This window comes from Oncorhynchus mykiss, chromosome 21, assembly GCF_013265735.2.
Source record: "Oncorhynchus mykiss isolate Arlee chromosome 21, USDA_OmykA_1.1, whole genome shotgun sequence".
Taxonomy (NCBI): domain Eukaryota; kingdom Metazoa; phylum Chordata; class Actinopteri; order Salmoniformes; family Salmonidae; genus Oncorhynchus; species Oncorhynchus mykiss.
In genome coordinates this window covers 9397307-9541485 of record NC_048585.1, presented here as the reverse complement: position 1 = coordinate 9541485, position 144179 = coordinate 9397307, and the positions used below count along the sequence as shown (strand labels likewise).

General features: G+C 44.7%; 4 protein-coding genes across 11 annotated transcripts in view; 2 read left to right on the top strand and 2 right to left on the bottom strand.

Annotated features, from left to right (window-relative positions):
• Positions 1-9382, bottom strand: part of LOC118942866 (transmembrane protein 178B) — a 190883-nt gene extending 181501 nt beyond the window's left edge. The window contains exon 1 of the mRNA XM_036956805.1: positions 8284-9382. Coding sequence (XP_036812700.1) covers positions 8284-8662 — 379 coding nt within the window. The 5' untranslated portion in view covers positions 8663-9382. The remainder of the gene's footprint in view (positions 1-8283) is intronic.
• Positions 9383-33025: 23643 nt separating this feature from the next.
• LOC110507938 (globoside alpha-1,3-N-acetylgalactosaminyltransferase 1) lies at positions 33026-53905 on the top strand. Of its 5 annotated transcripts, XR_005038494.1 has the most exons (8): positions 33026-33199; positions 43860-43898; positions 43982-44041; positions 47327-47380; positions 50132-50164; positions 50868-51002; positions 52681-53489; positions 53523-53905. XR_005038494.1 is itself a non-coding variant. In XM_036956801.1 (7 exons), exons 1-7 carry the CDS (start codon positions 33132-33134, stop codon positions 53369-53371), a joined length of 1080 nt encoding a protein of 359 aa, XP_036812696.1. In that variant the 5' UTR covers positions 33026-33131; the 3' UTR covers positions 53372-53903. The 5 variants fall into 5 exon arrangements, 4 of the variants coding, with proteins under 4 accessions (XP_036812696.1, XP_036812699.1, XP_036812698.1 ...); XM_036956801.1 differs by having other exon boundaries at positions 52681-53903; XM_036956802.1 differs by having other exon boundaries at positions 33027-33199; positions 44006-44041; positions 52681-53903.
• Positions 53906-60969: 7064 nt separating this feature from the next.
• On the top strand, positions 60970-77405 carry LOC110515809. 2 transcript variants are annotated; one of them, XM_036956799.1, is made up of 12 exons: positions 60970-61158; positions 61272-61333; positions 61899-62047; positions 62850-62978; positions 63097-63208; positions 63307-63373; positions 63469-63515; positions 67097-67278; positions 67413-67526; positions 72676-72962; positions 73068-73166; positions 77270-77405. In XM_036956799.1, the coding sequence occupies exons 2-12, from the start codon at positions 61285-61287 to the stop codon at positions 77388-77390; spliced, it is 1356 nt and encodes a 451-aa protein (XP_036812694.1). In that variant the 5' UTR covers positions 60970-61158; positions 61272-61284; the 3' UTR covers positions 77391-77405. The 2 variants fall into 2 exon arrangements, with proteins under 2 accessions (XP_036812694.1, XP_036812695.1); XM_036956800.1 differs by having other exon boundaries at positions 60981-61073.
• A 50909-nt stretch (positions 77406-128314) lies between these two features.
• Positions 128315-138992, bottom strand: LOC118936575. Of its 3 annotated transcripts, none has more exons than XM_036956795.1 (13): positions 138772-138992; positions 138346-138407; positions 137440-137588; positions 137003-137131; positions 136750-136861; positions 136597-136663; positions 136449-136495; positions 134157-134338; positions 133909-134022; positions 131158-131444; positions 130741-130839; positions 129636-129714; positions 128315-128570 (listed from the first exon to the last, which is right to left on the bottom strand). In XM_036956795.1, the coding sequence occupies exons 1-13, from the start codon at positions 138777-138779 to the stop codon at positions 128559-128561; spliced, it is 1347 nt and encodes a 448-aa protein (XP_036812690.1). In that variant the 5' UTR covers positions 138780-138992; the 3' UTR covers positions 128315-128558. The 3 variants fall into 3 exon arrangements, with proteins under 3 accessions (XP_036812690.1, XP_036812691.1, XP_036812693.1); XM_036956796.1 differs by having other exon boundaries at positions 138803-138992; XM_036956798.1 differs by having other exon boundaries at positions 138888-138984.
• Positions 138993-144179: the final 5187 nt, after the last annotated feature.

The following is a 144179-nucleotide window of genomic DNA, read 5'->3' as shown; positions in this document are numbered from 1 at the left end:
GTAGACCAGGTCTTATAGATGTATCCTAGTCTACGGATGAGTCACATGACCTTATAGTCTTTATAGTACACTACTGTAGACCAGGTCTTATAGATGTATCCTAGTCTACGGATGAGTCACATTACCTTATTGTCTTTATAGTACACTACTGTAGACCAGGTCTCTATAGATGTGTCCTAGTCTACGGATGAGTCACATGACCTTATAGTCTTTATAGTACACTACTGTAGACCAGGTCTCTATAGATGTGTCCTAGTCTACGGATGAGTCACATGACCTTATAGTCTTTATAGTACACTACTGTAGACCAGGTCTCTATAGATGTGTCCTAGTCTACGGATGAGTCACATGACCTTATTGTCTTTATAGTACACTAGTGTAGACCAGGTCTCTATAGATGTATCCTAGTCTACGGATGAGTCACATTACCTTATTGTCTTTATAGTACACTACTGTAGACCAGGTCTCTATAGATGTATCCTAGTCTACGGATGAGTCACATGACCTTATTGTCTTTATAGTACACTACTGTAGACCAGGTCTCTATAGATGTATCCTAGTCTACGGATGAGTGGATGAGTCACATTACCTTATTGTCTTTATAGTACACTACTGTAGACCAGGTCTTATAGATGTATCCTAGTCTACGGATGAGTCACATTACCTTATTGTCTTTATAGTACACTACTGTAGACCAGGTCTTATAGATGTGTCCTAGTCTACGGATGAGTCTGCACACTTTGAAAAAAACCTAAAAGAGTTCCAAAAGGGTTCTTTGCGGAGGGATGAGGTTTCTACCAGGAACCATTTGGATCTCAAGAACCCCTTTTTAGGAAGACAAAGGGCTCTTTGCAATGTAAAGGGTTCTACCTAGAACCTTTAACATTCTAATAAGTGTTTTGAAAGATAGGGTTCTTTGATGATTCTTTGGAGGTTCAGAAGGATTCTTTGGAAGTCTAGAAAGATTCTTTGGAAGTTCAGTAGGATTCTTTGGAAGTTCAGAAGGATTCTTTGGAAGTTCAGAAGGATTCTTTGGAAGTCTAGAAAGATTCTTTGGAAGTTCAGAAGGATTCTTTGGAAGTTCAGAAGGATTCTTTGGAAGTTCCGAAGGATTCTTTGGAAGTTCAGAAGGATTCTAAAAAGGATTCTAAGCATGCTCTATTGCAGAATTGTTTGTTTGAATTTTAGAATGTGTTTTTGCATGGTTGATTAATTGTATGCTGGACATAAGAAAAAATAAATATTGTTTTTTAAACTAAAACAATCTGTTGGTATTTGGACGTATTGCATCTTGTTACTGAGATAGTTATTCCAGTTTAAATGATTGAGCTAGTCTCAGAATTGACTTCGCCCTACCCTGGCAGTCCTGCCCCATACACTGGCAGTCCTGCCCCTACCCTGGCAGTCCTGCCCCTACCCTGGCAGTCCTGCCCCTACCCTGGCAGCCCTGCCCCTACCCTGGCAGTCCTGCCCCTACCCTGGCAGTCCTTCGCCCTACCCTGGTAGTCATTCGCTCTACCCTGGCAGTCCTCCGCCCCTACCCTGGCAGTCCTTCCCCTACCCTGGCAGTCCTTTGCCCTATCCTGGCAGTCCTTCGCCCTACCCTGGCAGTCCTTCGCCCTACCCTGGCAGTCCTGCCCCTACCCTGGCAGTCCTGCCCCTACCCTGGCAGTCCTTCGCCCCTACCCTGGCAGTCCTTCGCCCCTACCCTGGCAGTCCTGCCCCTACCCTGGCAGTCCTGCCCCTACCCTGGCAGTCCGTCGCCCTACCCTGGCAGTCCTTCGCCCTACCCTGGCAGTCCTTCGCCCTACCCTGGCAGTCCTCCGCCCCTACTCTGGCAGTCCTTCCCCTACCCCGGCAGTCCTTCGCCCCTACCCTGGCAGTCCTTCGCCCCTACCCTGGCAGTCCTGCCCCTACCCTGGCAGTCCTGCCCCTACCCTGGCAGTCCTTCGCCCTACCCTGGCAGTCCTTCGCCCTACCCTGGCAGTCCTTCGCCCTACCCTGGCAGTCCTGCACCTACCCAGGCAGTCCTTCGCCCCTACCCCGGCAGTCCTTCGCCCCTACCCCGGCAGTCCTTCCCCTACCCTGGCAGTCATGCTGAATTCAGGTTGTGGGTAATACTTTTTTTTTACATTTTTGTTGGATTTCCTAATTCTGTCTGGTTTCCAATAGGAATTGCACATAATTTGCAAGCCATCGTAATGTGTACTTGCTGGCCTGATGTGGCCTGTAAACCAGGGGTTTCCTAAGAACACTGTGTTAGGGTATAACTAGACGCTCAATGAAAGGCCTTCGGGGGACTCTACAAGGTGTTGAAAGCATTCTACAGGGATGCTGGCCCATGTTGACTCTACAAGGTGTTGAAAGCGTTCCACAGAGATGCTGGCCCGTGTGGACTCTACAAGGTGTCGTTCCACAGGGATGCTGGCCCATGTTGACTCTACAAGGTGTTGAAAGGCGTTCCACAGGGATGCTGGCCCATGTTGACTCTACAAGGTGTTGAAAGGTGTTCCACAGGGATGCTGGCCCATGTGTGGACTCTACAAGGTGTCGAAAGCGTTCCACAGGGACAATGGCCCATGTGCACTCTACAAGGTGTTGAAAGCGTTCCACAGGGATGCTGGCCCCATGTTGACTCTACAAGGTGTTGAAAGCGTTCCACAGGGATGCTGGCCCATGTTGACTCTACAAGGTGTTGAAAGCGTTCCACAGGGATGCTGGTCCCATGTTGACTCTACAAGGTGTAGAAAGCGTTCCACAGGGATGCGGGCCCCATGTTGACTCTACAAGGTGTCGAAAGCTCTCCACAGGGATACTGGCCCATTTGGACTCTACAAGGTGTCGAAAGCTCTCCACAGGGATGCTGGCCCCATGTTGACTCTACAAGGCGTCGAAAGCGTTCCACAGGGATGCTGGCCCCATGTTGACTCTACAAGGTGTCGAAAGCGTTCCACAGGGATGCTGGCCCCATGTTGACTCACAGTGCTTCCCACAGTTCTGTCAAGTAGGCTGTATGTCCTTTGGGTGGTGTATCGTTCTTGATAAACAAGGGAAACTGCCGAGCATGAAAAACCCAGAAGCGTTGCAGTTCTTGACACAATCAAACCGGTGCGCCTGGGTACCCCCCTGTTCAAAGGCACTTAAATGGTTTGTTTTGCCGACTCACCCTATGAATGGCACACATACACAATCAAACCGGTGCGCCTGGGTACAATACCCCCGTTCAAAGGCACTTAAATGGTTTGTTTTGCCGACTCACCCTATGAATGGCACACATACACAATCAAACCGGTGCGCCTGGGTACAATACCCCCGTTCAAAGGCACTTAAATGGTTTGTTTTGCCGACTCACCCTATGAATGGCACACCAACACAATCCACGTCTCAAATGACGCAAATGCCTGAAAATCATTCTTTAACGCGTCTCCTCCCCTTTCATCTACACTGTTTGAAGTGGATTTAATTAATACGTGACATCAACAAGGGATCATAGACTGAACACGTGAAACCAGGTGAAAGCTATGTCAGCATGTGTTCATCATGTTTTGTACACTCAGTGTGTATATATATATACATGTCATTTATTGTCATAAATAATACCATTTTAAAGGCTAAAGTGGTTGGTGGAACCCTTCATCAAGGGGTATAGGTAGAAGCAAACAGGGGGTTCTTTGAAAAACCCCAAATAAACCTAAATAAACCCTCTGCAAAAGGTTCTACCCACATTAGCACCAAAAAATAAGTTCCCCTATGAGGACATACCGAAAAAAACACTGGATGGTTCTAGTTCGCAACCTTTTTTTACGAAGAGTGTACGCATGAGACTTTCATCTAAGTCTCTTCATAATGAGGTAGACCTACAGGCTAGGGTGTAACAGTCTCTCTTCATAGTGAGGTAGAACTACAGGCTAGGGTGTAACAGTCTCTCTTCATAAGGAGGTAGACCTACAGGCTAGGGTGTAACAGTCTCTCTTCATAATGAGGTAGACCTGCAGGCTAGGGTGTAACAGTCTCTCTTCATAATGAGGTAGACCTACAGGCTAGGGTGTAACAGTCTCTCTTCATAATGAGGTAGACCTACAGGCTAGGTTGCAACAGTCTCTCTTCATAATGAGGTAGACCTACAGGCTAGGGTGTAACAGTCTCTCTTCATAAGGAGGTAGACCTACAGGCTAGGGTGTAACAGTCGCTCTTCATAATGAGGTAGACCTACAGGCTAGGGTGTAACAGTCGCTTTTCATAATGAGGTAGACCTACAGGCTAGGGTGTAACAGTCTCTCTTCATAATGAGGTAGACCTGCAGGCTAGGGTGTAACAGTCTCTCTTCATAATGAGGTAGACCTACAGGCTAGGGTGTAACAGTCTCTCTTCATAATGAGGTAGACCTACAGGCTAGGGTGTAACAGTCTCTCTTCATAAGGAGGTAGACCTACAGGCTAGGGTGTAACAGTCTCTCTTCATAATGAGGTAGACCTACAGGCTAGGGTGTAACAGTCTCTCTTCATAATGAGGTAGACCTACAGGCTAGGGTGTAACAGTCTCTCTTCATAATGAGGTAGACCTACAGGCTAGGGTGTAACAGTCTCTCTTCATAATGAGGTAGACCTGCAGGCTAGGGTGTAACAGTCTCTCTTCATAATGAGATAGACCTACAGGCTAGGGAGTAATAGGTAATGACATGATACAATCCCGGGTCTTCACGTGATAACCACAGCTTCCTTATATTTTGTGGATAGGAGAGTCGTGTTTTAAGGGGTCTGAGTCTCCCTCCTCATAGTGTATTAGGACTGGCCTAGCACACAAGACAGGAAGTGGTGACATCATCATTATTTACAGTGTGAGGGTCAGGAGGATATAGCATCCCACAGGGTGGGGGGTAGACACACACACAAAGGCAGGCACACACACACAAAACAGAGAGAGATAGAGACAGAGAGAGAGGTAGAGACACAGAGAGAAGTAGATACATAGAGAGAGAGAGAGAGAGAGGTAGAGACAGAGAGAGGTAGAGACAGAGAGAGAGGTAGAGACAGAGAGAGAGGTAGACACAGAGAGAGAGGTAGACACAGAGAGAGAGAGGTAGAGACACAGAGAGAGAGGTAGAGACACAGAGAGAGAGGTAGCGACACAGAGAGAGAGGTAGAGACACAGAGAGAGAGGTAGAGACACAGAGAGAGAGGTAGAGACACAGAGAGAGAGGTAGAGACACAGAGAGAGAGGTAGAGACAGAGAGAGAGAGGTAGAGACAGAGAGAGAGAGGTAGAGACAGAGAGAGAGGCAGAGACAGAGAGAGAGGCAGAGACAGAGAGAGAGGCAGAGACAGAGAGAGAGGCAGAGACAGAGAGAGAGAGGTAGAGACAGAGAGAGAGAGGTAGAGACAGAGTAAGAGGCAGAGACACAGAGAGAGGCAGAGACACAGAGAGAGGTAGAGACACAGAGAGAGAGGTAGAGACAGAGAGAGAGGTAGAGACAGAGAGAGGTAGAGACAGAGAGAGAGGTAGAGACAGAGAGAGAGGTAGAGACAGAGAGAGAGAGAGGTAGAGACAGAGTAAGAGGCAGAGACACAGAGAGAGAGGTAGAGACACAGAGAGAGAGGTAGACACAGAGAGAGAGGTAGAGACAGAGAGAGTGGTAGAGACAGAGAGAGAGGTAGAGACAGAGGGAGAGGCAGAGACACAGAGAGAGAGAGAGACACAGAGAGAGAGCTAGAGAGAGAGACACAGAGAGAGAGGTAGAGAGAGAGACACAGAGCCCCAGGACAACATCACAATTAAACCCAACCAAATCATGAGAAAACAAAAAGATAATTACTTGACACATTGGAAAGAATTAACAAAAAAACAAAGCAAACTAGAATGCTATTTGGCCCTAAACAGAGAGTGCACATTGGCAGAATACCTGACACTGTGACTGACCCAAAATTAAGGAAAGCTTTGACTATGTACAGACTCAGTGAGCATAGCCTTGCTATTGAGAAAGGCCGCTGTATGCAGACATGGCTCTCAAGAGAAGACAGGCTATGTGCTCACTGCCCACAAAATGAGGTGGAAACTGAGCTGCACTTCCTAACCTCCTGCCCAATGTATGACCATATTAGAGAGACATATTTCCCTCAGATTACACAGATCCACAAAGAATTATAAAACAAATCCAATTTTGATAAACTCCCATATCTACTGGGTGAAATTCCACAGTGTGCCATCACAGCAGCAAGATTTGTGACCTGTTGCCACAAGAAAAGGGCAACCAGTGAAGAACAAACACCATTGTAAATACAACCCACATTTATGCTTATTTATTTTCCCTTGTGTACTTTAACCATTTGTACATTGTTACAACACTGTATATTTATATATAATATGACATTTGTAATGTCTTTACTGTTTTGAAACTTCTGTATGTGTAATGTTTACTGTTCATTTTTATTGTTTATTTCACTTTTGTATATTATCTACCTCACTTGCTTTGGCAATGTTAACACGTTTCCCATGCCAATAAAGCCCCTTGAATTGAATTGAATTGAAAGAGAGAGAGAGAGAGAGAGGTAGAGACAGAGAGAGAGAGAGGTAGAGACAGTGAGAGAGAGGTAGAGACACAGAGAGAGAGAGGTAGAGACAGTGAGAGAGAGGTAGAGACACAGAGAGAGAGGTAGAGACAGAGAGAAAAAATAGTATATATTATCTCCAATCTATTATCTACCTCACTTGCTTTGGCAATGTTAACACATGTTTCCCATGCCAATAAAGCCCCTTGAATTGAATTGAAAGAGGTAGAGACAGAGAGAGAGAGAGGTAGAGACAGCGAGAGAGAGGTAGAGAGAGAGAGAAAGGTAGAGACACAGAGAGAGGTAGAGAGAGAGAGAGAGAGAGAGACACAGAGAGAGAGGTAGAGACAGAGAGAGGTAGAGACACAGAGAGAGGTAGAGACAGAGAGAGGTAGAGACAGAGAGAGAGGTAGAGACACAGAGAAAGAGAGGTAGAGACACAGAGAAAGAGAGACAGCGATAGGTAGACACAGAGAGAGAGGTAGAGACGGAGAGCGAGAGGTAGAGGTAGAGACGAAGAACGAGAGGTAGAGAGAGAGGTAGAGACAGAGAGAGAGGTAGAGACACAGAGACCGAGAGAGTTAGAGACAGAGAGAGAGGTAGAGACACTGAGAGGTAGAGACACAGAGAGAGAGGTAGAGACAGAGAGAGAGGTAGAGACAGAGACAGAGAGAGGTAGAGACAGAAAGAGAGGTAGAGACAGAGAGAAAGAGGAAGAGACAGAGAGAAAGAGGTAGACACAGAGAGAGAGAGGTAGAGAGAGAGAGGTAGAGACACAGAGACAGAGAGAGGTAGAGATGGAGAGAGAGGTAGAGACAGAGAGAGAGAGAGAGGTAGAGACAGAGAAAGAGAGAGAGGTAGAGACACAGAGAGAGGTAGAGACAGAGAGAGGGAGAGAGAGAGGTAGAGACACAGGGAGAGAGAGACAGCGAGAGGTAGAGACACAGAGAGAGAAGTAGAGACAGAGAGAGAGAGGTAGAGACACAGAGAGAGAGGTAGAGACACAGAGAGAGAGAGGTAGCGACACAGAGAGAGAGACAGTGAGAGGTAGAGACACAGAGAGAGAGGTAGAGACACACAGAGAGCGGTAGAGACACAGAGAGAGAGAGGTAGAGACTCAGAGAGAGAGAGGTAGAGACACAGAGAGAGAGAGGTAGAGACACACAGAGAGCGGTAGAGACAGAGAGAGAGAGGTAGAGACACAGAGAGAGAGAGGTAGAGACACAGAGAGAGAGAGGTAGAGACACAGAGAGAGAGACAGCGAGCGGTAGATGTGAGAATGGAGTCGTAGTTACAGCAAGCAGCAGGCCTACTACCATCTAGTGGATCAGAGCTTTGTGTTGCCATGGTGCATCAGCCTGTACTCTCCTCCTACAACATGACACACACGACTCAGCTGAAGGACATTTGAAATCCGGCATTACAGAGGTGTTGGTGACGTATCTCTCTCTATCTTACCACGCTCTCTCTGAGAGAGATAGTGGCTTGAAGAGCTTGAATAATATGATTCTTCTGAAGCCTAATTGTCTAGCCAGGGGCTTGCGAAGAGCACAACTAACCACGGTCAACCAAAACAAACTATTTCATAATTTCCCAATATGAGCAATATTCATAGTGGCTTGATGTTTGGTTAGGTAAACACATAGACTACACACAGATAGACCCCCGTTATGTAACAGTAGACCTGCTGTCTTATTGTATACAATGATGTACTGTGGTACACGTTTCTTCTCTCTTACCTTTGCGAATGAGGTCTTCTGTGTCCTGGTCGAAGCCCAGTCGGTGACATTTGCTCCACAGTCCCATGTTGGTGGAGTTGTACTGCCTGCTACACTCGTCCGCGGCGGACATAGCGAACAGCTGCCTTCTGTTCCGGGCTAGGAGCAGCTTGTCCTCCCAGCGGTCCAGTCTGGAGCGGCTAGCCCGCAGAGGGAGGCTGTTGTTGGGGATGTAGATAAAGCCTGGGTTCTTACGGCTGGAGAAACTCCGACAGCGCTCCCGATACCTCCGCGCGTCAGTCTCGTACCAGTGGTCGGAACAGATCGCCACTGCGAGCATTCCTAGGGCGCACAGAGAGAGGGACAGGCCGGCGTAGAGCAGTAACTTCCCTGCAGCCATGCTCGGTTTCTCTGCTTTTCTCAGAGCCGCCGCATCAGCACCACCAGCCTATGGACAGCTCCTCTGCTCTCCTCTCCTCGCTCTGTCGGTCTGTCGCTTTGTCAGTCAGCACAGCGCTGCTACGGCTACAACCCACCTCCAACGAATCAGTTTACATCTCCCCTTGGCGCCGATAGCAAGACCATCATCGAGGTTACAACCATGAGCAAATAGAATTTAAGTCTAGGTTGCAAATCATAAAATTCGTTGAATCTACCGAATAAGGCAAGGTCCTTGCTGTAAAATAGAGTTCCGTTTCGCTCTTTCCTGCGTACGGGAGAGAGTGATCTGGAGAGAGGGAGCGAGCAGCTGCAGCTGTTCGGATGCTGCCTCAACGAGTGAAAAGATGCTGATCTCACTCCCCGGCTCTCAGCAACCCTCCATCTGCTGCGATTAGGCGGAATGGGGCGAGACAGGAACAAACGTCCACGCAGAACACAGAGTTTTTTTTCTTCCCCCAAAAGCGTTTCAGTTCGAGTCGAAAACCTACAAAACCAGAGAAACAAGGAATATTATTAGCCTGAACAATCGTGAGATCCCACTTTTAGCATGAGCTCGGATGTTTACAAGAGCATGCCATTGCTCTTGTTGTAGGCTATTCTGTAACAGGCCACGCTACAATGTAATCTCCCCAAAAATTACACGTTATGCTTGCTGGGTGTTCAGTGATGTTTTGTCGTGCAATGTGCACATGAAAAGGTCATGTTTTGTTGTCAGTCAAAAGCCCTTGGCATGCAGTCACCCCCCCTCCCCCCCACCCCCTGCCATCCCATCTGGACTAAAAGGGCTGGCCATACGTGAATGTAGAGCCGCCAAATTATCTTAATTTTCCTCGGCCTAAATAATAGGGATATGACCTCATCCAGGACGCACCGTAACATAATCACTCATTGTCAAATTAAACCGCACAACGTCTGTCGTTCAAAAAGGGAACGTCCCCAATAGATATTTTTAAAAAAAATAATACGTTGCCTCATTACCATAATGAATGTACATAAGGTAATTCAACATGAATATCCAAATGACCGTGACAAGACAATCAATTACACGCGGTTGAATACGTCTCTATGTCCATCAGGCTCAACTCAAATAGCTTACATCACATCAGTGTGTGTGACTCGACGAGGGTTGGACGCGCATCAACTCACCGCTCAGAACGACGCGACTTCGGCGTAGCTTCCAGATGTCTTCAAACGTTCAGTAACCGGAACAGGCTAAAGTTTCGCCTTCAAATATGCATTGCACAGAGAGACTCTGATCCCTGCTGCACTGGGCGACATTGACAGGAGCCAGGAAGCGTTGCGTAAAGATGTTATTTGACGCGGCAGATGTCGCCGTTGGGATTAACTCCTCAGAGGGATATATATATATATATATATATGTATATATATGTATGTAGGCTAAAACAATATGCGTTATCGTTACTGTCGGGTTTAAAACCCCCTCTGGCAGCTAGGCTCCCAACGCATTCAGACTAGTGTGGACAGTCTACAGCGGTGACGTCATGGTGTCTCAATTCATTGTTTATTAACAAAAAAACACCTTCTTAAAGAAATAGTAACCCCCCCCCCCCCCCCCCTCTCTACTTGTGAGGCGAGGATTTAGGTTTCCAAACATATTACGCCTCTATAGAAAATGGCCTGTGCTTTTGTTTTTTTTTGACGGAATTAGCCTCATAAGAACAAAGTCGACAACTCAACATAGCACCTGCCCGGTCTTCCGTCAGAAATGAAAGGAGTCATTGAACCAGGGGACCATTTGATATCCCTGACTACGTAGTTGTCAAGGAAGAAGACAGAGGGCGCTGCTGCATAATTGATGACGAGGCTGAGACGCACCTGTCACACCACTGGAGATGACGGACGGAGAGTCGTCTATCTACTGTGACTGACTGTTTGCTACGACATATAGGCCAATACAAACGGGCTGCACTGACGAAGTGGTAGATATTTTACAGCTTAATGAAAACTATATTACTACACAACATTTCTTCACTGGACTAAAGCCTGTTATTATATCTCATGGGTGTCCCCATCACTCTCAACAACAACAACAAGGGACTGACTGACAGACTGACTGGTCTGGAGGGACAACAGGGACAACATAACAGGGACCAGACTGACTGGTCTGGAGGGACAACAGGGACAACACAACAGGGACCAGACTGACTGGTCTGGAGGGACAACAGGGACAACACAACAGGGACCAGACTGACTGGTCTGGAGGGACAACAGGGACAACACAACAGGGACCATACTGACTGGCCTGGAGGGACAACAGGGACAACATAACAGGGACTATACCATGCTCAGACAGGTCTAATGTCCTCTGCTTTGACTATGGAAATAGTAATTGTCCTCTGCTTTGACTATGGAAATAGTAATTGTCCTCTGCTTTGACTATGGAAATAGTAATTGTCCTCTGCTTTGACTATGGAAATAGTAATTGTGGAGAAGTACTGTTGATCAAAGTCATAGTGCACTATATAGGGAATAGGGTGCCATGTGGGACTATATAGGGAATAGGGCTCTGGTCTAAAATAGTGCACTATATAGGGAATAGGGCTCTGGTCTAAAGTAGTGTACTATATAGGGAATAGGGCTCTGGTCTAAAGTAGTGCACTATATAGGGAATAGGGTGCCATGTGGGACTATATAGGGAATAGGGCTCTGGTCTAAAATAGTGCACTATATAGGGAATAGGGCTCTGGTCTAAAGTAGTGCACTATATAGGGAATAGGGCTCTGGTCTAAAGTAGTGCACTATATAGGGAATAGGGCTCTGGTCTAAAGTAGTGCACTATATAGGGAATAGGGCTCTGGTCAAAAGTAGTGCACTATTTAGGGATTAGGGCTCTGGTCTAAAGTAGTGCACTATATAGGGAATAGGGCTCTGGTCAAAAGTAGTGCACTATTTAGGGATTAGGGCTCTGGTCTAAAGTAGTGCACTATATAGGGATTAGGGCTCTGGTCTAAAGTAGTGCACTATATAGGGAATAGGGCTCTGGTCTAAAGTAGTGCACTATATATGTTATGCACGTGAGTGAGGACCCAAAAGCGGTTTAACAAAAACAGAGTTCTTTAATGTCGAAACACAGGTAAGACATAGATCCTCTTCAAATGTATATGATGGCAAAATAAACAACCCGCAGAGAGGGCGACAAATGAAACATAAAGTCCTTCTGAATATCACAGAAGAGTTCCCCTTCTAGCAGCAGAGGAGAATAGCTGGGTTAGAGTCCCCTTCTAGCAGCAGAGGGGATTAGCTGGGTTGTAGAGGACAGAGGTACCTGATCACACGTAGCCTCAGATGAACAGGCAGATTCCGACAGGACAGGACAAGGTTGAAGCAAACAAGACGATAGTTTGGTTCTGGCATGAGAAACTCAAACGAGAATCTGACAAAGACAGAAGCAGGAACAGAGAGAGAAATAGAGACCTAATCAGAGGGAAAAAAGGGAACAGGTGGGAAAAGGGTGAACGAGGTAGTTAGAGAAGATAAGGAACAGCTGGGGGAAGGAGGGGAAGAGAAGGTAACCTAATACGACCAGCAGAGGGAGACAGGGTGAAGAGAAAGAACAGGAACAAGACATAATATGACAATACATGACAGTACCCCCCCACTCACCGAGCGCCTCCTGGCGCACTCGAGGAGGAAACCTGGCGGCAACGGAGGAAATCATCGATCAGCGAACGGTCCAGCACGTCCCGAGAGGGAACCCAACTCCTTTCCTCAGGACCGTACCCCTCCCAATCCACTAGGTACTGATGACCACGGCCCCGAGGACGCATGTCCAAAATCTTACGGACCCTGTAGATAGGTGCGCCCTCGACAAGGATGGTGGGGGGGGGGGGGAAGACGAGCGGGGGCGCGAAGAACGGGCTTAACACAGGAGACATGGAAGACCGGGTGGACGCGACGAAGATATCGCGGAAGAAGAAGTCGCACTGCGACAGAATTAATGATCTGAGAAATACGGAACGGACCAATGAACCGCGGGGTCAACTTGCGAGAAGCTGTCTTAAGGGGAAGGTTCTGAGTGGAGAGCCAAACTCTCTGACCGCGACAATATCTAGGACTCTTAGTTCTACGCTTATTAGCGGCTCTCACAGTCTGCGCCCTATAACGGCAAAGTGCAGACCTGACCCTCTTCCAGGTGCGCTCGCAACGTTGGACAAAAGCCTGAGCGGAGGGGACGCTGGACTCGGCGAACTGAGACGAGAACAGCGGAGGCTGGTACCCGAGGCTACTCTGAAAAGGAGATAGCCCGGTCGCAGACGAAGGAAGCGAGTTGTGGGCGTATTCTGCCCAGGGGAGCTGTTCTGACCAAGACGCAGGGTTCCGAAAAGAAAGACTGCGTAAGATGCGACCAATAGTCTGATTGGCCCGTTCTGCTTGACCGTTAGACTGGGGGTGAAAGCCGGAAGAGAGACTGACGGAAGCCCCAATCAAACGGCAAAACTCCCTCCAAAATTGAGACGTGAATTGCGGACCCCTGTCCGAAACGACGTCTGACGGAAGGCCATGAATTCTGAAAACATTCTCGATGATGATTTGTGCGTTTCTTTAGCAGAAGGGAGCTTAGCAAGGGGAATAAAATGAGCCGCCTTAGAGAACCTATCGACAACCGTAAGAATAACAGTCTTCCCCGCTGACGAAGGCAGTCCGGTGATAAAATCTAAGGCGATGTGAGACCACGGTCGAGAGGGAATGGGAAGCGGCCTGAGACGGCCGGCAGGAGGGGAGTTACCGGACTTAGTGTCATGCTCCCGGGTGGGCCACCAAAAACGCTGGCGAATGGAAGCAAGCGTACCCCGAACGCCAGGGTGGCCGGCTAACTTGGCAGAGTGAGCCCACTGAAGAACGGCCAGACGAGTAGGAACGGGAACGAAAAGAAGGTTCCTAGGACAAGCGCGCGGCGACGGAGTGTGAGTGAGTGCTTGCTTTACCTGCCTCTCAATTCCCCAGACAGCCAACCCGACAACACGCCCCTCAGGGAGAATCCCCTCGGGGTCAGTGGAGGCTACTGAGGAACTGAAGAGACGAGATAAAGCATCAGGCTTGGTGTTCTTAGCACCCGGACGATAAGAAATCACGAACTCGAAACGAGCGAAAAACAGCGCCCAACGAGCCTGACGCGCATTAAGTCGTTTGGCAGAACGGATGTACTCAAGGTTCCTATGGTCAGTCCAAACGACAAAAGGAACGGTCGCCCCCTCCAACCACTGTCGCCATTCGCCTAGGGCTAAGCGGATGGCGAGCAGTTCGCGGTTTCCCACATCATAGTTACGTTCCGACGGCGACAGGCGATGAGAAAAATACGCGCAAGGGTGGACCTTGTCGTCAGAGAGGGAGCGCTGAGAAAGAATGGCTCCCACGCCCACCTCTGATGCGTCAACCTCGACAACGAACTGTCTAGAGACGTCAGGTGTAACAAGGATAGGTGCGGATGTAAAACGATTCTTGAGGAGATCAAAAGCTCCCTGGGCGGAAACGGACCACTTAAAGCACGTCTTGACAGAAGTAAGGGCTGTGAGAGGAGCTGCCACCTGACCGAAATTACGGATGAAACGACGATAGAAGTTCGCGAAGCCGAGAAAGGGCTGCAGCTCGACGCGTGACTTAGGGACGGGCCAATCAATGACAGCTTGGACCTTAGCGGGATCCATCTTAATGCCTTCAGCGGAAATAACAGAACCGAGAAATGTGACGGAGGAGGCATGAAAAGTGCACTTCTCAGCCTTCACAAAAAAACAATTCTCTAAAAGGCGCTGGAGGACACGTCGAACGTGCTGAACATGAATCTGGAGTGACGGTGAAAAAAGCAGGATATCGTCAAGGTAAACGAAAACAAAGATGTTCAGCATGTCTCTCAGGACGTCATTGACTAATGCCTGAAAGACAGCTGGAGCGTTAGCGAGGCCGAAAGGAAGAACCCGGTATTCAAAGTGCCCTAACGGAGTGTTAAACGGCGTCTTCCACTCGTCCCCCTCCCTGATGCGCACGAGATGGTAAGCGTTACGAAGGTCCAACTTAGTGAAAAACCTGGCTCCCTGCAGGATCTCGAAGGCTGAAGACATAAGAGGAAGCGGATAACGATTCTTCACTGTTATGTCATTCAGCCCTCGATAATCTATGCAGGGGCGCAGAGACCCGTCCTTCTTCTTGACAAAAAAAAAACCCCGCTCCGGCGGGAGAGGAGGAGGGGACTATGGTACCGGCGTCAAGAGCTACAGACAAATAATCTTCGAGAGCCTTACGTTCGGGAGCCGACAGAGAGTATAGTCTACCCCGGGGGGGAGTGGTTCCCGGAAGGAGATCAATACTACAATCATACGACCGGTGTGGAGGAAGAGAGGTGGCCCTGGACCGACTGAACACCGTGCGCAGATCGTGATATTCCTCCGGCACCCCTGTCAAATCACCAGGCTCCTCCTGTGAAGAAGAGACAGAGGAAACAGGAGGGATAGCAGACATTAAACATTTCACATGACAAGAGACGTTCCAGGAGAGGATAGAATTACTAGACCAATTAATAGAAGGATTATGACAAACTAGCCAGGGATGGCCCAAAACAACAGGTGTAAAAGGTGAACGAAAAATTAAAAAAGAAAGGGTTTCGCTATGATTACCAGAGACAGTGAGGGTTAAAGGTAGCGTCTCACGCTGAATCCTGGGGAGAGGACTACCATCCAAAGCGAACAAGGCCGTGGGCTCCCTTAACTGTCTGAGAGGAATGTCATGTTCCCGAGCCCAGGTCTCGTCCATAAAACAGCCCTCCGCCCCAGAGTCTATCAAGGCACTGCAGGAAGCTGACGAACCGGTCCAGCGTAGATGGACCGACAAGGTAGTGCAGGATCTTGAAGGAGAGACAGGAGTAGTAGCGCTCACCAGTAGCCCTCCGCTTACTGATGAGCTCTGGCTTTTACTGGACATGAAGTGACAAAATGACCAGCGGAACCGCAATAGAGACAGAGGCGGTTGGTGATTCTCCGTTCCCTCTCCTTAGTCGAGATGCGGATACCTCCCAGCTGCATAGGCTCAGCACCCGAGCCGGCAGAGGAAGATGGTAGTGATGCGGAGAGGGGGGCAACGGAGAACGCGAGCTCCTTTCCACGAGCTCGGTGACGAAGATCAACCCGTCGCTCTATGCGAATAGCGAGTTCAATCAAGGAATCCACGCTGGAAGGAACCTCCCGGGAGAGAATCTCATCCTTTACCTCCGCGCGGAGACCCTCCAGAAAACGAGCGAGCAAAGTCGGCTCGTTCCAGTCACTGGAGGCAGCAAGAGTGCGAAACTCAATAGAGTAGTCTGTTATGGATCGATTACCTTGACATAGGGAAGACAGGACCCTGGAAGCTTCCTCCCCAAAAACAGAACGATCAAAAACCTGTATCATCTCCTCCCTAAAGTCCTGATACTGGTTAGTACACTCAGCCCTTGCCTCCCAGATTGCCGTGCCCCACTCACGAGCCCGTCCAGTAAGGAGAGATATGACGTAGGCGATACGAGCTGTGCTCCTGGAGTAAGTGTTGGGCTGGAGAGAAAACACAATATCACACTGGGTGAGGAACGAGCGGCATTCAGTGGGCTCCCCAGAGTAACACGGCGGGTTATTGATTCTGGGCTCCGGAGATTCGAAAGCCCTGGAAGTGGCCGGTGGATCGAGGCAGAGATGGTGAATCTGTTCTGTGAGGTTGGAGACTTGGGCGGCCAGGGTCTCAACGGCATGTCGAGCAGCAGACAATTCCTGCTCGTGTCTGCCTAGCATCGCTCCCTGGATCTCGACGGCTGAGTGGAGAGGATCCGAAGTCGCTGGGTCCATTCTTGGTCAGATTCTTCTGTTATGCACGTGAGTGAGGACCCAAAAGCGGTTTAACAAAAACAGAGTTCTTTAATGTCGAAACACAGGTAAGACATAGATCCTCTTCAAATGTATATGATGGCAAAATAAACAACCCGCAGAGAGGGTGACAAATGAAACATAAAGTCCTTCTGAATATCACAGAAGAGTTCCCCTTCTAGCAGCAGAGGAGAATAGCTGGGTTAGAGTCCCCTTCTAGCAGCAGAGGGGATTAGCTGGGTTGTAGAGGACAGAGGTACCTGATCACACGTAGCCTCAGATGAACAGGCAGATTCCAACAGGACAGGACAAGGTTGAAGCAAACGAGACGATAGTTTGGTTCTGGCATGAGAAACTCAAACGAGAAACTGACAAAGACAGAAGCAGGAACAGAGAGAGAAATAGAGACCTAATCAGAGGGAAAAAAGGGAACAGGTGGGAAAAGGGTGAACGAGGTAGTTAGAGAAAATAAGGAACAGCTGGGGGAAGGAGGGGAAGAGAAGGTAACCTAATACGACCAGCAGAGGGAGACAGGGTGAAGAGAAAGAACAGGAACAAGACATAATATGACAATACATGACAATATAGGGAATAGGGCTCTGGTCAAAAGTAGTGCACTATTTAGGGATTAGGGCTCTGGTCTAAAGTAGTGCACTATATAGGGAATAGGGCTCTGGTCTATAGTAGTGCACTATATAGGGAATAGGGCTCTGGTCTAAAGTAGTGCACTATATAGGGAATAGGGTGCCATTTGGGCAAGAGGTGTCACCACAGTCCCCGGTTTGATTCCAGTCTGTGTCACATCTGGCCGTGATTGGGAGTCCCATAGGGGCGTGTCGTATGGGTTTGGCCCGGTGGTAGGCCGTCCGTTGTAAATATGAATTAGTTCTTTAACTGACCAGTTAAATGAAAGGTCACCTTCTGGGTCACCTTCTGGCTCTGCTTGTTGTGAGCTTGTTAGCTGCTCCCCCCGTTACACACTTCCTGTCAACTATCTGCCACTTGTTTACTTCACACAATATTAGGCCATTTGTGTGGCTAGCTATCGGCTGATGTGTTCCCTTGTCTCATTCTTTATCCCTGACATCGTCTTTAATGGCAACATCCTCTAGCTGAAGAAGAGGGGACACGACTGTGTTACTAATGCCCGCCTGTGTCCCGAATGGCTCCGGGGCCCTGGTCAAATGTAGGCCTCTGTATAGGGAATAGAGTGCCATTTTGGAGGCAGTCCTGCTACAGCTGACTCTATCAGCTTCCTGTCTATCAGGTTCCTGTCTATCAGCTGACCTCCACCCTTCTCAAGAAATACATTCATTATTCAAAATCACTGTGGGGGGCGGGGGGGGGGGGGGGGTATAACAAACGCTCAGTAACATCAGTTTATTCACATTACAGAGACCAGAGACCCCCCCCGTGTGAGCCAAAGTTTAAGCCAATGTCCTGATCCGTCTCCAGATCCCGGCACGAGGTTACGTAGAGAACAATATACAACAATACCTACAGTAGATGTCTAAAAGTTTGGACACACCTACTCATTTTTTTTTTCTCTACATTGTAGAATAATATGTTACATTTGAGATTCTACAAAGTAGCCACACCTTCTCTTGATGACATCTTTGCAAACTCTCGGCATTCTCTCAACCAGCTTCATGAGGTAGTCACCTGGATTGGAGGTCTTTTCAGTTAATTTGTGGAGAGAGGAATGGAATGTATTTTTTTTCCCCTTCGTAATGCGTTTGAGCCAATCAGTTGTGTTGTGACATGCTAGGGGTGGTATACAGAAGAAAGCCTTATTTGGTAAAAGACCAAGTCCATATTATGGCAAGGACAACTCAAATAAGCAAAGAGAAACGACAGTCCATCATTACCTTAAGACATGAAGGTCAGTCAATCTGGAAAATCTGGAAAAATTTCAAGACCTTTGAAAGTGCAGTCGCAAAAACCATCAAGCGCTGTGATGAAACTGGCTCTCGTGAGGACCGCAACAGGAAAGGAAAACCCAGAGTTACCTCTGCTGCAGAGGATAAGATCATTAGATTTACCAGCCTCAGAAATTGCAGGCCAAATAAATGCTCCAGAGAGATCAAGTAACAGACGCATCTCAACATTAACTGTTCAGAGGAGACTGCGTGAATCAGGCCTTTATGGTCGAATTGCTGCAAAGAAACCACTACTGAAGGACACCAATAAGAAGACACTTGATGGGCCAATAAACATGAGCAATGGACATTAGACCGGTGGAAATCTGTCCTTTGGTCTGATGAGTCCAAATATGAGAGTTTTGGATCCAACCTCCGTGTCGTTGTGAGACTCAGAGTAGGTGAACGAATGATCTCCGCATGTGTGATTCCCACCATGAAGCATGGAGGAGGAGGTGTGATGGCGTGGAGTTGCTTTGCCGGTGTCTGTGATTTATTTACAATTCAAGGCACAGTTAACCAACATGGCTACCACAGCATTCTGCAGCGATACGCCATCCCATCTGGTTTGCACTTAGTGAGATTATAATTTGTTTTTCAACAGGACAATGACCCAACACACCTCCAGGCTGTGTAAGGGCTATTTGACCAAGCAAGAGAGTGATAGAGTGCTGCATCAGATGACCTGGCCTCCACAATCACCTGACCTCAACCCAGTTGAGATGGTTTGGATTAGTTGGACCGCACAGTTAAGGAAAAGCAGCCAAGAAATGCTGAGCATATGTGGGAACTCCTTCAAGATTGTTGGGAAAGCATTCCAGGTGAAGCTGGTTGAGAGAATGCCAAGAGTGTGCAAAGCTTGCATCAAGGAAAAGGGTGGCTACTTTGAAGAATATAAATCTAAAATATATTTAAATTTGTTTAACACTTTTTTGGTTACTACATGACTCCATATATATAATATTAGTATATTTATTTAATACAGTCTAGAATAAAGAAATAAGTGAAATTATGATAATTTTCTGATCATGATAATGAAAAATGTAAAAAAAAACATGTTTGCCCCTCCCTTTTTTAAAATTTGGCTCATCTCATTTGCATAACTTTACAGGTATTTTTGACTGATGAACAATGACATGCTGGTGGGTGTGGTAACATTAAAATAAAACCCAGCCTTGAAACCAAACGTAGGATGACAATAATTGGTATGTCATATCATAGGAATAGACACCGAATTCACATGGATTTGCACGGAATGGTCAGATTGAATTCGTCACTGCTAGTCCATATATGTCACACTGCCTAAAAGAAATTACCTGTTGACATAAATCGTGGTGCAACGTCGTTGCGGGTAAATTCTGGCCATTATCTTTCTGCTCAAAAAAAGTGGATTTCTACTGGTGCGGGCATTTTAAGGATTAGCTCACGAAAGCTTGAACATTGGAGATGTTGTCTCCAACAGCATTGTTCCCCTCCTGACCTCCAGAAGGTCTGAAAATATAGAAAAACCCCTTGAATGAGCAGGTTTTCTAAAACATTAACAGAGTAGCCCTCCTTGTCGCCCTTAGGACTAAACCAAGTCGTATGAAAACAGGGGAGGACTTCACTTTAGCAGGTAATTAAATTATAAAAAATGAATAAATGACATGAATAACCAACTGCAATAACTATACAAAACCTTTCAGTTTACATAACTAACACCAAAACAATTTCAAATATTCCTGTGTACATTGGACGTTTTACACAGAAGTTGACAAAGTCACGTTCCCTATGATCACTGCATCTAACTGGCGGCCGTCTGGCTAAAATGCACAGTGTGTCACGTTCTGACCTTTATTTCCTTTGTTTTGTCGTTATTTAGTATGGTCAGGGCGTGAGTTGGGGTGGGCAGTCTATGTTTGTTTTTCTATGATTTTGGGGATTTCTATGTTTCGGCCTAGTACTGTTCTCAATCAGAGGCAGGTGTCATTAGTTGTCTCTGATTGAGAATCATATTTAGGTAGCCTGTTTTGTCATTGTGGGTTGTGGGTGACTGTCTATGTTAGTTGCTTGCGGCGGCACAGTTCTCATTATAGCTTCACGGTCGTTATTCGTTGATTGTTTTGTATAGTTTGTATTCAGTTGTTCAGTGCTTTCTTTTATTTAAAAAATCATCATGAGCACATACCACTCTGCATTTTGGTCCGCTCCTGACGACAATCAGTGGAGGTGAACCAGGAAGTGTTTGTGTTTGTTTATGCAAATACTTTGACTGTGAACTTCCACAAAGTAATAAATGTGTCTGAGTGATTCTCTAACTGTGGTTAATCAATCATTTGAGTAGTACGTAACAATGTTGACAAACTATAACTAACAAAGCTAGCATGGTTCATGTAAAATCTAACAACTTTAATAACACAAGCAAACAACATGGAGCAAGTTAACCCAGGAGATGGAGAGAGGGATGGAGCTGGTTAACCCAGGAGATGGAGAGAGGGATGGAGCTGGTTAACCCAGGAGATGGAGAGAGGGATGGAGCTGGTTAACCCAGGAGATGGAGAGAGGGATGGAGCTGGTTAACCCAGGAGATGAGGAGAGGGATGGAGATGGTTAACCCAGGAGATGGAGAGAGGGATGGAGTTGGTTAACCCAGGAGATGGAGAGAGGGATGGAGTTGGTTAACCCAGGAGAGGCAGAGAGGGAGAGAGGGATGGAGCTGGTTAACCCAGGAGATGGAGAGAGGGATGGAGCTGGTTAACCCAGGAGATGGAGAGAGGGAGAGAGGGATGGAGCTGGTTAACCCAGGAGATGGAGAGAGGGATGGAGATGGTTAACCCAGGAGATGGAGAGAGGGATGGAGCTGGTTAACCCAGGAGATGGAGAGAGGAATGGAGCTGGTTAACCCAGGAGATGGAGAGAGGGAGAGAGGAATGGAGCTGGTTAACCCAGGAGATGGAGAAAGGGAGAGAGGAATGGAGCTGGTTAACCCAGGAGATGGAGAGAGGAATGGAGCTGGTCAACCCAAAAGATGGCGAGAGGGATGGAGATGGTTAACCCAGGAGATGGAGAGAGGGAGAGAGGGATGGAGTTGGTTAACCCAGGAGATGGAGAGAGGGATGGAGATGGTTAACCCAGGAGATGGAGAGAGGAATGGAGCTGGTTAACCCAGGAGATGGAGAGAGGGAGAGAGGAATGGAGTTGGTTAACCCAGGAGATGGAGAGAGGGATGGAGCAGGTTAACCCAGGAGAGGGAGAGAAGGAGAGAGGGATGGAGCTGGTTAACCGAGGAGATGGAGAGAGGGATGGAGCTGGTTAACCCAGGAGATGGAGAGAGGAATGGAGCTGGTTAACCCAGGAGATGGAGAGAGGAATGGAGCTGGTTAACCCAGGAGATGGAGAGAGGGATGGAGCTGGTTAACCCAGGAGATGGAGAGAGGAATGGAGCTGGTTAACCCAGGAGATGGAGAGAGGAATGGAGCTGGTTAACCCAGGAGATGGAGAGAGGAATGGAGCTGGTTAACCCAGGAGATGGAGAGAGGGATGGAGCTGGTTAACCCAGGAGATGGAGAGAGGAATGGAGCTGGTTAACCCAGGAGATGGAGAGAGGAATGGAGCTGGTTAACCCAGGAGATGGAGAGAGGGAGAGAGGGATGGAGCTGGTTAACCCAGGAGATGGAGAGAGGGAGAGAGGGATGAAGCTGGTTAACCCAGGAGATGGAGAGAGGGATGGAGCTGGTTAACCCAGGAGAGGGAGAGATGGAGAGAGAGATGGAGCTGGTTAACCCAGGAGATGGAGAGAGGGATGGAGCTGGTTAACCCAGGAGATGGAGAGAGGGATGGAGCTGGTTAACCCAGGAGATGGAGAGAGGGAGAGAGGGATGGAGATGGTTAACCCAGGAGATGGAGAGAGGGATGGAGCTGGTTAACCCAGGAGATGGAGCTGGTTAACCCAGGAGATGGAGAGAGGGATGGAGCTGGTTAACCCAGGAGTTGGAGAGAGGGATGGAGTTGGTTAACCCAGGAGATGGAGAGAGGGATGGAGCTGGTTAACCCAGGAGATGGAGAGAGGAATGGAGCTGGTTAACCCAGGAGATGGAGAGAGGGATGGAGCTGGTTAACCCAGGAGATGGAGAGAGGAATGGAGCTGGTTAACCAAGGAGATGGAGAGAGGGAGAGAGGGATGGAGCTGGTTAACCCAGGAGAGGGAGAGATGGAGAGAGGGATGGAGCTGGTTAACCCAGGAGATGGAGAGAGGGATGGATCTGGTTAACCCAGGAGATGGAGAGAGGGATGGAGCTGGTTAACACAGGAGATGGAGAGCAGGAGAGAGGGATGGAGCTGGTTAACCCAGGAGATGGAGAGAGGGAGAGAGGGATGGAGCTGGTTAACTCAGGAGATGGAGAGAGGGATGGAGTTGGTTAACCCAGGAGAGGGAGAGAGGGAGAGAGGGATGGAGCTGGTTAACCCAGGAGATGGAGAGAGGGATGGAGTTGGTTAACCCAGGAGATGGAGAGAGGGAGAGAGGGATGGAGTTGGTTAACCCAGGAGATGGAGAGAGGGATGGAGTTGGTTAACCCAGGAGATGGAGAGAGGGAGAGAGGGATGGAGCTGGTTAACCCAGGAGATGGAGAGAGGGATGGAGCTGGTTAACCCAGGAGAGGGAGAGATGGAGAGAGGGATGGAGCTGGTTAACCCAGGAGATGTAGAGAGGGATGGAGCTGGTTAACCCAGGAGATGGAGAGAGGGATGGAGCTGGTTAACCCAGGAGATGGAGAGAGGGAGAGAGGGATGGAGCTGGTTAACCCAGGAGATGGAGAGAGGGATGGAGCTGGTTAACCAAGGAGATGGAGAGAGGGATGGAGTTGGTTAACCCAGGAGAGGGAGAGAGGGATGGAGCTAGTTAACCCAGGAGATGGAGAGAGGAATGGAGCTGGTTAACCCAGGAGATGGAGAGAGGAATGGAGCTGGTTAACCCAGGAGATGGAGAGAGGGAGAGAGGGATGGAGCTGGTTAACCAAGGAGATGGAGAGAGGGATGGAGTTGGTTAACCCAGGAGAGGGAGAGAGGGATGGAGCTGGTTAACCCAGTAGAGGGAGAGTGGGAGAGAGGGATGGAGCTCGTTAACCCAGGAGATGGAGAGAGGGATGGAGCTGGTTAACCCAGGAGATGGAGAGAGGAATGGAGCTGGTTTACCCAGGAGATGGAGAGAGGGATGGAGTTGGTTAACCCAGCAGAGGGAGAGAGGGAGAGATGGAGAGAGGGATGGAGATGGTTAACCCAGGAGATGGAGAGAGGGGTGGAGCTGGTGAACCCAGGAGATGGAGAGAGGGATGGAGCTGGTTAACCCAGGAGATGGAGCTGGTTAACCCAGGAGATGGAGAGAGGGATGGAGCTGGTTAACCCAGGAGATGGAGAGGGGGATGGAGTTGGTTAACCCATGAGATGGAGAGAGGGATGGAGCTGGTTAACCCAGGAGATGGAGAGAGGAATGGAGCTGGTTAACCCAGGAGATGGAGAGAGGGATGGAGCTGGTTAACCCAGGAGATGGAGAGAGGAATGGAGCTGGTTAACCCAGGAGATGGAGAGAGGGAGAGAGGGATGGAGCTGGTTAACCCAGGAGAGGGAGAGATGGAGAGAGGGATGGAGCTGGTTAACCCAGGAGAGGGAGAGAGGGATGGAGCTGGTTAACCCAGGAGATGGAGAGAGGGATGGAGATGGTTAACCCAGGAGATGGAGAGAGGGATGGAGATGGTTAACCCAGGAGATGGCGAGAGGGGAAATACAGTTAATCACCAACCGTGGCTTTGTACCTGTTCAGACAACACCCTCCAGGGGGCAGTGTGCACCCTTTCAGTTAGTTTACCAACTCATAGAAGTAAAAGAAGAACAAAATGGAGACGTCCTCAATGGCGCTGCCCGTGCTCTCACAGACACCAGTAAAATGATGCAATGTCTATCTAAGTCTCTGTTTCAAACACATACAATAGAATGCAGCCCTGCAGGAAATGCTGTATGAATCAGAGAGGAAACCACAGTTGAAGTTGGCAAGCCAGCATGGTTTGTAGAGCTTGTGATGAGGAGGTTTATAACCACACACATTCATTGGTTAATACATTCAAAGACTGGACCACACATTTAGGGGCGGGAGGTAGCCTAGTGGTTAGAGCGTTGGGCCAGTAACCGAAAGGTTGCTAGATTGAATCCCCAAGCTGACAAGGTGAAAATCTGTCGTTCTCCCCTGAACATTGCAGATAACCCACTGTTCCTAGACCAGTTAACCCACTGTTCCTAGACCAGTTAACCCACTGTTCCTAGACCAGTTAACCCACTGTTCCTAGACCAGTTAACCCACTGTTCCTAGGCCAGTTAACCCACTGTTCCTAGACCAGTTAACCCACTGTTCCTAGGCCAGTTAACCCACTGTTCCTAGGCCAGTTAACCCACTGTTCCTAGACCAGTTAACCCACTGTTCCTAGACCAGTTAACCCACTGTTCCTAGACCAGTTAACCCACTGTTCCTAGACCAGTTAACCCACTGTTCCTAGACCAGTTAACCCACTGTTCCTAGACCAGTTAACCCACCGTTCCTAGACCAGTTAACCCACCGTTCCTAGACCAGTTAACCCACCGTTCCTAGACCAGTTAACCCACCGTTCCTAGACCAGTTAACCCACCATTCCTAGACCAGTTAACCCACTGTTCCTAGACCAGTTAACCCACTGTTCCTAGACCAGTTAACCCACTGTTCCTAGACCAGTTAACCCACTGTTCCTAGACCAGTTAACCCACTGTTCCTAGACCAGTTAACCCACTGTTCCTAGACCTAACTGTTCCTAGACCAGTTAACCCACTGTTCCCCGGTAGGCAGTCATTGTAAATAAGAATTTGTTCTTAACTGACTTGCCTATTTAAATAAAGGTTAAATAAATTTAAAAAATGACACATGCAAATAGCACTTCATTTACATAATGCATCTGTAGTACTGAACTCAGGGGCAAAATTAGTGTTAATCAGCGTAGCCAGCAGGCAGGTTCTTTCAACATGATGGCAAATGTATCACTCTGACTGCTGTGTGCCCTTAAATCATTATTATTATTATTATTACTGCTGTTGAACAAATGTCCAAATGGTTTTGTCTTTGAGAAGTTAGGAGGGATGTTCATGTTCATGTTAAACGGGTGTCTGTCCCTTTAAGAGCACGTGAGACTGGGTTAAGGGTGAGATGGCCAGATAGAGAAACCTGTATTTGCAAACAGAGGACAATGTACATTGGAATATCTGACTTTTTAACTGACAACAAATAACTTTTACTTGGTCCTAAGTTCTCGCCAAGGGTTGACTTACTGTTGAAAGAGTTATTTAATATGTATACTTGTGACCAATCAATGGGAGCGTCTGCTAAATGACTCAATTGTAATGTAAATGTTCTGCTATGTGTATTATGTATGTTATGTATTTTATTTGTTGTGTTATTTCCTGTTTGGTCCCCAAGAAGAGTAGATAATTAGGAATCTTAATTAATACTAAATACAAGGCCTTATTTGACCTTATTTGGTCATATTTGACCATATTTGACTCCACTTTCTTATTTGGATGGACACTACATGTACAACGGGTTAGGGTTGTTTGGTAAAGGACTGTATTTTCAGGTTACTTCTGGTTTGGGTGTGGGTTACCGTGGTGATGAGTGTCCATGGAGGTACCGAGGGGCCGAGGCTCCTCCCCCTCATTTGACTAGGCTTGCTGAAGAGATCCACTAGTTTCATTGGAGAGATCTTCATTTGATTGGAAATTGCTTCTGGTGTAGGATTGACTAAACATTTGCTGACACTATTGGAGGAACAATGCATTTCAGTTCAAATGCAAAGCAGTTTGTTCTCCTTCTCATTGTTGGAATTGTTTTGCTTCTGGGGTACGTATGTTTCTATATTTTATATAATTACTATGCACGTGCTATGTGTGTATGCAAATGGTGTTATTTTGGAATAACTAAATTTGTACTAAATAAATTGAAGTTGAATTAAAGTGATGTAATAGTACTATTTCATGTCAACCCAGTGTACTGAGTAAAGTACGCTGACCCACCTAAAAGTGTTTGTAATACCCACCTTATCTACCCACCTTAAACTGTACTTGACAGATTGTATTCGAGTGTTCTCTATACACATTTGGTGTACTTGTAGCGTCACCAAAAGATAATTGCAAATAGTAATGTCACTGGCATATCCCATGTACACTAAAGGTGCACATTTTAGCTTTGGTGCACATTTTTACATTCGACATGTCGCTCGTTTAGCAGACGCTCAGTAAACTTACAGTTAGTGCATTCACCTTCAGATAGCTAGGTGGGACAGCCACATATCTCAGTCATAGTAAGTACATTTTTCATTAATAACGTAGCTGTTTGAAGAGGTTGGGTTTCAGATGTTTTCGGAAGATGGGCAGGGACTCTGCTGTCCCTTTTTCAGGGGGAAGCTGATTCCACCATTGGGGTGACATGTCAGAGAAGAGTTTGGACTGGGCTGAGCGGGAGCTGCCTTCCCGTAGGGGTGAGAGGGCCAAGACACCTGGGGTGGCATAATGGAGTGCTTGGGTTGGGGTGTAGGGTAGCCTGAAGGTAGGGACGGGCATTTCCTCCTGCTGTTCTGTAGGTAAACACCATGGTCTTGTAGTGGTGGGGGGGGGGGGGGGGGGGGGCAGGTCCTCCTGCTGTTCTGTAGGTAAACACCATGGTCTTGTAGTGGTAGGGGGGGGGGCAGGTCCTCCTGCTGTTCTGTAAGGTAAACACCATGGTCTGGTAGTGGTAGGGGGGGGCAGGTCCTCCTGCTGTTCTGTAGGTAAACATCATGGTCTTGTAGTGGTAGGGGGGGGGGCAGGTCCTCCGGCTGTTCTGTAGGTAAACATCATGGTCTTGTAGTGGTAGGGGGGGGGGGGCAGGTCCTCCTGCTGTTCTGTAGGTAAACACCATGGTCTTGTAGTGGTAGGGGGGGGGGGGGGGGGCAGGTCCTCCTGCTGTTCTGTAAGGTAAACACCATGGTCTGGTAGTGGTAGGGGGGGGCAGGTCCTCCTGCTGTTCTGTAGGTAAACATCATGGTCTTGTAGTGGTAGGGGGGGGGGGGGCAGGTCCTCCGGCTGTTCTGTAGGTAAACACCATGGTCTGGTAGTGGTAGGGGAGAGGGGCAGGTCCTCCTGCTGTTCCGTAGGTAAAAACCATGGCCTGGTAGTGGTAGGGGAGGGGGGCAGGTCCACCTGCTGTTCTGTAGGTAAACACCATGGTCTGGTAGTGGTAGGGGGGAGGGGCAGGTCCTCCTGCTGTTCCGTAGGTAAACACCATGGTCTTGTAGTGGTAGGGGGGGGGCAGGTCCTCCTGCTGTTCTGTAAGGTAAACACCATGGTCTGGTAGTGGTAGGGGGGGGCAGGTCCTCCTGCTGTTCTGTAGGTAAACATCATGGTCTTGTAGTGGTAGGGGGGGGGGGCAGGTCCTCCACAATCACCTGACCTCAACCCAGTTGAGATGGTTTGGATTAGTTGGACCGCACAGTTAAGGAAAAGCAGCCAAGAAATGCTGAGCATATGTGGGAACTCCTTCAAGACTGTTGGGAAAGCATTCCAGGTGAAGCTGGTTGAGAGAATGCCAAGAGTGTGCAAAGCTTGCATCAAGGAAAAGGATGGCTACTTTGAAGAATATAAATCTAAAATATATTTAAATTTGTTTAACACTTTTTTGGTTACTACATGGCTCCATATGTGTTATTTCATTGTATTGATGTCTTCATTATTCTACAATGTAGAAAATAGTAAAAAATAAAGAAAAACCCTTGAATCAACAGATGTTCTAAAATGTTTGACCCGTAGTGTATATATATATAATATTAGTATATTTATTTAATACAGTCTAGAATAAAATAATAAGTGAAATTATGATAATTTTCTGATCATGATAATGAAAAATGTAAAAAAAAAAAAAAACATGTTTGCCCCTCCCCTTTTTAAAAAATTTTGCTCATCTCATTTGCATAACTTTACAGATATTTCTGACTGATGAACACTGACATGCTGGTGGGTGTGGTAACATTAAAATAAAACCCAGCCTTGAAACCAAAACGTAGGATGACAATAATTGGTATGTCATATCATAGGAATAGACACCGCATTCACATGGATTTGCACGGAATGGTCAGATTGAATTCGTCACTGCTAGTCCATATATGTCACAAAAAATATATGATAAAATAATATTAGCCTAAAAAAAATGACCTATTGACATAAATCGTGGTGCAACGTCATGGGTAAATTCTGGCCATTATCTTTCTGCTCAAAAAAAGTGGATTTCTACAGGTGCGGGCATTTTAAGGATTAGCTCACGAAAGCTTGAACATTGGAGATGTTGTCTCCAACAGCATTGTTCCCCTCCTGACCTCCAGAAGGTCTGAAAATATAGAAAAACACCTTGAATGAGCAGGTGTTCTAAAACATTAACAGAGTAGCCCTCCTTGTCGCCCTTAGGACTAAACCAAGTCGTATGAAAACAGGGGAGGACTTCACTTTAGCAGGTAAATAAATTACACACAATGAATACACGACATGAATAACCAACACTCAGGTACTGTGAGTATATCCAACATTATCAAACTGCAATAACTATGCAAAACCTTTTAGTTTACATAACTAACACCAAAACAATTTCAAATATTCCTGTGTACATTGACGTTTTACACAGAAGTTGACAAAGTCACGTTCCCTATGATCACTGAATCTAACTGGCGGCCGACTGGCTAATATGCACAATGTGTCACGTTCTGACCTTTATTTCCTTTGTTTTGTATTTATTTAGTATGGTCAGGGCGTGAGTTGGGGTGGGCAGTCTATGTTTGTTTTTCTATGATTTTGGGGATTTCTATGTTTGGGCCTAGTACTGTTCTCAATCAGAGGCAGGTGTCATTAGTTGTCTCTGATTGAGAATCATACTTAGGTAGCCTGTTTTGTCATTGTGGGTTGTGGGTGATTGTCTATGTTAGTTGCTTGTGTCAGCACAGTTCTCATTATAGCTTCACGGTCGTTATTCGTTGATTGTTTTGTATAGTTTGTATTCAGTTGTTCAGTGCTTTCTTTTATTAAAAAATCATCATGAGCACATACCACGCTGCATTTTGGTCCGCTCCTGACGACAATCAGTGGAGGTGAACCAGGAAGTGTTTGTGTTTGTTTATGCAAATACTTTGACTGTGAACTTCCACAAAGTAATAAATGTGTCTGAGTGATTCTCTAACTGTGGTTAATCAATAATTTGAGTAGTACGTAACAATGTTGACAAACTATAACTAACAAAGCTAGCATGGTTCATGTAAAATCTAACAACTTTAATAACACAAGCAAACAACATGGAGCAAGTTAACCCAGGAGATGGAGAGAGGGATGGAGCTGGTTAACCCAGGAGATGGAGAGAGGGATGGAGCTGGTTAACCCAGGAGATGGAGAGAGGGATGGAGCTGGTTAACCCAGGAGATGGAGAGAGGGATGGAGCTGGTTAACCCAGGAGATGGAGAGAGGGATGGAGATGGTTAACCCAGGAGATGGAGAGAGGGGTGGAGCTGGTTAACCCAGGAGATGGAGAGATGGAGAGAGGAATGGAGTTGGTTAACCAAGGATATGGAGAGAGGGATGGAGCTGGTTAACCCAGGAGATGGAGAGAGGGAGAGAGGGATGGAGCTGGTTAACCCAGGAGATAGAGAGACAGATGGAGTTGGTTAACCCAGGAGATGGAGAGAGGGATGGAGCTGGTTAACCCAGGAGATGGAGAGAGGGAGAGAGGGATGGAGGTTGTTAACCCAGGAGATGGAGAGAGGGAGAGAGGGATGGAGTTGGTTAACCCAGGAGATGGAGAGAGGGAGAGAGGGATGGAGCTGGTTAACCCAGGAGATGGAGAGAGGGATGGAGCTGGTTAACCCAGGAGATGGAGAGAGGGATGGAGTTGGTTAACCCAGGAGATGGAGAGAGGAATGGAGCTGTTTAACCCAGGAGACGGAGAGAGGGATGGAGCTGGTTAACCCAGGAGATGGAGAGAGGGAGAGAGGGATGGAGCTGGTTAACCCAGGAGATGGAGAGAGGGATGGAGCTGGTTAACCCATGAGATGGAGATGGGGATGGAGCTGGTTAACCCAGGAGAGGGAGAGAGGAATGGAGCTGGTTAACCCAGGAGATGGAGAGAGGGATGGAGCTGGTTAACCCAGGAGATGGAGAGAGGGATGGAGCTGGTTAACCCAGGAGATGGAGTGAGGGAGAGAGGGATGGAGCTGGTTAACCCAGGAGATGGAGAGAGGGATTGAGATGGTTAACCCAGGAGATGGAGAGATGGAGAGAGGGGAAATACAGTTAATCACCAACCGTGGCTTTGTACCTGTTCAGACAACACCCTCCAGGGGGCAGTGTGCAACCTTTCAGTTAGTTTACCAACTCATAGAAGTAAAAGAAGAACAAAATGGAGACATCCTCAATGGCGCTGCCCGTGCTCTCACAGACACCAGTAAAATGATGCAATGTCTATCTAAGTCTCTGTTTCAAACACATACAATAGATTGCAGCCCTGCAGGAAATGCTGTATGAATCAGAGAGGAAACCACAGTTGAAGTTGGCAAGCCAGCGTGGTTTGTAGAGCTTGTGATGAGGAGGTTTATAACCACACACATGACATTTAGGGGTGGCAGGTAGCCTAGTGGTTAGAGCGTTGGGCCAGTAACCGAAAGGTTGCTAGATTGAATCCCCAAGCTGACAAGGAAAAAATCTGTCTTTCTGCCCCTGAACAAGACAGTTAACCCACTGTTCCCCTGAACAAGACAGTTAACCCACTGTTCCTAGACCAGTTAACCCACTGTTCCCCTGAACAATGCAGTTAACCCACTGTTCCCCTGAACAAGGCAGTTAACCCACTGTTCCTAGACCAGTTAACCCACTGTTTCCCTGAACAAGGCAGTTAATCCACTGTTCCCCTGAACAATGCAGTTAACCCACTGTTCCCCTGAACAATGCAGTTAACCCACTGTTCCCCTGAACAAGGCAGTTAACCCACTGTTCCTAGACCAGTTAACCCACTGTTCCCCTGAACAAGGCAGTTAATCCACTGTTCCCCTGAACAAGGCAGTTAACCCACTGTTCCTAGACCAGTTAACCCACTGTTCCCCTGAACAATGCAGTTAACCCACTGTTCCCCTGAACAAGGCAGTTAACCCACTGTTCCTAGACCAGTTAACCCACTGTTCCCCTGAACAAGGCAGTTAATCCACTGTTCCCCTGAACAATGCAGTTAACCCACTGTTCCCCTGAACAAGGCAGTTAATCCACTGTTCCCCTGAACAATGCAGTTAACCCACTGTTCCCCTGAACAATGCAGTTAACCCACTGTTCCCCTGAACAAGGCAGTTAACCCACTGTTCCTAGACCAGTTAACCCACTGTTTCCCTGAACAAGGCAGTTAATCCACTGTTCCCCTGAACAAGGCAGTTAACCCACTGTTCCTAGACCAGTTAACCCACTGTTTCCCTGAACAAGGCAGTTAATCCACTGTTCCCCTGAACAAGGCAGTTAACCCACTGTTCCTAGACCAGTTAACCCACTGTTCCCCTGAACAATGCAGTTAACCCACTGTTCCCCTGAACAAGGCAGTTAACCCACTGTTCCTAGACCAGTTAACACACTGTTCCCCGGTAGGACGTCATTGTAAATAAGAATTTGTTCTTAACTGACTTGCCCAGTTAAATAAAGGTTAAAAAAAAATAAAAAAATGACACATGCAAATAGCACTTCATTTACATAATGCATCTGTAGTACTGAACTCAGGGGCAAAATTAGTGTTAATCAGTGTAGCCAGCAGGCAGGTTCTTTCAACATGATGGCAAATGTATCACTCTGACTGCTGTGTGCCCTTAAATCATTATTATTATTATTATTACTGCTGTTGAACAAATGTTCAAATGGTTTTGTCTTTGAGAAGTTAGGAGGGATGTTCATGTTCATGTTAAACGGGTGTCTGTCCCTTTAAGAGCACATGAGACTGGGTTAAAGGAGAGATGGCCAGATAGAGAAACCTGTATTTGCAAACAAAGGACAATGTACATTGGAATATCTGACTTTTTAACTGACAACAAATAACTTTTACTTGGTCCTAAGTTCTCGCCAAGGGTTGACTTACTGTTGAAAGAGTTATTTAATATGTATACTTGTGACCAATCAATGGGAGCGTCTGCTAAATGACTCAATTGTAATGTAAATGTTCTGCTATGTGTATTATGTATGTTATGTATTTTATTTGTTGTGTTATTTCCTGTTTGGTCCCCAAGAAGAGTAGCTAATTAGGAATCTTAATTAATACTAAATACAAGGCCTTATTTGACCTTATTTGGTCATATTTGACCATATTTGACTCCACTTTCTTATTTGGATGGACACTACATGTACAACGGGTTAGGGTTGTTTGGTAAAGGACTGTATTTTCAGGTTACTTCTGGTTTGGGTGTGGGTTACCGTGGTGATGTGTGTCCATGGAGGTACAGTTCAAAGGGCCGAGGCTCCTCCCCCTCATTTGACTAGGCTTGCTGAAGAGATCCACTAGTTTCATTGGAGAGATCTTCATTTGATTGGAAATTGCTTCTGGTGTAGGATTGACTAAACATTTGCTGACACTATTGGAGGAATAATGCATTTCAGTTCAAATGCAAAGCAGTTTGTTCTCCTTCTCATTGTTGGAATTGTTTTGCTTCTGGGGTACGTATGTTTCTATATTTTATATAATTACTATGCACGTGCTATGTGTGTATGTAAATGGTGTTATTTTGGAATAACTAAATCTGTACTAAATAAATTGAAGTTGAATTAAAGTGATGTAATAGTACTATTTCATGTCAACCCAGTGTACTGAGTAAAGTACGCTGACCCACCTAAAAGTGTTTGTAATACCCACCTTATCTACCCACCTTAAACTGTACTTGTCAGATTGTATTCGAGTGTTCTCTATACACATTCGGTGTACTTGTAGCGTCACCGAAAGATAATTGCAAATAGTAATGTCACTGGCATATCCCATGTACACTAAAGGTGCACATTTTAGCTTTGGTGCACATTTTTACATTCGACATGTCGCTCATTTAGCAGACGCTCAGTAAACGTACAGTTAGTGCATTCACCGTCAGATAGAGCTTCAGTGTAGTGTGTGGAGGAGCAGGGTGACATGGGAGGATTTAGGATGGTTTAAAACCAGGCAGGCTACAGTTTTCTGGATAAGTTGCAGGGGTTTGATGACACAAGCGGAGAGCCCAGCCAACAGCGAGTTACAGTAGTTCAGGTAGGAGATGACAAGTGCCTGGATTAGGACCAGTGCCGCTTCCAGTGTGAGGGTCGTACTCTACTGGTGTTGTAGAGCAGGGGTGCCCAGACTTTAGTTACATAGGATCTACTTCTTCCACACTCTTCCTAATGCGGTTTACCCCCCCCCTCCTCCCCCCGCCAATATTAAATAAAATGTCACCTTGTTGATTGTATGGTTTACACTGCATGCTGTCCGCTAGCTTAGCATGGTCTGGGTTGTAGCTAGTGATCGCTAGCCTCAAGCTGGTGTCCAGGTGATCATCTGTTAGAGTGGACTGCTATTTTGACTTGATGATCTTCATGTATGAAAGTGCTGACTCACAAAGCTAGTTAGATCCAAAATATGCTGTCAAGTACATGGCAATTTTTCTGATGTTTGGATATTTCTCCTCCACGATAAGGTTCCAAAAGTGTTGATGCCCTCGATTTGATTTGGAAGTCGCTTTGCAGTGTAAAATTTTCACTCTCGACGGCTGATGTTTCCTAATGAAACAATTATGACATTTTTTTTGCAATTTCATCAACTTCCACACCTAACGGAAAGAACACAAATGTTGCCAGAGGTTCCAGGAGTCTTGAACGCGTCAGTCAAAGTCTGCGATAATGTTATTCACCTGTTCAACCACAGTCACAAATTGCAGGTGCTTTTCCCTGTCTTTTGAGCTCTGACATTATAGTTTTTTAGAAATTCTTCAGTTCATGTCGCTGCAATTGGGAGGGTGACACTGTGGAGTTGTCAACCATGATGGAGAGAGGTCTTTGAGGGTGCGGGGCCTTCCCTGGGAGGAAGAGCTGCTCCGTCTTGCCGAGGTTGAGCTTGAGGTGGTGGGCCGACATCCAAGTTGAGATCAGATCCTCTCCAGGAGGTAGGGCCTTCGGGGAAGGGAGGCCTAGCTAGACGAGGCTGAGGTATAGTCTTTTGACCATACACACAGACATACATACAAAAAGGTTATGTTATTGCATTTTTCACGTCAAGTAATCTGCTTTCAGTTTAATAATTGTTTGTTAGATAGAAGAAGAATGAACCTTTTTGTTGAACCAGATCTCATTGAATGTTTTGGACGTTTGGGAACTTGGAATGTGGACTGTTTTGCATCCGAAACAACCCCGCTTCAGGCTTGGGCAATGGCTATGGTCAATTGGTAAGGAAGCCACCACAATTAAGTCAAAAGACTCGGTGAAGGATTACTATCGGAAGGGAAAGCTCCGGGTTCGGACACACGCTGGATATTGTTCTATTTGTCACTGCATTCGGAGCGCAAGGACAGCTCGCTTGGAAGGACTTGAAATCCTATAATTTGCCTGCCGTGAGTAACCACTGTGAATGAATGAGCAGCCCTGTTCTATTCAAATCGTAAGGAAGTGCAAATGCGCTTATAATTGGAACGTTTGATGAACTTGAGAATGGAATTCAAAACACAGCGTTGTGAAAACAAATAAGAAGTTTGAGTTTGGGAAACACTGAGATTCTTTGCACAATGTAGACTAGTCAGATCTCTAATATTTTGCCTAATGTGGAAATGCAATGCATCAATGTAGCCTAGTCAGATGTCTAATATTTGGCCTAACGTGGATAAGCAATGCATCAATGTAGCCTAGTTTTGGATGAAAAACGTAGCCGTTTTAAACAAGATATTTTTTCACGAAAAGATGCTCGACTATGCATTTAATTGACAGCTTTGGATAGAAAACACTCTGACGTTTCCAAAACTGCAAAGATATTGTCTGAGAGTGCAACAGAATTGATGTTACAGGCGAAACCCAGATAAAAATCCAATCAGGAAGTGCCGCATTTTTTGAAACCGCCTCATGCCAATGACTCCTTACATGGCTGTGAATGATCTACGAATGTGCTTACGTTTTCTACGTATTCCCCATGGTGTCTACAGCATTGTGACGTCTTTTTACGCATTTCCATTGAAGAATAGCCGTAAGGGACCATATTTAGCAAGTGATCACATGGTGTCTCCCGCAGAAAATCTTGTGTAAAATACTGAGGTAGCCATTTTTCCAATCGCTTCTTATGAGAAACCAATTGCCTCTACGGATATATTATCGAATATATATGTTAAAAACACCTTGAGGATGGATCCTAAACAACGTTTGCCGTGTTTCTGTCGATATTATGGAGCTAATTTGGAAAAACGTTTGGCGTTGTAGTGGTAGCATTTTCCGGTCGATTTCTCAGCCAAGCATGATGAACAAACGGGAGCTATTTCGCCTACAAAAATAATATTTTTGGAAAAAAGGAACATTTGCTATCTAACTGGGAGTCTCCTGAGTGAAAACATCCGAAGTTCTTCAAAGGTAAATTATTTCATTTGATTGCTATTCTTATTTTCGTGAAAATGTTGCCTGCTGCCAGCAGAGCCTAGCATAGCATTATGCCATGATAAATTTACAGAAATGCTTGTCTAGCGTTGGCTGTAAAGCATATTTTGAAAATCTGAGATGACAGTGTGATTAACAAAAGGCTAAGCTTGTGTTTCAATATATTTCATTTGCGATTTTCATGAATAGGAAAAGTTTCTAGGGGTATTCATGTCCGCTGCGTTATGCTAATTCGTTTGAGGCGATGATTACGCTCCCGGATCCGGGATTGCTAGTCGCAAAAGGTTTTTAACCCCATAAACATAACGGACATATACCAGAAGCTGTGCCAGGTGTCTGTTGACTCATCCAGCTGTAAAGCATATAATTCACTGGCTTGTATGCAAAGCAGTAATTGTTTCAAAACGTCTCCTGCCATGTCACTGATGCGTTGTGAAACAGTGTTGATTGATGAAGGCATTGTCTGTATAGTTTTTTTGGGCCTTTTCCCCCAGCATTGTTCCATCCATACCTACGGCAGCAGGAATAATTAAGTCCTCCACAATAGTATGGGGCTTGTCTGTCCTAGCCACTCCTCCACAATAGTATGGGGCTTGCCTGTCCTAGCCAGTCCTCCACAATAGTATGGGGTTTGCCTGTCCTAGCCACTCCTCCACAATAGTATGGGGCTTGCCTGTCCAAGGCAGTCCTCCACAATAGCATGGGGTTTGCCTGTCCTAGCCACTCCTCCACAATAGTATGGGGCTTGCCTGTCCAAGGCAGTCCTCCACAATAGCATGGGGTTTGCCTGTCCAAGCCACTGGGTAGCTCACCATATCAGACTCTTCTAGACCCTTCTTATTAATGGTATCTGTTGCTTTTATACATGTCTTACTACTCGAAAGTCATCATAATTCTCGCTCCAAAAACTCCTGTGGCTTATTTTTCAAATTGGCATGTTTTGTTTCTAAATGTCTGAGCTAGAGTGAAGGTTTCATCGAGTTGTGAGATAGTACTTTTGCACATATAACACACTGTGGCTGAGGAAAGGCACTAGTCCCAATATAAGTGAACCCCAAATCAATGTAGTTGTCATCATATTTGCGCCTCTTCGATGGGCCAACATCCAGGTCTGTTGTTCGGTGCTTTCCTGAGTAAAGAGGCGGGAGCTCTTCGGCTGCGTCAGATTCACAACTGTCAGTGTCCATGCTAACATGCTAGCTGGGCTAACAACAAAATGTAGAATTACTGATGCTAGCATTGGATGTGCTTGTGGAAGCAGAACAACTTGTGTCATCGACAGGTGTAGGTTGTAGTACTGTTGGTAGTAGCAGTATTACAAGTAGAGCTGGTATGTGTCTCTATGGACTTTTCTTTTTACTATTTATCCATTTTCAAACCAATGGAATGAACAGCAACTACGTTTAGCTACATACTAATTTGGCTACATATTAATTATAGAGAGTAACAATGAATGTGATCGCATGTCAATTATTTGACTATTATTAACTATTATTATTAACTTATTGACTACTATTTATTTGGCTGTATTTGAACACTAGATGGTATAATAATATTATTTTTGGCAGTGAAACGAGGTTACTCAGGTGAGAAAAAAAACTCACCCAAATGTATAGCCCCGTTAGAAAATATAAATGGACTGTTTGAAAATGTGACAAATGTTTTCTTAAAAATGCATTTGATCTTTTCTTTAAAAAAAAACGTGAATCCATTTTTTGTACGCATACCGCTGGGGTACTCTGGATCAATACGTTTTTCTTGTTGTTTTTGAGATTAATTCATCCGGGTTACGGCACCAAATGTTAGCAGTTGATGTCATTCTTTAACAACAGACCCCAAATCACGGGGGGAGAAATACGTTTATTCAAATAGGACACATCATGCTTGGCAGTAGATGGTCATTCTCCCCTGTCCTCAGTGATGCTCCCCAGTGATTCTCTCCTGAGACTCTCTCCTGTGGTTCTTTCCACAGAACAAAGGGACAACATGTCGTTTTATAACCCATCCATAGCCTGTGGTTGACCAATTAGAATTGCTTGCAATGAAACTGGACCAATAGCCAAATAACACGTATTCTATTTCAGACTAAATATATAGACAAATTCCTCCCGTGTCTTTTAGGACGCAGGTAGCCTAGTCGTTAGATCGTTGGGCTAGTATCCGAAAGGTTGCTAGATTGAATCCCAGAGGAAAACAAGGGGAAAAAAACTGTAGTTCTGTCCCTGAACAAGGCAGTTAACCCCACTGTTCCTAGGCCGTCATTGTAAATAATTAGTTCTTAACTGACTTGCCAAGTTAAATAAAGATACAATTAAATAATAATTCATCCCCTATTACAGAAAAAACACTTTTTCCATTGATCATTAGTACTCTATTTACTTTTAGTCCTCTGTCTCTACGTCATGTATTTCTCTTCAAGATATTATTATATATGTGAGAGTGGATTCTCGGCCCTCACTAGCATGAAAACTAAATACAGGCACAGGCTGTGGAAATGATTTACAGTTTTCCCCAATTGCTAAAACACAATTTTGCAAACTAGGCTGGTTTTATCAAAATACTTAACACAATTCACAAAACCACACACCCAAACTGTAAAATACCTCATATATCCTGCAAAATGAAGCACTGCAATCAGAACTACATAGAGCATTATCAAAATCAAACGTTTGCACGAAATGGCACACGCTTCATTCATATTACCAGATGTATGTCTAACCAACTACACACTGTTGGGCATAATGAAAAGCTCTTTAGGATGCTTTGCCATAATACTAAAATAGTTCAAATTGTAGAAATATTTGCAGATACACACGCTGTTGAAACATTTAATTTTTTATTTCATAGTATAATTTGTTATTTTTGTTTAGTTTAGTCACATGCTTTCTCAGTTTGCAGTACGTTTGCCAATCGGTTGTGCAGCCAGACTTATTGCCATACCCTCATGCCTCATCCACACAATTTTTTAATTCCTCATCAATCCAAGGGGATTTAACTGTTTTACAATCATTTTCTTAAGTACTGCAGTGCATCTCCTCCTCATGGACCATATTCGTAAGTTCTTGTAAGTTCTTCCAACAAGGCACCTGCTAGTTCCCAGGCATTTCTGGGGGGGAATGGCCCTAGCCCTCACCTTCCGATCCAACAGGTCCCAGACGTGCTCAATGGGATTGAGATCCGGGCTCTTCGCTGGCCATGGCAGAACACTGCCATTCCTGTCTTGCAGGAATTCACACACAGAACGAGCAGTATGGCTGGTGGCATTGTCATGCTTGGAGGGTCATGTCAGGATGAGCCTGCAGGAAGGGTACCACATGAGGGAGGAGGATGTCTTCCCTATAATGCACAGCGGGGAGATTGCCTGCAAAGACAACAAGCTCAGTCCGATGACGCTGTGACACAGCGCCCCCAGACCATGATGGATACTCCACCTCCAAATTGATCCCGCTCCAGAGTACAGACCTTGGTGTAACGTTCAGTCCTTCTACGATAAATGTGAATCCGACCATCACCCCTGGTGAGACAAAACCATGTCTCGTTGATGAAGAGCACTTTTTGCCTGTTTTTTGCTCTGTTTTTCAGTCAGTAGAAAGGCCTTTTAGTGTCCTAAGTTTTCATAACTGTGACCTTAATTGTCTACCGTCTGTAAGCTGTTAGTGTCTTAACTACCGTTCCACAAGTGCATGTTCGTTAAATGTTTATGGTTCATTGAATAAGCATGGGAAACAGTGTTTAAACCCTACAATGAAGATCTGTGAAGTCTTTTGGATTTTTATGAATTATCTTTGAAAGACAGTGTCCTGAAAAAGGGACATTTTTTTTTCTGAGTTTATATTGGTATCACTACATCCTATGGATGTGGATACTGCTTTAAATCAAATTTCTGCAGCATTAGTATAAATGTGATCAGTACATGTTAATTATTTAATTCCTGTGCTGTTTGTAACTACCCTGGTAGGTTGACTGATTACCTGAACCAGGTTGCAGGCATTGATTTAACTTTTTAAATGTTTTCTTGAGTGGGCAGCTTTATGAAAGCCAGTCAGTATTGAAGTCACCCAGAAATTATACATCTCAGTTGATTATCGTACATTATCAAGCATTTCACTCATGTTTTCCTATTTAACATTATCCAGATACTGACTGTCTATAGCAGCTTCCCACCACAATGGGCTTTAGGTGAGGCAGATGAACCTGTAGCCATATTACTACAACAGTATTTAACATTATCCAGATTCTGACTGTCTATAGCAGCTTCCCACCACAATGGGCTTTAGGTGAGGCAGATGAACCTGTAGCCATATTACTTCAACAGTATTTAACATTATCCAGATACTGACTGTCTATAGCAGCTTCCCACCACAATGGGCATTAGGTGAGGCAGATGAACCTGTAGCCATATTACAGTATTTAACATGAGATTCTCTCTAATCTTTACAGGAATGTGTTTCTGAATATAATATGCAACACTGCCCCCATTGGCATTTCTGTCTTTTCTGTAGATGTTATAACCATGTCTCATACAACGAGTCCATATGGCAGAGGCAGACACATTCATAACTGGAGTTTAGAGGCCTGCCCCAATCCCGTTATAGACGGAGCCCCATCTGTGCAAAAGCCCACCATTCGATCCCATGGAATCAGTTTGTCATCAATATAGCCGCGCAGCACACTGAACATCCCCTGTGCAGTTTCATGCTCGGGAATCGTGAGACAGAACAATATGTCCTCGTGAATAGCATGCCCCGACATGTAGAGAACAATAGACAATGCAGGGGCATCTCGGACACCACAGCTAACGTCCATTTGGAGAGCATAAGGTGGGTAGTTTTGAGTCGTTCAGTCAGAGTTTCCTCTTGATTGCTAGCTATACCATCAATTCTTAGTTTCACAGTGTTATCTGACAAAGGTATTGATGTTTGTAGTTTCTGTTCCTTTCTACACATTGCTTTTCACCATTTTCAACTGCGGCGGGTAATATCAAAGTCTCTGCAAAAGTGAATGGTTTCATAGCGCGGCACTGATTCAAGAGCAACGGTCAAGTGCGGAAATTTGCCACGATCTAAGGTCACTCTGTATTTGAATTTTAACTATTAGATTTTAATACATTTCATTCCGATTCTTGAGGTTAACCACATTACAATGATTTTGAGAGACAAGGACGACATAATAAAAATAAATAATAATTCAACCAGGGTTTTGGTTAAATCTTCCGTTGACCCCATTTTCATATGGGGTTGTGACCCGTGGTTTAGAAACCGCTGGCTTAGATTGTTGACAACATGTAAGCTATATTTTGTCTCCAATGTTTATTGAAAACAAATATACATTAGCACAATGATCACTCTTCCTCTCTCATATACATCGTTACAGTTGTTGGTTAGCTAGCAAATTGTAGCCATATTAGCATTGACATGAAATCAGTCCAAAAACGTCAAGACATGGCATCCCCACATGGCAGTTTCTTGTCATTGCGAGCTATGTGACCACCCAGAATCACAACAACAGGCTGACTTACATTTCTTTCCATTCTTTCCATAGAACCACAATTATCACAAGTTCAACTGGTGTTAGATGTGTGAGTCTATCATCAAGTTCAACTCAGAGTGGTGTTAGATGTGTGAGTCTATCATCAAGTTCAACTCAGAGTGGTGTTAGATGTGTGAGTCTATCATCAAGTTCAACTCAGAGTGGTGTTAGATGTGTGAGTCTATCATCAAGTTCAACTCAGAGTGGTGTTAGATGTGTGAGTCTATCATCAAGTTCAACTCAGAGTGGTGTTAGATGTGTGAGTCTATCATCAAGTTCAACTCAGAGTGGTGTTAGATGTGTGAGTCTATCATCAAGTTCAACTCAGAGTGGTGTTAGATGTGTGAGTCTATCATCAAGTTCAACTCAGAGTGGTGTTAGATGTGTGAGTCTATCATCAAGTTCAACTCAGAGTGGTGTTAGATGTGTGAGTCTATCATCAAGTTCAACTCAGAGTGGTGTTAGATGTGTGAGTCTATCATCAAGTTCAACTCAGAGTGGTGTTAGATGTGTGAGTCTATCATCAAGTTCAACTCAGAGTGGTGTTAGATGTGTGAGTCTATCATCAAGTTCAACTCAGAGTGGTGTTAGATGTGTGAGTCTATCATCAAGTTCAACTCAGAGTGGTGTTAGATGTGTGAGTCTATCATCAAGTTCAACTCAGAGTGGTGTTAGATGTGTGAGTCTATCATCAAGTTCAACTCAGAGTGGTGTTAGATGTGTGAGTCTATCATCAAGTTCAACTCAGAGTGGTGTTAGATGTGTGAGTCTATCATCAAGTTCAACTCAGAGTGGTGTTAGATGTGTGAGTCTATCATCAAGTTCAACTCAGAGTGGTGTTAGATGTGTGAGTCTATCATCAAGTTCAACTCAGAGTGGTGTTAGATGTGTGAGTCTATCATCAAGTTCAACTCAGAGTGGTGTTAGATGTGTGAGTCTATCATCAAGTTCGACTAAGACTGGTGTTGGATAGAGAGTGTATCATTAAACCCCCCTTAACCTGGACATCCACCTCATCCTTGTTCTGACCGGACGTTCTGTGCGTGGTTTGGACGTTCTACAGGCCATGCCAGCACCTAAGCTTTCCTATTACGTTCATGATTCTTCTAATATCTACAACCCATCCCTATTTTTCAGCTGGTTTTAAATGAACACATTGTCTCTCTGAGGCCACATGCCCTTTCGGTTACTAGTCCAACGCTCTAACCACTAGGCTACCTCTACACTCTAACCACTAGGCTACCTGCTGCCTCTACACTCTAACCACTAGGCTACCTGCTGCCTCTACACTCTAACCACTAGGCTACCCTGCCTCCTCTACACTCTAACCACTAGGCTACCCTGCCTCCTCTACACTCTAACCACTAGGCTACCCTGCCGCCTCTACACTCTAACCACTAAGCTACCGTGCCGCCTCTACACTCTAACCACTAGGCTACCGTGCCGCCTCTACACTCTAACCACTAGGCTACCCTGCCGCCTCTACACTCTAACCACTAGGCTACCTCTACACTCTAACCACTAGGCTACCCTGCCGCCTCTACACTCTAACCACTAGGCTACCCTGCCAACCCCACATATTACTCACCTGGTTTTAAATGAACACAATGTCTCTCCGAGGCCACATGCCCATGCAATAATAACACATCATTGTTGTTGTAATAGCTAACGATTAAACCCTTTTTAAAAATAAAAAATTCTTCACACTTTTTTTTTAAATCATTGCATTATTCAGGTGTGCAATCTGGTTTAATTGAAAAGCTCCTGTATAGTTTGAATATCTTGCTGACATTCATATACTACTATATATATATATATGTATATGTATATATGTATATATATACTATATACACTATACACTATGGTTTGCACTTCAGGTTAATAGATGCACACACGCATGTAGCATGCATGAGGCTTTGCCCACACCACATCCAAGGTAATTTAAGGATAATGTAAGGATAATGTAAACTTGTGCAGCTCATAATTTGTAACTCGACTCAACTAAGCTGCATCCCCATTTTCAGTAGCTCATTGCATTATTGCGTTGCGTAGGCCTAATTGTGTAGCGTATAAATTAGGCTTCAAAGACAAGCTGCAAATCTGATGTAGAAGAAAAGCAGCGTGAGCAGCACATTTTATAAGGCCTTTAAATGTTTTCATGACAGACTTGAATTGATTTTCTCCTCTCTTCCGAAAGGTATGTTCACTACAGCTTCTTCAATGAAAGGCTCAATGGGTAAGATCAAGTTTCTGTTAATTTATTACACCCTAATGATGCTATAATGTGATATGGATTTTCTGATTGATTCATATTCACAGGGTTTGGTTTGACTCTTCCAACAGAGATATCCCGGTTGATAAGGACCAGAGGAACACCAGGTTAGTTGATATGAACTTTGAAATCCTTCCAACAAGTCATGATACTTGGTACTTCTAAACGCTCTTTCCTATTTCCTTAATGTTACCCGTTAGATCATTTACAGAGATAACATAACAGAGATGTACTGTACACAGTTACTAGTGGTGGGCACCAATAAGGATATGAACAAGTCATATTGTGGTATTGGTTCATCATTGCTGTTAAGGAAGTCACACCGCTTGCTCAGTGAGTACCAGTTCCTCCTAATTCGGCTCACACCAAGACTGGAGCCAATTGGACGTAAGATTCTCTAAAATGCCGTTTGAGGCGGCTTACGGTAGAGAAATTAACATTTTCTGGCATCAGCTCTGGTTGACATTCCTGCAGTCAGCATGTCTATGGCCTTTTATTGTCCCCAGCAGAAGGTGCACCTGTGCAATGATCACGTTGTTTAATCAGCTTCTTGATATGCCACACCTATCAGGTGAATGGAGTATCTTGGCAAATGAGAAATGATCACCAACAGGGATGTAAAGCTTTTTGGATCATTTCCTGTATTTTTTTTTCAGCTCATGAAACACGGGACCGACACTTTACATTTGCGTTACATTTGCGTTGCGTTTACACACTGAGTGTACAAAACATTAAGGACACCATGTCTTTCCATCCATAACATAGACTGACAGGTGAATCCAGGTGAAAGCTATGATCCCTTATTGATGTCACTTGCTACATCCACTTCAATCAGTGTAGATGATACTATCGAGCATTTCACACACATTGTCTAAATACTGAATGTTAGCACTTGGTGACCTATAGAAATATCCCTAAAAGGCTTTAGATGAGGCAGGTAAACCTGCAACCTCTTCAATAACACTGGACATGAGATATTCTCTAAACATTACAGGGAAATGGCTCTAAATAGATAAAGCAACACCTCCCCCATAAGCATTCCTGTCTCTTCTGTAGATATTATATCCCTGTATTGCTACTGCGGGATCATTAAAGGAGTGATCTACGTGAGTCTCATAAATGGCTAATATAAAGAACGTTATCTGATGTTAGCAAGTTACTGATTTACGGAATCTTATTTCTAAGGCTACATGTACAGTGTATTCAGGAAGTATTAAGGCCCCTTGTCCTTGGACACATTTTTATTTAATTACAGCCTCATTCTAAAAGTAAAATAATGGAATTAAGAAATATATGGGTATTATGATTAGCATTGTCAGAGTGGCATTGACTAAAATACAGTAGAATAGAATACAGTGTATACATATAAAATAAAGTATACACATATGAGATGACTAAAACAGTATGTAAACATTATTAAAGTGGCCAGTGATTCCATGTCTATGTCTATGGGGCAGCAGCCTCTAATATGCAGGGTTGAAGGGTTGAATAACCAGGTGGTTGTTGGCATAGATAATAGTTACAATAGATTCAGTATGTGTATTATGTATCTGGTTTCCGAGCCGGTCACGGGTGCACCTCAGCCACGCTCAAGGTACTAAACGATATCATAACCGCCATCGATAAAAGACAATACTGTGCAGCCGTCTTCATCGACCTGGCCAAGGCTTTCGACTCTGTCAATCACCATATTCTTATCGGCAGACTCAGTATCCTCGGTTTTTCTAATGACTGCCTTGCCTGGTTCACCAACTACTTTGCAGACAGAGTTTAGTGTGTCAAATTGGAGGGCATGTGGTCCGGTCCTCTGGCAGTCTCTATGGGGGTGCCACAGGGTTCAATTCTCGGGCCGACTCTTTTCTCTGTATATATCAATGATGTTGCTCTTGCTGCGGCCGATTCCCTGATCCACCTCTACGCAGACGACACCATTCTGTATACTTCTGGCCCTTCCTTGGACACTGTGCTAACTTACCTCCAAACGAGCTTCAATGCCATACAACACTCCTTCCGTGGCCTCCAACTGCTCTTAAACGCTACTAAAACCAAATGCATGCTTTTCAACCGTTTGCTGCCTGCACCAGCACGCCTGACTAGCATCACCACCCTGGATGGTTCCGACCTAGAATATGTGGACATCTATAAGTACCTAGGTGTCTGGCTAGACTGTAAACTCTCCTTCCAGACTCATATCAAACATCTCCAATCTAAAATCAAATCTAGAATCGGCTTTCTATTTCGCAACAAAGCCTCCTTCACTCACGCCGCCAAACTTACCCTAGTAAAACTGACTATCCTACCAATCCTCGACTTCGGCGATGTCATCTACAAAATAGCTTCCAATACTCTATTCAGCAAACTGGATGCAGTTTATCACAGTGCCATCCGTTTTGTTACTAAAGCACCTTATACCACCTGTATGCTCTAGTCGGCTGGCCCTCGCTACATATTCGTCGCCAGACCCACTGACTCCAGGTCATCTACAAGTCCGTGCTAGGTAAAGCTCTGCCTTATCTCAGTTCACTGGTCACGATGGCAACACCCACCCGTAGCACGCGCTCCAGCAGGTGCATCTCACTGATCATCCCTAAAGCCAACACCCCATTTGGCCTCCTTTCCTTCCAGTTCTCTGCTGCCTGTGACTGGAACGAATTGCAAAAAATCGTTGAAGTTGGAGACTTTTATCTCCCACAAACTTCAAACATCTGCTATCTGAGCAGCTAACCGATCGCTGCAGCTGTACATAGTCCATCGGTAAATAGCCCACCCATTTTTACCTACCTCATCCCCAAACTGTTATTATTTATTTACTTTTCTGCTCTTTTGCACACCAATATCTCTACCTGTACATGACCATCTGATCATTTATCACTCCAGTGTTAATCTGCAAAATTGTAATTATTCGCCTACCTCCTCATGCCTTTTGCACACAATGTATATAGACTTTTTTTCCTACTGTGTTATTGACTTGTTTATTGTTTACTCCATGTGTAACTCTGTGTTGTTGTCTGTTCACACTGCTATGCTTTATCTTGGCCAGGTCGCAGTTGTAAATGAGAACTTGTTCTCAACTAGCCTACCTGGTTAAATAAAGGTGTTCTCAACTAGCCTACCTGGTTAAATAAAGGTGTTCTCAACTAGCCTACCTGGTTAAATAAAGGTGTTCTCAACTAGCCTACCTGGTTAAATAAAGGTGTTCTCAACTAGCCTACCTGGTTAAATAAAGGTGTTCTCAACTAGCCTACCTAGTTAAATAAAGGTGTTCTCAACTAGCCTACCTGGTTAAATAAAGGTGTTCTCAACTAGCCTACCTGGTTAAATAAAGGTGAAAAATAAAATAAATAAAAAATACTGTATAGCCATCATTAATCATTGTCTTTTTATTCACACAGTCTGAGTAAGTCCATATTCAGGAGCAGAGAACAGAACATCATCTCTCCAGAAAGGTGTGTATCAGTATATTCAGGAGCAGAGAACAGAACATCATCTCTCCAGAAAGGTGTGTATCAGTATTTTACTGTGCCATCATTCACCATTTGGCTGGCTACCCAAACTTCATGCTACTGGCCAAACTCTACACCACGCCCACGGACGTCAGTTTCTTCTCCGCAATGCGTCTGACTGAATACGTCCGCGACGATTTCTCGAACAAAAACACATTTTAACTTTTTTAAATTAGTGGAATCTCCATGTAGTTTTTAATCCACGTGGTTTCACCCATGGATGTAAACATGAGGTTTGTGGATAATTTATTTGGGGGCGTGGGTAATTAATTAGGGGTGTGTCCTCCGGTGGCTGTGGGATTTCGTTATGTTAATTAAGACTAAATTAGAGCTTGACTGTGATTGATGTCTGTTTACAACAGATTATGTAATGTCAGGTCAAACATTACACGGGAGTCGTGATCTATCACCCCAATGTCAAATTACACATATGTAATGTCTATATTATTAAACCAGATTTTGTATAGATCGTTGAAGATCTATTGCACGTATGAACATAATGATATCCCCTGATGCTGACGACATCAGTTTTGTAAGAATATGTTTGTGATGGCTGATGAGCAACGATACATCACAAACACAATCTATTCTCATTGTGGTCAGTGAGATTACATTAGCAACTTAGTCCTGTCAGTGATCAATTGACAAGTCTTACTAATGCTACATGGCTACCTGTTTCCAGCATGTAAATACAGTGCCTTGCGAAAGTATTCGGCCCCATTGAACTTTGCGACCTTTTGGCACATTTCAGGCTTCAAACATAAAGATATAAAACTGTATTTTTTTGTGAAGAATCAACAACAAGTGGGACACAATCATGAAGTGGAACGACATTTGTTGGATATTTCAAACTTTTTTAACAAATCAAAAACTGAAAACTTGGGCGTGCAAAATTATTCAGCCCCTTCACTTTCAGTGCAGCAAACTCTCTCCTGGTACCACACGGCCAGGTCTCCTCCCTTTAGGCTGTCTCATCGTCTTCAGTCATCAGGCCTACCACTGTCATGTCGTCAGCAAACTTAATGATGGTGTTGGAGTACAGGCGTGGGCTAAGCACACACCCTTGAGGGGCCCCGGTGTTCAGGGTCAGCATGGCAGATTTGTTTTTGCCTAACAACACCAACTGGGGGCAACCCATCAAAGTCCAGTATCAAATTGGAGAGTGAGGCATTTAATCGCAGGGTCCTTAGTTTAGTTGGGGTGGAATGTGAATTGGAGTGGGTCCAGGGTGTCTGAGTTGATGGTGTTGATGTGAGCCATGACCAGTCTTTCAAAGCATTTCATGGCTACAGACGTGAGTGCTAGAAGGGATGGGCTAGCAGTTGCTGGATGGAGGTGGCATTTGTAGTTGGCCTGTGTTTTTGTGTTGGGGGGAGGGTAAGAAGTGAGATCTACTACACCTTGATTGGAAAGGCATTTCTAAAAGGTATCCCACCCCCCCCAACCCCATGCCCTTTTCAACTTTCCCTCCAACACTTTGGGGGATAAAGTGATCTATTTACATGCTGGTAACAGGTATAACATTATGAAATGATCAATTGATCACTGACAGGACTAAGTGGCTAACATCCACAATGAGAAAATATTGTATTTCTCAGGATGTAAAATGCATTTGGATGTATTCGGACCCCTTCACTTTTTCCACATTTTGTTACATTATTCTAATATTATTCTAATATCATCAATCTATACACAATGGAAGACAGACTTATTCTAAAATTGATTAAATAAAAAAATGTTTCTCATCAATCTATACACTATACCACATGATGACAAGGCAAAAATAGGTTTGTAGAACTTTTTGCAAATGTATTAAAACTAAAAATTTGTCAGACCTTTTGCTATGAGACTCGAAAATTGAGCTCAGGTGCATCCTGTTTCCATTGATCATCCTTGAGATGTTTTCTGCAACTTGATTGGAGTCCACGTGTGGTAAATTCAATTGTTTGGACATGATTTGGAAAGGCACACACTTGTCTCCATAAGGTCCCACAGTTGACAGTGCATGTCAGAGCAAAAACCAAGCCATGAGGTCGAAGGAATTGTCCACAGAGCTCCGAGACAGGATTGTGTCGAGACACAGATCTGGGGAAGGGTACCAAAAAGATTCTGCAGCATTGAAGGTCCCCAAGAACACAGTGGCCTCCACCATTCTTAAATGGGAGACGTTTGGAACCACCAAGACTCTTCGTAGAGCTAGCCGCCCGGCCAAACTGACCAATCGGCGTAGAAAGGCCTTGATCAGGGTAGTGACCCAAAAACCTGACAGAGCTTGAGAGGATCTGCAGAGAAGAATGGGAGAAACTACCCAAATACAGGTGTGCGTCATATCCAAGAAGACTCAAGGCTGTAATCGTTGCCAAAGGTGGTTCAACAAAGCATTGAGTAAAGGGTCTGAACGGTTATGTAAATTTGATATTTAAATGTTTTATTTTTAATAAATTTGAGAAGTTCTAAAAGCTTGTTTTTTGCTTCGACATTATAGGGTATTGTGTGTAGATTACGATACAGCGATACAAGCATAAAACCCACAAACCTCAGCAGTTCTAAAAATAGTTATATAAAGGATTATCCAACGAACCAATGAAAAAAAAAATCTTATTTTTCTCTAGCAACTTTTGATGAGAGTGTAATAACAGCATTTCTTCATTACAATGATGCAATTACCTAATGAATTACGTTTTGTTCTCCCAGGCTATTGTACAAGCAGCCCAGTGTCTTGGCGGGGTGAGTAGTGTTGTTATGTTAGTTAGTTAAATCTCATTGTTATCTTACACATTAGCGTGTAGCTTAGTATACCATACGTCTTTTCATGGACCTTATATTGCAAAAACATTGAGCTCAAAATCAGTACAACACAGTCCGGCTTGATCTGTATATCTGTAAACATTGAGATCATAATCAGTACAACACAGTCCGGCTTGATCTGTCTATCTGTAAACATTGAGATCATAATCAGTACAACACAGTCCGGCTTGATCTGTCTATCTGTAAACATTGAGATCATAATCAGTACAACACAGTCTGGCTTGATCTGTATATCTGTAAACATTGAGATCATAATAGGTACTACACAGTCCAGCTTGATCTGTATATCTGTAAACATTGAGATCATAATCAGTACAACACAGTCCAGCTTGATCTGTATATCTGTAAACATTGAGATCATAATCAGTACAACACAGTCTGGCTTGATCTGTCTATCTGTAAACATTGAGATCATAATAGGTACTACACAGTCCAGCTTGATCTGTATATCTGTAAACATTGAGATCATAATCAGTACAACACAGTCCGGCTTGATCTGTATATCTGTAAACATTGAGATCATAATCAGTACAACACAGTCCAGCTTGATCTGTATATCTGTAAACATTGAGATCATAATCAGTACAACACAGTCCGGCTTGATCTTGTTTTGTTTCTTTAGTCGTACTGATGTGGTGGCAGTCACCCCGTGGTTGGCACCCATCGTCTGGGATGGAACCTTTGACCCTGACCTCGTCGACACAATCTACAAGTCCATGAACATCACCATAGCAACCACCGTGTTTGCCGTTGGAAAGTGAGCAGCCTACAACCTTTCCCAAATATTCAAAAAGGGAAATTAAACTATCAATATTTTTATAAACACTGAAACTACACTGAGTGTACAAAACATTATGAACACCTGCTCTTTCCATGACAGACTGACCAGGTGAATCCAGGTGAAAGCTATGATCCCTTATTGATGTCACTTGTTAAATCCACTTCAATCAGTGTAGATGAAGAGGACATGACCAGCTATGGGAAGCATTGGAGTCAACATGGGCCAGAATCCCTGTGGAAAGCTTTCAACACCTAGTAGAGTGTATGAGGACATGACCAGCTATGGGAAGCATTGGAGTCAACATGGGCCACACGCTTTCGGTGGTGCAACTCAATATTAAGGTGTTGCTAATGTTTTGTACACTCAGTGTATGAGGATATAACTAGCTCATGTCACATGGCAGGTAATACAATATCATAATGTCATGATTCACAGCTTGGCTAAGATTTGAATAATTGTACTACTTTGTTTATTTTCTGGTAGACTGTAATTTCTGGTCGGAAACGGTTTAGAATGTCCTATACGGTCCTATGAGAATGGCCATACAACAAATAGAACAAATAGAATATTCTATAATTGTGGTACAACAAAGGTCAACTATTCTAGCTCTGGGTCCATGTTCTGGTTCTCTGGGTCCATGTTCTGGGTCCCTGGGTCCATGTTCTGTGTCTCTGTGTCTCTGGGTCCATGTTTTGGGTCTCTGGGTCCATGTTCTGGGTCTCTGTGTCTCTGGGTCCAAGTTCTGGGTCCATGTTCTACAGAGTGTTTCTGGCATCAGAATAGCAGGTGTCTGATACTGCCTTTGTGCCATTGAGCGAGGCACCTTAAACCCTTATGTTATGTACAGGTAACTGACAAAAGAATGGAAAACACTAGTAAATGAGGGATACAAAGTATATTGAATGCAGGTGCTTCCACACAGGTTGTGGTTTCTGAGTTCATTAAGCAATTAACATCCCATCATGCTCACTGTCATGTATAAAAAGGCTGGGCTGACCATTATTTCAGTCATTCTTTTTGCTACCATGGCTAATCACCCAGAACAACAATGCCTCCATTTACAGGGCACAAGTGGTCACTAAATGGTTTGATGAGCATGAAAACCATGTAAACCATGTGCCAGTCACCAGATCTCAATCCAAAAATTGAGATAGAAAAAACCTGAGATAGAGTTTTCCACGACTATCAACAAAACACCAAATTATCCCTCCGATAGAGTTTCAGACACTCGTAGAATCTTTGCCAGGGTGCATTAGAGCTGTTCTGGTGGCTGGTGGTAGCCCAAGGTTGCTGGTGGAGGACCAAGGTGGCTGGTGGAGGACCAAGGTTGCTGGTGGAGGCCCAAGGTTGCTGGTGGAGGCCCAAGGTTGCTGGTGGAGGCCCAAGGTGGCTGGTGGAGGCCCAAGGTGGCTGGTGGAGGCCCAAGGTGGCTGGTGGTGGACCAAGGTGGCTGGTGGTGCCCCAAGGTGGCTGGTGGTGCCCCAAGGAGGCTGGTGGAGGACCAAGGTGGCTGGTGGTGCCCCAAGGTGGCTGGTGGTGCCCCAAGGTGGCTGGTGGAGGCCCAAGGTGGCGGCCCAACTCTCTACAAAGTACCCTTTATATTGATGTTTCCTATATTTTGACAGTTACCCCTTGTGTCTTTAAATTCTGACAGATACGTCCTCTTTCTCCGAGATTTCCTGGAGACAGCAGAGAAACACTTCCTGGTCGACTTCAACGTGCGCTACTACGTTTTCACAGATCGTCCCGACGATGTTCCGTCAGTGAACCTGTCTCAGGGGAGACATTTAAGTGTGATCCAGGTGCCAGGTTCAAACCGCTGGCAGGAGATATCAGCCCGGAGGATGGAGATCATCCAGACAGCCATCGAACGTCAGATCAGCAGGGAGGCCGACTACATCTTCTGTCTGGACGTGGACAGCAAGTTCCACGCTCGCTGGGGAGCCGAGTCTCTGGGCAGGCTGGTTGCTGTGATTCACCCATGGTTCTACCAGGCGACCCGTGACCACTTCACATATGAACGGCGTCCAGCCTCGACAGCCTACATCCCCATGGATGAGGGAGATTACTACTATGCCGGGGCCGTGTTCGGGGGGTTGTTGGAGGAAGTGTACACACTAACAAAGGTATGTCGGAACCAGCTTGAAGAGGACGCAAGGAATTCCATCGAGGCTGCCTGGCAGGAGGAGAGTCACCTCAACAGGTACCTGCTTTACAACAAGCCCAGCAAGCTGTTGTCTCCAGAGTACCAGTGGGATGACAAGAAGACCAAAACCAAAGAGGTCAAAGTAATTCGCTTCTCTTCTGTCGTTAAAAACTATGCTGAAATTCGTCCCAATGTATAGGACTAGGAATTGGATATTCGACCGACAGAAGAAAAACTTAATAGATTATGGTTAATGTTAGTTTAAGTTCAGGGGTTTGGGTTAATGTTAGGTTAAGTTCAGGTATAGCTCCACTGAGGTTTGGGTTAAGTTCAGGTATAGCGTTACTGAGGTTTGGGTTAATGTTAGGTTAAGTTCAGGTATAGCTTCACTGAGGTTTGGGTTAAGTTTACTGTAGGTTTAGTTCAGGTATAGCTTCACTGAGGTTTGGGTTAATGTTAGGTTAAGTTCAGGTTAAGTTCAGGGAAAGGTATAAAATGTCACATTGGATATACAGCTGTCCGGCCCCATTCATTTTGTGTTGGTGAAATATAGACACTGACATAAATGTACTATTTTAAATGTACTGTATATCAGTCACTGTTGTAGTTTGGGGATAATAACGTTCTTCATTTATAGGAAATTAAATATTTTGTATTACCTTATTCATCCTGTATTCTGTAGCCTATCTACTGTATGTTGATTACTGGTAAAAACATCAATAAATATAATGTTTAAAAAAATATTACGATTATGTGTATTTTTTCTTGAAATAAATAGTGAACCACTCTCAGAATGTTTGTGTTATTTCCCTACTTGTTATATTTTCCACAGCCAAACTAAAAACAACATCTCCCCTCTGACAACGATATGCGGTGTATGAGTAACAAACCAGCGGTTTAGCGGAGAGATGGAGAAATAGGGAATGTTGCATGGATTCCACCTATAGATGTGTAGCTCAGACAAGACACCGTGCTGGACTGAATTTACATTAAGGAAAACATTAGCATAATGTCAGAGTGGAGCTGGCATTCCTTTCCAGAAACAACCCCTAACAACTAGACATGTACTGTAAACTGTATGAAAACAAACACGAAAACAAAGGATAATACCCCTTTAAAAAGGTATAAATATGGAGGATTCACTTCCTTGTGTAAAAGCATCCTGCCAATGACAAGGCAAAAGGGGAAATCCTTCAATTCAAGTTGTACCATCTAATCCATGTTATGTAAGGGATAATCAACGAGGGGCTATGGGTTCAATGGAAAATAATGACATGGAAGGTGTGTTCTATGACCCGCAAGGGGATTAGATTTGACCATTTAAAACCACAATACAACCACATGTTTATATAATCCATTTAAAATGATTGAGGATTACAAGTTCAAATTGAAAATATTTGAAAACGAAATATATACACAAGATTATAATATGAAAAACAAGTAGTTATAACTACACTGAACAAACAATATCAACTCAACATTCAACAATTTAAATAGATTTCACTGAGTTACAGTTCTTAAAAGGAAACCAGTCAATGGAAATAAATTCATTAGGCCCTTATCTATGGATCCAACATGACTGGAAATATAGATATGTATCTGTTAGTCAAAGATGACTTTTAAAAAGGTAGGGGTGTGGATCAGACAACTGGTGTATCTGGTGTGACCAACATTTGATCAGGCTGTTGATTGTGGCATGTGGAATGTTGTTTTTTTTTGTTGTTTTTTTCACCTTATTTAACCAGGTAGGTCAGATGAGAACAAGTTCTCATTTACAACCTGGCCAAGTTAAAGCAAAGCAGTGCGACAAAAACAACAAGACAGTTACACATGGGATAAACACATGTACTGTCAATAACACAATAGAAAAATCTATATACAAATGGAGTAAGGAGGCTAAGCAATAAATAGGCCATAGTAGTGAAGTAATTACAATTGAGCAAATAAACACTAGAGTGATAGATGTGCAGATGATAACGTAAAAGTAGAAATACTGCTGTGCAAAAGAGCAGAAAAGTTAATAAAAACAATATGGGGATGAGGTAGGTAGTTCGATGGGCTGTTTATAGATGGGCTATGTACAGCTGCAGTGATCGGTAAGCTGATCAGATAGCTGCTGATGAATTAAATTTGGTTTTTTTTTGTCCCCATGTGCATTTGCAAACCGTAACAGAACGAACAGTGAAGATAGATGGGCAATCAATTCACATATGGTGTCCAGGGTACAGCTGGGAGCTGAGGGGAAACTATTACCGGCAGCAACAGTGAGAGACTCATTTCTGGAGAGATTACTTTTTAAAATTAGAAGCTCGGACTGTTTGGGCATAGACCTGGAAAGTATGACAGAACTTTGCAGGCTATCTCTGCAGTAGATTGGGATGGTTGGGATGGTGTTCTTCAGCTTGCAAGTCTCCCCCTTTTTCCCTCCAAACATAACGATGGTCAATATGGCCTAACAGTCCTATTTTTGTTTCATCAGACCAGAGGACATTTCTCCAAAAAGTACGATCTTTGTCCCCATGTGCAGTTGCAAACCGTAGTCTGGCTTTTTATGGCGGATTTTGGAGCAGTGGCTTCTTCCTTGCTGTGAGGGCCTTTCAGGTAATGTCAATACAGGACTAGTTTTACTGTGGATATAGATACTTTTGTTTCTGTTTCCTCCAGCATCTTCACACGGTCCTTTGCTGTTGTTCTGGGATTGATTTGCACTTTTTGCACCAAATTACGTTCATCTCTAGGAGACAGAATGTGTCTCCTTCCTGAGCATTATGACGGCTGCGTGGTCCCAAGGATGAACCAGACTTATGGAGGTCTACAATTTTTGTATGGGTCCTGGCTGATTTCTTTTGATTTTCTCATGATGTCAAGCAAAGAGGCACCAACTGACTCAAATTATGTCAATTAGCATATCAGAAGCTTCTAAAGCCATGACATCATTGTCGGGAATTTTCCAAACTGTTTAAAGGCACAGTCAACTTAGTGTATGTAAACTTCTGACCCACTGGAATTGTGATACAATGAATTATAAGTGAAATCATCTGTCTGTAAACAATTGTTGGAAAAAAGTAGATGTCCTAACCGACTTGCCAAAACTATAGTTTGTGAACAAGAAATTTGTGGAGTGGTTGAAAAACGAGTTTTAATGACTCCAACCTAAGTGTATGTAAACTTCCGACTTCAATTGTATACTCTACAGACAAAAAACTACTATTGTAAATGCACTATTTATCAGTCACTGTTGTAGTTTGGGGTTAATAACGTTCTCCACTTCTAAGAAAATATATATTTCTATTCTTATTCATCCTGTATTCTGTAGCCTATGTACTGTATGTTGATTACTGGGAACAATCTCAATAAATATAATGTTTAAAAAAATATTGAAGTCGGAAGTTTACAGACACTTAGGTTGGAGCCACGAACACTCATTTTTTAATCACTCAGAATTAAATTACAGTAACAGCTGTTTAATCTCACTCAATCCAACGTCCTCTGAGGACCTCTGTGTTGCTGCGTTGGTCCCTGTGGAGTGGACGGGGGCCATTTCTGGGCCAGACGGACTTCATCTCTGGTCTGGTACAGGTAGTGGTCTGCTGCAGGGTAGTAGGCTGGGCCCTGTGGAGTGGACGGGGGCCAGTTCTGGGCCAGACGGACTTCCTCTCTGGTCTGGTAGAGGTGGTGGTCTGCTGCAGGATAGAAGGCTGGGCCCTGTGGAGTGGACGGGGGCCAGGTCTGGGCCAGACTGACTTCCTCTCTGGTCTGGTAGAGGTGGTGGTCTGCTGCAGGGTAGTAGGCTGGGCCCTGTGGAGTGGACGAGGGCCAGGTCTGGGCCAGACGGACTTCCTCTCTGGTCTGGTAGAGGTGGTGGTCTGCTGCAGGGTAGAAGGCTGGGCCCGGTCCAGTCTGGCTAAGCTGATGGAGGTGATGATGCCCTGGTGATGGGTGGGGCCTGTGGGGTGCACTGGGTCTGGATGGGGGTCTCTGGGTGGTCCTCTGTCCAGCGCAGCATAGGGGGTGTTTGCCTACCAAGTACCACGTCCTTTAGAGACTTGGCAAACAGCCCTACTGTCTGCTTCCTCAGGTGGGAGTGGTCGTGCAGGTGCTCTGGGGTGATTGTTGGGTGGTGAGCAACGTGCACGTTCGGGAGTAGGCCACACCCTCTGGTGATGTCAGCATTGACTTTATGAATGGTACGGGGATGAAAGTCTTTGCGGGGCAGCAGAGTGGAGATGGTAATTGGGGTATTTGAGTGGTATTTGGGGAACCACTCGGAGGCCCTCTCTGCTACTCTGTTGACCAGGCTGCCTACTCTTTCCTGCTCCTCCCGCAGGTTGTTGTTGCCGGTGTGAATAATAATGTAGCCTGGTGTTCCAAAGTCAGGCTGGGAAAGGGTGGTTGGTATGGAGGGGAGGGGGGGGGGGGTAAAGGGTGGTCGGTATGGGGGGGTAAAGGGTGGGTGTAAGGTGTACTAAACCTGTTGTACTCGGCTCACGTGACAAATAAATGTTGATTTGAATTTAATTTTTCTCTCTGTCACGCCCTGGTCGTATTTTGTGTTTATCTTCATTTAGTTGGTCAGGCCAGGGTGTGGCATGGGTTTTTGTATGTGGTGTGTTGGTATTGGGATTGTAGCTTAGTGGGGTGTTCTAGTTGAGTCTATGGCTGTCTGAAGTGGTTCTCAATCAGAGGCAGGTGTTTATCGTTGTCTCTGATTGGGAACCATATTTAGGCAGCCATATTCTTTGAGTGTTTCGTGGGTGATTGTCTTTAGTGTCCTGATGTCCGTGTTCTGTGTTTATGTGCACCAGTATTAGGCTGTTTCGGTTTTCGTTACGTTTATTGTTTTGTAGTGTTTGTATTTAGATTCGTGTTGCTTCAGTTTAATAAACATGGATCGCAATCTACACGCCGCATTTTGGTCTGACTCTCTTTCACGTACAGAAAACCGTTACACTCTCTCTCTCTCTCCTGTTGTCCCTTTACATCATATTTTTGTCTCAAGGGCCACATGGGGACTTTGAAATTTAACAGAGATACCGTTTTTTTCTTCCTCACCATCTTAGCTCCGTTCAAAAAATGCAGAACTAAGAACAGATATAGCCCTTGGTTCACTCCAAACCTGACTGCCCTCAACCAGCACAAAAACATTCTGTGGCGGACTGCAATAGCATTGAATAGTCCCTGTGATATGCAACTGTTCAGGGAAGTCAGGAACCAATACATCCAGTCAGTCAGGAAAGCAAAGGCCAGCTTTTTCAAGCAGAAATTTGCATCCTGTAGTGCGAACTCCAAAAAGTTCAGGGACACAGTAAAGTCCATGGAGAACAAGAGCACCTCCTCCCAGCTGCCCACTGCACTGAGGCTAGGTAACACGGTCATCACCGATAAATCCATGATTATTGAAAACTTCAACAAGCATTTCTCAACATTTCCCAGCTTCTCCTTTACCCAAATCCAGATAGCAGATGTCCTGAAAGAGCTGCAAAACCTGGACCCGTACAAATCAGCTGGGCTTGACACTCTGGACCCTCAATTTCTGAAACTATCAGCCGCCATTGTCGCAACCCCTATTACCAGCCTGTTCAACCTCTCTTTCATATCGTCTGAGATCCCCAAGGATTGGAAAGCTGCCGCAGTCATCCCCCTCTTCAAAGGGGGAGACACCCTGGACCCAAACTGTTACAGACCTATATCCATCCTGCCCTGCCTATCTGAGGTCTTCGAAAGCCAAGTCAACAAACAGATCACTGACCATCTCGAAACCCACCGTACCTTCTCCGCTGTGCAATCTGGTTTCCGAGCCGGTCACGGGTGCACCTCAGCCACGCTCAAGGTACTAAACAATATTATAACCGCCATCAAAAGACAGTACTGTGCAGCCGTCTTCATCGACCTGGCCAAGGCTTTCGACTCTGTCAATCACCATATTCTTATCGGCAGACTCAGTAGCCTCGGTTTTTCTAATGACTGCCTTGCCTGGTTCACCAACTACTTTGCAGACAGAGTTCAGTGTGTCAAATCGGAGGGCATGTTGTCCGGTCCTCTCGCAGTCTCTATGGGGGTGGCACAGGGTTCAATTCTCGGGCTGACTCTTTTCTCTGTATATATCAATGATGTTGCTCTTGTTGCGGGCGATTCCCTGATCCACCTCTATGCAGACGACACCATTCTGTATACTTCTAGCCCGTCCTTGGTCACTGTGCTAGCTAACCTCCAAACGAGATTCAATGCCATACAACACTCCTTCCGTGGCCTCCAACTGCTCTAAAACGCTAGTAAAACCAAATGCATACTTTTCAACCGTTCGCTGCCTGCACCCGCATCACCACCCTGGATGGTTCCGACCTAGAATATGTGGACATCTATAAGTACCTAGGTGTCTGGCTAGACTGTAAACTCTCCTTCCAGACTCACATCAAACATCTCCAATCTAAAATCAAATCAAGAGTCGGCTTTCTATTCCGCAACAAAGCCTCCTTCACTAATGCCGCCAAACTTACCCTAGTAAAATTGACTATCCTCGCGATCCTTGACTTCGGCGATGTCATCTACAAAATAGCTTCCAATACTCTACTCAGCAAACTGGATGCAGTTTATCACAGTGCCATCCGTTTCGTTACTAAAGCACCTTATACCACCCACCACTGCGACCTGTATGCTCTAGTCGGCTGGCCCTCGCTACATATTCGACGCCAGATCCACTAGCTCCAGGTCATATACAAGCCCATGCTAGGTAAAGCTCCGCCTTATCTCAGTTCACTGGTCACGATGGCAACACCCACCCATAGCACGCGCTCCAGCAGGTGCATCTCACTGATCATCCCTAAAGCCAACACCTCATTCGGCCGCCTTTCCTTCCAGTTCTCTGCTGCCTGTGACTGGAACAAATTGCAATAATCCCTGAAGTTGGAGACTTTTATTTCCCTCACCAACTTCAAACATCTACTATCTGAGCAGCTAACCGATCGCTGCAGCTGTACATAGTCCATCGGTAAATAGCCCACCCATTTTTACCTACCTCATCCCCATACTGTTTTTATTTATTTATTTTTCTGCTCTTTTGCACACCAATATCTCTACCTGTACATGACCATCTGATCAATTATCACTCCAGTGTTAATCTGCAAAATTGTAATTATTGGCCTACCTCCTCATGCCTTTTGCACACAATGTATATAGACTCTTTTTTTTCCTACTGTGTTATTGACTTGTTTATTGTTTACTCCATGTGTAACTCTGTGTTGCTGTCTGTTCACACTGCTATGCTTTATCTTGGCAGGGTTGCAGTTGTAAATGAGAACTTGTTCTCAAATAGCCTACCTGGTTAAATAAAGGTGAAATTAAAATGACATTTTGGACTGATTTGTTTGTCCAAATCAATTTGCAGGTCCATCATCATTTGTCAATGCATCTATCTGATTGCAGACATTCAAGAGTAGCCTGAAGTCCTTTTTCAATCCTAAATAATCATTTGTTGGGATGCAAAGATGTTGTTTTTTTTGCAAACAATTGTCTTCGTTCATTTACATGCACTAATTTTTTAAAGTGTAAAACAGAGAGAGAGAGTGTGTGTCTGAGCGGTTTACTCTGTGTCTTCTGTCAGAACAGGATATGTGTTGTTGGAACTAGCAGGATGTTGATGTGATTCTAGTCTGTCAGAACAGGAGATGTGTTGTTAGAACTAGCAGGTTGTTGGTGTGATTCTAGTCTGACTGATAATGAGAGTGGGGGGGGGCTGAGGCTTTTAGGACACACCCACTAGTGTAGAGAGGAGGATATGGGCTGGTTGCTGTTCTGCAGTACCTCATCATTTCCTCATCTCTTCTCCTTACATCACCTAATTTCACTCCTCCTCCTCCTCCTCAACAGTGACTAATTCAAGCCAGAAGCAGTAGCCAGCTCAGGTACTCTCAACATTCTCTGATTCTGAGCTACACTACCAAGACCAAGCTGCTACTACTACTGTCACTGTGTTTCTAGCCAGCTCAGGTACTCTCAACATTCTCTGATTCTGAGCTATACTACCAATTTTTTATTTTACCTTTATTTTACTATGTAGAGTTAAGTTGCTATGTAATGTAATATCATTGTTTCCTCTGTAGGTCGGTTGGCAGAATGTCTCTGCTGCTTTGTTGTGTAGTGATGGCTCTGCACCTCTCAACAGGTGAATATGAAACTTGAAATTAAACAGTGTGTGAATACTTTAATTCAATGATTAAAAAAACACCCTCTGTGTTCTGTCATTTTTCTATTTGATTTAACCTTCATTTAACTCGGCAGGTGAGTTAAGAACAAATTGTTATTTATTTAAACAGGTAACTATTTATCCACATTATAACAGGAGGTGTAAAGCCAAAACAGACACGTTTTTCCAGCATCAGACTACGATTGATAATGTCAAAAGCTGCACTGAAGTCTAACAAAACAACTCCAGCAATCTTTTAATCATCAATTTCACTCGGGCCAATCATCAACCATCTGTGTAAGGTCCGTTTGCATGTTGAATGTCCTTCCCTAGAAGAGTGCTGAAAGTCTGTTGTCAATTTGTTTACTGTAAAATAGCATTGTATCTAGTCAAACCCAACTCTAGATGCTATACAGTATTTGAGGTGCAACTTGATCTAGCTTAGTTTGCACTTTTGGGATTAGTTGCTTCCAATGTACCAGGTAAACTAAGTCAAGCACAGCTCTTGAACAGTACATACTGTCGGTGTGTGTTGTTGTTCCAGGGCTGGATGCTGCCCCGGGGGTGGTGAACACTACAGAGGAGGAGGTGGAAGGCGTGGACTCCCAGTCACCATGCCCAGCCGGGTGGCATCAGAATGAGCATCGCTGCTTCTCCTTCTACCCCGTCTGGGCCACCTGGGCCACTGCAGAGGTAACTCTTGTAATTGGGAGAGACTGAGAAACTAAAGGTCAACTTGTTCTGTTGCTGTAGTAGAGTTGGTTAGGCATTGATTTAGGGCAAATCTATGGTAAAAGAATGAAGCTAAAATCAGTTTTTTTCACATAAAATGTTATACTTTCAAATGTAGTTAAATTAAAAACTATTACACGGACTACCGGGTGGTGCAGTGGTTAAGGGCGCTGTACTGCAGCGCCAGCTGTGCCATCAGAGACTCTGGGTTCAGGCTCTTTTGCATCCGGCCGCGACCGGGAGGTCCGTGGGGCGACGCACAATTGGCCTAGCGTCTTCCGGGTTAGGGAGGCCGGTAGGGATCTTATTGAGCACCAGTGACGCCTCTCATTGCGCACCAGCGACTCCTGTGGCGGGCCGGGCGCAGTGGACGCTAACCAAGTCTGTTAAAGAAGCAGTGTGGCTTGGTTGGGTTGTGTTTCAGAGGAAGCATGGCTTTCGACCTTCGTCTCTCCCGAGCCCGTTCGGGAGTTGTAGCGATGAGACAAGATAGTAGTTACTAACAATTGGATACCATGAAATTGGGGGTAAAAAAAATTAAAACTATTACTACTCCTACTAGTACTACTTCTGTCACTAATACTACCACTTATTCTGCTGTCACTACAACTGCTATTACTATTTCACAACCATTGATATTTCAAGACATTTAATTTAATTCAGGAAATGTCCATTTCTAGCCTGCATTGATCTTCGCTCCCTGAGGTACTGCCAGGTCTTTAGCTCAGTGGGCTAACACAGTGTTCTCTGACTGTCTCTCTAGTTGTACTGCTCCCAGCACAGAGGGAACCTGGTGTCGGTTCACAGTCCGGGTCAACAGGTGTTTGTCCAGGATCTGGTCAGGAGACACACAGACCAGCCGGTCTGGATGGGAGGCTACGATGCAGCTCAGGTACATGGGGTCAATGATTAATCAGTCAGTCAGTCAGTCTGTCAAATGTCTTTGTACTTTCTGTTTAAAAAACAATGAAGTGGTTTCAATTCATCAATCAATGTGTTTCTGTGATAAGGAGGGGATGTGGCTGTGGAGTGACGGCTCAGCTGTTGACAGTTTCTACTGGGAGGAGGATGAGCCCAGTAACTCTGGACAGGGGGAGAACTGTATGGAGCTACAAACTGGAGGTACACACACACACACACACACACACACACACACACACACACACACACTCTCTCTGAGCACATTGAAATAACTGAAGTGTGATTTGTCTTGACAACAGGTGGGCAGGGCTGGAATGACGTGTCCTGTGCAGAGCTGAGGTTCTATGTGTGTTCTATGGAGACAAGGTAGCAGCACTGTCTTGTATCTGGACATGTTTTATACAGGCACCATATTAAAACTCAATTACATTCATGTCATTTTTTATTTCATTTTCTTTTAGATCTGGTTTAGCAGTAATTCCAAGTCAGAAGAAATCACACGAGAGAGGTAGGAATGTCTTGGCCCATTGCCTCGGATAGATAATAAGTTAATTTTGTTACAGGTGCAGCTCCTTGTTGAAAGGCACTCTGACATTTAGAAGTGAACAGCTGTCATCTTCTAAATGTCAGAGTGCCATTCAACAAGGAGCTGCACCTGTATTGCCCTTTAAAACGTGTTGACCGATCTGGAATTGTTTTTAAACTAGTAAGCTTTTTTGTCCTCCTAGAAAACCTCTTCCTCTTTAACGGGATTTCTTCAACATTCTAAATATCCCTTGATTTAAATCTCCCATTTTAAATCTGACTTCCAACAGTCTATTCACTCTAAACAATGTGATTTTGACCACTTTCCCTGTAGCGTCGACAAAAACATAGCGCATGTTATTAGTCTATTTCTCTGCTATTCAAATCTAAAATTAGAACAGAAAAACCTTCTACCAATTAAACTATACAGCTGTTTTGGTAACTGCATGAACTCATTTAATGTAGCTAACTTCATACTGTTGAATTAACTACCATAGAACTAGTTTAATGTAACTAACTTCCTACTGTTGAATTAACTACCTTATAACTAGTTTAATGTAGCTAACTTCCTACTGTTGAATTAACTACCACAGAACTAGTTTAATGTAGCTAACTTCCTACTGTTGAATTAACTACCACAGAACTAGTTTAATGTAGCTAACTTCCTACTGTTGAATTAACTACCATAGAACTAGTTTAATGTAGCGAACTTCCTACTGTTGAATTAACTACCATAGAACTAGTTTAATGTAGCTAACTTCCTACTGTTGAATTAACTACCATAGAACTAGTTTAATGTAGCTAACTTCCTACTGTTGAATTAACTACCATAGAACTAGTTTAATGTAGCTAACTTCCTACTGGTGAATTAACTACCATAGAACTAGTTTAATGTTGCTAACTTCCTACTGTTGAATTAACTATCATAGAACTAGTTTAATGTAGCTAACTTCCTACTGTTGAATTAACTACCATAGAACTAGTTTAATGTAGCTAACTTCCTACTGTTGAATTAACTACCATAGAACTAGTTTAATGTAGCTAACTTCCTACTGTTGAATTAACTACCATAGAACTAGTTTAATGTAGCTAACTTCCTACTGTTGAATTAACTACCATAGAACTAGTTTAATGTAGCTAACTTCCTACTGTTGAATTAACTACCTTATAACTAGTTTAATGTAGCTAACTTCCTACTGTTGAATTAACTACCATAGAACTAGTTTAATGTAGCTAACTTCCCACTGTTGAATTAACTACCATAGAACTAGTTTAATGTAGCTAACTTCCTACTGTTGAATTAACTACCATAGAACTAGTTTAATGTAGCTAACTTCCCACTGTTGAATTAACTACCACAGAACTTTTAGAATGTTCTCATTAAGACTGATTATGCGTTATGCTAATTATATCACCTCTAACCCACTTTCCTGTGGTAGCAATTCTACAGGAAGAGAGAGACTGCAGATTCTTTCAAACAACATTTTTATAAGAGTTGCATTAAATAAAGCAATTAACCATCTCCAAGAAGGGTTCAGAGTTGAAAGATTAACAAACATAGTCGGGTCTCTGCTTTTATAGAAGAATACATCCTTCTTGCATACATGGCAGTCAGCAGACAGAGTGTATAAGGTCATTAGTCGTCTGTGCAGATTTAAGATCGCACGAGGTTGATAGTCCGAGGACTCAACCGTCTAACTGCATTTACAACAACAACAAAAAAATGAAATAAAATAACATTTTATTGGTCACATACATGTGTTTAACAGATGTTATTGCGAGTTCAGCGAAATGCTTGTGCTTCTAGTTCCGACAGTGCAGTAAAATGTAACAGTTATCTACTGCTACTAATATCTATCTACTACTACCCACTGAAGACTATTATTCTACAACAAAAAAAAAAAATTCTGAAAGCATTCTGTTCATCAGCAAGCTGACCAGACTGTTCTAGATAGTAGATAGTAGACTGTTCTAGATAGTAGACTGTTCTAGATAGTAGACTGTTCTAGATAGTAGATAGTAGACTGTTCTAGATAGTAGACTGTTCTAGATAGTAGATAGTAGACTGTTCTAGATAGATGACTGTTCTAGATAGTAGATAGCAGACTGTTCTAGACAGTAGATAGTAGACTGTTCTAGATAGTGGATAGTGGACTGTTCTAGATAGTGGACAGTGGACTGTTCTAGATAGTAGATAGCAGACTGTTCTAGACAGTAGATAGTAGACTGTTCTAGATAGTGGATAGTGGACTGTTCTAGATAGTGGACAGTGGACTGTTCTAGATAGTGGATAGTGGACTGTTCTAGATAGTGGATAGTGGACTGTTCTAGATAGTAGATAGTAGACTGTTCTAGATAGTGGAAAGTGGACTGTTCTAGATAGTGGACAGTGGACTGTTCTAGATAGTGGATAGTGGGACTGTTCTAGATAGTGGATAGTGGACTGTTCTAGATAGTGGATAGTGGACTGTTCTAGATAGTAGATAGTAGACTGTTCTAGATAGTAGATAGTAGACTGTTCTAGATAGTAGATAGTAGACTGTTCTAGAGAGTAGACTGTTCTAGATAGTAGGTAGTAGACTGTTCTAGATAGTAGGTAGTAGACTGTTCTAGATAGTAGACTGTTCTAGATAGTAGATAGTAGACTGTTCTAGATAGTAGGTAGTGATAGTAAAATATATTTTAACAAATGAGAAGAGAATCATACCTAAAGTAAAGAGTGAGTTGCATTGTGAAAAGCATTTACATTTATATGAACATGTATTGCAATGTGAAACATGTATTTCTAGATGAAACACCGATTTAAGTTTGCTGAATAAGTGACTGTATGATTTTGTGTCTTGTAATAATTTTAAAAAATGTGCTCAGAGTTTTGAAACAACTGTCTTTTTGATGAAATGTTTAGAGTTTTGGACAAAGTGTTGCTAAAATGGGCAACATACTGAACACCCCCTCCCTCCCTCCCTCCCCCTCTCCCTCCCTCCCCCTCTCCCTCCCTCCCTCCCTCCCTCCCTCCCTTCCTTCCTTCCCTCCCTCCCTCCCTCCCTCCCTCCCTCCCTCCCTCCCTCCCTCCCTCCCTCCCTCCCTCCCTCCCTCCCTCCCTCCCTCCCTCCCTCCCCTTCCCTTCCCTCCCTCCCTCCCTCCCTCCCTCCCTCCTTCCCTCCCTCCCTCCCTCCCTCCCTCCCTCCCTCCCTCCCTTCCTTCCCTCCCTCCCTCCCTCCCTCCCTCCCTCCCTCCCTCCCTCCCTCCCTCCCTCCCTCCCTCCCTCCCTCCCTCCCTCCCTCTCATTCCCTCCCTCCCTCCCTCCCTCCCTCCCTCCCTCCCTCCCTCCCTTCCTTCCTTCCTTCCTTCCTTCCTTCCTTCCTTCCTTCCTTCCTTCCTTCCTTCCTTCCTCCCTCCCTCCCTCCCTCCCTCCCTCCCTCCCTCCCTCCCTTCCCTCCCTCCCTCCCTCCCTCCCTCCCTCCCTCCCTCCCTCCCTCCCTCCCTTCCTTCCCTCCCTCCCTCCCTCCCTCCCTCCCTCCCTCTCATTCCCTCCCTCCCTCCCTCCCTCCCTCCCTCCCCCAGAGCTGGTTAAAGAGGTGAGTATTTATGACGTCCTGTGGGAGACCAGTGAGAGAGTAGCAGATGAGATCCTCTACTCAGCCTTCCTCAGAGGGATGTATTCCAGACGTCTGCCTGCCCGCTGCTATGCTGACTTCTGCCACCAGGAGGTGCTATACCTGGACAGAGTCATCCCCATGCTGCGGGTAAAAAGAAAATACATGAAATTAAACCAATACCACAAAGATTTACTTACCATGACTGTGATACGTGGTTGTCGTCCCTAGTTATCTTAAGATAAGTTGCTCTGTATAACAGTGTAAATGTGTGTATGAGCCAGGTGCTGATCAGAACAGTCCAGGGTCCTCCAGACATCATGATGTTTCTCCAGAGAACACATCAACGCTACCAGGAGTCTCTGAAGGAGGCCCAGAACCAAACTCCACCACACCTGGTAAGAAGCTCTTATAACAATCACCTTTTAAATGTATACTTTAATATACAATTTATTAGGAAAAACAACTAGAACGTAGTAGGTGATTTATCAATTCAGTAAACCTTCCATAAAGGTGTTCAATGACCTCTATTTGACCTTTTTTTTGTTTTGGTTAAATTCAAGTTCAATTTCGGTTTCCCGGGTTACCCAGGTTACCCAGGTTACCCAAGTTTTGGTGTATTTAGACACGCCCCCAAAACAGAAATCTCTTCTTTCTTTTCTGACTTCCTTTAGTTCGTTCACTTCATAGTATTTTAGTATTACAATAATATTCCCTTTAGCTCAGAGTGACTTAGTAAGTACATGTAATTTTCAGACTTCTTTTCACACTATTTCCCTGGGGGAATCGAACCCACAAGCCTGGCGGGTTTTTAGATAATTATATATATTTTGACCGTGTAGCTCAGTTGATAGAGTGTGGCGCTTGCAACGCCAGGGTTGTGGGTTCGATTCCCACAGGGGGACCAGTCTGAAAACGTATGCGATTAAGTGACTCTAGATAAGAGCGCCTGAAAAAATATATAACGTTCTTCTTCTATATGATTGAGAAAAATGTGTTGGTAGGACAAGCCTATGTCTGTTTCTGCTGTTGGGAAGAGAATAGTTATGGATAAAAATCTGCCGGAAGGACAATTATGTCAGTGTTTAATACAAATGTGATGTGACTGAAAAGGGTATTTAGTTGCCTAAAAGGCGCCAACCTTTTTTCGGCATTTTGACAATTCGTCTAATTCATTATTCGAATGACAATTTTTTTTGACTTAATTATATTTTAGGAAAAGTTACTAAATGACTCTTCTTGGTTTAACGCCAAGATGGCGCCGACGGAGAAGGGTGACATCTTACAAGCTGCAACCCAACTTTACCCTGCCTTAATGAACATACTGTATCAACCTCAAATACATGATTATTATCTATCCTTATGCCTAGTCACTTTACCCTGCCTTCATGAACATACTGTATCAACCTCAAATGCCTGGTACCTCTGAACATTGATCTGGTACTGTTACTCCCTGTATATAGCTCCACATTGATCTGTTACTGTTACTCCCTGTATATAGCTCCACATTGATCTGTTACTGTTACTCCCTGTATATAGCTCCACATTGATCTGTTACTGTTACTCCCTGTATATAGCTCCACATTGATCTGGTACTGGTACTTTCTGTATATAGCTCCACATTGATCTGGTACTGGTACTCCCTGTATATAGCTCCACATTGATCTGGTACTGATACTCCCGGTATATTAGATCCACATTGATCTGTTACTGTTACTCCCTGTATATAGCTCCACATTGATCTGGTACTCCCTGTATATAGCTCCACATTGATCTGGTACTGGTATTCCCTGTATATAGCTCCACATTGATCTGGTACTGGTACTCCCTGTATATAGCTCCACATTGATCTGGTACTGGTACTCCCTGTATATAGCTCCAAATTGATCTGGTACTGATACTCCCGGTATATTAGATCCACATTGATCTGTTACTGTTACTCCCTGTATATAGCTCCACATTGATCTGTTACTGTTACTCCCTGTATATAGCTCCACATTGATCTGTTACTGTTACTCCCTGTATATAGCTCCACATTGATCTGGTACTCCCTGTATATAGCTCCACATTGATCTGGTACTGGTATTCCCTGTATATAGCTCCACATTGATCTGGTACTGGTACTCCCTGTATATAGCTCCAAATTGATCTGGTACTTGTACTCCCTGTATATTAGATCCACATTGATCTGGTACTGGTACTCCCTGTATATAGCTCCACATTGATCTGGTACTCCCTGTACATAGCTCTACATTGATCTGGTACTGTTACTCCCTGTATGTAGCTCCACATTGATCTGGTACTGGTACTCCCTGTATATAGCTCCACATTGATCTGGTACTGTTACTCCCTGTATATAGCTCCAAATTGATCTGGTACTGGTACTCCCTGTATATAGCTCCACATTGATCTGGTACTGGTACTCCCTGTATATAGCTCCACATTGATCTGGTACTGTTACTCCCTGTATATAGCTCCACATTGATCTGTTACTGGTACTCCCTGTACATAGCTCCACATTGATTAGGTACTCCCTGTATATTAGCTCCACATTGATCTGGTACTGTTACTCCCTGTATATTAGCTCCACATTGATCTGGTACTGGTACTCCCTGTATATTAGCTCCACATTGATCTGGTACTGTTACTCCCTGTATATTAGCTCCACATTGGTCTGGTACTGTTACTCCCTGTATATTAGCTCCACATTGATCGGGTACTGGTACTCCCTGTATATAGCTCCACATTGATCTGGTACTGGTACTCCCTGTATATAGCTCCACATTGTTCTGGTACTGGTACTCCCTGTATATAGCTCCACATTGATCGGGTACTGGTACTCCCTGTATATAGCTCCACATTGATCTGGTACTGTGTCGTGGAAATTTCCTTAATTACCAAATGACGAGAGAGCAAACCACACACCAGTCAGAGTTATGCTTAATATTCACCTTGAATAATAATTAAGCTTTTGCAATAGCATTTTGACTTTCAACAGTTCAGTATCTCTAATGAAAAGTTGAGAGTCCCAACATAATGGCAATTGGGATCCTTTATAGCAAAGATCCACCCCCCCTAGACGACATGACAAACCACAGGTCTTAGGAACTTACACAAAGAAAATACTCTACTTCAGAGAGGAGTATCCCCTAGCCAGACAGAGTTGGCTATAAATTATCGTTCAGTTTGGTCTCCTAAACAAAGCTCTTATTTTGTCCTTGGTACAAAATGGTACCAAGACATTACCCCCACCCTATGATATATATCAAATTGTCATTTAGATACAACCAATTCTAAATACAACCAATCCTGGACAAACTCACGGAGAGGAGAGTGAGGCTATAGGTTAAGATAGGAGCAACAAAAGAGGGAGCATAGAATGATTCCAGACACTGCCATCCTCCTCTCCCCGATGGGAAAAGTAGGGAGTGACTGGCACACAGACACAGTGGAGCAAAAGATATGTTTACACATGATGACACCTTGACCTCTCCCCTCTCTGCGGCCCAAGCAACTTAGTCCTGACATAGAACAGATACTGCAAACCCGCCACAGTATTATACAAAAATAACATTCTGATGAGAAGTAACTTACAAACATATGATGAATATAAAACATCTTACCTATGTTACCACCTAATTCTGATTATTCCCCAACAACTGTTACTCCCGGTATATAGCTCCACATTGATCTGGTACTGTTACTCCCTGTATATAGCTCCACATTGATCTGGTACTGGTACTCCCGGTATATAGCTCCACATTGATCTGGTACTTGTACTCCCTGTATATAGCTCCACATTGATCTGGTACTGGTACTCCCTGTATATAGCTCCACATTGATCTGGTACTGGTACTCCCTGTATATAGCTCCACATTGATCTGGTACTGGTACTCCCTGTATATTAGCTCCACATTGATTAGGTACTCCCTGTATATAGCTCCACATTGATCTGGTACTGGTACTTCCTGTATATAGCTCCACATTGATCTGGTACTGGTACTTCCTGTATATAGCTCCACATTGATCTGGTACTCCCTGTACATAGCTCCACATTGATCTGGTACTGGTACTCCCTGTACATAGCTCCACATTGATCTGGTACTGTTACTCCCTGTACATAGCTCCACATTGATCTGGTACTGTGTCGTGGAAATTTCCTTAATTACCAAATGATGAGAGAGCAAACCACACACCAGTCAGAGTTATTCTTAATCTTCACCTTGAATAATAATTAAACTTTTGCAATAGCATTTTGACTTTCAACAGTTCAGTATCTCTAATGAAAAGTTGAGAGTCCCAACATAATGGCAATTGGGATCCTTTATAGCAAAGATCCAAGCCCCCCCCTAGACGACATGACAAACCACAGGTCTTAGGGACTTACACAAAGATCCACCCCCCCCCCCCCCCCCCTAGACGACATGACAAACCACAGGTCTTAGGAACTTACACAAAGACCCCCCCCCCCCCCTAGACGACATGACAAACCACAGGTCTTAGGAACTTACACAAAGAAAATACTTTACTTCAGAGAGGAGTATCCACTAGCCAGACAGAGTTGGCTATAAATTATCGTTCAGTTTGGTCTCCTAAACAAAGCTCTTATGTCGTCCTTGGTACAAAATGGTACCAAGACATTACCCCCACCCTATGATATATATCAAATTGTCAATTAGATACAACCAATTCTAAATACAACCAATCCTGGACAAACTCACGGAGAGGAGAGTGAGGCTATAGGTTAAGATAGGAGCAACAAAAGAGGGAGCATAGAATGATTCCAGACACTGCCATCCTCCTCTCCCCGATGGGAAAAGTAGGGAGTGACTGGCACACAGACACAGTGGAGCAAAAGATATGTTTACACATGATGACACCTTGACCTCTCCCCTCTCTGCGGCCCAAGCAACTTAGTCCTGACATAGAACAGATACTGCAACCCCGCCACAGTATTATACAAAAATAACATTCTGATGAGAAGTAACTTACAAACATATGATGAATATAAAACATCTTACCTATGTTACCACCTAATTCTGATTATTCCCCAACAACTGTTACTCCCGGTATATAGCTCCACATTGTTCTGGTACTTGTACTCCCTGTATATAGCTCCACATTGATCTGGTACTTGTACTCCCTGTATATAGCTCCACATTGATCTGGTACTCCCTGTACATAGCTCCACATTGATCTGGTACTGGTACTTCCTGTATATAGCTCCACATTGATCTGGTACTCCCTGTACCTAGCTCCACATTGATCTGGTACTGGTACTTCCTGTATATAGCTCCACATTGATCTGGTACTGGTACTTCCTGTATATAGCTCCACATTGATCTGGTACTGTTACTCCCTGTATATAGCTCCACATTGATCTGGTACTGGTACTCCCTGTATATTAGCTCCACGTTGATCTGGTACTGTTACTACCTGTATATTAGCTCCACATTGATCTGGTACTGGTACTCCATGTATGTAGCTTCACCTTGGTCTCCCTGTCTCTCTTCCTCCTCCTCTTCATCCTCCTCCTCATGCCTACAGAACCTGTCCTCAATCCAGCCCTCTGCAGCTGTGCGTCAGTACCTCCAGAGCTTCCATGACATTGTGAATGAGGAGCCCATCTACTGGCTGGTGTCTCTGCTGCCCAGAGCCCTGCTCAGACCTTACCTGGCACAGAACCTGCCCCTGGGAGAGAGGACCAGACCAGGCCCCAGCCCCTGCCTCTACCCCTGGCTAAGCCTCTTCCCCTGCCCCTGCTACCAGTGGGGGGGTGAGGACATGAAGCCAGACCAGAGGAACCAGAAGGACAAGACAGGGACATATTACAGGTATCTTGAGGTTTATAGTGTCTCAACTCCACATTGTTGTGTTTAATCTTGTCAAGTGTGGTGATATTGTGGAGTGACTCTTTTCTATCCTGTCTCTCTCTCCAGGCATCTACTGGAGAAGTACCAGGATGTGATAGACGTCTACAAGGCTGTCAACATCTTCAGAGTCCAGATGATCAACGAGAAGGCTCTCTTCACCTCCAGGTGCAGTTAGCCTAACTTACGAATGCTGTTAGCCAGGTCCTGCTATCTAAATCTACAGTTAGCCTGGTCCTGCTATCTAATTCTACAGTTAGCCTGGTCCTGCTATCTAACTCTACAGTTAGCCTGGTCCTGCTATCTAATTCTACAGTTAGCCTGGTCCTGCTATCTAATTCTACAGTTAGCCTGGTCCTGCTATCTAATTCTACAGTTAGCCTGGTCCTGCTATCTAAATCTACAGTTAGCCTGGTCCTGCTATCTAATTCTACAGTTAGCCTGGTCCTGCTATCTAATTCTACAGTTAGCCTGGTCCTGCTATCTAATTCTACAGTTAGCCTGGTCCTGCTATCTAAATCTACAGTTAGCCTGGTCCTGCTATCTAATTCTCCAGTTAGCCTGGTCCTGCTATCTAATTCCACAGTTAGCCTGGTCCTGCTATCTAATTCTACAGTTAGCCTGGTCCTGCTCTCTAATTCTACAGTTAGCCTGGTCCTGCTATCTAATTATACAGTTAGCCTGGTCCTGCTATCTAATTCCACAGTTAGCCTGGTCCTGCTATCTAATTATACAGTTAGCCTGGTCCTGCTCTCTACTTCTACAGTTAACCTGGTCCTGCTAACTAAGTGTACAGTTAGCCTGGTCCTGCTAACTAAGTCTACAGTTAGCCTGGTCATGCTAAACAAGTCTTGCCAGGTCTCCCTCGCAAAACAGGCTCTCAACCCTACGTATCTCCATAGCCTGGTGTCATGACGTTGCCCTCTTTGGGTACAGCAAGCCCCATCCCCCTTTCCCTGTCTTCTACACACAGGCTGCTGTGGTCAGAGAGAGTTCGTAAATTCTTGGAGGAGATTATTTCCTCATGGCCACAGTATAGAGACAGAGTCACTTTTCATAGAGAACAAAGGAATTTCTTCAACCTCACAGAAGTTGAGGTCCCAACAACATTTATGTTCTGAAGAAGGTATAAAAGATCGGTGAAGAATCCAGCTACGAACTGGTCCGTTTGGTACAATTTGGTGAAACTCATGGGAGCCAATACGACCACATTACCATAATGCTGTTTATATTATAGCCTCAGATATGAGGTTTACATCTAATTGTTGTATAAGATGAATGAGTGAGGATGATACTGTTTGAAATTAGTGTAATGTGATTTTGGACAGTTTAATGAAGGAAACTCCAATTCTCTTTGGAGTTTAACTACATCAGAGGACCGTCCATGAGGCCAGTAGGGTCGGGCATCCTGGGACAGGCCCTTTTCTGCAACTCCCGAATAAAACCCCCACTTTGAGAATTTCTCAACAGACCATGTTTCTCTCAATCACGACAGGACAAAGGTTGCAGACCAGCTTACCTCGATAACGAGAGGGCCAAGGTTTGAGTAGATGGCTGAATCTTTTAACCATACCACGTGGTTAAACTCTTAGACTATCGATACTGACAGAATAAGAACAAGTCTTTGATATGAATTACTAGTCTGCAGCTAGGAATTCGGTATCACTGAACGCGATGAACGACAACCGCCAAAACATCTATTCTATAACCACATGAATGAATGTCACTCTGAACTATCCATTCTAAATACGAGACAGAGAGCGAGAGAGGACAGACACTCTCCAACAGAAACAAACTTTTCAACAGAGACCCCGACGACACACTGAGCGTAAATATACATATTTATTGCAATGGTTAACGAATGAGTGAGCGTTCATGTGCAAACGATTAGCATTTCAATTGTTATAATTATCAACTGTGTGTTGTCTTATCTCAGTCGACCACCACTTCCCTTTTGTGCACCAAGCCGCGATGCCGGTTTATCCCACTAGGGAAACTCCGTTATCATTTCCTTGTAACTATCTACTGTTTGTTTATGCTTCCTAGTTAATTACAGTAAGATGATTAATCAGTTTAATCGCGTAATAATAATTACAGAGAGTCATTTGATAAAGATGAATCTTCAGTTTAATGATAGTAAACACACAACACTGGGTACCAGTCTATTTTGTGGTAACAAAATGGTAACATTCTACTCCTTGTGGAGTACAAGAAGTGTAATCCCAACTAGCTAATTTGATTTGCTGAACGTTGTGGGAACATACATGTTTGGTTTACCATTGGTTCTGGGGAGGAAACCATAACTTTACTGACTGGTAAAATGGAGCGTTTTTTAAACTTTCTAAAAATGGAAATGAAAACTTAGCCTGTTCTGGGAACGTTAAGTTTTAGGTTGCAGGGAGGTTCTGAGAACGTCTAACTATGGTTCCAGGGAGGTTCTGAGAACGTCTAACTATGGTTCCAGGGAGGTTCTGAGAACGTTTTACTATGGTTCCAGAGAGGTTCTGAGAACGTTTTACTACGGTTCCAGGGACGTTCTAAGAACGTCTAACTATGGTTCCAGGGAGGTTCTGAGAACGTCTAACTATGGTTCCAGGGAGGTTCTGAGAACGTCTAACTATGGTTCCAGGGAGGTTCTGAGAACGTCTTACTATGGTTCCAGGGAGGTTCTGAGAACGTCTAACTATGGTTCCAGGGAGGTTCTGAGAACGTTTTACTACGGTTCCAGGGACGTTCTAAGAACGTCTAACTATGGTTCCAGGGAGGTTCTGAGAACGTCTAACTATGGTTCCAGGGAGGTTCTGAGAACGTCTAACTATGGTTCCAGGGAGGTTCTGAGAACGTCTAACTATGGTTCCAGGGAGGTTCTGAGAACGTCTAACTATGGTTCCAGGGAGGTTCTGAGAACGTCTTACTATGGTTCCAGGGAGGTTCTGAGAACGTCTAACTATGGTTCCAGGGAGGTTCTGAGAACGTCTTACTATGGTTCCAGGGAGGTTCTGAGAACGTCTTACTATGGTTCCGGGGAGGTTCTGAGAACGTCTAACTATGGTTCCAGGGAGGTTCTGAGAACGTCTTGCTATGGTTCCGGGGAGGTTCTGAGAACGTCTAACTATGGTTCCAGGGAGGTTCTGAGAACGTCTAGCTATGGTTCCAGGGAGGTTCTGAGAACGTCTAACTATGGTTCCAGGGAGGTTCTGAGAACGTTTTACTATGGTTCCAGGGAGGTTCTGAGAACGTTTTACAACGGTTCCAGGGACGTTCTAAGAACGTCTAACTATGGTTCCAGGGAGGTTCTGAGAACGTCTAACTATGGTTCCAGGGAGGTTCTGAGAACGTCTAACTATGGTTCCAGGGAGGTTCTGAGGTTCTGAGAACGTCTTACCATGGTTCCCTGAACATTTTCCTGGGAGGTTTTATTAACACTCAGAGAACAGAATGTATAGGTTATTTTGAGTTTATCGTGTATCACATTAACCAGGTGATGTCTGTATTAATGTTAAACGTCTCTGTGATGTTCATCTCTGTATTAATGTTAAACGTCTCTGTGATGTTCATCTCTGTATTAATGTCTCTGTGATGTTCATCTCTGTATTAATGTTTAATGTCTCTGTGATGTTCATCTCTGTGTTCATGTTTAATATCTCTGTGATGTTCATCTCTGTGTTACTAGTTGACAGAGTAATATAACTGAGGTCATATATAATGTTGTCTCTGTGATGTTCATCTCTGTGTTACTAGTTGACAGAGTAATATAACTGAGGTAATATATAATGTTGTCTCTGTGATGTTCATCTCTGTGTTAATGTCTCTGTGATGTTCATCTCTGTATCACTAGTTGACAGAGTAATATAACTGAGTTCATATATAATGTTGTCTCTGTGATGTTCATCTCTGTGTTACTAGTTGACAGAGTAATATAACTGAGGTCATATATAATGTTGTCTCTGTGATGTTCATCTCTGTATTACTAGTTGACAGAGTAATATAACTGAGGTCATATATAATGTTGTCTCTGTGATGTTCATCTCTGTATTACTAGTTGACAGAGTAATATAACTGAGGTCATATATAATGTTGTCTCTGTGATGTTCATCTCTGTATTAATGTCTCTGTGATGTTCATCTCTGTATTACTAGTTGACAGAGTATTATAACTGAGGTCATATATAATGTTGTCTCCGGCTGGAGAGTCCCAATACTTTAATTATCAAATCAATAAATCAATGAATATCTGATGTAATCTAATCCGTCTGTGTAATATTATCCTAGCTGGTTTCCCACTGGTGACGAGGAGGAAGAGGAGGACCAACCCATCCTGTTGTCTGTGGAGTCTGGTCCTGACGTTAGGGTGAGTGATGTATTTATTTATGACATGTTTATCTTGTTTTGAAATCAGTCGGGGATTGTGAACAGTTTTTATATTTTATTTCACCTTTATTTAACCAGGTAGGCCAGTTGAGAACACCTTTATTTAACCAGGTAGGCAAGTTGAGAACACCTTTATTTAACCAGGTAGGCCAGTTGAGAACACCTTTATTTAACCAGGTAGGCCAGTTGAGAACACCTTTATTTAACCAGGTAGGCCAGTTGAGAACATGTTCTCATTTACAACTGCGACCTGGCCAAGATAAAGCAAAGCAGTGCGACACAAACAACAACACAGAGTTACACATGGAGTAAACAAGCATACAGTCAATAATACAGTACAAAAAGTATATTTACAGTGAGTGCAAATGAGGTGAGACAAGGGCAATAAATAGGCCATGGTGGCAAATTAATTACAATATAGCAATTAAACACTAGAGTGGTAGATGTGCAAAAGATGAATGTGCAAGTTGAGATACTGGGGTGCAAAGGAGCAAGATAAATAAATAAATAAATAAATAAATACAGTATGGGGATGAGGTAGTTGGATGGGCTATTTACAGATGGGCTATTTACAGATGGGCTATTTACAGATGGGCTATGTACAGGTGCAATGATCTGTGATGATTGATAATGTGGCTGTTCCCCCCCCCCCCCCCCCCCTTCCAAAACAGTTGTTCTTTGCAAACACACAATTTAGGCCAGCCCACTCTGCTTAAAGATGGACCGGTCCATCTGGCCCCAAAATGTCCTATGGCCAGTCTGTTTCTGGATCATAGTGACTCTATTGGGACAGCTACAGTTCCTTGCGAAAGTATTCGGCCCCCTTGAACTTTGCGACCTTTTGCCACATTTCAGGCTTCAAACATAAAGATATAAAACTGTATTTTTTTGTGAAGAATCAACAACAAGTGGGACACAATCATGAAGTGGAACGACGTTTATTGGATATTTCAAACTTTTTTAACAAATCAAAAACTGAAAAATTGGGCGTGCAAAATTATTAGGATTGATTATAAAAAAATGACCGCTCTTTCCTGTGTATTTCTGAACATTACGCGACAAACAAACAGAGGAATTTTGGATCTAATAATAATCTTTATGGAACAAAAGGAACATTTGTTGTGTAACTGGGAGTCTCGTGAGAGAAAACATCCGAAGATCATCAAAGGTAAACTATTCAATGATTGCTTTTCTGGTTGTTGTGACCGAGCTACCTGATGCTAAGTGTACTTAATGTTTATCGTGCGATCGATAAACTTACACAAACGCTTGGATTGCTTTCGCTATAAAGCAAATTTTCAAAATCTGACATGAATATAAATATTTATAGTAATATTTATTGTATGTAGCGCTATGCTATTCAGCGGTTGTTGATGACACTTATCCCGAAATCAGGATTGCTGTGTTGCTTGATATGTTTGGAAGAAGTTTTATTGGTAATTTACGGGATTCATTTGTATGCATTTTGAACCGGTGGATTACTGAGTCTAGCGCGCCAATGAAACTGTCTTTTTTGGGATATAAAGAAAGACTTTATCGAACAAAAGGACCATTTGTTATGTAGCTGGGACCCTTGTGATTTAAACCAGATGAAGATCTTCAAGGTAAGTGACGCCTCTGCAGGGATGGAAAATGTATGTAATGCTTTGTGTGCTGGGCGTTGTCCTCAGATAATCACATGGTGTGCTTTCGCCGTAAAGCCTTTTTGAAATTGAACAATGCGGCTGAATTAACAAGAAGTTAAGCTTTTAAATTATGTATGACACTTGCATTTTCATGAATGTTTAATATTACGATTTCTGTAATTTGAATTTCGCCCTCTGCAATTTCACCGGATGTTGTCGAGGTGAGACGCTCGCGTCCCAGTGATCCGTAAGAAGTTAATGGACCCCAGGAGGAGTAGCTGCTGCATGTTCAGTAGGTAATGGACCCCAGGAAGAGTAGCTGCTGCATGTTCAGTAGTTAATGGACCCCAGGAAGAGTAGCTTCTGCATATTCAGTAGGTAATGGACCCCAGGAAGAGTAGCTGCTGCATGTTCAGTAGGTAATGGACCCCAGGAAGAGTAGCTGCTGCATGTTCAGTAGGTAATGGACCCCAGGAAGAGTAGCTTCTGCCTGTTCAGTAGGTAATGGACCCCAGGAAGAGTAGCTTCTGCCTGTTCAGTAGGTAATGGACCCCAGGAAGAGTATTTGCTGCATATTCAGTAGTTAATGGACCCTTGGAAGAGTGGCTGCTGCATGTTCAGTAGGTAATGGACCCCAGGAAGAGTAGCTGCTGCATATTCAGTAGGTAATGGACCCCAGGAAGAGTAGCTGCTGCATATTCAGTAGGTAATGGACCCCAGGAAGAGTGGCTGCTGCATGTTCAGTAGGTAATGGACCCCAGGAAGAGTAGCTGCTGCATATTCAGTAGGTAATGGACCCCAGGAAGAGTAGCTGCTGCATATTCAGTAGTTAATGGACCCTTGGAAGAGTTGCTGCTGCATGTTCAGTAGGTAATGGACCCCAGGAAGAGTAGCTGCTGCATATTCAGTAGTTATTGGACCCAAGGAAGAGTAGCTGCTGCATATTCAGTAGTTAATGGACCCCAGGAAGAGTAGCTGCTGCATATTCAGTAGTTAATGGACCCTTGGAAGAGTTGCTGCTGCATTTTCAGTCGTTAATGTTTCAGTGCACGGTCTAGTTTCCCGAATTTCCGCCTGTCTGACGTTCCCAAAGTAAACTGCCTGTTACTCAGGCCCAGAAGCTAGGATAAGCATATAATTGGTATAATTGGATAGAAAACACTCTTGACGTTTCTAGAACTGTTTGAATAATGTCTGTGTGTATAACACAACTGATATGTCAGGGAGAAAAGGGGAAATCCATTCTGAATTCTTTTTTTGAGCTCCCAGCCACTTCAAATGTGAAGCTATGGAAAACTATGACGTCAGCCTCCCAGTTCCTATGGCTTCCACTAGATGTCAACAGTCTTTATACATAGATTCCGGCTTGTTTTCTGAAAAACCAACGAGGAATAGTAGTTTATCCAAGGGGAGCACTAAGGCAAAAATAGTCTATGCGCGCGTGAATGAGGGCGAGCTATTCGTTATTTTCCTTCCCTATTGAACATAGTAGTCTCCGTATAAAAGGATCATTTATTTAAATATTATACTACCTGAGGATGAATTAGAAATGTCGTTTGACTTGTTTGGACGAACTTTACCGGGACCTTTGGGGACTTATTTTTATGCAACTGGTGGATTATTGAACTCAATGATGCCTACTAAACATACTTTTTGGGGATGCAAAGAAGGACTTTATCGAACAAAACGACCATTCATTGTGTAGCTGGGACCCTTGGGATTGCAAACAGAAGAAGATCTTCAAAGGTAAGTGATATATTTTAGCGCCATTTATGATTTTGTGATGCCTGTGCTGGTTTGAAAACATATGTTGTTGTGGGGCGTTGTCCTCAGATAATCAAATGCTATGCTTTTGCCGAAAGCCTATTGTAAATCGAGCAACGTGGTTCGATTACCAAGATTCTAAGCTAAAGAATCAAGTATGACACTTGTATTTTCATAAATGTTTAATATTACGATTTTGTATTTTGAATTTGGCGCGCTCCGATTTCACTGGAAAGCTAGCGGGATCTGTGCGCAAAGAGGTTTTAATGGGGATCCTAACAAACTAAATAATCCTATCAACATTTACTATTTTTTTATTTATTACACTGAATCAGTTTATGGGTCTATCCTGTACATGGCAAATCCTCTCCGTATTAACAAAACATTACTTTTTACAGTCAAAAGGACTGATTTAAATACATGTAAAGGATAATGGATAATGGTAAAATCATTATCCATTAATAATGGATTGGGCAGATGTGACACCAGCATCTTTCTCCTGAATCCTACTCACGATGGTTGCAGAAGCTGGGGTCCTTGGGATATGTTGCCTCCTGGATTTGAGGTCTTACCAATGCCTTTCCCAGCTCTTCGAGAAAGAGCCGTCTCCTCTGGAGCTTCCCTCTGTTCCAATCTGGGTTCAACGCCATCCAGGTGACAAACATTCCTACCATCGTCAGCTTCCTCTTGAGGAGCTCCTGTCCCAGGTTTGCGAATAAAGAAGTTATTGCATGTGATGTTGTGGCCACTGTGTCCCTATGTCACGTCCAGGAGAACCTTCATCCCTTGGTTCTTCTCAGAGGCTCCTCCATCTGGCTTCCCCGTATACACTTATGAGTTCCACACATATGATGAAGCAGCATCACAGGCAGCCCAGATCTTGATTCCATATTTTGCGGATTTAGACGGTATGTAATGCCTGAAGGGGCAGCGGCCTCTAAATGGCATAAGCTGCTCATCACTAGTAACGTTGGGCCCAGGGTTGTAAAACAGGTGAAGGCGGTCCACCCACTTGTCCCACACTGACCTGATTGCAGATAGCTTGTCTCTCTGCAGCCGAGCTGGTCTGGTGTCCCGGTTATTGAAGCGGATAATCCTGGAAATAATGTGGAACTTTTCCAGAGACATTGTTGGACGGAAAAATTCTCTGTCAGTTTCTGCATCCAACAGGGATTCTGTGATCCCCCATTGGACCTGAACCAGCAAGGAAAAGACCCCCAAAGTATGCATTTAAATGAGTTTGGTCCATCTCTTTCCATCTCTCTCCAAAAACATCGCCTTCCCTCCATATTCGTGCAGTCCAGAATGATTTTCTGGATGGTGTCTGGGATGAACAGTTCAAAAGAAGACTGTATGTCCTGTACATGAGTAACCTCCATCCACATCGGCCCTGGTTGCATCCTTATCACATTGGCAACCATGTTGGGTGGCTCATGCCTTGGCCAAGAACACCATTTAATTTCACAATTTGTTGACATTCATATTTCTCCTACGACCGGTTGCTGTTGAGCTGATTGCTGACCGACTGGTCCTTGGGCTGGCTGCTGACGGGCTGGCTGCTGACGGACTGGTCCTGGGGCTGGCTGCTGAAGGGCTGGTCCTGGGGCTGGCTGCTGACGGACTGGTCCTGGGGCTGGGTGCTGACGGGCTGGCTGCTGACGGACTGGTCCTGGGGCTGGCTGCTGAAGGGCTGGTCCTGGGGCTGGTTGCTGACGGGCTAGTTCTGGGGCTGGCTGCTGACGGGCTGGTTGCTGACAGGCTGGTTGCTGATGGGCTGGTCCTGAGGCTGGCTGCTGAAGGGCTGGTCCTGGGGCTGGCTGCTGAAGGGCTGGTCCTGGGGCTGGCTGCTGACCGACTGGTCCTGGGGCTGGCTGCTGACCGACTGGTCATGGGGCTGGCTGCTGACGGGCTGGCTGCTGACGGGCTGGCTGCTGATGGGCTGGTCCTGGGGCTGGCTGCTGACAGGCTGGTCCTGGGGCTGGGGCTGGTTGCTGACGAGCTGGCTGCTGACGGGCTGGTCCTGAGGCTTTCTGCTGCCGGGTTGGTCCTGAGGCTTTCTGCTGACGGGCTGGTCCTGGGGCTAGCTGAAGGTCAATCTCATCCTCTTCTTACAACTCACTGTCAGACTCCGAATTGACAGAGACATGATCATCATATTCTTAATATTCTTAATCTTGCAAAGTGGAAGACGCTCCTTCCACACTAGCATCTCTATCTGCAAAGATGATTTCTAAGGCCCTCTGAGCAGAGATTATTTCTGACATACTGATTGATTGTGGAAAGGAGCCACACATGCAAAGCTATTGATTTGTTGTGTTCCTCCTCCAATTTGCACCGGGCTGGGGTAGAGTGTTTTACAATGTATTGGAATAATGTATTGAAGTAATGTATTGTAATAACATCGAATAGGTTCCTGCAAGACATTGTGTAGTTTCTCACACTACAACAGGTAAAGAGTGTGAGAAAAACGGTAGACCAGCAGACAAGGCAGGGAGACAAACAGACAAGGCAGGGAGACAAACAGACAAGGCAGGGAGACAAACAGACAAGGCAGGGAAACAAACAGACAAGGCAGGGAGACATACAGACAAGGCAGGGAAACAAACAGACAAGGCAGGGAAACAAACAGGTTATTGGTGCTTTGTTGAAACAGCAGGCCCAGGGAAGAGGAAGACAGAGTGTCGGCACACTGCATACATTTGTTTCATTTTAACTTGTTTTCACCTACACACACACACACACACACACACACACACACACACACACACACACACACACACACACACACACACACACACACACACACACACACACTTTTATTACCCTCTGGTCCAGTGGACCCAAACACCACATATGGAATATCAGAATATCAGAATGTTTTATTTAAATTAAAATGTTTTATTTGTCACAGAAAATGACAAAAATATATATAATTGTGCAATCTTTCTTCTGGTAAAAATTGAAAATGGGTCAGACAGACCCGAACACCACACAAGGGTTACGCATCCTCATCACCATCTCTACACACCCTGCTTTCATGCTAACTTTTACTGTGGTTTCAACCACATGGAATGCAGCCCAGCAGATGCTGTTAAAGGAGATCTACCTCTACAGTGTTATTGTCAGAACATTAAAGTCTCTCCCTACTATTATAATTGAGATAGAAAGAACTGGGGGGGTTCAACTTGTCAAGAAGATACATGCCTGTGGGCAACACCCAATCATGCAATGCCATGCAAATATAACACTGGCTTACAAACTTCTACATGTCAACTTCAACCTGAAGAGGACCCGAAATCTACCGGGTTAGTTGACAAAGTCCTGGTACTTTAAACACAGGTTCCTGTTATTCGTAATATCATGTTACAGCGATGACATTATATTACAGAGATGTTACTAGTGGGCACCAATATTGATCCTTCTGTAACAGTGGGGACCAGAATTACTGGATCCCTTGATGAAGATGAACTAAAAAGACTGTTTAAAATAAATAATACCAATACTGCTCTATATTCTCTATGTTCTCTATGTTCTCTATGTTCTCTATATTCTCTATGTTCTCTATATTCTCTACGTTCTCTATATTCTCTATATTCTCTATGTTCTCTATATTCTCTATGTTCTCTATATTCTCTATATTCTCTATATTCTCTATGTTCTCTATATTCTCTATATTCTCTATGTTATCTATGTTCTCTATATTCTCTATGTTCTCTATATTCTCTATATTCTCTACGTTCTCTATATTCTCTATATTCTCTATGTTCTCTATATTCTCTATATTCTCTATGTTCTCTACGTTCTCTATATTCTCTATGTTCTCTATGTTCTCCATATTCTCTATGTTCTCTATGTTCTCTATATTCTCAGCTCCAAGTGTATTTTTTATACATTTGCTTTGAGAAATATATTTTGTTCAACAAGAAATAAAGACCAATCGAATAAAGGTAGGGGTCATGATGATTGTTACCCCTTGATTTCAATAGTTTAGCACCCTCCCCTTGTGAGGATAACCCCACTGAGCCTTTTACTAAAATGATTGTTACCCCTTGTTTTCAATAGTCTAGCACCATCCCCTTGTGAGGATAACCCCACTGAGCCTTTTACTAAAATTATTGTTACCCCTTGTTTTCAATAGTCTAGCACCCTCCCCTTGTGAGGATAACCCCACTGAGCCTTTTACTAAAATGATTGTTACCCCTTGTTTTCAATAGTCTAGCACCCTCCCGTGTTATTGTCTTGCTTGAATATTCACTTGCGGCCAAGTTTCAGCCTCCTTTCAGAGGCAACCAGGTTTTGGTGTAAAACGTCTTGGTACTTTGGTAAAGATCATGGATGTCACGTTCTGACCTCTATTTCCTTTGTTTTGTATGTAGTTAGTATGGTCATGGCGTGAGTTGGGTGGGCAGTCTATGTTTGTTTTTCTATGATTTGGGTATTTCTATGTTTCGGCCTAGTATGGTTCTCAATCAGAGGCAGGTGTCATTAGTTGTCTCTGATTGAGAATCATACTTAGGTAGCCTGGGTTTCACTGTGTGTTTGTGGGTGATTGTTCCTGTCCCTGTGTTTGTTGTCACAGGATAGGCTGTATAGGTTTTTCACGTTCCGTTTGTTGTTTTGTAGATTTAAGTTATTTCATGTATCGTTCATTTTCCATTAAAGAAACATGAGTAACAACCACGCTGCTTTTTGGTCCGCTTCTCCTTCTACAGACGAACGTCGTTACAGAATCACCCAACACAACAGGACCAAGCGGCGTGGTAACGGGCAACAGCGGCACAAGGAGGAATGGACTTGGGACGATGTGTTGGACGGCAAGGGTTGCTACACATGGGAGGAGATCCTGGCGGGAAAGGATCACCTTCCATGGGAACAGGTGGAGGCAGCGAGGAGAGCAGAGGCAGCCAGAGAGAGGAGCCGGCGATATGAGGGAACACGGTTGGCAAGGAAGCCCGGGAGTCAGCCCCAAAAATGTATTGGGGGGGGGGGGCTCACAGGGAGTATGGCTACGCCAGGTAGGAGACCTGAGCCAACTTCCTGTGGTTACCGGGGGGCTAGAGAGACCGGGCAGGCACCGTGTTATGCTGTGGAGCGCACGGTGTCCCCAGTGCAGGTGCACAGCCCGGTGCGGTACATTCCAGCTCCGTGTATCGGCCGGGCTAGAGTGGGCATCGAGCCAAGTGCCATGAAGCCGGCTCTACGCATCTGGTCTCCAGTGCGTCTCCTTGGGCCGGCTTACATGGCACCAGCTTTGCGCACGGTGTCCCCGGTTCGCCTGCATAGCCCAGTGCGGGCTATTCCACCTCGCCGCACTGGCAGGGCGACCGGGACCATTCAACCGGGTAAGGTTGGGCAGGCTCGATGCTCAAGAGCTCCAGTGCGCCTGCACGGCCCGGTCTATCCGTCACCACCTCCACGCACCAGCCCTCCGGTGGCAGCTCCCCGCACCAGGCTGTCTCTCCGGCCCATCCTTACAGGGGCTCCCTCTCCAGCGCTGCCGGAGTCTCCCGCCACTCCGGCGCTTCCAGAGCCTTCCTCCTCTCCAGCGCCGCCAGTGCCGCCCGTCTGCCCAGCGCCGCCAGTGCCGCCCGTCTGCCCAGTGCCGCCCGTCTGCCCAGCGCCGCCAGTGCCGCCCGTCTGCCCAGTGCCGCCCGTCTGCCCAGCGCCGCCAGTGCCGCCCGTCTGCCCAGCGCCGCCAGTGCCGCCCGTCTGCCCAGCGCCGCTAGTGCCGCCCGTCTGAAAGGAGCCGCCAGTGCCGCCCGTCTGCCCAGCGCCGCCAGTGCCGCCCGTCTGCCCAGCGCCGCCAGTGCCGCCCGTCTGAAAGGAGCCGCCAGTGCCGCCCGTCTGCCAGAAGCCGCCAGTGCCGCCCGTCTGCCAGGAGCCGCCAGTGCCGCCCGTCTGCCAGGAGCCGCCAGTGCCGCCCGTCTGCCAGGAGCCGCCAGTGCCGCCCGTCTGCCAGGAGCCGCCAGTGCCGCCCGTCTGCCAGGAGCCGCCAGTGCCGCCCGTCTGCCAGGAGCCGCCAGTCAGCCAGGGGCCGCCAGTGCCGCCAGTCAGCCAGGGGCCGCCAGTGCCGCCAGTCAGCCAGGGGCCGCCAGTGCCGCCAGTCAGCCAGGGGCAGCCAGTGCCGCCAGTCAGCCAGGGGCTGCCAGTGCCGCCAGTCAGCCAGGGGCCGCCAGAGCCCCTCAGCCCAGAGGCGATTGTTCCTGTCCCTGTGTTTGTTGTCACAGGATAGGCTGTATAGGTTTTTCACGTTCCGTTTGTTGTTTTGTAGATTTAAGTTATTTCATGTATCGTTCATTTTCCATTAAAGAAACATGAGTAACAACCACGCTGCTTTTTGGTCCGCTTCTCCTTCTACAGACGAACGTCGTTACAATGGATCCGCTGACCTTTACAAGGTCACCAGGACCAGTGGAGGCAAAACAGGCCCATTAGATCAAAGATCCACCATCATATTTTACAGTCGTTACAGGTCTATTTGCTGCGTATGAATCCGTCTTTTGAGGCCAAACCCACCACTGGTGTGTGTTGCCAAAGAGCTCTATTTTCCTCTCATCTGTCCATTGAACCTGGTTCCAATCCAATGACGTTTATCAAACTCCTGGCCTTTACATGTGTTGGTTGATCTCAATAAAGGCTTTTTTCCCCACCTGGCAACCCTTCCAAATAACCTATTGGCACGGAGGTGGCGTCTAATTGGAGATTTGCTGATGAAAAAGCTGATGAACACACGCACATCCAGGTGCTTTCAGCAGGTGCTGGAGTTGTAGGTGAACTCATGGAAAACAGAAAGGAGAACGCAGCACACGGCTGCTCGTGCTCCCAGGTGATATTTATTTACAACGTTTCGACCCTGTAGGTCTTCATCAGGCATCCATATCCCAGGTGGGGGTGGAAGGTCCTATATATAGGAGCGGTACTCAGTGACATCACTTCCTGAAACAGGAGGTAAAAATGTATAACGTAGTTTCACGATATTAACATTCAACGTATCAAAATATATGATCGTACACGGAGAATGTGATCAATATCTATAGTAATATACACACACAATATTTGATCAGGATACAAAAACAGTATTTAGAGATATTGAAACTATAAGAACGGTTCTTTGTCTTTCCCCATGGTGATGGATCAGTGATGGATTTTCCACGTATGTTACCTCATTTTTATACCCCAGTGAAACAGGAAGCCATGAAAGGCCACAATACAGTTCCTTCAACTGAGATTAAGAGTTGAATGTTAATCCAGATAACATTTTGTTGGATTTAATTTACATGAATTGTTAGGAGTACCAATATTTTCGGATCTGACTGTAATTATTTAAGGTCCCAGCTAGCACATGTGGTTCCTTGTCAGTTGTGGGAACGTTTGTTTTTGGCTTTACATTTGTTGTGGGAACGAAGCCATACGTTTCCTGACTGGAAAAACAGAATGTTTTTAAACGTTCTGAGAACAGAAGTGAACACATCACCTGTTCTGGGAACGTTAATTTTTAGGATGCAGGGAGGTTCTGCAAACTTGATGATTGAGTTGGAGGCGTGCGTGGCCACGCAGTCGTGGGTGAACAGGGAGTACAGGAGAGGGCTCAGAACGCACCCTTGTGGGGCCCCAGTGTTGAGGATCAGCGGGGTGGAGATGTTGTTGCCTACCCTCACCACCTGGGGGCGGCCCGTCAGGAAGTCCAGTACCCAGTTGCACAGGGCGGGGTCGAGACCCAGGGTCTCGAGCTTGATGACGAGCTTGGAGGGTACTATGGTGTTGAATGCCGAGCTGTAGTCGATGAACAGCATTCTCACATAGGTATTCCTCTTGTCCAGATGGGTTAGGGCAGTGTGCAGTGTGGTTGAGATTGCATCGTCTGTGGACCTATTTGGGCGGTAAGCAAATTGGAGTGGGTCTAGGGTGTCAGGTAGGGTGGAGGTGATATGGTCCTTGACTAGTCTCTCAAAGCACTTCATGATGACGGAAGTGAGTGCTACGGGGCGGTAGTCGTTTAGCTCAGTTACCTTAGCTTTCTTGGGAACAGGAACAATGGTGGCCCTCTTGAAGCATGTGGGAACAGCAGACTGGTATAGGGATTGATTGAATATGTCCGTAAACACACCGGCCAGCTGGTCTGCGCATGCTCTGAGGGCGCGGCTGGGGATGCCGTCTAGGCCTGCAGCCTTGCGAGGGTTAACACGTTTAAATGTTTTACTCACCTCGGCTGCAGTGAAGGAGAGTCCGCATGTTTTCGTTGCAGGCCGTGTCAGTGGCACTGTATTGTCCTCAAGGCGGGCAAAAAAGTGATTTAGTCTGCCTGGGAGCAAGACATCCTGGTCCGTGACTGGGCTGGTTTTCTTCTTGTAGTCCGTGATTGACTGTAGACCCTGCCACATACCTCTTGTGTCTGAGCCGTTGAATTGAGATTCTACTTTGTCTCTATACTGACGCTTAGCTTGTTTGATAGCCTTGCGGAGGGAATAGCTGCACTGTTTGTATTCGGTCATGTTACCAGTCACCCTGATTAAAAGCAATGGTTTGCGCTTTCAGTTTCACGCGAATGCTGCCATCAATCCACGGTTTCTGGTTAGGGAATGTTTTAATCGTTGCTATGGGAACGACATATTCAACGCACGTTCTAATGAACTCGCACACCGAATCAGCGTATTCGTCAATGTTGTTGTTTGACGCAATAATACTTTTAAATTTGGCATATGACATGCATTTGGTTTATTGAAAGTTGTGGGAACATACATTTTTGGTTTACCATTGGTTCTTGGGAGGAAACCATAACTTTACTGACTGGTAAAATGGAGCATTTTTTAAACCTTCTGAAAATGGAAGTGAAAACTTAGCCTGTTCTGGGAACGTTAAGTTTTAGGTTGCAGGGAGGTTCTGAGAACGTTTTACCATGGTTTCAGGGAGGTTCTGAGAACGTTTTACTATGGTTCCAGGTAGGTTCTGAGCGTATTCGTCAATGTTGTTATCTGACGCAATACGAAACATATCCCAGTCCACGTGATGGAAGCAGTCTTGGAGTGTGGAATCAGCTTGGTCGGACCAGCGTTGGACAGACCTCAGCGTGGGAGCTTCTTGTTTTAGTTTCTGTCTGTAGGCAGGGATCAGCAAAATGGAGTCGTGGTCAGCTTTTCCGAAAGGAGGGCGGGGCAGGGCCTTATATGCGTCGCGGAAGTTAGAATAACAATGATCCAAGGTTTTTCCAGCCCTGGTTGCGCAATCGATATGCTGATACAATTTAGGGAGTCTTGTTTTCAGATTAGCCTTGTTAAAATCCCCAGCTACAATGAATGCAGCCTCAGGATGTATGGATTCCAGTTTGCAAAGAGTCAAATAAAGTTTGTTCAGAGCCATCGATGTGTCTGCTTGGGGGGGAATATATACGGCTGTGATTATAATCGAAGATAATTCTCTTGGTAGATAATGCGGTCGACATTTGATTGTGAGGAATTCTAAATCAGGTGAACAGAAGGATTTGAGTTCCTGTATGTTTCTGTGATCACACCACGTCTCGTTAGCCATAAGGCATACGCCCCCGCCCCTCTTCTTACCAGAAAGATGTTTGTTTCTGTCGGCGCGATGCGTGGAGAAACCCGCTGGCTGCACCGCCTCCGATAGCGTCTCTCCAGTGAGCCATGTTTCCGTGAAGCAAAGAACGTTACAGTCTCTGATGTCCCTCTGGAATGCTACCCTTGCTCGGATTTCATCAACCTTGTTGTCAAGAGACTGGACATTGGCGAGAAGAATGCTAGGGAGTGGTGCACGATGTGCCCGTCTCCGGAGTCTGACCAGAAGACCGCCTCGTTTCCCTCTTTTACGGAGTCGTTTTTTTGGGTCGCCGGCTGGGATCCATTCCGTTGTCCTGTTTGAAAGGCAGAACACAGGATCCGCATCGCGAAAATCATATTCTTGGTTGTACTGATGGTGAGTTGACGCTGATCTTATATTCAGTAGTTCTTCTCGACTGTATGTAATGAAACCTAAGATGACCTGGGGTACCAATGTAAGAAATAACACGTAAAAAAACAAAAAACTGCATAGTTTCCTAGGAACGCGAAGCGAGGCGGCCATCTCTGTCGGCGCCGGAAGTCAAGTTCCAGGGAGGATCTGAGAACTTCTAACTATGGTTCCAGGGAGGTTCTGAGAACGTCTAACTATGGTTCCAGGGAGGTTCTGAGAATGTCTTACTATGGTTCCAGGGAGGTTCTGAGAACGTCTTACTATGGTTCCAGGTAGGATCTGATAACTTCTAACTATGGTTCCAGGGAGGTTCTGAGAACTTCTAACTATGGTTCCAGGGAGGTTCTGAGAACGTCTAGCTATGGATGCAGGGAGGTTCTGAGAACGTCTAGCTATGGTTCCAGGGAGGTTCTGAGAACTTCTAACTATGGTTCCAGGGAGGTTCTGAGAACTTCTTACTATGGTTGCAGGGAGGTTCTGAGAACTTCTAACTATGGTTCCAGGGAGGTTCTGAGAACTTCTAACTATGGTTCCAGGGAGGTTCTGAGAACGTCTAACTATGGTTCCAGGGAGGTTCTGAGAATGTCTTACTATGGTTCCAGGGAGGTTCTGAGAACGTCTTACTATGGTTCCAGGTAGGATCTGATAACTTCTAACTATGGTTCCAGGGAGGTTCTGAGAACTTCTAACTATGGTTCCAGGGAGGTTCTGAGAACGTCTAGCTATGGATGCAGGGAGGTTCTGAGAACGTCTAGCTATGGTTCCAGGGAGGTTCTGAGAACTTCTAACTATGGTTCCAGGGAGGTTCTGAGAACTTCTTACTATGGTTGCAGGGAGGTTCTGAGAACTTCTAACTATGGTTCCAGGGAGGTTCTGAGAACTTCTAACTATGGTTCCAGGGAGGTTCTGAGAACGTCTAGCTATGGATGCAGGGAGGTTCTGAGAACGTCTAACAATGGTTCCAGGGAGGTTCTGAGAACGTATAGCTATGGTTCCAGGGAGGTTCTGAAAACGTCTAACTATGGTCCAGGGAGGTTCTGAGAACGTCTAACTATGGATCCAGGGAGGTTCTGAGAACGTCTAGCTATGGTTCCAGGGAGGTTCTGAGAACTTCTTACTATGGTTCCAGGGAGGTTCTGAGGTTCTGAGAATGTCTTACTATGGTTCCAGGGCGGTTCTGAGTACGTCTTACTATGGTTCCAGGGAGGTTGTGAGAACTTCTAACTATGGTTCCAGGGAGGTTCTGAGAACGTCTAGCTATGGATGCAGGGAGGTTCTGAGAACGTCTAACTATGGTTCCAGGGAGGTTCTGAGAACGTCTTACTATGGTTCCAGGGAGGTTCTGAGAACTTCTAACTATGGTTCCAGGGTGGTTCTGAGAACGTCTAGATATGGATGCAGGGAGGTTCTGAGAACGTCTAACTATGGTTCCAGGGAGGTTCTGAGAACGTCTTACTATGGTTCCAGGGAGGTTCTGAGGTTCTGAGAACGTCTTACTATGGTTCCAGGGAGGTTCTGAGTATGTCTTACTATGGTTCCAGGGAGGTTCTGAGAACATCTAACTATGGTTCCAGGGAGGTTCTCAGAACATCTAACTATGGTTCCAGGGAGGTTCTGAGAACGTCTAACTATGGTTCCAGGGAGGTTCTCAGAACGTCTAACTATGGTTCCAGGGAGGTTCTGAGAACGTCTTACTATGGTTCCAGGGAGGTTCTGAGGTTCTGAGAACGTCTTACTATGGTTCCAGGGAGGTTCTGAGAACGTCTTACTATGGTTCCAGGGAGGTTCTGAGGTTCTGAGAACGTCTTACTATGGTTCCAGGGAGGTTCTGAGAACATCTAACTATGGTTCCAGGGAGATTCGCAGAACATCTAACTATGGTTCCAGGGAGGTTCTGAGAACGTCTTACTATGGTCTCCAGGGAGGTTCTGAGGTTCTGAGAACGTCTTACTCTGGTTCCAAGGAGGTTCTGAGTACGTCTTATTATGGTTCCAGGGAGGTTCTGAGTACGTCTTATTATGGTTCCAGGGAGGTTCTGAGGTCCTGAGAACATCTTACTCTGGTTCCAGGGAGGTTCTGAGTATGTCTTATTATGGTTCCCGGGGAGATTCTCAGAACGTCTAACTATGGTTCCAGGGAGGTTCTGAGAACTTCTTAATATGGTTCCAGGGAGGTTCTCAGAACATCTAACTATGGTTCCAGGGAGGTTCTCAGAATGTCTAACTCTGGTTCCAGGGAGGTTCTGAGAACTTCTTAATATGGTTCCCTGAAAGTTTTGATGGGAGGATTTATTAACGCTCAGAGAATACACATTTTTGATCATTTGAAAGTTTTTGAGTGTCCCCACTTTGAGTGTCCCCACAATAGCTATCTTTTCACGTGGCGCCTACTGGTATGACGATTTAGGAGGGAGGTTAGCAAGGCAGAGGTACTCGTCAAGCAGCGTGACGTCCTTAAGGGCTGAGACACAACATTGTTGTTAGAATGCAGTGGGAGTTTGCCATTCCCTTGCTATTCAACATCTGTTTCCTCATTTCATTTATATTATTACTGAGGTAAAAGGCCTGGGGGGGGGGTGCAACTCGATAAGAAGAGAAATGCCTGTGGGCCACACCCTCTCATGCAAATTCATGCAAATATAACACTGGCTTACAAACTTCTACATGTCAACTTCTACCTGAAGAGGAGCAGAGGACCACCAGGTTAGTTGACAAAGTCATGGTACTTTAAACACTTGTTTCCCATCATCCATGATATCATGTTACAGCGTTTTACTCCATGTGTAACTCTGTGTCGTTGTATGTGTCGAACTGCTCTGCTTTGCTTTATCTTGGCCAGGTCGCAATTGTAAATGAGAACTTGTTCTCAACTGGCCTACCTGGTTAAATAAAGGTGAAATAAAAAATTAAATAAAAATAGTAAGACGTTCTCAGAACCTTCCTGGAACCATAGTAAGACGTTCTCAGAACCTTCCTGGAACCATATTAAGACGTTCTAAGAACCTCCCTGGATCCATAGTTAGAAGTTCTCAGATCTTCCCTGGATCCATAGTTAGACGTTCTCAGAACCTCCCTGGATCCATAGTTAGACGTTCTCAGAACCTCCCTGGAACCATAGGCTAGACGTTCTCAGAACCTCCCTGGAACCATAGTTAGATGTTCTCAGAACCTCCCTGGAACCATAGTTAGATGTTCTCAGAACCTCCCTGCATCCTAAAAATTAACGTTCCCAGAACAGGTGATGTGTTCACTTCTGTTCTCAGAACGTTTAAAAACTTTCTGTTTTTCCAGTCAGGAAACGTATGGCTTCGTTCCCACAACCAATGTAAAACCAAAAACAAACGTTCCCACAACTGACAAGGAACCAAATGTGCTAGCTGGGACCTTAAATAATTACAGTCAGATCTGAAAATATTGGCACTCCTAACAATTCATGTAAATTAAATCCAACAAAATGTTATCTGGATTAACATTCAACTCTTAATCTCAGTTGAAGGAACTGTATTGTGGCCTTTCATGGCTTCCTGTTTCACTGGGGTATAAAAATGAGGTAACATACGTGGAAAATCCATCACTGATCCATCACCATGGGGAAAGACAAAGAACTGTTCTTATAGTTTCAATATCTCTAAATACTGTTTTTGTATCCTGATCGACTATTGTGTGTGTATATTACTATAGATATTGATCACATTCTCCGTGTACAATCATATATTTTGATACGTTGAATGTTAATATCGTGAAACTACGTTATACATTTTTAACTCCTGTTTCAGGAAGTGATGTCACTGAGTACCGCTCCTATATATAGGACCTTCCACCCCCACCTGGGATATGGATGCCTGATGAAGACCTACAGGGTCGAAACGTTGTAAATAAATATCACCTGGGAGCACGAGCAGCAGTGTGGTGCGTTCTCCTTTCTGTTTTCCATGAGTTCACCTACAACTACAGCAACTGCTGAAAGCACCTGGATGTGCATGTGTTCTTCAGCTTTTGTATGTGAAACTATTGAAAACAAGGGGTAACAATCATTTTAGTAAAAGGCTCAGTGGGGTTATCCTCACATGGGGAGGGTGCTAGACTATTGAAATCAAGGCTCAGTGGGGTTATCCTCACAAGGGGAGGGTGCTAGACTATTGAAAACAAGGCTCAGTGGGGTTATCCTCACAAGGGGAGGGTGCTAGACTATTGAAAACAAGGGGTAACAATCATTTTAGTTAAAGGCTCAGTGGGGTTATCCTCACAAGGGGAGGGTGCTAGACTATTGAAAACAAGGGGTAACAATCATTTTAGTACAAGGCTCAGTGGGGTTATCCTCACAAGGGGAGGGTGCTAGACTATTGAAAACAAAGGGTAACAATCATTTTAGTTAAAGGCTCAGTGGGGTTATCCTCACAAGGGGAGGGTGCTAGACTATTGAAAACAAGGCTCAGTGGGGTTATCCTCACAAGGGGAGGGTGCTAGACTATTGAAAACAAAGGGTAACAATCATTTTAGTTAAAGGCTCAGTGGGGTTATCCTCACAAGGGGAGGGTGCTAGACTATTGAAAACAAGGCTCAGTGGGGTTATCCTCACAAGGGGAGGGTGCTAGACTATTGAAAACAAGGCTCAGTGGGGTTATCCTCACAAGGGGAGGGTGCTAGACTATTGAAAACAAGGCTCAGTGGGGTTATACTCACAAGGGGAGGGTGCTAGACTATTGAAAACAAGGCTCAGTGGGGTTATCCTCATAAGGGGAGGGTGCTAAACTATTGAAAACAAGGCTCAGTGGGGTTATCCTCACAAGGGGAGGGTGCTAGACTATTGAAAACAAGGCTCAGTGGGGTTATCCTCACAAGGGGAGGGTGCTAGACTATTGAAAACAAGGGGTAACAATAATTTTAGTCAAAGGCTCAGTGGGGTTATCCTCACAAGGGGAGGGTGCTAGACTATTGAAAACAAGGGGTAACAATCATTTTAGTTAAAGGCTCAGTGGGGTTATCCTCACAATGGGAGGGTGCTAAACTATTGAAAACAAGGGGTAACAATCATTTTAGGTAAAGGCTCAGTGGGGTTATCCTCACAAGGGGAGGGTGCTAGACTATTGAAAACAAGGGGTAACAATCATTTTAGTTTAAGGCTCAGTGGGGTTATCCTCACAAGGGGAGGGTGCTAGACTATTGAAAACAAGGCTCAGTGGGGTTATCCTCACAAGGGGAGGGTGCTAGACTATTGAAAACAAGGGGTAACAATCATTTTAGTACAAGGCTCAGTGGGGTTATCCTCACAAGGGGAGGGTGCTAGACTATTGAAAACAAAGGGTAACAATCATTTTAGTTAAAGGCTCAGTGGGGTTATCCTCACAAGGGGAGGGTGCTAGACTATTGAAAACAAGGCTCAGTGGGGTTATCCTCACCAGGGGAGGGTGCTAGACTATTGAAAACAAGGCTCAGTGGGGTTATCCTCACAAGGGGAGGGTGCTAGACTATTGAAAACAAGGCTCAGTGGGGTTATACTCACAAGGGGAGGGTGCTAGACTATTGAAAACAAGGCTCAGTGGGGTTATCCTCATAAGGGGAGGGTGCTAAACTATTGAAAACAAGGCTCAGTGGGGTTATCCTCACAAGGGGAGGGTGCTAGACTATTGAAAACAAGGCTCAGTGGGGTTATCCTCACAAGGGGAGGGTGCTAGACTATTGAAAACAAGGCTCAGTGGGGTTATCCTCACAAGGGGAGGGTGCTAGACTATTGAAAACAAGGGGTAACAATCATTTTAGTCAAAGGCACAGTGGGGTTATCCTCACAAGGGGAGGGTGCTAGACTATTGAAAACAAGGGGTAACAATCATTTTAGTTAAAGGCTCAGTGGGGTTATCCTCACAAGGGGAGGGTGCTAAACTATTGAAAACAAGGCTCAGTGGGGTTATCCTCACAAGGGGAGGGTGCTAGACTATTGAAAACAAGGCTCAGTGGGGTTATCCTCACAAGGGGAGGGTGCTAGACTATTGAAAACAAGGCTCAGTGGGGTTATCCTCACAAGGGGAGGGTGCTAAACTATTGAAAACAAGGCTCAGTGGGGTTATCCTCACAAGGGGAGGGTGCTAGACTATTGAAAACAAGGCTCAGTGGGGTTATCCTCACAAGGGGAGGGTGCTAGACTATTGAAAACAAGGCTCAGTGGGGTTATCCTCACAAGGGGAGGGTGCTAGACTATTGAAAACAAGGCTCAGTGGGGTTATCCTCACAAGGGGAGGGTGCTAGACTATTGAAAACAAGGCTCAGTGGAGTTATCCTCACAAGGGGAGGGTGCTAGACTATTGAAAACAAGGCTCAGTGGGGTTATCCTCACAAGGGGAGGGTGCTAGACTATTGAAAACAAGGCTCAGTGGGGTTATCCTCATAAGGGGAGGGTGCTAAACTATTGAAAACAAGGCTCAGTGGGGTTATCCTCACAAGGGGAGGGTGCTAGACTATTGAAAACAAGTGGTAACAATCATTTTAGTTAAAGGCTCAGTGGGGTTATCCTCACAAGGGGAGGGTGCTAAACTATTGAAAACAAGGCTCAGTGGGGTTATCCTCACAAGGGGAGGGTGCTAAACTATTGAAAACAAGGCTCAGTGGGGTTATCCTCACAAGGGGAGGGTGCTAGACTATTGAAAACAAGGCTCAGTGGGGTTATCCTCACAAGGGGAGGGTGCTAGACTATTGAAAACAAGGCTCAGTGGGGTTATCCTCACAAGGGGAGGGTGCTAGACTATTGAAAACAAGGCTCAGTGGGGTGATCCTCACAAGGGGAGGGTGCTAAACTATTGAAAACAAGGCTCAGTGGGGTTATCCTCACAAGGGGAGGGTGCTAGACTATTGAAAACAAGGCTCAGTGGGGTTATCCTCACAAGGGGAGGGTGCTAGACTATTGAAAACAAGGCTCAGTGGGGTTATCCTCACAAGGGGAGGGTGCTAAACTATTGAAAACAAGGCTCAGTGGGGTTATCCTCACAAGGGGAGGGTGCTAGACTATTGAAAACAAGGCTCAGTGGGGTTATACTCACAAGGGGAGGGTGCTAGACTATTGAAAACAAGGCTCAGTGGGGTTATCCTCATAAGGGGAGGGTGCTAAACTATTGAAAACAAGGCTCAGTGGGGTTATCCTCACAAGGGGAGGGTGCTAGACTATTGAAAACAAGGCTCAGTGGGGTTATCCTCACAAGGGGAGGGTGCTAGACTATTGAAAACAAGGGGTAACAATCATTTTAGTCAAAGGCTCAGTGGGGTTATCCTCACAAGGGGAGGGTGCTAGACTATTGAAAACAAGGGGTAACAATCATTTTAGTTAAAGGCTCAGTGGAGTTATCCTCACAATGGGAGGGTGCTAAACTATTGAAAACAAGGGGTAACAATAATTTTAGTTAAAGGCTCAGTGGGGTTATCCTCACAAGGGGAGGGTGCTAGACTATTGAAAACAAGAGGTAACAATCATTTTAGTTAAAGGCTCAGTGGGGTTATCCTCACAAGGGGAGGGTGCTAGACTATTGAAAACAAGGCTCAGTGGGGTTATCCTCACAAGGGGAGGGTGCTAGACTATTGAAAACAAGGGGTAACAATCATTTTAGTACAAGGCTCAGTGGGGTTATCCTCACAAGGGGAGGGTGCTAGACTATTGAAAACAAAGGGTAACAATCATTTTAGTTAAAAGGCTCAGTGGGGTTATCCTCACAAGGGGAGGGTGCTAGACTATTGAAAACAAGGCTCAGTGGGGTTATCCTCACAAGGGGAGGGTGCTAGACTATTGAAAACAAGGCTCAGTGGGGTTATCCTCACAAGGGGAGGGTGCTAGACTATTGAAAACAACGCTCAGTGGGGTTATACTCACAAGGGGAGGGTGCTAGACTATTGAAAACAAGGCTCAGTGGGGTTATCCTCATAAGGGGAGGGTGCTAAACTATTGAAAACAAGGCTCAGTGGGGTTATCCTCACAAGGGGAGGGTGCTAGACTATTGAAAACAAGGCTCAGTGGAGTTATCCTCACAAGGGGAGGGTGCTAGACTATTGAAAACAAGGCTCAGTGGGGTTATCCTCACAAGGGGAGGGTGCTAGACTATTGAAAACAAGGGGTAACAATCATTTTAGTCAAAGGCTCAGTGGGGTTATCCTCACAAGGGGAGGGTGCTAGACTATTGAAAACAAGGGGTAACAATCATTTTAGTTAAAGGCTCAGTGGGGTTATCCTCACAATGGGAGGGTGCTAAACTATTGAAAACAAGGGGTAACAATCATTTTAGTTAAAGGCTCAGTGGGGTTATCCTCACAAGGGGAGGGTGCTAGACTATTGAAAACAAGGGGTAACAATCATTTTAGTCAAAGGCTCAGTGGGGTTATCCTGACAAGGGGAGGGTGCTAGACCATTGAAAACAAGGGGTAACAATCATTTTAGTTAAAGACTCAGTGGGGTTATCCTCACAAGGGGAGGGTGCTAGACTATTGAAAACAAGGGGTAACAATCATTTTAGTTAAAGGCTCAGTGGGGTTATCCTCACAAGGGGAGGGTGCTAAACTATTGAAAACAAGGCTCAGTGGGGTTATCCTCACAAGGGGAGGGTGCTAAACTATTGAAAACAAGGCTCAGTGGGGTTATCCTCACAAGGGGAGGGTGCTAGACTATTGAAAACAAGGCTCAGTGGGGTTATCCTCACAAGGGGAGGGTGCTAGACTATTGAAAACAAGGCTCAGTGGGGTTATCCTCACAAGGGGAGGGTGCTAGACTATTGAAAACAAGGCTCAGTGGGGTGATCCTCACAAGGGGAGGGTGCTAAACTATTGAAAACAAGGCTCAGTGGGGTTATCCTCACAAGGGGAGGGTGCTAGACTATTGAAAACAAGGCTCAGTGGGGTTATCCTCACAAGGGGAGGGTGCTAGACTATTGAAAACAAGGCTCAGTGGGTGTTATCCTCACAAGGGGAGGGTGCTAAACTATTGAAAACAAGGCTCAGTGGGGTTATCCTCACAAGGGGAGGGTGCTAGACTATTGAAAACAAGGCTCAGTGGTGTTATCCTCACAAGGGGAGGGTGCTAGACTATTGAAAACAAGGCTCAGTGGGGTTATCCTCACAAGGGGAGGGTGCTAGACTATTGAAAACAAGGCTCAGTGGGGTTATCCTCACAAGGGGAGGGTGCTAGACTATTGAAAACAAGGCTCAGTGGGATTATCCTCACAAGGGGAGGGTGCTAGACTATTGAAAACAAGGCTCAGTGGGGTTATCCTCACAAGGGGAGGGTGCTAGACTATTGAAAACAAGGCTCAGTGGGGTTATCCTCACAAGGGGAGGGTGCTAGACTATTGAAAACAAGGCTCAGTGGGGTTATCCTCACAAGGGGAGGGTGCTAGACTATTGAAAACAAGGCTCATTGGGGTTATCCTCACAAGGGGAGGGTGCTAAACTATTGAAATCAAGGCTCAGTGGGGTTATCCTCACAAGGGGAGGGTGCTAGACTATTGAAAACAAGGCTCAGTGGGGTTATCCTCACAAGGGGAGGGTGCTAGACTATTGAAAACAAGGCTCAGTGGGGTTATCCTCACAAGGAGAGGGTGCTAAACTATTGAAATCAAGGCTCAGTGGGGTTATCCTCACAAGGGGAGGGTGATAAACTATTGAAAACAAGGCTCAGTGGGGTTATCCTCACAAGGGGAGGGTGCTAGACTATTGAAAACAAGGCTCAGTGGGGTTATCCTCACAAGGGGAGGGTGCTAAACTATTGAAAACAAGGCTCAGTGGGGTCATCCTCACAAGGGGAGGGTGCTAGACTATTGAAAACAAGGCTCAGTGGGGTTATCCTCACAAGGGGAGGGTGCTAGACTATTGAAAACAAGGCTCAGTGGGGTTATCCTCACAAGGGGAGGGTGCTAAACTATTGAAAACAAGGCTCAGTGGGGTTATCCTCACAAGGGGAGGGTGCTAGACTATTGAAAACAAGGCTCAGTGGGGTTATCCTCACAAGGGGAGGGTGCTAGACTATTGAAAACAAGGCTCAGTGGGGTTATCCTCACAAGGGGAGGGTGCTAGACTATTGAAAACAAGGCTCAGTGGGGTTATCCTCACAAGGGGAGGGTGCTAGACTATTGAAAACAAGGCTCAGTGGGGTTATCCTCACAAGGGGAGGGTGCTAGACTATTGAAAACAAGGCTCAGTGGGGTTATCCTCACAAGGGGAGGGTGCTAGACTATTGAAAACAAGGCTCAGTGGGGTTATCCTCACAAGGGGAGGGTGCTAGACTATTGAAAACAAGGCTCAGTGGGGTTATCCTCACAAGGGGAGGGTGCTAGACTATTGAAAACAAGGCTCAGTTGGGTTATCCTCACAAGGGGAGGGTGCTAGACTATTGAAAACAAGGCTCAGTGGGGTTATCCTCACAAGGGGAGGGTGCTAGACTATTGAAAACAAGGCTCAGTGGGGTTATCCTCACAAGGGGAGGGTGCTAAACTATTGAAAACAAGGCTCAGTGGGGTTATCCTCACAAGGGGAGGGTGCTAGACTATTGAAAACAAGGCTCAGTGGGGTTATCCTCACAAGGGGAGGGTGCTAAACTATTGAAAACAAGGCTCAGTGGGGTTATCTCACAAGGGGAGGGTGCTAGACTATTGAAAACAAGGCTCAGTGGGGTTATCCTCACAAGGGGAGGGTGCTAGACTATTGAAAACAAGGCTCAGTGGGGTTATCCTCACAAGGGGAGGGTGCTAGACTATTGAAAACAAGGCTCAGTGGAGTTATCCTCACAAGGGGAGGGTGCTAGACTATTGAAAACAAGGCTCAGTGGGGTTATCCTCACAAGGGGAGGGTGCTAGACTATTGAAAACAAGGCTCAGTGGGGTTATCCTCACAAGGGGAGGGTGCTAGACTATTGAAAACAAGGCTCAGTGGGGTTATCCTCACAAGGGGAGGGTGCTAGACTATTGAAAACAAGGCTCAGTGGGGTTATCCTCACAAGGGGAGGGTGCTAGACTATTGAAAACAAGGCTCAGTGGGGTTATCCTCACAAGGGGAGGGTGCTAGACTATTGAAAACAAGGCTCAGTGGGGTTATCCTCACAAGGGGAGGGTGCTAGACTATTGAAAACAAGGCTCAGTGGGGTTATCCTCACAAGGGGAGGGTGCTAGACTATTGAAAACAAGGCTCAGTTGGGTTATCCTCACAAGGGGAGGGTGCTAGACTATTGAAAACAAGGCTCAGTGGGGTTATCCTCACAAGGGGAGGGTGCTAGACTATTGAAAACAAGGCTCAGTGGGGTTATCCTCACAAGGGGAGGGTGCTAAACTATTGAAAACAAGGCTCAGTGGGGTTATCCTCACAAGGGGAGGGTGCTAGACTATTGAAAACAAGGCTCAGTGGGGTTATCCTCACAAGGGGAGGGTGCTAGACTATTGAAAACAAGGCTCAGTGGGGTTATCCTCACAAGGGGAGGGTGCTAGACTATTGAAAACAAGGGTTAACAATCATTTTAGTCAAAGGCTCAGTGGGGTTATCCTCACAAGGGGAGGGTGCTAGACTATTGAAAACAAGGGGTAACAATCATTTTAGTTAAAGGCTCAGTGGGGTTATCCTCACAATGGGAGGGTGCTAAACTATTGAAAACAAGGCTCAGTGGGGTTATCCTCACAAGGGGAGGGTGCTAGACTATTGAAAACAAGGCTCAGTGGGGTTATCCTCACAAGGGGAGGGTGCTAAACTATTGAAAACAAGGCTCAGTGGGGTTATCCTCACAAGGGGAGGGTGCTAAACTATTGAAAACAAGGCTCAGTGGGGTTATCCTCACAAGGGGAGGGTGCTAGACTATTGAAAACAAGGCTCAGTGGGGTTATCCTCACAAGGGGAGGGTGCTAGACTATTGAAAACAAGGCTCAGTGGGGTTATCCTCACAAGGGGAGGGTGCTAAACTATTGAAAACAAGGCTCAGTGGGGTTATCCTCACAAGGGGAGGGTGCTAGACTATTGAAAACAAGGCTCAGTGGGGTTATCCTCACAAGGGGAGGGTGCTAAACTATTGAAAACAAGGCTCAGTGGGGTTATCCTCACAAGGGGAGGGTGCTAGACTATTGAAAACAAGGCTCAGTGGGGTTATCCTCACAAGGGGAGGGTGCTAGACTATTGAAAACAAGGCTCAGTGGGGTTATCCTCACAAGGGGAGGGTGCTAGACTATTGAAAACAAGGCTCAGTGGGGTTATCCTCACAAGGGGAGGGTGCTAGACTATTGAAAACAAGGCTCAGTGGGGTTATCCTCACAAGGGGAGGGTGCTAGACTATTGAAAACAAGGCTCAGTGGGGTTATCCTCATAAGGGGAGGGTGCTAAACTATTGAAAACAAGGCTCAGTGGGGTTATCCTCACAAGGGGAGGGTGCTAGACTATTGAAAACAAGGCTCAGTGGGGTTATCCTCACAAGGGGAGGGTGCTAGACTATTGAAAACAAGGGGTAACAATCATTTTAGTCAAAGGCTCAGTGGGGTTATCCTGACAAGGGGAGGGTGCTAGACCATTGAAAACAAGGGGTAACAATCATTTTAGTTAAAGGCTCAGTGGGGTTATCCTCACAATGGGAGGGTGCTAAACTATTGAAAACAAGGGGTAACAATCATTTTAGTTAAAGGCTCAGTGGGGTTATCCTCACAAGGGGAGGGTGCTAGACTATTGAAAACAAGGGGTAACAATCACTTTAGTTAAAGGCTCAGTGGGGTTATCCTCACAAGGGGAGGGTGCTAAACTATTGAAAACAAGGCTCAGTGGGGTTATCCTCACAAGGGGAGGGTGCTAAACTATTGAAAACAAGGCTCAGTGTGGTTATCCTCACAAGGGGAGGGTGCTAGACTATTGAAAACAAGGCTCAGTGGGGTTATCCTCACAAGGGGAGGGTGCTAGACTATTGAAAACAAGGCTCAGTGGGGTTATCCTCACAAGGGGAGGGTGCTAGACTATTGAAAACAAGGCTCAGTGGGGTTATCCTCACAAGGGGAGGGTGCTAGACTATTGAAAACAAGGCTCATTGGGGTTATCCTCACAAGGGGAGGGTGCTAAACTATTGAAATCAAGGCTCAGTGGGGTTATCCTCACAAGGGGAGGGTGCTAGACTATTGAAAACAAGGCTCAGTGGGGTTATCCTCACAAGGGGAGGGTGCTAGACTATTGAAAACAAGGCTCAGTGGGGTTATCCTCACAAGGAGAGGGTGCTAAACTATTGAAATCAAGGCTCAGTGGGGTTATCCTCACAAGGGGAGGGTGATAAACTATTGAAAACAAGGCTCAGTGGGGTTATCCTCACAAGGGGAGGGTGCTAGACTATTGAAAACAAGGCTCAGTGGGGTTATCCTCACAAGGGGAGGGTGCTAAACTATTGAAAACAAGGCTCAGTGGGGTCATCCTCACAAGGGGAGGGTGCTAGACTATTGAAAACAAGGCTCAGTGGGGTTATCCTCACAAGGGGAGGGTGCTAGACTATTGAAAACAAGGCTCAGTGGGGTTATCCTCACAAGGGGAGGGTGCTAAACTATTGAAAACAAGGCTCAGTGGGGTTATCCTCACAAGGGGAGGGTGCTAGACTATTGAAAACAAGGCTCAGTGGGGTTATCCTCACAAGGGGAGGGTGCTAGACTATTGAAAACAAGGCTCAGTGGGGTTATCCTCACAAGGGGAGGGTGCTAGACTATTGAAAACAAGGCTCAGTGGGGTTATCCTCACAAGGGGAGGGTGCTAGACTATTGAAAACAAGGCTCAGTGGGGTTATCCTCACAAGGGGAGGGTGCTAGACTATTGAAAACAAGGCTCAGTGGGGTTATCCTCACAAGGGGAGGGTGCTAGACTATTGAAAACAAGGCTCAGTGGGGTTATCCTCACAAGGGGAGGGTGCTAGACTATTGAAAACAAGGCTCAGTGGGGTTATCCTCACAAGGGGAGGGTGCTAGACTATTGAAAACAAGGCTCAGTTGGGTTATCCTCACAAGGGGAGGGTGCTAGACTATTGAAAACAAGGCTCAGTGGGGTTATCCTCACAAGGGGAGGGTGCTAGACTATTGAAAACAAGGCTCAGTGGGGTTATCCTCACAAGGGGAGGGTGCTAAACTATTGAAAACAAGGCTCAGTGGGGTTATCCTCACAAGGGGAGGGTGCTAGACTATTGAAAACAAGGCTCAGTGGGGTTATCCTCACAAGGGGAGGGTGCTAAACTATTGAAAACAAGGCTCAGTGGGGTTATCTCACAAGGGGAGGGTGCTAGACTATTGAAAACAAGGCTCAGTGGGGTTATCCTCACAAGGGGAGGGTGCTAGACTATTGAAAACAAGGCTCAGTGGGGTTATCCTCACAAGGGGAGGGTGCTAGACTATTGAAAACAAGGCTCAGTGGAGTTATCCTCACAAGGGGAGGGTGCTAGACTATTGAAAACAAGGCTCAGTGGGGTTATCCTCACAAGGGGAGGGTGCTAGACTATTGAAAACAAGGCTCAGTGGGGTTATCCTCACAAGGGGAGGGTGCTAGACTATTGAAAACAAGGCTCAGTGGGGTTATCCTCACAAGGGGAGGGTGCTAGACTATTGAAAACAAGGCTCAGTGGGGTTATCCTCACAAGGGGAGGGTGCTAGACTATTGAAAACAAGGCTCAGTGGGGTTATCCTCACAAGGGGAGGGTGCTAGACTATTGAAAACAAGGCTCAGTGGGGTTATCCTCACAAGGGGAGGGTGCTAGACTATTGAAAACAAGGCTCAGTGGGGTTATCCTCACAAGGGGAGGGTGCTAGACTATTGAAAACAAGGCTCAGTTGGGTTATCCTCACAAGGGGAGGGTGCTAGACTATTGAAAACAAGGCTCAGTGGGGTTATCCTCACAAGGGGAGGGTGCTAGACTATTGAAAACAAGGCTCAGTGGGGTTATCCTCACAAGGGGAGGGTGCTAAACTATTGAAAACAAGGCTCAGTAGGGGTTATCCTCACAAGGGGAGGGTGCTAGACTATTGAAAACAAGGCTCAGTGGGGTTATCCTCACAAGGGGAGGGTGCTAGACTATTGAAAACAAGGCTCAGTGGGGTTATCCTCACAAGGGGAGGGTGCTAGACTATTGAAAACAAGGGTTAACAATCATTTTAGTCAAAGGCTCAGTGGGGTTATCCTCACAAGGGGAGGGTGCTAGACTATTGAAAACAAGGGGTAACAATCATTTTAGTTAAAGGCTCAGTGGGGTTATCCTCACAATGGGAGGGTGCTAAACTATTGAAAACAAGGGGTAACAATCATTTTAGTTAAAGGCTCAGTGGGGTTATCCTCACAAGGGGAGGGTGCTAGACTATTGAAAACAAGGGGTAACAATCATTTTAGTTAAAGGCTCAGTGGGGTTATCCTCACAAGGGGAGGGTGCTAAACTATTGAAAACAAGGCTCAGTGGGGTTATCCTCACAAGGGGAGGGTGCTAGACTATTGAAAACAAGGCTCAGTGGGGTTATCCTCACAAGGGGAGGGTGCTAAACTATTGAAAACAAGGCTCAGTGGGGTTATCCTCACAAGGGGAGGGTGCTAAACTATTGAAAACAAGGCTCAGTGGGGTTATCCTCACAAGGGGAGGGTGCTAGACTATTGAAAACAAGGCTCAGTGGGGTTATCCTCACAAGGGGAGGGTGCTAGACTATTGAAAACAAGGCTCAGTGGGGTTATCCTCACAAGGGGAGGGTGCTAAACTATTGAAAACAAGGCTCAGTGGGGTTATCCTCACAAGGGGAGGGTGCTAGACTATTGAAAACAAGGCTCAGTGGGGTTATCCTCACAAGGGGAGGGTGCTAGACTATTGAAAACAAGGCTCAGTGGGGTTGTCCTCACAAGGGGAGGGTGCTAAACTATTGAAAACAAGGCTCAGTGGGGTTATCCTCACAAGGGGAGGGTGCTAGACTATTGAAAACAAGGCTCAGTGGGGTTATCCTCACAAGGGGAGGGTGCTAGACTATTGAAAACAAGGCTCAGTGGGGTTATCCTCACAAGGGGAGGGTGCTAGACTATTGAAAACAAGGCTCAGTGGGGTTATCCTCACAAGGGGAGGGTGCTAGACTATTGAAAACAAGGCTCAGTGGAGTTATCCTCACAAGGGGAGGGTGCTAGACTATTGAAAACAAGGCTCAGTGGGGTTATCCTCACAAGGGGAGGGTGCTAGACTATTGAAAACAAGGCTCAGTGGGGTTATCCTCATAAGGGGAGGGTGCTAAACTATTGAAAACAAGGCTCAGTGGGGTTATCCTCACAAGGGGAGGGTGCTAGACTATTGAAAACAAGGCTCAGTGGGGTTATCCTCACAAGGGGAGGGTGCTAGACTATTGAAAACAAGGGGTAACAATCATTTTAGTCAAAGGCTCAGTGGGGTTATCCTGACAAGGGGAGGGTGCTAGACCATTGAAAACAAGGGGTAACAATCATTTTAGTTAAAGGCTCAGTGGGGTTATCCTCACAATGGGAGGGTGCTAAACTATTGAAAACAAGGGGTAACAATCATTTTAGTTAAAGGCTCAGTGGGGTTATCCTCACAAGGGGAGGGTGCTAGACTATTGAAAAAAAGGGGTAACAATCACTTTAGTTAAAGGCTCAGTGGGGTTATCCTCACAAGGGGAGGGTGCTAGACTATTGAAAACAAGGCTCAGTGGGGTTATCCTCACAAGGGGAGGGTGCTAGACTATTGAAAACAAGGCTCAGTGGGGTTATCCTCACAAGGGGAGGGTGCTAAACTATTGAAAACAAGGCTCAGTGGGGTTATCCTCACAAGGGGAGGGTGCTAAACTATTGAAAACAAGGCTCAGTGGGGTTATCCTCACAAGGGGAGGGTGCTAGACTATTGAAAACAAGGCTCAGTGGGGTTATCCTCACAAGGGGAGGGTGCTAGACTATTGAAAACAAGGCTCAGTGGGGTTATCCTCACAAGGGGAGGGTGCTAGACTATTGAAAACAAGGCTCAGTGGGGTGATCCTCACAAGGGGAGGGTGCTAAACTATTGAAAACAAGGCTCAGTGGGGTTATCCTCACAAGGGGAGGGTGCTAGACTATTGAAAACAAGGCTCAGTGGGGTTATCCTCACAAGGGGAGGGTGCTAGACTATTGAAAACAAGGCTCAGTGGGGTTATCCTCACAAGGGGAGGGTGCTAAACTATTGAAAACAAGGCTCAGTGGAGTTATCCTCACAAGGGGAGGGTGCTAGACTATTGAAAACAAGGCTCAGTGGTGTTATCCTCACAAGGGGAGGGTGCTAGACTATTGAAAACAAGGCTCAGTGGGGTTATCCTCACAAGGGGAGGGTGCTAGACTATTGAAAACAAGGCTCAGTGGGGTTATCCTCACAAGGGGAGGGTGCTAGACTATTGAAAACAAGGCTCAGTGGGGTTATCCTCACAAGGGGAGGGTGCTAGACTATTGAAAACAAGGGGTAACAATCATTTTAGTTAAAGGCTCAGTGGGGTTATCCTCACAATGGGAGGGTGCTAAACTATTGAAAACAAGGGGTAACAATCATTTTAGTTAAAGGCTCAGTGGGGTTATCCTCACAAGGGGAGGGTGCTAGACTATTGAAAACAAGGGGTAACAATCATTTTAGTTAAAGGCTCAGTGGGGTTATCCTCACAAGGGGAGGGTGCTAAACTATTGAAAACAAGGCTCAGTGGGGTTATCCTCACAAGGGGAGGGTGCTAGACTATTGAAAACAAGGCTCAGTGGGGTTATCCTCACAAGGGGAGGGTGCTAAACTATTGAAAACAAGGCTCAGTGGGGTTATCCTCACAAGGGGAGGGTGCTAAACTATTGAAAACAAGGCTCAGTGGGGTTATCCTCACAAGGGGAGGGTGCTAGACTATTGAAAACAAGGCTCAGTGGGGTTATCCTCACAAGGGGAGGGTGCTAGACTATTGAAAACAAGGCTCAGTGGGGTTATCCTCACAAGGGGAGGGTGCTAAACTATTGAAAACAAGGCTCAGTGGGGTTATCCTCACAAGGGGAGGGTGCTAGACTATTGAAAACAAGGCTCAGTGGGGTTATCCTCACAAGGGGAGGGTGCTAGACTATTGAAAACAAGGCTCAGTGGGGTTGTCCTCACAAGGGGAGGGTGCTAAACTATTGAAAACAAGGCTCAGTGGGGTTATCCTCACAAGGGGAGGGTGCTAGACTATTGAAAACAAGGCTCAGTGGGGTTATCCTCACAAGGGGAGGGTGCTAGACTATTGAAAACAAGGCTCAGTGGGGTTATCCTCACAAGGGGAGGGTGCTAGACTATTGAAAACAAGGCTCAGTGGGGTTATCCTCACAAGGGGAGGGTGCTAGACTATTGAAAACAAGGCTCAGTGGAGTTATCCTCACAAGGGGAGGGTGCTAGACTATTGAAAACAAGGCTCAGTGGGGTTATCCTCACAAGGGGAGGGTGCTAGACTATTGAAAACAAGGCTCAGTGGGGTTATCCTCATAAGGGGAGGGTGCTAAACTATTGAAAACAAGGCTCAGTGGGGTTATCCTCACAAGGGGAGGGTGCTAGACTATTGAAAACAAGGCTCAGTGGGGTTATCCTCACAAGGGGAGGGTGCTAGACTATTGAAAACAAGGGGTAACAATCATTTTAGTCAAAGGCTCAGTGGGGTTATCCTGACAAGGGGAGGGTGCTAGACCATTGAAAACAAGGGGTAACAATCATTTTAGTTAAAGGCTCAGTGGGGTTATCCTCACAATGGGAGGGTGCTAAACTATTGAAAACAAGGGGTAACAATCATTTTAGTTAAAGGCTCAGTGGGGTTATCCTCACAAGGGGAGGGTGCTAGACTATTGAAAAAAAGGGGTAACAATCACTTTAGTTAAAGGCTCAGTGGGGTTATCCTCACAAGGGGAGGGTGCTAGACTATTGAAAACAAGGCTCAGTGGGGTTATCCTCACAAGGGGAGGGTGCTAGACTATTGAAAACAAGGCTCAGTGGGGTTATCCTCACAAGGGGAGGGTGCTAAACTATTGAAAACAAGGCTCAGTGGGGTTATCCTCACAAGGGGAGGGTGCTAAACTATTGAAAACAAGGCTCAGTGGGGTTATCCTCACAAGGGGAGGGTGCTAGACTATTGAAAACAAGGCTCAGTGGGGTTATCCTCACAAGGGGAGGGTGCTAGACTATTGAAAACAAGGCTCAGTGGGGTTATCCTCACAAGGGGAGGGTGCTAGACTATTGAAAACAAGGCTCAGTGGGGTGATCCTCACAAGGGGAGGGTGCTAAACTATTGAAAACAAGGCTCAGTGGGGTTATCCTCACAAGGGGAGGGTGCTAGACTATTGAAAACAAGGCTCAGTGGGGTTATCCTCACAAGGGGAGGGTGCTAGACTATTGAAAACAAGGCTCAGTGGGGTTATCCTCACAAGGGGAGGGTGCTAAACTATTGAAAACAAGGCTCAGTGGAGTTATCCTCACAAGGGGAGGGTGCTAGACTATTGAAAACAAGGCTCAGTGGTGTTATCCTCACAAGGGGAGGGTGCTAGACTATTGAAAACAAGGCTCAGTGGGGTTATCCTCACAAGGGGAGGGTGCTAGACTATTGAAAACAAGGCTCAGTGGGGTTATCCTCACAAGGGGAGGGTGCTAGACTATTGAAAACAAGGCTCAGTGGGGTTATCCTCACAAGGGGAGGGTGCTAGACTATTGAAAACAAGGCTCAGTGGGGTTATCCTCACAAGGGGAGGGTGCTAGACTATTGAAAACAAGGCTAAGTGGGGTTATCCTCACAAGGGGAGGGTGCTAGACTATTGAAAACAAGGCTCAGTGGGGTTATCCTCACAAGGGGAGGGTGCTAGACTATTGAAAACAAGGCTCAGTGGGGTTATCCTCACAAGGGGAGGGTGCTAGACTATTGAAAACAAGGCTCAGTGGGGTTATCCTCACAAGGGGAGGGTGCTAAACTATTGAAAACAAGGCTCAGTGGGGTTATCCTCACAAGGGGAGGGTGCTAGACTATTGAAAACAAGGCTCAGTGGGGTTATCCTCACAAGGGGAGGGTGCTAGACTATTGAAAACAAGGCTCAGTGGAGTTATCCTCACAAGGGGAGGGTGCTAGACTATTGAAAACAAGGCTCAGTGGGGTTATCCTCACAAGGGGAGGGTGCTAGACTATTGAAAACAAGGCTCAGTGGGGTTATCCTCACAAGGGGAGGGTGCTAGACTATTGAAAACAAGGCTCAGTGGGGTTATCCTCACAAGGGGAGGGTGCTAGACTATTGAAAACAAGGCTCAGTGGGGTTATCCTCACAAGGGGAGGGTGCTAGACTATTGAAAACAAGGCTCAGTGGGGTTATCCTCACAAGGGGAGGGTGCTAGACTATTGAAAACAAGGCTCAGTGGGGTTATCCTCACAAGGGGAGGGTGCTAGACTATTGAAAACAAGGCTCAGTTGGGTTATCCTCACAAGGGGAGGGTGCTAGACTATTGAAAACAAGGCTCAGTGGGGTTATCCTCACAAGGGGAGGGTGCTAGACTATTGAAAACAAGGCTCAGTGGGGTTATCCTCACAAGGGGAGGGTGCTAAACTATTGAAAACAAGGCTCAGTGGGGTTATCCTCACAAGGGGAGGGTGCTAGACTATTGAAAACAAGGCTCAGTGGGGTTATCCTCACAAGGGGAGGGTGCTAGACTATTGAAAACAAGGCTCAGTGGGGTTATCCTCACAAGGGGAGGGTGCTAGACTATTGAAAACAAGGCTCAGGGGGGTTATCCTCACAAGGGGAGGGTGCTAGACTATTGAAAACAAGGCTCAGTGGAGTTATCCTCACAAGGGGAGGGTGCTAGACTATTGAAAACAAGGCTCAGTGGGGTTATCCTCACAAGGGGAGGGTGCTAGACTATTGAAAACAAGGCTCAGTGGGGTTATCCTCATAAGGGGAGGGTGCTAAACTATTGAAAACAAGGCTCAGTGGGGTTATCCTCACAAGGGGAGGGTGCTAGACTATTGAAAACAAGGCTCAGTGGGGTTATCCTCACAAGGGGAGGGTGCTAGACTATTGAAAACAAGGGGTAACAATAATTTTAGTCAAAGGCTCAGTGGGGTTATCCTGACAAGGGGAGGGTGCTAGACCATTGAAAACAAGGGGTAACAATCATTTTAGTTAAAGGCTCAGTGGGGTTATCCTCACAATGGGAGGGTGCTAAACTATTGAAAACAAGGGGTAACAATCATTTTAGTTAAAGGCTCAGTGGGGTTATCCTCACAAGGGGAGGGTGCTAGACTATTGAAAACAAGGGGTAACAATCATTTTAGTTAAAGGCTCAGTGGGGTTATCCTCACAAGGGGAGGGTGCTAAACTATTGAAAACAAGGCTCAGTGGGGTTATCCTCACAAGGGGAGGGTGCTAGACTATTGAAAACAAGGCTCAGTGGGGTTATCCTCACAAGGGGAGGGTGCTAAACTATTGAAAACAAGGCTCAGTGGGGTTATCCTCACAAGGGGAGGGTGCTAAACTATTGAAAACAAGGCTCAGTGGGGTTATCCTCACAAGGGGAGGGTGCTAGACTATTGAAAACAAGGCTCAGTGGGGTTATCCTCACAAGGGGAGGGTGCTAGACTATTGAAAACAAGGCTCAGTGGGGTTGTCCTCACAAGGGGAGGGTGCTAAACTATTGAAAACAAGGCTCAGTGGGGTTATCCTCACAAGGGGAGGGTGCTAGACTATTGAAAACAAGGCTCAGTGGGGTTATCCTCACAAGGGGAGGGTGCTAGACTATTGAAAACAAGGCTCAGTGGGGTTATCCTCACAAGGGGAGGGTGCTAGACTATTGAAAACAAGGCTCAGTGGGGTTATCCTCACAAGGGGAGGGTGCTAGACTATTGAAAACAAGGCTCAGTGGAGTTATCCTCACAAGGGGAGGGTGCTAGACTATTGAAAACAAGGCTCAGTGGGGTTATCCTCACAAGGGGAGGGTGCTAGACTATTGAAAACAAGGCTCAGTGGGGTTATCCTCATAAGGGGAGGGTGCTAAACTATTGAAAACAAGGCTCAGTGGGGTTATCCTCACAAGGGGAGGGTGCTAGACTATTGAAAACAAGGCTCAGTGGGGTTATCCTCACAAGGGGAGGGTGCTAGACTATTGAAAACAAGGGGTAACAATCATTTTAGTCAAAGGCTCAGTGGGGTTATCCTGACAAGGGGAGGGTGCTAGACCATTGAAAACAAGGGGTAACAATCATTTTAGTTAAAGGCTCAGTGGGGTTATCCTCACAATGGGAGGGTGCTAAACTATTGAAAACAAGGGGTAACAATCATTTTAGTTAAAGGCTCAGTGGGGTTATCCTCACAAGGGGAGGGTGCTAGACTATTGAAAAAAAGGGGTAACAATCACTTTAGTTAAAGGCTCAGTGGGGTTATCCTCACAAGGGGAGGGTGCTAAACTATTGAAAACAAGGCTCAGTGGGGTTATCCTCACAAGGGGAGGGTGCTAAACTATTGAAAACAAGGCTCAGTGGGGTTATCCTCACAAGGGGAGGGTGCTAGACTATTGAAAACAAGGCTCAGTGGGGTTATCCTCACAAGGGGAGGGTGCTAGACTATTGAAAACAAGGCTCAGTGGGGTTATCCTCACAAGGGGAGGGTGCTAGACTATTGAAAACAAGGCTCAGTGGGGTGATCCTCACAAGGGGAGGGTGCTAAACTATTGAAAACAAGGCTCAGTGGGGTTATCCTCACAAGGGGAGGGTGCTAGACTATTGAAAACAAGGCTCAGTGGGGTTATCCTCACAAGGGGAGGGTGCTAGACTATTGAAAACAAGGCTCAGTGGGGTTATCCTCACAAGGGGAGGGTGCTAAACTATTGAAAACAAGGCTCAGTGGAGTTATCCTCACAAGGGGAGGGTGCTAGACTATTGAAAACAAGGCTCAGTGGTGTTATCCTCACAAGGGGAGGGTGCTAGACTATTGAAAACAAGGCTCAGTGGGGTTATCCTCACAAGGGGAGGGTGCTAGACTATTGAAAACAAGGCTCAGTGGGGTTATCCTCACAAGGGGAGGGTGCTAGACTATTGAAAACAAGGCTCAGTGGGGTTATCCTCACAAGGGGAGGGTGCTAGACTATTGAAAACAAGGCTCAGTGGGGTTATCCTCACAAGGGGAGGGTGCTAGACTATTGAAAACAAGGCTAAGTGGGGTTATCCTCACAAGGGGAGGGTGCTAGACTATTGAAAACAAGGCTCAGTGGGGTTATCCTCACAAGGGGAGGGTGCTAGACTATTGAAAACAAGGCTCAGTGGGGTTATCCTCACAAGGGGAGGGTGCTAGACTATTGAAAACAAGGCTCAGTGGGGTTATCCTCACAAGGGGAGGGTGCTAAACTATTGAAAACAAGGCTCAGTGGGGTTATCCTCACAAGGGGAGGGTGCTAGACTATTGAAAACAAGGCTCAGTGGGGTTATCCTCACAAGGGGAGGGTGCTAGACTATTGAAAACAAGGCTCAGTGGAGTTATCCTCACAAGGGGAGGGTGCTAGACTATTGAAAACAAGGCTCAGTGGGGTTATCCTCACAAGGGGAGGGTGCTAGACTATTGAAAACAAGGCTCAGTGGGGTTATCCTCACAAGGGGAGGGTGCTAGACTATTGACAACAAGGCTCAGTGGGGTTATCCTCACAAGGGGAGGGTGCTAGACTATTGAAAACAAGGCTCAGTGGGGTTATCCTCACAAGGGGAGGGTGCTAGACTATTGAAAACAAGGCTCAGTGGGGTTATCCTCACAAGGGGAGGGTGCTAGACTATTGAAAACAAGGCTCAGTGGGGTTATCCTCACAAGGGGAGGGTGCTAGACTATTGAAAACAAGGCTCAGTTGGGTTATCCTCACAAGGGGAGGGTGCTAGACTATTGAAAACAAGGCTCAGTGGGGTTATCCTCACAAGGGGAGGGTGCTAGACTATTGAAAACAAGGCTCAGTGGGGTTATCCTCACAAGGGGAGGGTGCTAAACTATTGAAAACAAGGCTCAGTGGGGTTATCCTCACAAGGGGAGGGTGCTAGACTATTGAAAACAAGGCTCAGTGGGGTTATCCTCACAAGGGGAGGGTGCTAGACTATTGAAAACAAGGCTCAGTGGGGTTATCCTCACAAGGGGAGGGTGCTAGACTATTGAAAACAAGGCTCAGGGGGGTTATCCTCACAAGGGGAGGGTGCTAGACTATTGAAAACAAGGCTCAGTGGAGTTATCCTCACAAGGGGAGGGTGCTAGACTATTGAAAACAAGGCTCAGTGGGGTTATCCTCACAAGGGGAGGGTGCTAGACTATTGAAAACAAGGCTCAGTGGGGTTATCCTCACAAGGGGAGGGTGCTAGACTATTGAAAACAAGGCTCAGGGGGGTTATCCTCACAAGGGGAGGGTGCTAGACTATTGAAAACAAGGCTCAGTGGAGTTATCCTCACAAGGGGAGGGTGCTAGACTATTGAAAACAAGGCTCAGTGGGGTTATCCTCACAAGGGGAGGGTGCTAGACTATTGAAAACAAGGCTCAGTGGGGTTATCCTCATAAGGGGAGGGTGCTAAACTATTGAAAACAAGGCTCAGTGGGGTTATCCTCACAAGGGGAGGGTGCTAGACTATTGAAAACAAGGCTCAGTGGGGTTATCCTCACAAGGGGAGGGTGCTAGACTATTGAAAACAAGGGGTAACAATAATTTTAGTCAAAGGCTCAGTGGGGTTATCCTGACAAGGGGAGGGTGCTAGACCATTGAAAACAAGGGGTAACAATCATTTTAGTTAAAGGCTCAGTGGGGTTATCCTCACAATGGGAGGGTGCTAAACTATTGAAAACAAGGGGTAACAATCATTTTAGTTAAAGGCTCAGTGGGGTTATCCTCACAAGGGGAGGGTGCTAAACTATTGAAAACAAGGCTCAGTGGGGTTATCCTCACAAGGGGAGGGTGCTAGACTATTGAAAACAAGGCTCAGTGGGGTTATCCTCACAAGGGGAGGGTGCTAAACTATTGAAAACAAGGCTCAGTGGGGTTATCCTCACAAGGGGAGGGTGCTAAACTATTGAAAACAAGGCTCAGTGGGGTTATCCTCACAAGGGGAGGGTGCTAGACTATTGAAAACAAGGCTCAGTGGGGTTATCCTCACAAGGGGAGGGTGCTAGACTATTGAAAACAAGGCTCAGTGGGGTTATCCTCACAAGGGGAGGGTGCTAAACTATTGAAAACAAGGCTCAGTGGGGTTATCCTCACAAGGGGAGGGTGCTAGACTATTGAAAACAAGGGGTAACAATCATTTTAGTCAAAGGCTCAGTGGGGTTATCCTGACAAGGGGAGGGTGCTAGACCACTGAAAACAAGGGGTAACAATCATTTTAGTTAAAGGCTCAGTGGGGTTATCCTCACAATGGGAGGGTGCTAAACTATTGAAAACAAGGGGTAACAATCATTTTAGTTAAAGGCTCAGTGGGGTTATCCTCACAAGGGGAGGGTGCTAGACTATTGAAAACAAGGGGTAACAATCATTTTAGTTAAAGGCTCAGTGGGGTTATCCTCACAAGGGGAGGGTGCTAAACTATTGAAAACAAGGCTCAGTGGGGTTATCCTCACAAGGGGAGGGTGCTAGACTATTGAAAACAAGGCTCAGTGGTGTTATCCTCACAATGGGAGGGTGCTAAACTATTGAAAACAAGGCTCAGTGGGGTTATCCTCACAAGGGGAGGGTGCTAAACTATTGAAAACAAGGCTCAGTGGGGTTATCCTCACAAGGGGAGGGTGCTAGACTATTGAAAACAAGGCTCAGTGGGGTTATCCTCACAAGGGGAGGGTGCTAGACTATTGAAAACAAGGCTCAGTGGGGTTATCCTCACAAGGGGAGGGTGCTAAACTATTGAAAACAAGGCTCAGTGGGGTTATCCTCACAAGGGGAGGGTGCTAGACTATTGAAAACAAGGCTCAGTGGGGTTATCCTCACAAGGGGAGGGTGCTAGACTATTGAAAACAAGGCTCAGTGGGGTTATCCTCACAAGGGGAGGGTGCTAGACTATTGAAAACAAGGCTCAGTGGGGTTATCCTCATAAGGGGAGGGTGCTAAACTATTGAAAACAAGGCTCAGTGGGGTTATCCTCACAAGGGGAGGGTGCTAGACTATTGAAAACAAGGCTCAGTGGGGTTATCCTCACAAGGGGAGGGTGCTAGACTATTGAAAACAAGGGGTAACAATCATTTTAGTCAAAGGCTCAGTGGGGTTATCCTGACAAGGGGAGGGTGCTAGACCATTGAAAACAAGGGGTAACAATCATTTTAGTTAAAGGCTCAGTGGGGTTATCCTCACAATGGGAGGGTGCTAAACTATTGAAAACAAGGGGTAACAATCATTTTAGTTAAAGGCTCAGTGGGGTTATCCTCACAAGGGGAGGGTGCTAGACTATTGAAAACAAGGGGTAACAATCATTTTAGTTAAAGGCTCAGTGGGGTTATCCTCACAAGGGGAGGGTGCTAAACTATTGAAAACAAGGCTCAGTGGGGTTATCCTCACATGGGGAGGGTGCTAAACTATTGAAAACAAGGCTCAGTGGGGTTATCCTCACAAGGGGAGGGTGCTAGACTATTGAAAACAAGGCTCAGTGGGGTTATCCTCACAAGGGGAGGGTGCTAGACTATTGAAAACAAGGCTCAGTGGGGTTATCCTCACAAGGGGAGGGTGCTAGACTATTGAAAACAAGGCTCAGTGGGGTGATCCTCACAAGGGGAGGGTGCTAAACTATTGAAAACAAGGCTCAGTGGGGTTATCCTCACAAGGGGAGGGTGCTAGACTATTGAAAACAAGGCTCAGTGGGGTTATCTTCACAAGGGGAGGGTGCTAGACTATTGAAAACAAGGCTCAGTGGGGTTATCCTCACAAGGGGAGGGTGCTAAACTATTGAAAACAAGGCTCAGTGGGGTTATCCTCACAAGGGGAGGGTGCTAGACTATTGAAAACAAGGCTCAGTGGTGTTATCCTCACAAGGGGAGGGTGCTAGACTATTGAAAACAAGGCTCAGTGGGGTTATCCTCACAAGGGGAGGGTGCTAGACTATTGAAAACAAGGCTCAGTGGGGTTATCCTCACAAGGGGAGGGTGCTAGACTATTGAAAACAAGGCTCAGTGGGGTTATCCTCACAAGGGGAGGGTGCTAGACTATTGAAAACAAGGCTCAGTGGGGTTATCCTCACAAGGGGAGGGTGCTAAACTATTGAAAACAAGGCTCAGTGTGGTTATCCTCACAAGGGGAGGGTGCTAGACTATTGAAAACAAGGCTCAGTGGGGTTATCCTCACAAGGGGAGGGTGCTAGACTATTGAAAACAAGGCTCAGTGGGGTTATCCTCACAAGGGGAGGGTGCTAGACTATTGAAAACAAGGCTCAGTGGGGTTATCCTCACAAGGGGAGGGTGCTAAACTATTGAAATCAAGGCTCAGTGGGGTTATCCTCACAAGGGGAGGGTGCTAGACTATTGAAAACAAGGCTCAGTGGGGTTATCCTCACAAGGGGAGGGTGCTAGACTATTGAAAACAAGGCTCAGTGGGGTTATCCTCACAAGGGGAGGGTGCTAAACTATTGAAATCAAGGCTCAGTGGGGTTATCCTCACAAGGGGAGGGTGATAAACTATTGAAAACAAGGCTCAGTGGGGTTATCCTCACAAGGGGAGGGTGCTAGACTATTGAAAACAAGGCTCAGTGGGGTTATCATCACAAGGGGAGGGTGCTAAACTATTGAAAACAAGGCTCAGTGGGGTCATCCTCACAAGGGGAGGGTGCTAGACTATTGAAAACAAGGCTCAGTGGTGTTATCCTCACAAGGGGAGGGTGCTAGACTATTGAAAACAAGGCTCAGTGGGGTTATCCTCACAAGGGGAGGGTGCTAAACTATTGAAAACAAGGCTCAGTGGGGTTATCCTCACAAGGGGAGGGTGCTAGACTATTGAAAACAAGGCTCAGTGGGGTTATCCTCACAAGGGGAGGGTGCTAGACTATTGAAAACAAGGCTCAGTGGGGTTATCCTCACAAGGGGAGGGTGCTAGACTATTGAAAACAAGGCTCAGTGGAGTTATCCTCACAAGGGGAGGGTGCTAGACTATTGAAAACAAGGCTCAGTGGGGTTATCCTCACAAGGGGAGGGTGCTAGACTATTGAAAACAAGGCTCAGTGGGGTTATCCTCACAAGGGGAGGGTGCTAGACTATTGAAAACAAGGCTCAGTGGGGTTATCCTCACAAGGGGAGGGTGCTAGACTATTGAAAACAAGGCTCAGTGGGGTTATCCTCACAAGGGGAGGGTGCTAGACTATTGAAAACAAGGCTCAGTGGGGTTATCCTCACAAGGGGAGGGTGCTAGACTATTGAAAACAAGGCTCAGTGGGGTTATCCTCACAAGGGGAGGGTGCTAGACTATTGAAAACAAGGCTCAGTTGGGTTATCCTCACAAGGGGAGGGTGCTAGACTATTGAAAACAAGGCTCAGTGGGGTTATCCTCACAAGGGGAGGGTGCTAGACTATTGAAAACAAGGCTCAGTGGGGTTATCCTCACAAGGGGAGGGTGCTAAACTATTGAAAACAAGGCTCAGTGGGGTTATCCTCACAAGGGGAGGGTGCTAGACTATTGAAAACAAGGCTCAGTGGGGTTATCCTCACAAGGGGAGGGTGCTAAACTATTGAAAACAAGGCTCAGTGGGGTTATCCTCACAAGGGGAGGGTGCTAGACTATTGAAAACAAGGCTCAGTGGGGTTATCCTCACAAGGGGAGGGTGCTAGACTATTGAAAACAAGGCTCAGTGGGGTTATCCTCACAAGGGGAGGGTGCTAGACTATTGAAAACAAGGCTCAGTGGAGTTATCCTCACAAGGGGAGGGTGCTAGACTATTGAAAACAAGGCTCAGTGGGGTTATCCTCACAAGGGGAGGGTGCTAGACTATTGAAAACAAGGCTCAGTGGGGTTATCCTCACAAGGGGAGGGTGCTAGACTATTGAAAACAAGGCTCAGTGGGGTTATCCTCACAAGGGGAGGGTGCTAGACTATTGAAAACAAGGCTCAGTGGGGTTATCCTCACAAGGGGAGGGTGCTAGACTATTGAAAACAAGGCTCAGTGGGGTTTTCCTCACAAGGGGAGGGTGCTAGACTATTGAAAACAAGGCTCAGTGGGGTTATCCTCACAAGGGGAGGGTGCTAGACTATTGAAAACAAGGCTCAGTGGGGTTATCCTCACAAGGGGAGGGTGCTAGACTATTGAAAACAAGGCTCAGTGGGGTTATCCTCACAAGGGGAGGGTGCTAAACTATTGAAAACAAGGCTCAGTGGGGTTATCCTCACAAGGGGAGGGTGCTAGACTATTGAAAACAAGGCTCAGTGGGGTTATCCTCACAAGGGGAGGGTGCTAGACTATTGAAAACAAGGCTCAGTGGGGTTATCCTCACAAGGGGAGGGTGCTAAACTATTGAAATCAAGGCTAAGTGGGGTTATCCTCACAAGGGGACGGTGCTAGACTATTGAAAACAAGGCTCAGTGGGGTTATCCTCACAAGGGGAGGGTGCTAGACTATTGAAAACAAGGCTCAGTGGGGTTATCCTCACAAGGGGAGGGTGCTAAACTATTGAAATCAAGGCTCAGTGGGGTTATCCTCACAAGGGGAGGGTGCTAGACTATTGAAAACAAGGCTCAGTGGGGTTATCCTCACAAGGGGAGGGTGCTAGACTATTGAAAACAAGGCTCAGTGGGGTTATCCTCACAAGGGGAGTGTGCTAAACTATTGAAATCAAGGCTCAGTGGGGTTATCCTCACAAGGGGAGGGTGCTAGACTATTGAAAAAAAGGCTCAGTGGGGTTATCCTCACAAGGGGAGGGTGCTAAACTATTGAAAACAAGGGGTAACAATCATCATGACCCCTACCTTTATTCAATTGGTCTTTATTTCTTGTTGAACAAAATGTATTTCTCAAAGCAAATGTATAAAAAATACATTTGGAGCTGAGAATATAGAGAACATAGAGAATATAGGGAATATGGAGAACATAGAGAACATAGAGAACATAGAGAATATAGAGAACATAGAGAATATAGAGAATATAGAGAACATAGAGAATATAGAGAATATAGAGAACATAGAGAACATAGAGAATATAGAGAACATAGAGAACAGAGAATATAGAGAATATAGAGAACATAGAGAACATAGAGAATATAGATAATATAGGGAACATAGAGAACATAGAGAATATAGAGAACATAGAGAACATAGAGAATATAGATAATATAGGGAACATAGAGAACATAGAGAATATAGGGAATATGGAGAACATAGAGAATATAGAGAATATAGAGAACATAGAGAACATAGAGAATATAGAGAATATAGAGAACATAGAGAACATAGAGGATATAGAGAACATAGAGAACATAGAGAATATAGAGAACATAGAGAACATAGAGAATATAGAGAACATAGAGAACAGAGAATATAGAGAATATAGAGAACATAGAGAACATAGAGAATATAGATAATATAGGGAACATAGAGAACATAGAGAATATAGAGAACATAGAGAACATAGAGAATATAGATAATATAGGGAACATAGAGAACATAGAGAATATAGAGAATATAGAGAACATAGAGAATATAGAGAATATAGAGAACATAGAGAATATAGGGAACATAGAGAACATAGAGAATATAGAGAACATAGAGAATATAGAGAATATAGAGAATATAGAGAACATAGAGAATATAGAGAACATAGAGAACATAGAGAATATAGAGAACATATAGAACATAGAGAACATAGAGAATATAGAGAATATAGAGAACATAGAGAACATAGAGAACATATAGAATATAGAGAATATAGAGAATATAGAGAACATAGAGAACATAGATAATATAGAGAACATAGAGGATATAGAGAACATAGAGAATATAGAGAATATAGAGAATATAGAGAATATAGAGAACATAGAGAACATAGATAATATAGAGAACATAGAGAATATAGAGAACATAGAGAATATAGAGAACATAGAGAATATAGAGAACATAGAGAATATAGAGAACATAGAGAATATAGAGAACATAGAGATCATAGAGAACATAGAGAATATAGAGAACATAGAGAACATAGAGAATATGGAGAACATAGAGAACATAGAGAATATGGAGAACATAGAGAACATAGAGAACATAGAGAATATGGAGAATATAGAGCAGTATTGGTATTATTTATTTTATACAGTCTTTTTAGTTCATCTTTATCAAGGGATCCAGTAATTCTGGTCCCCACTGTTACAGAAGGATCAATATTGGTGCCCACCACTAGTAACATCTCTGTAATATATAATGTCATCGCTGTAACATGATATTACGAATAACAGGAACCTGTGTTTAAAGTACCAGGACTTTGTCAACTAACCCGGTAGATTTCTGCTCCTCTTCAGGTTGAAGTTGACATGTAGAAGTTTGTAAGCCAGTGTTATATTTGCATGTCATTGCATGATTGGGTGTTGCCCACAGGCATGTATCTTCTTGACAAGTTGAACCCTCCCAGGCCTTTCTGTCTCAATTATAATAGTAGGGAGAGACTTTAATGTTCTGACAATAACAATGTAGAGGTAGATCTCCTTTAACAGCCTCTGCTGGGCTGCATTCCATGTGGTTGAAATCACAGTAAAAGTTAGCATGAAAGCAGGGTGTGTAGAGATGGTGATGAGGATGCTTAACCCTTGTGTGGTGTTTGGGTCTGTCTGACCCATTTTCAATTTTTACCAGAAGAAAGATTACACAATTATATATATTTTTTGTCATTTTCTGTGACAAATAAAACATTTTAATTCAAATAAAACATTCTGATCATTTATAGTACATATGATATTACATATGTGGTGTTTGGGTCCACTGGACCAGAGGGTAATGAAAGTGTGTGTGTGCGTGTGTGTGTGTGTGTGTGTGTGTGTGTGTGTGTGTGTATGTGTGTGTGTGTGTGTGTGTGTGTGTGTGTGTGTGTGTGTGTGTGTGTCTGTGTGTGTGTGCCGACACTCTGTCTTCCTCTTCCCTGCGCCTGCTGTTTCAACAGAGCACCAAGAACCTGTTTGTCTCCCTGCCTTGTCTGTTTGTCTCCCTGCCTTGTCTGCTTGTCTCCCTGCCTTGTCTGTTTGTCTCCCTGCCTTGTCTGCTGGTCTACCGTTTTTCTCACACTCTTTACCCGTGGTAGTGTGAAAAACTACACAATGTCTTGCAGGAACCTTTTCGATGTTATTACAATACATTACTTCAATACATTATTCCAATACATTGTAAAACACTCTACCCTGGCCCGGTGCAAATGGAGGAGGAACACAACAAATCACTAGCTTTGCATGTGTGGCTCCTTTCCACAATCAATCAGTATGGCAGAAAGAATCTCTGCTCAGAGGGCCTTAGAAATCATCTTTGCAGATAGAGATGCTAGTGTGGAAGGAGCATCTTCCACTTTGCAAGATTAAGATTTTTAAGAATATGATGATCATGTCTCTGTCAATTCGGAGTCTGACAGTGAGTTGTAAGAAGAGGATGAGATTGACCTTCAGCTAGCCCCAGGACCAGCCCTTCAGCAGCCAGCCCGAGGACCAACCGTCAGTAGCCAGCTCGTCAGCAACCAGCACAAGCCCCAGGACCAGCCTGTCAGCAGCCAGCCACTGGACCAGCCCATCAGCAGCCAGCCCGTCAGCAGCCAGCCCGTCAGCAGCCAGCCCAGGAACAGCCCGGCAGCAGAAAGCCTCAGGACCAGCCCTTCAGCAGCCAGCCCCAGGACCAGCCGTCAGCAGCCAGCTCGTCATCAACCAGCCCCAGCCCCAGGACCAGCCTGTCAGCAGCCAGCCACAGGACCAGCCCATCAGCAGCCAGCCCGTCAGCAGCCAGCCCGTCAGCAGCCAGCCCCAGGAACAGCCCGTCAGCAGCTAGCTCCAGGACCAGCCCGGCAGCAGCTAGCCTAAGGACCAGCCCTTCAGCAGCCAGCTCGTCAGCAGCCAGCCCCAGGACCAGCCCGTCAGCAACCAGCCCCAGGACCAGGATCAGCCCGTCAGCAGCCAGCCCCAGGACCAGCCCGTCAGCAGCCAGCCCCAGGACCAGCCCGTCAGCAGCCAGCCTCAGGACCAGCCCATCAGCAGCCAGCCCCAGGACCAACCCATCAGAAGCCAGCCCGTCAGCAGCCAGCCCCAGGACCAGACCATCAGCAGGCTGCATCTCTGATCAGTCTTCTCCTTGTATGAGCTGAAATTTTAGAGGGACGGCCAGGTCTTGGTAGATTTGCAGTGGTCTGATACTCCTTCCATTTCAATATTATCGCTTGCACAGTGCTCCTTGGGATGTTTAAAGCTTGTAAAATCTTTTTGTATCCAAATCCGGCTTTAAACTTCTTCACAACAGTATCTCGGACCTGCCTGGTGTGTTCCTTGTTCTTCATGATGCTCTCTGCGCTTTTAAAGGACCTCTGAGACTATCACAGTGCAGGTGCATTGATACGGAGACTTGATTACACACAGGTGGATTGTATTTATCATCATTAGTCATTTAGGTCAACATTGGATCATTCAGAGATCCTCACTGAACTTCTGGAGAGAGTTTGCTGCACTGAAAGTAAAGGGGCTGAATAATTTTGCACGCCCAATTTTTCAGTTTTTGATTTGTTAAAAAAGTTTGAAATATCCAATAAATGTTGTTCCATTTCATGATTGTGTCCCACTTGTTGTTGATTCTTCACAAAAAAATACAGTTTTATATCTTTATGTTTGAAGCCTGAAATGTGGCAAAAGGTCGCAAAGTTCAAGGGGGCCGAATACTTTCGCAAGGCACTGTATATGCATATCCTAGCTTCTGGGCCTGAGTAACAGGCAGTTTACTTTGGGCACGTCAGACAGGCGGAAATTCAGGAAACTAGACCGTGCACTGAAATATTAACGACTGAAAATGCAGCAGCAACTCTTCCAAGGGTCCATTAACTACTGAATATGCAGCAGCTACTCTTCCTGGGGTCCATTACCTACTGAACATGCAGCAGCCACTCTTCCTGGGGTCCATTACCTACTGAACAGGCAGAAGCTACTCTTCCTGGGGTCCATTACCTACTGAATAGGCAGAAGCTACTCTTCCTGGGGTCCATTACCTACTGAACAGGCAGAAGCTACTCTTCCTGGGGTCCATTACCTACTGAATAGGCAGAAGCTACTCTTCCTGGGGTCCATTACCTACTGAATAGGCAGAAGCTACTCTTCCTGGGGTCCATTACCTACTGAACAGGCAGAAGCTACTCTTCCTGGGGTCCATTACCTACTGAATAGGCAGAAGCTACTCTTCCTGGGGTCCATTACCTACTGAATATGCAGCAGCTACTCTTCCTGGGGTCCATTACCTACTGAATATGCAGTAGCCACTCTTCCTGGGGTCCATTACCTACTGAACATGCAGTAGCCACTCTTCCTGGGGTCCATTACCTACTGAACATGCAGCAGCCCCTCTTCCTGGGGTCCATTACCTACTGAATATGCAACAGCTACTCTTCCTGGGGTCCATTACCTACTGAACATGCAGGAGCTACTCCTCCTGGGGTCCATTAACTTCTTACGGATCACTGGGACGCGAGCGTCTCATGTTGACAACATCCGGTGAAATTGCAGAGGGCGAAATTCAAATTACAGAAATCGTAATATTAAACATTCATGAAAATACAAGTGTCATACATAATTTAAAAGCTTAACTTCTTGTTAATTCAGCCGCATTGTTCAATTTCAAAAAGGCTTTACCGCGAAAACACACCATGTGATTATCTGAGGACAGCGCCCAGCACACAAAGCATTAATAATGATAATAACATGCATATATTAGCAACTGAGACTGAGGAGCTGGCCGTTTACAATGGGCACCTTTTCATCCAAGCTACACAATACTGCCCCTGCAGCCATAAAAAGTTAAGTAATTTTTCATGCTCAGTTTTCCTGTGTGTATCAAGGATGGTCCACCACCCAAAGAACATCCAGCCAACTTGACACAACTGTGGGAAGCATTGGAGTCAACATGGACCAGCATCCCTGTGGAGCGCTTTCAACACCTTGTAGAGTCCATGCCCCGACGAATGTAGGCTGTTCTGATGGCAAAAGGGGGTGCAACTCAACATTAGTAAGGTGTTCCTAATGTTTTGTACAGTCTGTGTGTTATCTGGTGGAAGGGTGAAATAAATTAAGTTACTCATTAAAACTTCAGGCTAGGTGTCCCGCTAGCAGGACATCTTCTGGTGAAACTGGAGGGCACGCAATTCAAATAAATAATCATAAAAATAACGAATATTAAACACTTAGGAACATACAAGTGTCTTATATCGAATAAAAGCTTAAATTCCTGTTAATCTAACTGCACTGTCCGATTTACAATAGGCTTTACAGCGAAAGCATGCCATGCGATTGTTTGAGGACGGCGCCCCACATAGAAATATTTTTCCACCAGCACAGGTTACATAAATTCACAAAGGGAGGGAGGGACTAGTTCCCTTCACAAAATAGATGGCATCATGAAGCAGGAAAATTATGTGGATATATTGAAACAAAATCTCAAAATTTCAGTCAGGAAGTTAAAGCTTGGTCGTAAATGGGTCTTTCAAATGGACAACGACCCCAAGCATACTTCCAAAATTGTAGCAAAATGGCTTAAGGACAACAAAGTCAAGGTATTGGACTGGCCATCACAAAGCCCTGACCTCAATCACATACAACATTTGTGGGCAGAACTGAAAAAGTGTGTGCGAGCAAGGAGGCCTACAAATCTGCCTCAGTTACAACAGCTCTGTCAGGAGGAATGGACCAAAATTTACCCAACTTATTGTGGGAAGCTTGTGGAAGGCTTCTAACTATCCTCGCTCCTCGCCATGTAAATCTGACATGAGAAAACATCAGGTTTCTAACTATCCTCGCTCCTCAACATGTAAATCTGACAGGAAAGAACATCTGGTTTCTAACTATCCTCGCTCCTCAACATGTAAATCTGACAGGAGAAAACATCAGGTTTCTAACTATCCTCGCCATGTAAATCTGAGAGGAGAAAACATCTGGTTTCTAACTATCCTCAACATGTAAATCTGACAGGAGAAAACATCTGGTTTCTAACTATCCTCAACTTGTAAATCTGACAGGAGAAAACATCTGGTTTCTAACTATCCTTAACATGTAAATCTGACAGGAGAGAACATCTGGTTTCTAACTATCCTCAACATGTAAATCTGAGAGTAGAGAACATCTGGTTTCTAACTATCCTCAACATGTAAATCTGAGAGTAGAGAACATCTGGTTTCTAACTATCCTCAACTTGTAAATCTGAAAGGAGAAAACATCTGGTTTCTAACTATCCTTAACATGTAAATCTGACAGGAGAGAACATCTGGTTTCTAACTATCCTCAACATGTAAATCTGAGAGTAGAGAACATCTGGTTTCTAACTATCCTCAACATGTAAATCTGAGAGTAGAGAACATCTGGTTTCTAACTATCCTCAACATGTAAATCTGAGAGTAGAAAACATCTGGTTTCTAACTATCCTCAACATGTAAATCTGAGAGTAGAGAACATCTGGTTTCTAACTATCCTCAACATGTAAATCTGACAGGAGAAAACATCTGGTTTCTAACTATCCTCAACTTGTAAATCTGACAGGAGAAAACATCTGGTTTCTAACTATCCTTAACATGTAAATCTGACATGAGAGAACATCTGGTTTCTAACCATCCTCAACATGTAAATCTGAGAGTAGAGAACATCTGGTTTCTAACTATCCTCAACATGTAAATCTGAGAGTAGAGAACATCTGGTTTCTAACTATCCTCAACATGTAAATCTGAGAGTAGAAAACATCTGGTTTCTAACTATCCTCAACATGTAAATCTGAGAGTAGAGAACATCTGGTTTCTAACTATCCTCAACATGTAAATCTGAGAGTAGAGAACATCTGGTTTCTAACTATCCTCAACATGTAAATCTGAGAGTAGAAAACATCTGGTTTCTAACTATCCTCAACATGTAAATCTGAGAGTAGAGAACATCTGGTTTCTAACTATCCTCGCACCTCAACATGTAAATCTGTCATCGTCATCCAGACCCTAAAACCCTCTATTTTTGTCAATCCACTCGTCAGGATTGGAACTTCACAACGTTACACCCAGAAAGGTGAAAGTGTTAAAGTAACAGGAGTTATATTTGGTATTTCCCAAATAGAAAGGCTTTCATCTATTCATTTAAGAACAGGTTTCCATCTCAACCATAATGTTAGCCAAGTTGTTTTGATTGTAAATCCAGGACAGAATTAAAGACAGAATTTGAGGAAGATGTGATAAGGACAACTATTCTCTAATTGTTTGAAATCAGTGGATCCAACATGGATGTAAAACATGCACACAGGATAAATACAATTGTTTATACAATGGAGCTTTCAAATATTTACCCACTGCTAGTGGGGCAACCTTAGCATTTTCTGATTGGTCAATTCTTGGAAGCAATACCATCTGTTTATTGGCTAGCCAGAGCAATTCTTCTGATTGAGATCGAGCACAGCAATGTGATTGGCTGTGTATTATTGACATTGCAATACCCATGAGAAAATACAGTTGAACAGTTTCATTCTATGATTTTATTACCTAAATCTTTTTTATTTTATTGTAGCTTTGTTGACAATAATTAAATGTGTACATTCATTGTGTTATTGCATTAATACAGTCTGAACAGTAGTTATTTGGGGGAAGTTACCAACATAAAAGTGTAATATTGGAATATGTCTGACAAGTGGAAGTCCTGCCCAGTGTGAAAGCCAACACACACAGCCTTACACACTCAGCTCCCTGTATTCTACAGCTGCACTGCTACAGCTTCACCTGGAGGGGCGACAGAAACAACCAGATTAAAGGGACAGGACAAACAAGACCAATGACAGATAACACATCTTATCTGAAAGACTCTCCTGACATAAATGTCCCAATAGAGTCACTATGAAACAGAAACTGACTGGCCATGGGACATTTTGGGGCCAGATGGGCCGGTCCATATTTAAGCAGAGTGGGCTGGCCTAAATTGGGGGTTCCCAAAGAACAACTGTTTGGGGCGGGGGGGGGGGGGGGGGGGGGGGGGGGGGGGGGTAGTATGTAAGAAAATACATGTAAATGTTGAAAAGAAAAACAGTCACATTATCAATCATCACAGATCACTGCACCTGTACATAGCCCACCTGTACATAGCCCATCTGTAAATAGCCCATCCAACTACCTCATCCCCATACTGTATTTATTTATTTATCTTGATCCTTTGGACCCCAGTATCTCTACTTCCACATTCATCTTTTGCACATCTATCACTCCATTGTTTAATTGCTATATTGTAATTACTTTGCCACCATGGCCTATTTATTGCCCTTGTCTTACCTCATTTGCACTCACTATAAATATACTTTTTGTACTGAATTATTGACTGTATGTTTGTTTATTCCATGTGTAACTCTGTGTTGTTGTTTGTGTCGAACTGCTTTGCTTTATCTTGGCCAGGTCGCAGTTGTAAATGAGAACGTGTTCTCAACTAGCCTACCTGGTTAAATAAAGGTGTTCTCAACTGGCCTACGTGGTTAAATAAAGGTGTTCTCAACTAGCCTACCTGGTTAAATAAAGGTGTTCTCAACTAGCCTACCTGGTTAAATAAAGGTGTTCTCAACTGGCCTACCTGGTTAAATAAAGGTGTTCTCAACTAGCCTACCTGGTTAAATAAAGGTGTTCTCAACTAGCCTACCTGGTTAAATAAAGGTGTTCTCAACTGGCCTACCTGGTTAAATAAAGGTGTTCTCAACTAGCCTACCTGGTTAAATAAAGGTGAAATAAAATATAAAAAATGTTCACAATCCCCGACTGATTTCAAAACAAGATAAACATGTCATAAATAAATACATCACTCACCCTAACGTCAGGACCAGACTCCACAGACAACAGGTTGGGTTGGTCCTCCTCTTCCTCCTCTTCACCAGTGGGAAACCAGCTAGGATAATATTACACAGACGGATTAGATTACATCAGATATTCATTGATTTATTGATTTGATAATTAAAGTATAAGGACACTCCAGCCGGAGACAACATTATATATGACCTCAGTTATAATACTCTGTCAACTAGTAATACAGAGATGAACATCACAGAGACATTAATACAGAGATGAACATCACAGAGACAACATTATATATTACCTCAGTTATATTACTCTGTCAACTAGTAACACAGAGATGGACATCACAGAGACATTAAACATTAACACAGAGATGAACATCACAGAGACAACATTATATATGACCTCAGTTATATTACTCTGTCAACTAGTAACACAGAGATGAACATCACAGAGACATTAAACATTAATCGTAATCTGAAATTGTGTGTTTATTAAGACTTAACATTAAGTCTTAATAAAACCTCCAAGGAAAATGTTCATGGAACCATAGTAAGACGTTCTCAGAACCTCCCTGGAACCATAGTTAGATGTTCTCAGAACCTCCCTGGATCAATAGTATAACGCTCTCAGAAACCTCCCTGGAACCATAGTAAAACGTTCTCAGAAACCCCTCTGCAACCTAAACCTTAACGTTCCCAGAACAGGCTAACTCTTCACTTCCGTTTTCAGAACGTTTAAAAAACGCTCCGTTTTACCAGTCAGTAAAGTCATGGCTTCCTCCCAAGAACTTTCAGCAAATCAAATTCGCTAGTTGGGATTCCAGTTCTTGTACTCCATGTCATATGCCAAATTATGTTGACAAGGAGTAGAATGTTATCACAAAATTGACTGGTGCCTAGGCTAAGAAGATCCCGTAGGGTTCAGAGCCTGTTTTGAGAGGGAGACCTGTCAAGACTTGTTTAGCAGGACCAGGCTAACTGTAGAATTAGATAGCAGGACAAGGCTAACTGTAAACTTGATTAGCAGGACCAGGCTAACTGTAGACTTAGATAGCAGGACCATGCTAACAGCATTCGTAAGTCAGGCTAACTGTAGACCTAAGTCAGGCTAACCGCACCTGGAGGTGAAGAGAGCCTTCTCGTTGATCATCTGGACTCTGAAGATGTTGACAGCCTTATAGACGTCTATCACATCCTGGTACTTCTCCAGTAGATGCCTGAAGAGAGAGAGACAGGATAGAAAAGAGTCACTCCACAATATCACCACACTTGACAAGATTAAACACAACAATGTGGAGTTCAGACACTATAAACTTCCATTGGCAATCAATATCATCAATATCAACCAGCATACCTCATATCATCAATATCAATCAGCATACCTCATATCATCAATATCAATCAGCATATATTATATCATCAATATCAACCAGCAGATATTATATCATCAATATCAACCAGCACATCTCATATCATCAATATCAACATACATTATATTGTATCAGTTGTATTACATTATAATTTCCTCAATGTACCTGTAATATGTCCCAGACTCATCCTTCTGGTTCCTCTGGTCTGGCTTCATGTCCTCTCTCCCCCACTGGTAGCAGGGGCAGGGGAAGAGGTTTAGCCAGGGGTAGAGGCAGGGGCTGGGGCCTGGTCTGGTCCTCTCTCCCAGCGGCAGGTTCTGTGCCAGGTAAGGTCTGAGCAGGGCTCTGGGCAGCAGAGACACCAGCCAGTAGATGGGCTCCTCATTTACAATGTCATGAAAGCTCTGGAGGTACTGACGCACAGCTGCAGAGGGCTGGATGGAGGACAGGTTCTGTAGGCAGGAAGAGGAAGAGATGGAGGAAGTGAGACAAAGAGTTTACTATGTGGTTATGGCTAAGCTTAGCCGAATACATTTCAACTCAGTTTCACAGTTCCTGACATTTAATAAAAAGTTCAAATTCCATGTCTTAGGATCACCACTTTATTTTAAGACTGTGAAGTGTCAGCATAATAGTAGAGAGAATGATTTATTTCAGCTTTTATTTATTTCATCACATTCCCAGTGAGTCAGAAGTGTACATACACTCAATTAGTATTTGGTAGCATTGCCTATAAATTGTATAACTTGGGTCAAACGTTTCGGTTAGCCTTCCACAAGCTTCCCACAAGTAGGTGGGTAAATTTTGGTCCAGTCCTCCTGACAGAGCTGGTGTGACTGAGTCAGGTTGGAATGCCTCATTGCTCGCACATGCTTTTTCAGTTCTGCCCACATATTTTCTATAGGATTGTGGTCAGCGCTTTGTGATGGCCACTCCAATACCTTGACTTTGTTGTCCTTTAGTCATTTTGCCACAACTTTGGAAGTATTATTGGGGTCATTGTCCATTTGGAAGACCCATTTGCAACCAAGCTTCAACTTCCTGACTGATGTCTTGAGATATTGCTTCAATATATCCACATAATTGTCCTGACTCATGATGGCATCTATTTTGTGAAGTGCACCAGTCCCTCCTGCATGTCATAAATAAATATGTCACTCAAGCTAACATAAGGTCCAGACTCCACAGACCAGAGGTTGAGTTGGTGCAAAGCACCCCCACAATATGATGCTGCCACCCCCGTGCTTCAAGGTTGGGATGGTGTTCTTTGGCTTGCAAGCCTCCCCCTTTTTCCTCCAAACATAACAATGGTCATTATGGCCAAACAGTTCTATTTTTGTTGCATCATACCAGAGGACATTTCTCCAAAAAGTACAATCTTTGTCCCCATGTGCAGTTGAAAACCGTAGTCTGGCTTTTTTTTAAGGTTTTGGAGCAGTGGCTTCTGCCTTATATCCACTCGTTTCACTGTGGATATACAGTGCCTTGCGAAAGTATTCGGCCCCCTTGAACTTTGCGACCTTTTGCCACATTTCAGGCTTCAAACATAAATATATAAAACTGTATTTTTTTGTGAAGAATCAACAGCAAGTGGGACACAATCATGAAGTGGAACGACATTTATTGGATATTTCAAACTTTTTTAACAAATCAAAAACTGAAAAATTGGGCGTGCAAAATTATTCAGCCCCCTTAAGTTAATACTTTGTAGCGCCACTTTTTGCTGCGATTACAGCTGTAAGTCGCTTGGGGTATGTCTCTATCAGTTTTGCACATCGAGAGACTGACATTTTTTCCCATTCCTCCTTGCAAAACAGCTCGAGCTCAGTGAGGTTGGATGGAGAGCATTTGTGAACAGCAGTTTTCAGTTCTTTCCACAGATTCTCGATTGGATTCAGGTCTGGACTTTGACTTGGCCATTCTAACACCTGGATATGTTTATTTTTGAACCATTCCATTGTAGATTTTGCTTTATGTTTTGGATCATTGTCTTGTTGGAAGACAAATCTCCGTCCCAGTCTCAGGTCTTTTGCAGACTCCATCAGGTTCTCTTCCAGAATGGTCCTGTATTTGGCTCCATCCATCTTCCCATCAATTTTAACCATCTTCCCTGTCCCTGCTGAAGAAAAGCAGGCCCAAACCATGATGCTGCCACCACCATGTTTGACAGTGGGGATGGTGTGTTCAGCTGTGTTGCTTTTACGCCAAACATAACGTTTTGCATTGTTGCCAAAAAGTTCAATTTTGGTTTCATCTGACCAGAGCACCTTCTTCCACATGTTTGGTGTGTAATGCTAAAAGACCTTGAACTGAATGGAGTCAAAAAGGGAAAAGATAGAAGATATGATTGGTTTACGTTTTGGGGGTGTGTCTAAATACACCAAAACCTGGGTAACCGAAATTTAACTTGAAATTAACCAAAACAAAAAAAGTTAAATATGAGGAATTGAAAATGTTTATGGAAGGTTTTTGGAATTGATAAATCACCTACTACGTTCTAGTTGAATTTTCTTGCTATAAATCCTCTTAAATTATATATTAATATATATTGTCTTAAATTGTATAAATAGATATATTATCTTAAATTATATATTATGATATATTATCTTAAGTTGTATAAATATATATATTATCTTAAATTGTATAAGATATATTATCTTAAATTGTATTTGAAGATATATTATCTTAAATTATATAAATAGATATATTATCTAAAATTGTATAATTAGATATATTATCTTAAATTGTATATTAAGATATATTATCTTAAATTGTATAAATAGATATATTATCTAAAATTGTATAATTAGATATATTATCTTAAATTGTATATTAAGATATATTATCTTAAATTGTATAAATAGATATATTATCTTAAATTGTATATTATGGGTGATTGTTATAACAGCTTCCTACCAGGTGTGGTTGAGTTTGGTTCTGGGCCTCCTTCAGAGACTCCTGGTAGCGTTGATGTGTTCTCTGGAGAAACATCATGATGTCTGGAGGACCCTGGACTGTTCTGATCAGCACCTGGCTCATACACACATTTACACTGTTATACAGAGCAACTTATCTTAAGAGAACTAGGGACGACAACCACGTATCACAGTCATAGTAAGTAAATCTTTATGGTATTGGTTTAATTGAATGTATTTTATTTTCACCCGCAGCATGGGGATGACTCTGTCCAGGTATAGCACCTCCTGGTGGCAGAAGTCAGCATAGCAGCGGGCAGGCAGACGTCTGGAATACATCCCTCTGAGGAAGGTTGTGTCGAGGATCTCATCTGCTACTCTCTCACTGGTCTCCCACAGGACGTCATAAATACTCACCTCTTCAACCAGCTCTGGGGGAGGGAAGGGCAGTGTTCACAACTACTACTGTGGTACAGTTTAGCAATGATTAGTACAAAACCCAAAACAGATCATAAAAAAAACCCAATTGTTTCAACACTCTGAGCACATTTTGAGCACATTTTGTGGAATTTCTTTCCTTCTTAATGCATTTGAGCCAATCAGTTGTGTTGTGACAAGGTAGGGGGTGGTATACAGAAGATAACCCTGTTTGGTAAAAGATCAAGTTCATATTATGGCAAGAACAGCTCAAATAAGCAAAGAGAAATGGCCGTCACTCATTATTTTAACTTTTTAGGGATAGGGGGCAGTATTTGGAAGTTTGGATGACTGTGGTGCCCAAAGTAAACTGCCTTTTACTCAGGCTATTCTAGAAATCCTCTTCCTCTTTAACGGGATATCTTCAACATTCTAAATCTCCCTTTATTTAAATCTCCCATTTTAAATCTCCCACTTCCAACATTCTATTCACTCTAAACAATCTGACATTCTGAAGAGGAATGTTGATGATGGTACTTGCGAATGCCCTTTCAAGCTTTCAAACATGTTGAACCGATCTGGAATTAAGCTTTTTATCCTCCTAGAAAACCTCATCCTCTTTAATAAGGATCCGCCTCTTTTTTTTTCAATTTCGCCTGTAATGACACACACATCTAACTGCCTGTAGCTCAGGCCTTGAATCAATGTCCAACTCATCCCAAATCATCCAAATTGGGTTGAGGTCGGGTGATTGTGGAGGCCAGATCATCTGATGCAGCACTCCATCACTCTCCTTCTTGGTCAAATAGCCCTTACACAGCCCGGAGTTGTGTTGGGTCTTTATAGTCCCACTAAGTGAAAACCAGGGATGGCGTATCACTGCAGAATGATGTGGTAGCCATGCCGGTTGAATGTGCCTTGAATTCAAACTGAATCACTGACAGTGTCACCAGCAAAGCACCATCACACCTCCTCCTCCTTGCTTCACGGTGGGAACCACACATGCAGAGATCATCCATTCACCTACTCTGCGTCTCACAGATACACGGCGGTTGGAACCAATAATCTAAAATCGAATGTCCATTGCTCGTGTTTCTTGGCCCAATCAAGTCTCTTCTTGCTACCTTTAGTAGTGGTTTCTTTGCAGCAATTTGACCATGGAGGCCTGATTCCCGCAGTCTCTTCTGAACAGTGGATGTTGAGATGTGTCTGTTACTTGAACTCTGTGAAACATTTATTTGGGCTGCAATTTCTGAGGACGGTAACTCGAATGAACTTATCTTCTGCAAGCAGAGGGAACTCTGGGTCTTCCTTTCCTGTGGCGGTCCTCATGAGAGCCAGTTTCATCTTAGCGCTTGATGGTTTTTGCGACTGCACTTGAAGAAACTTTCAAAGTTCTTGAAATTTTCCACATTGACTTGCTTAATTTCTTAAAAACATTTTCCAAAAAAGCAGATGAATCGTTTACCTTTGAAGATCTTCATCTTTTTGCAATCCCAAATGTCCCAGTTACACAAAGTCCTTCTTTATACCCCCCCCCTCAAAAAAAAAATATATTTTTATTTTATTATTTATTTATATATTTTATTTTATTTGGCGCGTTTGATTCAGAAATACACCAGTTCACCTACAAAGGAATGTAAAAAGTAACTTGGTCCAAACATTTCAGACAACGTTTCTAATCCAACCTCAGGTACCCTAATATGTAAATAATCGATCAAATTTAAGACGGAATAAACTGTTTTCAATACTGGAGAAAAACAACGAGTCATTCACGCTCACCAAAATAGTAGAGTCCTTCTGAGTGACACTTAGAAAACGATCACTTCTTAATTTTTCCCATAAAAAAAACATTGAACAATTTCTAAAGACTGTCGGCATCTAGTGGAAACCAGAGGAACTGCAATCCTAATCATTTGGCTTTCCCATAGAAAAGCATTTTGACCTCAAAAAAACACATTTCCTAGATGGTTTCGCCTACCAAATCAGTTATGTTATACTCAGAGACATTATTTTAACAGCTTTAGAAACTTTAGAGTATTCTCTATCAAATACTAACATGCATATGCATATCCTAGCTTCCTAGCTTAGTCTATCCGAGGCAATGGGCCAAGACATTCCTACCTCTCTCGTGTGATTTCTTCTGACTTGGTAATGCTGCTAAACCAGATCTAAAAGAAAATGAAATAAAAAAAGACATGAATGTAATTGAGTTTTAATATGGTGCATGTATAAAACATGTCCAGATACAAGACAGTGTTAGACCTGCTACCTTGTCTCCATAGAACACACATAGAACCTCAGCTCTGCACAGGACACGTCATTCCAGCCCTGCCCACCTGTTGTCAAGACAAATCTCACTTCAGTTATTTCAATGTGCTCAGAGAGTGTGTGTGTGTGTGTGTGTGTGTGTGTTTGTGTGTACCTCCAGTGTGTAGCTCCATACAGTTCTCCCCCTGTCCAGAGTTACTGGGCTCATCCTCCTCCCAGTAGAAACTGTCAACAGCTGAGCCGTCACTCCACAGCCACATCCCCTCCTTATCACAGAAACACATTGATTGATGGATTGAAACCACTTCATTGTTTTTAAACAGAAAGTACGTTGACCTTTTGCCTCTGTAAACTGTAGACATTTGACAGACTGACAGACTGACTGATTAATTATTGACCCAGTGTACCTGAGCTGCATCGTAGCCTCCTATCCAGACCGGCTGGTCTGTGTGTCTCCTGACCAGATCCTGGACAAACACCTGTTGACCCGGGCTGTGAACCGACACCAGGTTCCCTCTGTGCTGGGAGCAGTACAACTAGAGAGACAGTCAGAGATGTGTGCTAGTCTTGAAGTATCAATGGTTGTGAAATAGTATTAGTTGTAGGAGTGACAGCAGTAGAAGTGGTAGTATTGGTGACAGAAGTAGTACTAGTAGTAGTAGTAGTAGTAGTAGTTTTTAATTTAACTAGATTTTAAAGTATACAATTTTATGTGAAAAAAAACAGATTTTAGCTTCATTCTTTTACCATAGATTTGCCCTAAATCAATTCCTAACCAACTCTATTACAGCAACAGAACAAGTTGACCTTTAGTTTCTCAGTCTCTCCCAATTACAAGCGTTACCTCTGCAGTGGCCCAGGTGGCCCAGACGGGGTAGAAGGAGAAGCAGCGATGCTCATTCTGATGCCACCCGGCTGGGCATGGTGACTGGGAGTCCACCCCTTCCACCTCCTCCTCTGTAGTGTTCACTACCCCCGGGGCAGCATCCAGCCCTGGAACAACAACACACACCGACAGTATGTACTGTTCAAGAGCTGTGCTTGACTTAGTTTACCTGGTACATTGGAAGCAATTAATGGAATAATCCCAAAAATGCAAACTAAGCTAGATCAAGTAGCACCTCAAATACTGTATAGCATCTAGAGTTGGGTTTGACTAGATACAATGCTATTTTACTGTAAACAAATTGACAACAGACTTTCAGCACTCTTATAGGGAAGGACATTCAACATGCACACGGCCCTTTCACAGATGGTTGATGATTGCCCGAGTGAAATTCATGATAAAAAGATTGTGGGGGCTGTTTTGTTAGACTTCAGTGTGGCCTTTGACGTTATCATTCATAGTCTGATGCTGGAAAAACTTAAGTTTTATGGCTTTGTACCTCCTCCTATATTGTGGAAAAAGAGTTACCTGTTTAAATAAATAACAATTTGTATTTAAGAATTTGTTCTTAATTACAGACCTGCCTAGTTAAATAAAGGTAAGAATTTGTTCTTAACTGACCTGCCTAGTTAACTAAAGGTTAAGAATTTGTTCTTAACTGACCTGCCTAGTTAACTAAAGGTTAAGAATTTGTTCTTAACTGACCTGCCTAGTTAAATAAAGTTTAAGAATTTGTTCTTAACTGACCTGCCTATTTATATAAAGGTTAAATAAAAAAGTGTTTTAACAGAACACAGAGGGTGTTTTCTATCAATCATTTTAACTGTTTACACACACCGTCTGTTTTTCAAGTTTCATATTCACCTGTTGAGAGGTGCATAGCCGTCACTACACAACAAAGCAGCAGAGACATTCTGCCAACCGACCTACAGAGGAAACATTGATATTACTTTACATAACAACTCTACATTTAACAACCTCTAATAGTGTTAAAGGGATCCTGGATACCATTTTAATGTCTCCGTGTGCATTAGGAAGGAAGGTAGTGGTTGTTTCACGAGCAAATGCTATCTAGCATTAGCACAATGACTGGAAGTCTACAGGTACGGTAGCATTGCTAATACACCTGTAGACTTCCAGTCATTGAACTAGAATCGTACATTGTGCATTTAACATAACTTATTTTAAAATGACATCGCTTAACATGACAAAACAACACAAATGAACTTTTAAGTGACATAAGTTAACATGACATAACATAGCAGCTCCATCTGTAACGTAGCACATTACCTGTACATGAATCAGAGAATGTTGAGAGTACCTGAGCTGGCTAGAAACACAGTGACAGTAGTAGTAGTAGCTTGGTCTTGGTAGTGTAGCTCAGAATCAGAGAATGTTGAGAGTACCTGAGCTGGCTACTGCTTCTGGCTTGGATTAGTCACTGTTGAGGAGGAGGAGTGAAATGAGGTGATGTAAGGAGAAGAGATGAGGAAATAATAAGGTACTGCAGAACAGCAACCAGACCATATCCTCCTCTCTACACTAGTGGGTGTGTCCTAAAAGCCTCAGCCCTGCCCACTCTCATTATCAGTCAGACTAGAATCACACCAATAACCTGCTAGTTCTAACAACACATCTCCTGTTCTGACAGACTAGAATCACATCAACGACCTGCTAGTTCTAACAACACATCTCCTGTTCTGACAGACTAGAATCACATCAACAACCTGGTAGTTCTAACAACACATCTCCTGTTCTGACAGACTGGAATCACATCAATATCCTGCTAGTTCTAGCAACACATCTCCTGCTCTGACAGACTAGATTCACATAAACAACCTGCTAGTTCTAGCAACACATCTCCTGTTCTGACAGACTAGAATCACATCAACAACCTGCTAGTTCTAGCAACACATCTCCTGCTCTGACAGACTAGATTCACATAAACAACCTGCTAGTTCTAGCAACACATCTCCTGTTCTGACAGACTAGAATTACATCAACAACCTGCTAGTTCTAACAACACATCTCCTGTTCTGACAGACTAGAATCACATCAACATCCTGCTAGTTCTAACAACACATCTCCTGTTCTGACAGACTAGAATCACATCAACATCCTGCTAGTTCTAACAACACATCTCCTGCTCTGACAGAAGACACAGAGAAAACCGCTCAGACACACACTAACCTTAAGTAAGGTCACACACTCTCTCTCTCTCTGTTTTACACGTAAAAATTATAGTGCATGTAAATGAAGGAAGAAAATTGTTTGCAAAAAAAAAAACGCCCTAAGAGAGCCTTTTCATTTCTCTATTTGGTCGGCGTGTGATTTGGGTGGGAATTCTAGTTTTCCTATTTCTTTGTTTGGCCTGGTTTGATTCCCAATCAGAGGCAGCTGTCTATTGTTGTCTCTGATTGGGGATCATACTTAGGCAGCCTTTTTTCCCACCTTAGTTTGTGCGATGTTGTTTTTGGTACTGTGCTGTTTAGCCCTACTAGATGTTACATTTCTTTTTTTTTCTTCTTTTTTCGGTGTTCATTTAATAAATTAAAATGTATGCCTACCAAGCTGCACCTTGGTCTCATTCCAACAACGGACGTAACAATATTGCAGGAGCAACAAGTGGACCACATTTTAACTTCTTGACTATACTTGAGACGCAGACGTCTCAAGTAGGCACCTGGAAATGCAAATGCGCTACGCTAAATGCTAAATGTACTCGTTACAACTCAAACCTTGATCAAAATTCACAAGCAGGGTATTGAATTAAAGCTACACTCGTTGTGAACCTAGCCAGCAAGTCAGATTTTTAAAATGCTTTTCGGCGAAAGCATGAGAAGCTATTATCTGATAGCATGCACCCCCCAAAATACCAGCACGACACGTAAACAACAGATTTTGCGGTAGCCGGCGCTACCCAAAACGCAGAAATAAAATATAAAACATTCATTACCTTTGACGAGCTTCTTTCTTGGCACTCCTATATGCCCCATAAACATCACTATTGGGTCTTTTTTTCGTTTAAATCGGTCCATATATACCCAAAATAGCTTTGTATGGAAGCTGTGTCATTCAGAAAAAAACATCGTTTTTAAACGCTGCGTAATTTTTTTTAATTAAAAAAGTCGACGATAAACTTTCACAAAACACTTCGAAATCCTTTTCGAAATCCAACTTTAGGTATTAGTAAACATTTATAATCTATCAAAATGATTACAGGGCGATGTATATTCAATAGCTCCTCGCTTGCAAATCAATGGCTGCCAATGTCTTCATTAACAACATCCGGGTGAAGACTGGAAGAAACGGATGCCAGATAGATGGATTTTCCAACAATTAATTCAATTGAAAATGACGACAATGGCGACATCGTGTGGAATTTGTATGAATTGCATGCAGGTCGATATTACATTTTGTCCTCTTTTAACAACTCGTGGAAGTGACTTATGGAAATTATTTTTAGCTTTCAGAGAGCAGTTTTTCTTGCGTTTTTCAATGAAACACACGATCTGTTATAGTCACAGCCGTGATTTAACCAGTTTTAGAAACTTCAGAGTGTTTTACCCACACATACTAATCATATGCATATACTATATTCCTGGCATGAGTAGCAGGACGCTGAAAAGTTGCGCGATTTTTAACAGAATGTTCGAAAAAGGAGGGGGTAGAAGTAAGATTCAGAAACCACGTCAATGGCGGTTTTAAAACTACTCGCGCGTTGAGGTTGTTAACCTCTCTGCGCACGGAACCCGGCAGCAGGCTGAAATTCTACAACATACGGTGATCGCTACATAAATAGTAATATTACACATTAATGAAAATAGAAGTGTCTCACATGTTTCGAAAGCCTAGAATCTTGCTAATCCAACTGCGTTGTCAGGTTTAAAAAAGGATTTACTGCAAAAGAATACCATGGGATTATCTGAGGATAGAGCCCCATAAAAAACAATTATTTCAACAAGCACAGGCTAACAAAATCACAAACTGCAATGAAATTTGCTCCGCTGTTTCATTGATTTACTGTATTTTTTAATTAAGGGGACCTCTATTTTTGAAAACTCATTATGAATGATGTTGACTAAATGTGTTATGAAGATTGTTATGAATGATACTGCAGCCAATTAGGTAACGTGACTGAAGAAAGTGTAAACAAATGGTTAAAAAGATCTAAGTTTAGCATTTTCACAGTAGCTCTGAGACACTACTTACATAAAAGGCATTCACATTCACAGAGATAGCAGATAGTGACTATGTGCGTTGAGTTTTGTATGTTCCCCTTTTCTGACAACAGTCCTTTGAATTATCATTAATAATCATATTGAATTAAACTTTTTATTTGCTAGTATCCAAGAAAAGGCGAATCAGACAGAGCACCTATCCTAGAGTTAGTTCTTAGGGCATCAATCGTAAATGTTAGGCCAACAGTGTGTTCTCTGCCAAGAAAACATGTGTTCTTAGGGTAGTCTGGACCCAGTTAACATAGTGGGGAAAAGATGTGTTCTTAGGGTAGTCTGGACCCAGTTAACATAGTGGGGAAAATATGTGTTCTTAGGGTAGTCTGGACCCAGTTAACATAGTGGGGAAAAGATGTGTTCTTAGGGTAGTCTGGACCCAGTTAACATAGTGGGGAAAATATGTGTTCTTAGGGTAGTCTGGACCCAGTTAACATAGTGGGGAAAAGATGTGTTCTTAGGGTAGTCTGGACCCAGTTAACATAGTGGGGAAAGATGTGTTCTTAGGGTAGTCTGGACCCAGTTAACATAGTGGGGAAAAGATGTGTTCTTAGGGTAGTCTGGACCCAGTTAACATAGTGGGGAAAGGCTGATCGCCATTCGCAACTAAAGTAAAGCTGACTCTACTTTAACTTCATTTTTCGAAAAAGGTGGGGAAACGCAAAGTCAAAATTATGAAAAGTTAAAAAAAAACGTACATTTACCCTCCACTTCATTACTGTCTGGAACCAAATGAGATGGATTACGTTTTTCCAAGAGGCCGCCATTGTTTGAATAACATGGCAACCATGTTTAAAATCCACAAACTGGAATACACTTCTTAGAGTGACAATGGAAAACAGGCTAAACAGGTAACTCAGCAACGACCCAGAATCATCTGATCATAATCATTTCAGGGAACTGAACTGGCTTCCATTTGATCTCTGGTTGGTGCAGAGCTATCACGCCCTGACCATAGAAAGGCTTTTAATCTCTATTTTGGTTAGGTCGTGGTGTGACTAGGGTGGGTGATCTAGTGTGTTTATATCTATGTTGGCCTTGTATGGTTCCCTAATCAGAGGCAGCTGTTTATCGTTGCTTCTGATTGGGGATCATATTTAGGCAGCCATTTCCCCACTGTGTTTTGTGGGATCTTATTTTGAGTTAGTGCATGTAGCACCTCTGAAGTCATGGTTCGCTGTTTGTTTCTTGTTTTTGTTTTAGGTTTCACATTATAAAGATGTGGAAGTTAACTGTGCTGCTGTGCTGCTGCTCCAGTTTCAACTGACCTGAGCCCTAGGACAATGCCCCAGGAATACCTGACATGATGACTCCTTGCTGTCCCCAGTCCACCTGACTGTGCTGCTGCTCCAGTTTCAACTATTCTGCCTTATTATTATTCGACCATGCTGGTAATTTATGAACATTTAAACATCTTGACCATGTTTTGTTATAATCTCCACCCGGCACAGCCAGAAGAGGACTGGCCACCCCATATAGCCTGGTTCCTCTCTAGGTTTCTTCCTAGGTTTTGGCCTTTCTAGGGAGTTTTTCCTAGCCACCGTGCTTCTACACCTGCATTGCTTGCTGTTTGGGGTTTTAGGCTGGGTTTCTGTACAGCACTTTGAGATATCAGCTGATGTACGAAGGGCTATATAAATACATTTGATTTGATTTGAACTCCATTCTCGCTGCGCCTTGGTCCGCTCATTACGACGATCGTGACAGAAGATCCCACCACAACAGGACCAAGCAGCGTGCCCAGATGGAGAAAGTATCCTGGACTTGGGAGGAGATCCTGGCAGGACAGGATTGCCTTCCCTGGCGGGAGACAAAGGAGAGAAGGGAGGACATTGATGACGGAGGGGTTCACGGCCACAGAGTAAGCCCAAAAGACAGCCTAAAAAACTTTTTTGGGGTGGGGGCACACAGGGTGGTCGGCGGAGCCGAGGAATGAGCCAGAGACCGTCAGGGAGTCAAAGGAGGAACCTAATGAAAGATTCCGGAGAGAGGTGGTGGCGATGAGAGTGCTGCAGCGTAGGCATGCTGAGGAGCATGACACCAGTCCGGGGTCATCTGCACCGGTTTCAAGCATCTGGCCTTCAGTGCGCCTCCCAAGTCCAGTACGTCCTGTGTTTCCTCCACGTACTCGCCCTGAAGTGTGTGTCACCGTTCCGGTAGAATTTGTGCCGGCCCTACGCACCAGGTCTCCAGTGCGCCTCCACAGCCCAATACATTCTGTGCCAGGTTCCCGCACTCGCGCTGAAGTGTAATGACATCATTGTGCACCAATGGCTTCCGGCGACAGTCCCCAGTCCAGAGCTTCCGGCGACAGTCCCCAGTCCAGAGCTTCCGGCGACAGTCCCCAGTCCAGAGCTTCCGGCGACAGTCCCCAGTCCAGAGCTTCCGGCGACAGTCCCCAGTCCAGAGCTTCCGGCGACAGTCCCCAGTCCAGAGCTTCCGGCGACAGTCCCCAGTCCAGAG

Coding starts and splice junctions, on each gene's coding strand:
- LOC110507938 (XM_036956801.1), top strand. CDS start 33,132: ATGCATTTCAGTTCAAATGCAAAGCAGTTTGTTCTCCTTCTCATTGTT. Junction 43,899..43,981: donor TTCAATGAAAGGCTCAATGG/GTAAGATCAAGT, acceptor TCATATTCACAG/GGTTTGGTTTGACTCTTCCA. Junction 47,381..50,131: donor AACATCATCTCTCCAGAAAG/GTGTGTATCAGT, acceptor TTGTTCTCCCAG/GCTATTGTACAAGCAGCCCA.
- LOC110515809 (XM_036956799.1), top strand. CDS start 61,285: ATGTCTCTGCTGCTTTGTTGTGTAGTGATGGCTCTGCACCTCTCAACA. Junction 63,374..63,468: donor GTGTGTTCTATGGAGACAAG/GTAGCAGCACTG, acceptor ATTTTCTTTTAG/ATCTGGTTTAGCAGTAATTC. Junction 67,527..72,675: donor ACCAAACTCCACCACACCTG/GTAAGAAGCTCT, acceptor TCATGCCTACAG/AACCTGTCCTCAATCCAGCC.
- LOC118936575 (XM_036956795.1), bottom strand. Junction 136,664..136,749: donor TATGGAGCTACACACTGGAG/GTACACACAAAC, acceptor TCTTGACAACAG/GTGGGCAGGGCTGGAATGAC. Junction 131,445..133,908: donor ACCAAACTCAACCACACCTG/GTAGGAAGCTGT, acceptor TCCTGCCTACAG/AACCTGTCCTCCATCCAGCC.